Here is a 139,749-nt window from a genome sequence, read left to right as displayed (position 1 = left end):
AGGATGGCAACGCTCATTGCTTCTAAATGCTATGTAGATAGCCAATGGAGCTAGGTAGAAGACTGTGAAGTGTTAGCCAAAATATATTAAAATATACGGCGTGAAAAGCACGGGAATCTGTACGGTCAACTTATATCTACTTCCGCAATGTACTCTCTAGGCACATTTCGCTCCGTATAGCAAACATGTTGTATAATGATTTTTTGCTAAGACTTTTCATAGCAATTGTTTTTGTCGGAAGGGTAGTGATAAGCCAGGGCCGAAGGCTCCAACCAGATTTCCTCTGGCTGAAATCTCACTAAAAAAAACACAGTTCTCACCACTGAGCCAGCGAGGTCTGCCAATTCATTTGCTTAAATGAGACAATAATGATTTTTTTTCAAGGTTTTCTACCTTGAGTACTTAGGTAGTGAGGTAAACTCGAAATTCGAACCTAAGTTGGCCAAGAAGGGAAACAGGTATGACAGTTTATTAAACAAACACCCAGACTTCGAGTCACCGAACTACTCCGCTTACTCCGTTTCGGAGTGTTGCGTAGCTTTTCCAATCAGGTCAACATTATATTAGCTTGAATGGAACCGAGACGGATTACTACCGGACTCCGGGTATTCCATATTAGTGCCGGCGCCGGCGTTAATAAAGAAAGCCGGTTAAATGCAACGGGACGCAGTGTTCTCTCTTTGGTGATAAATATTGGTGAATTTATTTATTCATTTTTATTTATACTCTTTATTTGCACACAAATAAAAATAACACAGACGGAAGCAGTATACAAAAGGCGGCCTTATCGCTACGTAGCAATCTCTTCCAGGCAACCTTAGGATAAGGAAAACAAAAGGATAACATACTGTAGGTTGTGCTTATTAAAAAAAATACATACTAATAACTACATACTATTACTTGAACTAGATTACACAAATAAAATAATGCATAATATAATAAATATTAAAAAATAATAATAATAATAAACTAATATATACTTTAACATATCATAAATACATTAATAACAGTAAATACTAGTACAAGTCGTCTTTAATGTAAACTATAGTGGTTTTTGACAGCTTTCTTAAATATATAAAGTGACTTAGACTGCCTAATGTCGATTGGGAGCGCATTCCACAGCTCAACGGCTTGCACCGTAAACGAGTGCTCATAGAACTTAGTTCTATGAAAAGGCATGCGCAGAGTCAGCACGCGACACGATTTTAAATCGGATTGCGCTGCCAGAAAAGTGAACTTCTCCTTAAGATAAGGAGTTTTTAAATGAAATAATTTACAGTACAGAAGCGAAAGTACATGCAAATCCCGGCGACGAATCGGCGAATAGTTTGAGTTGAGTTTGAGTGAACCACTTGAGTTTTTGTCGAAATTCGGAAACGTGGTCATAATTGCGTAGGCCAAATATGAACCGAATAGCAAAATTTTGGAGACAAGTTTGTTAATTTGGTCTTCAGTCAAATTAACAAAGCTTGCATCCGCATAATCGAAAAAAAAAAGAGAAGGAGAGAATGGGCTATTATAACTTTGGTTGGGATTGGCAGAACAGATCGTAGGCGTCACAATGAATGGTTGATATGGTTTATGTATGCCTAGAAATCTCTAAAGAGATTAGGCGTTACTGATTAAGGCATTGCCTAGTTTGTCGTTAGTAAAAACGGCCATCTATCTATCTATATATATAAAAGAGAAAGTGTGTGGGTATGTTCCGTATAGGCTCCGAAGCGGCTGGACCGATTTCAATGAAACTTTCAGGAAATCTCCGGAATGACCTGGCGAGAATCCTAGTTTGGTAACGATCGGAGCACTTCAATTTTTGAACTGTCAAATACAGCTTTTATTTACTATGATGATATTCTATTGTTAGGTGTACATGAGTGTAGATAATGATCTTCACCCGCTCGAGAAGAGAATAGAAGAGAATGAATACGGAAAGAAATAAATGATTTAATATATTATGAGACTTAAATTAAAAATTTAATGATGTAAGTTTATTGTTTAAATAAAATCTAGCCCGGCGAAGCGGGCTGGGTACGCTATATATAATATAAGTATGATATATCCTACCGAAATATCTATAGGTTGATCATATTTATGCCAAGGTAACCCCGCGCCGTCAAACATAAGGCAAGACCGACTTGGCGCAGCGGCGAGCGCTGTGGTTTAAGCCGGAGGTTCCGGGTTCGATTCCCGCGGGGGCAATTTAGGAATAAATATTTTCTGAATTTTCTGTCTGGTCTGGTGGGATGCTTCAGCCGTAAGTTACCACCCTGAGGACAAAGACGTGCCGCTTAGCGATTTTGCGTTACGGTAAGGTAATATAACTGGTATACTGCCTAACAAGTTAGCCCGCTACCCTCTTAGACTGCATCATCACTTACTATCAGTTTAGATTGCAGACAAGGGCTAGCTTGTAGTGGAATAAAGAAAAAAGGCCTAACAGCGGAGATCGACGTTCTTAGCGACGTTCTTATTTGCGTCAGCGTATGACCAGTGTTGTATTTGGTCGCCGAACGGCGCGTTTTTGGATTGGTCGCACGCACGATATCCTTTGCGGCATTCAAGCGTGCGTCCAGCAGTCGCAATATGCTTACCCAAACGAGCTCGTTTGTAAATGGTCGCAGTTCGCACGCAGGCAAACTACTTACCTAATACTAACCATATTCATCCGTCCATCACATACACAAACCCTTTCTGTAGCACGTAGGTAGGATGCTAAATACGAAATAAGTATTGACAAAGATTCACTTGTTTACAGTCCTTGTAGCGTGAGTAGGCTAGGTGTTAAAAGTAGGTATCTACTGATGTTGCACAATGCAACAATACACTATAATTTGTGTTACTCACCTTTATCGTATGGATTAGATTAATGACATCCTTATATTATTTTAATCATTATAGTAATAGATGATAGACCCTTAATTTGATTTTTATGATTTTTCTTAATTACTTGAGATAAGAGTGAATTGAGGTACCAATATTTGATGATGTTAAATGAATAAATTAATCAAAATTTCAACCAACGAACGAACGAATGCACGGTTTTGTACCGCTTTAGTGCTTAAACAAATAAATATGATAACTTAATAAGTTTTTAAGAAATCAAATAAGCATTCCAATCGATGGCGATTGTACCATTATTATAATATTTTATCCACCATTATGTAACTCAATCTGCAAATAAAGAAATCCAAATTTTTTTTTTTTTTTTAATTAAATAATTAAAAAAAAAGCCCTTAGAGCCCTTTTCAAAGAATTATCGAAAAGGGTTATCGAGTCTACCGGTGATCCTAGAGCGGGCAGTTACCTTGGCCAACGAATTAGTTTGGCCATCCAGAGGGGAAATGCTGCCAGCATCTTAGGAACTGTGCCTCGCTGCGGTGGTTTCGAGGACGTTTTAGATTTTATTTAGTTTTTAAATAGTTTATTTTAGGTTATAGTTATGTATTAATAAAAATTATATTTTAATAATTAAATAAATAAATAAATAATAAATAAGTATACTACGACAATACACACATCGCTATCTAGCCCCAAATCAAGCGTAGCTTGTGTTATGGGTACTAAGATAGCTGATGAACATTTTTTTATGAATATAATACACATAAATACTTACAATATTGAGATAAACACCCAGACACTGAAAAACACTCATGCTCATCACACAAACATTTTCCAGTTGTGGGAATCGAACCCACGACCTTGGACTCAGAAAGCAGGGTCGCTGCCAACTGCGCCACTCGGCCGTCCAATTGGCGCAATTGGAAATAATTCGGCAACAAAAACACTTTGTAATATCTTAATCTTTACTTTACTTTGATATCTTCAATGTAGCCAATGACATTAGATGTTCTTAGCTAACTTTACAACGCACATGTTATTTTTACAGTAGGTACCTAGGATAAATTGAAATTGAAATTAATTCGGCAACAGAAACACTCCGTAATATCCTAATCTTTACTTTACTTTGATTACGTTCTTAGCTAACTTTACAACACCCACGTTATTTTTACAGTACCTACCTAGGTAACTATGACATTTGCATAAACGAGGTCACCTGCATAGTGATATTTTTAGGGTTACTTATTAATCCAAGACTATTATATTCCGATTACCTCAATAATCAGGCTACACTGAATTATCTGATTACGTTTGTTAGGTTAGGTGAGGTTTGGTTTCAGAGAAATACAATTTAAATTTAGTATCTTAAAGTATCATCTATACGGGATTTTATAAAAAAAAATATAATCCTACTTCGCTTAGTTCAAAATAGAGAAAAATGTCTATTTCCACTAAATAACCAAATACAGTTTTTTAATACTTAAAACCAGTACAAGGTAATTTAAACTTTGGACCCTTCAGTATACTTATTTTATAAATCAGAGTTTGTCTTTCTGTTCGTTTATTTGTTACCTGTTTTCGCCGCAAGCGAACTGTTTGTGTAAACAATATACATATATACCATGTACAGTAATAAACTTTTACAATATTCTACACATTCACTTATATGTACATCGATATGTTAACTCGCAAAAATAATCATAAAGACGGGAAGGAATAGGTGTTGTGTACGTAATATCTAACGTTACTTAATAACTTATTAAACCATTGGTGGTCTCGAAGACATTTTTATTTCAATTATTGTTTAATACAAGACCAAACACCTAATAAAAATTATAAAAAAAGCAATGTGGCATCTCTTGTTTCGACAGTGTCTCATTTTAATATGGACCTTTGAAAAAGTAGATAGAAAATGCAACGTTTCGTACTAGATGACGCTACAGTCGCTATAAAACTGATGTGAAAGGCATATAATATATTAATTTCGGCATCTACGGTAGGAGAGCCGTAGCTTAATTGGAGAAAGCGCTCAGGCCGCGATTGCCAGAGAGTCGCAGGTTCAAATTTTATATGCATTTTAAAATTGTAAAAATTTATAATTCCTCCAAGTTTAGGTAAAAACACTAATAAAAATAAAAAATAAATAAAAATATAAGACCACTTTTCAACATTCGGTATCCAATAAGGTCTAAACAATAGTTATTTCATTGCTATTGTCTTAGAAGATGCAGCTCAATTAGCCCAGACTACGTAAATAAATAAATAAATATACTACGACAATGCACACATCCCCATATAGCCCCAAAGTAAGCGTAGCTTGTGTTATGGGTACTAAGACGACTGATGAAAATTTTTTATGAATAATATACACAAATACATATAATATACATAATATGTTCATATATATAAATATATATAATATGTTCATCACACAAACATTTTCCAGTTGTGGGAATCGAACCCACGGCCTTGGACTCAGAAAGCGGCCGTCAAATGTGTGTTAGAGATAGCATGAGTCAATCAGGTCTTTTTGTTTTACTAAATTAGTAACTAAGTTCTGACAAAAAAAATTATAAAAATAATTGAAACGCAGAAAAAAAACATTGCTTGTTGCATAGATAGAGTCGTTTTGCAATTGTATCAAAAATCATGTTTTAATCTTACATAATACGGATCGGTTATTTTACAAACCCCGCTTTTAACTTGGCAACTCTGCATTTTGTGCCATTAATCTTAATCCATCAACTTTATAATTTGTGTACCTACCTACCTAACGAATAAAAGTGAATTACTGTTTTGTCAAACCATATTATATTTTGAAAATCACATACATATACATAATATGAAGAAAAATTGCCTCATTGAATATGGTTATCATGTTTTATTACGGATCGCGGGGTCCTAGGGTCGAGTTCAAAAATTAGTTTTCTAGAAATTATCAGTATCTACCTACAGTGGTGTGCATTTCGTATATTCACAAAAGCACTGCCTACCCTAAAATTGATATATAACTCGTATAGCAGGAGGATTTTTGTCATTTTTGGCAATCTCCCCGCTGTATCCCGTTGTATCCCCGCTGTATCCTGGTAAGAGGTCCAGTGCACACCACTGCCTACATATACCAGCCCGTCATATATATAAAATTGGTGTTGTCTATCCTATTGCATTTTTGTATATGTTAGGTACACAACATTTTAGGTATCTAAAGACTTCAATCTGATGATGTAAATCGTATCTATATCTAAGATTGTAGCGGGCGAGAACCTGTTCCTGTTGCAATAATATTAAACCTTTACCTCGAATCGGTTTTTACGCGACATCGTAGGCGCGAAGGTGAAATCGCGGCACCTCGTGGTTTATTGGGTAGTATTTATGGTAACTAGCCATTTCCGAAGCCTCCCAGCAGAAAAAAAATAATTTATGTATGCGTAAAGCCCGCCAACTAGTATTGTAGCGGCGTTGTCACAATCATAAAGAAGATTTCTACTAATAGGGTCTCGCTTTTCAGCAAGAGAAAAGCGCTTCGAAGGTGAGGTCACCATTTTGAAATCTACTTAATCTTGAATAATCGTAAAAGTTTAGATGCATTCGAAATTCTACGGACGTCTAAAAACGTTCAAAACGTATCTACAATAAATCTTTTTGTCGTAATAAAAAGTGCTTTCAAACCTATCGCCTAAATCCATTTTATGGCATCTTATTTTAATGCTATGGAAGACTTAAAATAATAGCGCATTAAGGCTATGCCATATAAATGTATCATAATTCAAGTCTTCGTGACGTAATTCGGTCCAGTCAGCTTAGATCGAGCGTATTATATTTTACCAAGAAAGTTGTTTACACCGTCAAAAGCTATTTCACGTCGGTAAATTTTATACATGAATCTGAGCTATATTATCTTTAACAAACAATACTGTCCCAGATTTGTTCTTAGCAAGATAAGAAAAATTCATTAAAGTAAATTGCTCTGACGAAGTGGTTCAACTTATATCATGTCATCATCAATATTATTATATCAACCGATTGACGTCCACTACTGGACATGGGTGTTTTGTGGGGAGTTCCGAATACCACAGTCTTGTACTGCTTGGGTATAATGACGTCTTTCCACCTCGTCGCGGTCTACCAGCGCTCCGTTTACCGGTGCGAGGTCGCCATTCCAGTACAAGGGGCCCCAAAGTCCATCGGGTCTATCCACTATTTGCTGCGCCTATTGCCACTTCAGCTTCGCGACTCGTTGAGCTATGTTGAACTCTGGTTCTTCTACGGATCTCCTCATTCCTGATTCGATCACGTAGAGATCTAAGCATAGCTCTCTCCAACGCTCGCTGTGTGACTCTGAGCCTTATTTATTTATTTAATATTTATGTACCATAAATTGTGATTGTGAACATAAGATACTCTATAAGAGATCTCTTCCAGCTACCCCAGGATGTGAGTAAGATGATTTAATTGTGGTATAGGTCAAATAAAGGTACAATATACTTCATAATAACTACTAACGATATTCAATATGTCTTAATGATAACAAAATTCTAAATACTAATACAATAAATTTTGAATATACTATATATACAAAATACATAAAAATAAAATAACCTATCTTCCTTCTTATTACCGAAACGTAGTCAGCGACCATGTTTCGGAGCCACGAGTACCGGCAACGCTTACCATTCGAAGAATTTGGCCTTCCGTAACATGTGCAGCCTTTTAAACCCCAAGTCAAATGTTCGTCAGGGGGCTCACAACTTATGATGAAATAATACTTCATATGCAGTACTTACCATGATGCTCTAAAAATTAAATATTATAATTCAAAACAAGACGTCAGCAATATCAAATAATATTGCTTTAAGCTATCTTTTATCACTTATTTTTTGAAAGTAGCTACTTTAAATTAAATTTAAAAAATCTTTTTTTTGTTTAAGTCAAGCCTAATTTAAAAACATTTTTGAAACCTTAAGTCAGTCTGTTTGTAGTGACTATACCACCGGTCCAGAAGGCAGATTACACCGAGAAAAAGCCGTAAAGAAACTCAGTATATCGCTTTTTTCAGAAGAAAAGAACACCAATATAATAAATAAAAATTGAAAAATGATTTTTTTTCTATCTTGGTATGTTAAAGATGAAACCAGAACGGCCTGCTTCCAATCCAAGCAAATTCAAATTCAAAATTTCTTTTTTTATGTTGGCCTTATGAAGCGTTCATACATACATGTTTACATAATTGTAAGGAGATGGTGATAACTTCGTTCGCCAACTTAAATCTTAAGCTACGAGGGTTCCAAACGCGCCCTGGTCTAAGAAGAGCCCACAACACTTAGACGGGTAATTTTTTTTTTGTTATCACCATCTTACAGTAAATTTATTTAGCTATGAAGCTAGAGCAATTCACACCCAAGCTTTTTTATCGTTTAAGTAATCCATAATATTATAATAGGATTTTTCTGTAAGCTTACGTTTTACATAAACTTTGAACTTATTGAGAGACATCTCAAAGATTTCATTTGGTAATTTGTTATAAAATAATATACAATTTCCCTTGAATGAATTTGCAATTTTGTTTAGCCTAGTACCTTAACTGCACAACGAGTTTATTTTTTCTTCTAAGCAGCCTTGTAGTTACTAAAATTATCAATTGTATACACCATTTAGAAACGTTATACCGTTATAAGGCCTTAAAGCTAGACATCATCATAATATCAACCGATCACCGGCCCACTACAGGGCACGGGTATCACAATAAGAAGGGCTAGGACCCCCGACTAAAATCCTGCGATAATAGCTTTGGGGCCTCGTTGGTGCACGATCTGTGTGAGTGTGCCGTTTCGAACATTTGTTCGTAGTTTCCATACTGCATAATATATTTACTGTGGTTATGGCTAGGACCATTCTTTATTTTATTCTGCACCCAATATTAACGTTGCACTTCTTCTTCTTCTTGCGGTGCCTCTCCGACTAGCGAAGGTTGGCAGTCAGCTTCGTAAATTCTTGTCTATCTTTCGCGAGGCGAAATAATTCTGCTGCACTCGCGATTCCAGTCCACTCTCTGATGTTACGAAGCCAGGACTTTTTTTCCGCGACCAACGCCTCTTCTTCCTGCAATTTTCCCATCATAATAAGTTGAAGGAGCTCATATCTCTCCTGCCTTAGCACGTGCCCCAGACATGCAACTTTTCTGATCTTGATGGTGTGCAAAAGTTCACGCCGTTGGTTGACGCGTCGCAGAACTTCCTCATTGGATACTTTGAGAGTCCAACTAATGGCTAACATACGACGTTGCACACTTACTAGTAATTCTGTCGCGGTCACTACGGAATTGCTTTATTGCGGAAGCAGCGGCGTGCACTTCATACATGCACAAAAGCAGTGCCTACCCTACAATTTTTGTATAACTCATAAAGGGGAATGATTTTATGCCATCTTCCCTCTTTATGCATAACCTGGACAAAAACCTTGTGCACGCCACTATGCGGAAGTAATGTTACCGATGCTAGATAGCGACAAGGGTCGAAATTATACGACCAGCAAGCAACAACACCGCTTCCGCACTTTTTTTTCGGGGTTTTATTGCGATTGTATCGCTACTGAACCATAAAATGTCATCGTGGGGGAATTCTCCATATTAAATACTTTTATTCTTAGTGTATTGTGGAGTTAACCAAAACAGTGTGATAGGTAAACTACACTGTAAAATTACAAATGCGAAATGACACAGTTTGTGTTGGCGCAGCTTTTAATGGCTTGGCTGTGAACCTTAAACACAATTCATTTCTCTGCCCTACATCGCAACAAAGCAGGCGCTATTTGAACTTTATTGCATACGCTGCAAATTCATACATAGCTATAAAATCAATATATGAAACCTCTATTGACCACATTTATTTACCTAAAACAAAACAAAAAATAACAGAAAGGGTCAAAAATAATATCTACAAAAAAAACTTAACTTAGAGATGAAGAAACTTAATTAAGAGACAAAATCTACGAAGCTAAAAATTGCAATTTGATAACGACGTGCCACCAAGCGAGGTAGCGTGAGCGTTCCGGTACGACATCGCGTAAAGAAGCCATTTAGGGGTATAGAGGTAAGCCCGCTAGCATCTTAGACTGCATCATCACTTAAGCCACTAAATAAAATGCCGCGTAAAACCGATTAGTAGTACATAACTGCCATGCTTCTAATCTCCAGATGGGATTGTTATTTTAATAGAATATTGTAGTAGAATAAGGAAAAACATTACCTACTTTGGATAAAAGCAGGCGTTACTTTGCGGAAATCCATGATATATTGTGAAAATCAAGCTTAACTTGCTAAACTCCGCGAAAAGCAGGAGAATCGCGATATGAATAATTATTCATTGTAAAGTCAACATCTCCCGAGGATACTCCGGTATCGGAGCGAAACGTGCGTAGAGTGTACATTGTATAAGGATTGAAGAAAATATAAATTACACCATACAGATGCTCCTGCTTTTCGCGAGTATAGCAAATTAAACTTAATTTTCATAATTACCTACTTTATCATTAGCGCACAAAATGATAAAAACAAACCTTTACCGAGCAACGATGTCTTGAAAACTTTTATTTTCATTGAAAAAGCGGCAAAAATGGAGACGCATAAATTACAAAGTGGGCTTTCTAGGTCAAGCGGAATATCAATTAATGAAGGAACTTCATTTGCTCATTCTAAAATAGGCATACATTAATATTTTTTCACCGTGGAAAATATCAGAAAATCTTTGGACTTGCCAGACAGGCTTTTGAAAAACTGCAGGGTGTGGTTTAACGTTGAACTGTCCGAGTCAGAATAGACGGAGGGCCGAACTAAGTAGGAGTTAGGACGTGTTTCATGCAACATGCATGCCTTCAAAGTGTTGCTATGTTTATAGGCAACAGTTTCCATAGCAATCAAAGTCAAAGACAAAGTCAAAAAAATCTTTATTCGAGTAGGCCCGCAGGTGGCACTTTTGATGCGTACATGAGAATTACACGTTAATGAGATGATGGCGGTAAACATATTCGTAAATTTAAAACTAAAGCTACGAGGGTTCCAAAGGCGTTTTGATCTAAGAAGAAGCCCTCAACCAACTTAGCTGGGTTTTTTATTTTGTTATCACCATCTCACATTGTCATTTAATATTATAAGAGGAGCAACCTGGTTAGAGCAATAATAACACGCAAGCTGTTTATCGATTACGTAGTCCTTTATATATAGGACTCGGACTGGTACTATAATAGGATTTTTCTATAAGCTTACAAACTGTGAACTTTTTAAGAGACATCTCTATGATGTCAATGAGTAGTTTATTGTAGAATCGAATCAGTAGGGCCATCTGATTGGTCCGTCAAATATAACTATAAACCTGTCATAAAGTACCTCATTAATTTACTTACTGCCACTCTTTTTTTAATAAATGCAAATTCCTATTTAAACTTCTTTCTAAAATATTTTCAACTTAAGTATTGTGTATCGGAAACTTTCTTTGTCGATTCGATTAGGTTGTGCTGCCAAAAGCAATAAAGAAACCGCGTTCTTAGTTCACGGAAATAAATTTACTTTTAGATATGATGTCTAGGCGATGTAGAAAATTGAAGTTCACTTTTAAGGTGAAATGCCAAGAAGAAACCAAATGGTCGGCGTTAAATCAACTTGTTGACTCTATGCTGATTCTATGTGTTGTTTGAGGATTTTTATCATATTATTTTATTTAGTTTTATTGTAATATTTAAGTAAAAACATAGAAAGAATAGCAGGTGATTTTGATATTAAAGTAGCTGGTACATTGCTTAAACAATTCTCGTAAGCTAGGCTCATCTCTATCGGCCCTTTAAATTTCCATAGCTGGTCACAAGCTTTCTCTCTCATACGAGGAAGGGGTTAAGAACATAGACTACTGCGTATAGGGCTTCCATTGCTGCAGTGCAGGTAGATGGGCTATAACATTTATAGTGTTAAGATAAGTTAGGTTTTCACTCAAATATTTAGCTCTATATTACGGTGCATACCAAGTCGCGTGTGTTAATTCACTAAAGACATATTACGTTGGGGAATAAGTTTCTTCGTTTTTTTTAAGAAAATTCAAAACGTTTTTTAATATAGTTTATTTACATTTAACTAGAGTATGTAGGTACCATTTTGTTCGATAACTTTTTGCCATCTTGTAGGTAGGGACACAATCCCATTGCTTTAGAAATTTTGGGGCTTCTGATCAAAAAACCGCGACAAGTAGTTTTGGCAGTTCTATCGTGATGTTAACCTGACACTGCCTAAAGAATTCGGAAGAGACCGAAACAGATGGAAATCTGAAGGTGCAAGGTCAGGACTATACGGCAGATGCATTAACACCTCCCAGCCAAACTATTGCTGAGTGGCTAAAGATGTGTGAGGTCTAGCGTTATCGTGATGAAAAACCACACCCCTTCTGTTGATTAATTCCGGCCGCTTTCTCTCAACTTCTGCCTTTAATCTCATCAGTTGTTCGCAGTAGAGTTCAGAATCGATGGTCGTGCCTGGTGATCACAGCTCATAATGAATAATGCCCTTCTAATCCCACCACACACACAGCATAACCCTGTTGCGAGATAACCCGGGTTTCGCCACAGTCTGTGAAAATTTTAAAATATATCGAATTTCTTCATTAGATTCACTCATCTTAATATTAAGAAAAACAAATAAAAATCACACATCTTCCTAAATTGAATTTGGATTATCTTCCTAAAATTTAAACTTTTAATGATACCAAAACCAGCCAGACACAAAGAGATTTTATTACAAGTTCATACATACTATAATGCGAAAAGACTTTTTCCTCAACCTATTACTTTTGTACAGCAGTGTATGCTCATCGGTTCAGATATGATGATGATTTTAAGGTTTACTTTGAAAGGATAACAGAATACTAGTGGTCGCCCAGTGGTCAAAATTTTACCATAATTAATATAATAAGTTTAACATCTATTGTCAAAGACTGTACTTGTATTCACACAGATTTTTCCAAGGTACTGACACTGACAGTTTTCATTTTTTTCAAACAAATTGTTGTAATAAAAAAATATTAAAAAGAGTATATATTATGCGTGCATGGGTCAAATACGCAATGTATTTTGTATTGACTTAATGTATTATTTATGCATATTTTAAGTAAACTATTAGTATTCTGCAACTCCTTCTTTATATAAAGCATACAGTGGGAAATTTCATTCCTCCCTCCGTGCAGTTTTCGTAAAATGGGTTACTAAGTTTTTGCTTTACGTATTGATATATAGATATCTGACATGTAATATATATATATTCTTTCTCATTCTTTCTTTCTTGTTTTATATTTTCTTGTTAGTACACCAGGTTTCCCCATACAAGTAATTGGTAATCAACTTATTGCCGACACACTAATGGGCATTGGTCTCCTCTCTTAATGAGAAGGATTTTGGCTTTAAACAACACCGAGTGCGGATTTGTAAACTTCACGCGCCGGAGAAAACATAATAGAGAATTTTCAGGCACGCATATTGCCTCACTATGCTTTCCTTATCCTTTAAGCAGATTACATTTAAGTTCATTAATTTAAAACGCACATTACTCTGATTAGTTCGTCTACAACGTCCTTTTACACTATTTCTGTTTAATCGATCTAACAACGGGAAATAAACATTCCGTTCTTCTAGTTTACCTTGGAGGTGCGTGCCGATGATCGAACTCGATCCCCCCAAAACCGAGGGCGAAGCTCTAACCACTAAGCTATCAACGATTAATATTACACTATGAAATTGTTCGGGCAAGTAGCCATTCACTCTTCATTGTTTTAAACTACTTCACTCAATATGATGTAACTAGATCTATCAAGCGAAGAAGATAGGAGCACATATTTTGGTTCTCGTGCCAAAAGTTGTATTTAACATTTTAAAAAGATGTTACTGTTAGTCCAACGCAATCCTACTAATATAATAAATGTGAAAGTGTGGATGTTTGTGACTCAATCACGCAAAAACGGCTGAACGGATTTGGATGAAATTTTGCATGCATGTAGCCTTTGACATGGAAAAGAACATAGGCCACCTACTTAAGAAATAGGGATAAAGCCCGATTCCTTAAGTAGTTCCCGAGGGAAAATGAAAATTGTTTACGAGCTAAGGCGCGGGCAGACAGCTTTGAAATTTGGTACGCATGTCACCTATGCTATGGAAAAGGACATGTACTCTCTATACCGATCTCTCAAATAGTTCCCGTGGTAAGATTGAAAAATGTTAACGAGCGAAGCTTTAGACCCAATTCTGTAATCCAGGTAGACGAAGTCGCGGGCAGAAGCTAGTAGATTTATAAAAGAAAGATTCTATGAAGTTTACTTGTTTGCAATGGGAAAGTCAATTATGTCTACTTGTAGTATCTCGAATTCTAGGTTCAAAAAGAAGAGTCTACGGAGATGAAACTGGTAAGAAACGCAGCTGTAATTGCTCTTGTACGACATCATTCGTTATTGTAACAGTTCCTGCACATTATTCTACGGGCCTCTAACTCTTATTATCTGTACGGCTGAGCAATATAAACCTGCTTATTATTTTTCACATCAAACAGAAAGGTGATGCCAAAGTAATAGGTATACGTGCTCAAAATACCGAATCACTGATTCAGCAATAGTACCTACTTCGTGAATAATGATTACCCTCCGACGTGTTCGACCATATAATATTTCAAGGCATAGACTTCCCGCTACCCTGTTTTGTACTTCTACGTGTGATTAATAAATTATAACTTACATCCACTTTATGACTTATCGATGATGCATCATAATTGCATATTGCGTTACATGTGACAATTTTAAAAATTTAGCTAATTTACACATGATTTAGATTATGTGATAGGTACCTACTAACGTTCTCCGCGATCTCGTCCGCGTAGCACTTCTGATAAGTAAATTTCATATAAACTTCCTTCCTCTATGAGAGGTGGCCCTTTGGGGATAGAATTCTTAATTTGTCAATCGAAAACCAACAACAATTTCCATCCATGGTTAACCATCAAGAATTAAAGACTTTCATACAAATTTTATTCGCTATTTGACACCTTTGGTGGAAGAATTTCCAGGAATAATTTCTTAATGGCTGCTTACGTCATAACACAAATCTAATGTCAACATTTTAAGGTTTCAACTCTAGTGGCCTAACTAAGCTGTGCTTTGATAAATCATTTCAAGTCATATTTTTATATTATGTTGAGATTACATTGTACTCGTAATGTTAAATACATAATTTGTAGCAGATTTGTAAATCAAGGCTTATAATTTCTTGGTCTCGTCTAGTTGTAATCATATTCAACTATATACCTGGTCTTGGGCTCATATCCCGGGTCATCCCAAATTGTACAACTACTTCTTTTTCTTGCAGTGCTGACTCCTATCGGAGGTTGGCAACCATTAAGGCTATTTTCACTTTGGACGGAGCAGCACGGAACAACGATCGGAAACTTTTCTCTTAAAATTAATTCAGGCCCGGAGTAGTGTCTACTCCCGTACCCCGTACAGCGCGTTCAGCCGTTGGCTCTGGTATCATCACTAACATGGGAAAATTATCGTTGAAGTCCGCTTACCCGTATCATTGGATCAGCGTACACTAAAACTTTATCCATCTTAATATGCATAACTTTATACATCATAATAATGATGATAACTTATTAATTACGTTTCGTGTCGTAAACCACTCGCTTGTGCAGTAAGTACAGTTATCTGTTTTTGGGTATAAAGCATCGATATCATCATCATATCAACCCATTACCGGCTTTTTTCAGGGCCCGTGTCTCCTCGCACATAGAGAAGGGGTTGAGGCTTTAGTCCACCACACTAGCCCACTGCGGATTGGTGGACTCCACACACCTTTGAAAACGGCAGAACTCTCAGGCATGCAGGTTAACTCGCGATGTTTTCCTTCACCGTTGAAGCAAGTGATATTTTGATTGCTTAAATTATACCTATATATCTCAAGCAATCGCTCTACAAATTGTAGCTGTTAATCGACTTTCATAAGACATGGTTTTATTTATAGCAATAATAGAAGGACAAAGCCGATGGCCCACTTTAATGTTAGGTAGGACACCGTCGCCTGTAAAGAGAGCAGCACTTCGCAGGGCATTTTTGTTATTTTTATTAGTGTTTTTAGCTACACTTGGAGGAATTATCAATTTTATAAATCTAAAATGTATATAAGAATTTTCGGAACCCACATTTTAAATTTATAAAATTCGCAGGGCATGCTACTTCCCTGGTCGAGCTCTGCCACAAAAAGCTAGTACTAAAATCTTTACAGGACATTTAATATTTTCTGTCTACTTACATATTACTTTTTAAATTAACTTATTAGTTACCTTATATCCATCCTTAGACAGTTTTTGAGAAAGAAAAAAATAAGAGAAACGACACACTACAAACTATACGATAGTTCAGGAGAACGTAAATTAATTTTAAATTAATCAACGAATCTTGTTTTGAGGTAAATAAAATGTATTGTTAAATGGAATTCCCGTACAGGATACAAAATTCAAAATTCATTTATTTCAAGTAGGCCTAATATAAGCACTTTTGAAACGTCAAGTCTGTCTGTGTGTAGTGACTCTACCACCGGTTCGGAAGGCAGATTCTACCGAGAAGAAGCCGGCAAGAAACTCAGCAGTTGCTCTTTTCGAACATTAACAATTTACATTTTACATTTTAAAATTCATTTTTCTATCTTGTAAGAGATGAAAGCGGAGCCGGATGCTTCCAAGCAACCTTGTCATTAAGAAATTCATCAATTGTATAATAACCTCGCTGTAATAAATGTGTTTTAACACATTCTTTAAACTTATGCATTGGTAGGTCCATATACAATACTAGTATGTCGGTAAATTCATAGGATCTATTATGAAAATAGTAATGATATCATTTTCCATATCTCTGCCAGATTTCAGGAAGCATAGATTGCTTGAGGTAAATATAATGCAATACCTACAAAGTAATTGATAAATAACACTTACGTCTGGACATATAAATCTTCTATATAAATCTATCTATTTATATTTCTATATCAATAAAAATTAATCTTAGATATATATGTACGCGCATAACTCCAGAGCGAAATTGTATAGTTCTTTTTTTTTTTGAGTCCATAATTGTAAGGACAAGGTTTGTATAAAGAAAATCTTAAAACGACTATAGTCAAAAAATAAAATGTATATAGCTAACTTCAGGGTGTCGGTTTTTTGTGACGGTGTGCGCGTGTTAGGAAATAGGGAATTACAGCACTTTATCTATGATAAAACCGATGATTATATTAAATATATCAACAAAAGATAGTAGGCTTACTCATTGATAGTGTTTTAAAAATAGAATAATATCCTTTAGTAGACGGTCAAAGAAAAGTTAATATTCTTAATATTCTTTCACTTATTTTATTAATACTAATTGATGAAAACTGAGGAAAGTCAAACATTGAACAATGTAGTTAATGATAGTATACTTACTTACGAAGGTATTTTTCGAGGGACTAAAGAGCATGCAATATAATTTTATTAGCTAAACGTGAATGGTAAATTGTAATTACTTTAAGTAGCAGCTACAAATTATTGTAGTTAAACCAAACGGTATATATGTTAAAATTTACGGTTTATATGATTTTCATTGGCGTTGCCAGACACAGACTATATTAAACTAGTGGAAAGCCGAGCCAAGTTAAGATTGGAATACGAATTGACCTTGAGTATAATGAACTATTCTATATTTTTTCTACTCTAATATGTGTTAGACATATAAGAATTCGGTGATAGTCCCTTTCAGGGGGACCGACTTCGACCCCTGGCACGCACCTCTTACTTTTCACAGTTATATGCGTTATTAATTTATCTACATAAATAAAACATTTTTATGACACTTGTAACTTGACACCTTTAGAACGACAAAATGAAGGTTTATAGGAAAATTCAGCTTATTATCTTTTATTCCGGGGTCGACCGCTAATTTCACTGCACTAGAAAGATGCTAAGACGATGCTAAGACCGGAAATAATGTTTACGATTCTACGAAACAGCGAACACGAATACAAGCTACGGAATGCGAATATATTCACTGAAGTTTGAAAAAACAAAGCAGAAGTATAAACAATTAAACCGCAGTTTTAAAACTTTTATAAAGTTCACCCACACATGACGTTACTTTATCTGTTTTAACCTACATTTTAAACAAATAAATGTCTTTTTGTCTGTAGGTATATACCTAATCTTTAGGTTTCAAACTTGGATTAATAATGTACTAGATAGTAGATATTCAGTCCGATACCATTTCTAACATCTAAAAATTGACTTGAAAAATAAAAGTAATACGAGTTAGCAAAATCAAACAAATAAATATTTTAGCTTACTTTTATTGCTTCATAAGTAACTAACCGAAAAGCGGATTATACAAAGTAGAATATCATCGTCATCATCAAACTATAACTGACCCACTACAGGGAACGAGTCTCCTCCCACAGTGAGAAGGGGTTAAGGCGGTCGTCCACCACGCTGGCCCAGTGCGGTTTGGTGGACTCCACACAACTTTGAGAACATTACAGAGAACTCTCAGTCTCAGATGTTATCATTTACCGTTGAAGCGTGTTTAACCAATTAAGGTTAAAACGCATATAATAACTTAGAAAAATTAGAAGTGCGTGGATTCAAACTCGAAAATTAAGTCGAAGTCCTACCCACTGGGGTAACACAGCTTCTCAGTAAAATCATTCAGTTAGTCATTTCAAGTAGAATATAGTAGTAGAATCATAATATGTATAGTAGGTGTATATTTATTTTTTCTTTTCAGTTACTTGTACCAACTTCATTTATTTACGAAGTTGGTTCTTGGTCTTTTCTTTTTTTTTATGGGTTGCTTTTTAATTTATTTCATTTACAATAAACTTATCTAAACTGCCCATAATATTTTTATAAGGCTTGTTAGTTTCTGTTTAATATCATCAGCTACACGTAACCATAATGCATTGTGACGATCGGACTCTTTATAACAACATCCCATCTAGTATATTATTGATCGTAGGTTCTACTTATACATTTTTTTTTTCATTATTTAAAAGACCTGTGCGTGAGCTCTCGATTAGGCTCAGTTGCCAGTTGGCACGAAAGGGAATTTCAATACCGTGAATAAAATCACCATAACCAATGTGAACGGTTAAATTTATCACCCTTTTAGATACCACCCTTTTGATTGCCACCAAAATAGCGTTGTTAGTCTAACGATGTTTTTAAGAATTCAGATAAGTAAGAGTTAGAAAAATATTGAACTTCGATGACAGGGTCTGCGTACAGTCTGGTCCGTATACAGAAATATGTTAATGATACATATTCTTTGGTATATTTGGCAAAAGAAAATTTTTAAAAAGCGGTTATATAGCCTTTTTCATACGGCTTCGGCTTCATGTTCCGTGGGGCGGAGTTGCAGCTCCGGCACGCCCCTCTATATTTTCAGAGTTATGCAGTGCATTTATATATTAAATATTTTGTCTAAATAGACTTACTTTAAAATTTAACCATGAATGGCTAGTTTTAGCGAACTAGGGGTAATACAAGGGGTAAGGGGGCTAAATGTGTTATACTTATCTGATTCGTCAAACTTCATACCCTTATTACTAATCGCTAGGCGAAAAAACCGTGACTTTTTCGGAATCTGGGCTTTATGAATTACTATTATCACAGAGTTTATTAGTGTAAACATAAAATATAGGCTACGGTTAGCTAGAATAGGTCACAAGAAGCCATTGTGTTACAAAAGTGGCGCAGCACTCATAAATATCATAAATATAAAAACACTATTCACGGGAAAGCGAAAAATAAGTTATTTTTGTCGCTAAGCTCCTACTCCGGTCATTGGAAGGTCATGGAAAAGCAGAACAGCCAAATATCTACATCTCCTTAATTTATGAGTTACTGGAACGAATTTATAGCTTTTGTTTGACCTTCGCTCAAGGATTACCGTCCCTAAGAGGATTTATGAACTTAAGCGATTATTTTTCTATATTATGCGGAAAAGGCGATAATGCTAGAAATAGACTTGTCCGTAAAATACCTATAGGGAAAATCAGCGGTACTGTTATATCAAACACTTAACGTTTGTCCTTGTTTTAAAGCATCCCGTAGGAACAGTTTATTTGATTCAATTAAGGTAGCCCTACATATATTTTTAACTTCTTATTTAATATCGGGTGTTCCTTAAAATAACTTGAAGTGTATCTGTAACTGTATTTATTGTTTAGGTGCAGTTATTTTTTTAAAATTGCGATAACTTCTAATGTATACGTCCAATTCGAATGAATAAAAAAGTATTTTACTGCTTCATAAATACCGTTGATGATAATAATGTAACCCACTTTCGTTTCCACCAGCGTTTTAAACAAATTTTAGAACACAAAAGCTGTTACCGTGACTTAATTATAATATAGTGGACCCCCGGTAGTCCGACAAACATTTTGCAGGGCAGTGTCGAACTATCGAATTCGTCGGATTATAGAGTACTGCCTAAGACCCCCTATAGTCCGGATTTTTTTACAAAAGAGTACCTTGTAATCCGACCACAATAGTGATGGTGCGTACAAGTTGTAACTTGTTCAATCATACTAAGCGAATACGTATTCAATAATAAATAATAGACCATGTCGGATTACAGGGGGCGCCAGATTAGACAGGGGCCGGACTACCGCGGGTCCACTGTAGTTAGTTATAGAGATCTTTGACTTTTTTTATAGGTAATAATGAATATGAGTATAATTTCAACATTAAATAATGAATAATAATAATAATGGTAATAATGAGTACTTTAATCATGTAGTACATATCTACTTTTTTGTATCATTAATAGTTTTCCCCGCGTCATTGTTTTGGTTATCGGGAATTATGCAAGGTTTTAGTCTACGAATAGTATTTTGTAAGTACTTATATACAAAATACAGTGAAAAAATGTATTGGCAAAATAAAACGGGATTTACAATTTTAGTGTGAACTTTGAACTCTTAGTAAAGTCCGTCGATACGTCATGGTAATGAAAGTCCGGCGCCAGTATTCCTATCGAAGTGGGTCGATGGTGCTTATAAAAACTTGTTATGTAGAAGTCGGATCCCTTAATCAGAGTTCTGTATCCTCTTTTATATCTATTGGATATAGATGTAAAAACCGATGTAGTGGTTTAGGTATCTATTTAACGACGCTTAAATTGAGAAATCACTTAAATAAAATTATTTGACCGCATTATCATCATTACAAATTAAATATAATGCTATTTTAAAGCTTACAACATGTGAAGTTATTTCACCAAAATTTACAGTACCTATTTAAAAATATACATTATACAACTTTTAACCGAATTACGAAATAATGTCGAAGGATGCGTAAGTATATTTCATAAGGAATCACCCTGTAAAAATATGAAATCAATAGAAGCATATTTATTTTTCCACACAAACGAATTCAAACCAAAAAACGAATAAAAAGTCTCGAAAATGGTCCGTCTGGTGGCTTTCGTTTTAAGGGTTTAATTAGTTAAGAAACAATCGTTTAATATTATTAATTTTTGAAAATATGAGGCATGGTCTAAAAAGCACTTTAAAGCACTTGTGACTAAACAAGCAGATGAACAGAGATTCAACCAATCAATGGTTTTTGTGATCGCTTGAACTTGGCTCGGACAATTACTTATATTAATACAATTTTTTCTATTCTAAATCATAAAAATTTATAGGAAAATTGTACTTTATTTTCTAGCTTTTTCCAATTAAATAATAGTAACAAAAATTAACACACATCAAGGAATCCCACATCTCAAGGATTGAGGGGTCGATTGAACGATCGGTGCTTCAAGAACAGGTTGGAAAAAAGCAAGAGGGCGGTCACCTACTCGTTGGACAGATACGATGAAATCGTTGACCCAGACAACTGTGGTGGAATGCTTCCGACATTGTACCAACCGCCAAAAGTGGAGAAGACTCGCGCGGGAAGCCGTGCGATCCAATGATGCCTAACGCAATGGAACTCATCTCAGCAGCCACGAACACTCTGCCAATAGTGCACGACTAAGAAGAAGAAGAACAAAAATTAAACCAGCACATTTGTGACATTTATTGCAGGTGCAGTCAAGTACACTTTTTAAAATCTACGATATAAGTTAATTATAACAAAACGAATCATATGGGAAAGTCATATCAACGAATCATATCTTAGTACAAAACTAACTCGATTTGGCGCAGCAATAGAAGCATAGAAGAAAAGATCAAAAGCGAAAGGAAATACGCTTTTATATTTATATGTATCTAGTAGGTACCTACATACATACTTATGTATATATTTTAATTCATACTTAAACGAAATAGGCTTCATTACTATCGTGCCTGGTTCGTGAAAATGCGTGTTTTGTTTCTTTCACAATATCAAATAAAGTACTTCCTACATTGGAAACTTAGAATAAAACAAAAGACTCACTTTATTACGATAAAAGGAAAATGCCCGCAAGTTCTGTTCGCAAAATATTTCATAAATCTATTTTCAGCTACCTTAAACAATAAATTTTCGTTGTTTACCCATTCTCTCTATAACATTATATTGATTTATTCTCCAATGGATTTTCGAGAAAAATAACTTACCCACTTACTTATGCCTAAGAACGACGGAATCAAAGTTTTATTTGTTTTGACCAAGACTCGGTCCCTAACGATCCGATAATATCGAAAACTAATGTTACAAACAGTAGTTTTATGAAATCTGTAAATAATTAAACTTTTGATAGCTATAACTTGATACGTGCCAGATATTAGCATTGACATAGCATTTTAACAAATGTGCTGATAATTCTTATTTTATTTAATAAATAGTTTTAAAAAAATAATTAAAATTATATTTTATTCGTATTTATTTTGTTGTAATTACGAGTGCATTTTGGATATACTTCACTACATGACAAGTTTATGCGCATAGCCCGTGGGCAACCCGTGGTTCATGCACAATGAAGACCACACCAAAGAAACGATTTAGATACATTGATTTAATATATTCTACTAACTCTTAAAGCAGTGTTAATTAATGAAATATCTGTTGTGCCTACCTTGACGTCGCTAAAATATGGATAGGTTACCTAGCTATCAACCTAGCCTTTACAGAAAGACAGCGCTTTAGCTCGCTATTAGCGAGAGGCAACGAAATCCCTATCGTCTTAAGGCTCCTGGGTCCTGCTGATATTCTGTACGATGTAATATTTAGCACCACTGTCGAATGTAAAACAATAAACAATTTACAAATTGAAAGATACCACATTAAAAGTTAAGGTGGTACCGCCATCTATGTTCATTACGCTAAAACTCATAAACAATCATATCTTGTCAAAGCCAACGCGTTAAGAATAGTGTAGTCGTACAAAAATGACTCGTTAGATGGCGCTGATACGAACTAGACACTAAAAAAAAGCCAATAGACCGGGCAACAATTTAGAGTGCAGTTTTCGAACCAAACTAAATGGCGTCCTTTAACAATTCAAACAATTGTTAAATATATGGAAACCAAATAGTGTTTCTTTTGTTGTACCTATTGGTAGGAAAATTTTAAAAAATATCGCCTCCATTTGAACTAGAGTCATCATTATTGCTCAAATGCGCAAGCATGCTCTCGCAGTTCCTGGTTGGTTCACTGTTGGGTAAAACAAGGCCAAGTGGTAAGTTTGTTTTACGCAACAGCGTTGAGAGGAAATGCGCAGGCGTCGAGGCCGCCTTTGATCGATAAGTTTTGCCTCTTCCTGTCCGCTTGAGAATTGACCATAAAGACGAAAGTTCTAATTACATTTTGATAAAAAAATGTGTAGGACTTTATATATTGTATTGAAAAATAAAATACACATTGTTTGAAATTAAATTTCTTTATATCTTTTATGGGTACTCGTTTTCCACAAACGTGGACCGTGGTCTATTTGAAGTGTCTAGTAGGTATATACAGTGAAGCTCTGTTTTTCCAAATTTTTCTCATAATGCATATTGAAATAGTTTGTACCACTGAGTTTCTCCGTTGACATACATGACTTGTCGTCTTTTGTCATGTATGTAACGTGTGCGTGTGCGTGTGCCTGTGCGTGTGCGTGTGCGTCTGTCTGTGCGTCTGCCCCGTCCCGTCGGCCCGTCTGTCTGCCCCGTCTGTCTGCCCCGTCTTTCGATCCCGTCTGTCTGCCCCGTCTTTCGATCCCGTCTGTCTGCCCTGTCTGTCTGCCCCGTCTGTCTGCCCCGTCTGTCTGCCACGTCTTTCGATCCCGTCTGTCTGTCCCGTCTGTCTGCCCCGTCTGTCTGCCCCGTCTGTCTGCCCCGTCTGTCTGCCCCTTCTGTCTGCCCCGTATGTCTGCCCTGTATGTCCAGCAAAATAGTGTTTCTATTATTGTATGTGAGTGACCCTTTTATAAGTTTTGAACGGTTTGACCGATTGGAATAACTATTGGGGTTCCGGAGAGTTCTTCCAAACTTAGATTTCCTGAAAATTTGAAACAATTCGAACCTGTAGATTTGCATAAATCCAAAAATAAAAAAAATTAAAATCGGTTGATTTGGACTCACTTTCTAACGGCTTTATCGATCAGCTCCAAAAACTAATTAGCTCTTTTTCGGATTTACTTCGAAATTTCTAGTTCGATCAATTCAAACTTAATATTTTTGAGCTCTTCGTGTTCAAAAACTTTATAAGTGCAATTTCACGCGTATTTGCGTATGGAATTACTTATAGAATTAGCGGGAAGTTGCAAGGATGCCCTTTTGGTTCAACTGTTTTCTTCATTTTTTTATTACTCATAATTTCTATAAATCAATATATCTACTTATTTTCTGGAAAATAGATTTTTGGTATATGGTTACTAAATTATACTAAAATTTATGTAGACTGTTAATCTTACAAATAAACAGATAATTTTAACAATTTAAATACAGCCATTTCAATTCTGCTACACATCCACACTAAGTGTTGGGTAAGAGTGCAGAATTTTGTAGAGCTGATTAAAAGGCCAACTGAAATTCTACACGTTTATACAAGCAACCTTTTGTAGAACTTGTGCGTTTATAATTATTTACGTCAAGGTCAAAAGTCCAAGTCAAAAGTCGGGTACCGAGTGTCTGACGTGGATTGTCTTAGTAGGAAAAATTTAACATTTCACGTTTCTTTGACATCGAAAAAAAATTCAACGTAATAAGTTTCACTCAAAAAATTACGCTCAGGCAGCGATGAGTGGTATTAAATATACGTAATAATGGGATATGTTTAATAATGGGGCCGCCTTACGCGCTGGGCCCGTAGCACGTGGTTAATCCGGCACTGGAGAACGGGAAATACCGTCCTCACTCCTCTGTGCTACTACTGCTGTAATCATCAACCATCCCCTTGGGAGAGTACCACCTTTAGTCCAGCAGTGGACTGTTTGTTTTTGTTTGTTTTTAAAATATCTTTATTAATTAAATAATTGTATTACAGTTCATATCCTGGTGACTAGCCTAGGTTGAACAAATCAATAATATACTACTTACAGTTTAGCAGGTTACAACACCTTTGCAGTGAACTGACTCAGGCTTCTTATCTTCTCAACGTGGCGGTCTTCATAATACCAAAACTAGATGGCGCCACAAGAATCAACATCGCACTGTCGAAGTATTCGCACATGAGCGCAATAAAAATAACTTCCACAGATTATTATTCAATTCAAATTCAATTCAAATCGTTTATTTGCAGATTGGTTTTACATTGTTGGTAGGTACACAAAATATAGGGACAAACAATCCGCCTTAGATGGCATGCAAAAAATATATATGATCGTACACTAATTCCTACTTACTATAATATAGTGGACCCCCGGTAGTCCGACAAACATTTTGCAGGGCAGTGTCGAACTATCGAATTCGTCGGATTATAGAGTACTGCCTAAGACCCCCTATAGTCCGGATTTTTTTACAAAAGACTAAAGAGTACCTTGTAATCTGACCACAATAGTGATGGTGCGTACAAGTTGTAACTTGTTCAATCATGCTTAGCAAATACGTATTCAATAATAAATAATAGACCATGTCGGATTACAGGGGGCGCCGGATTAGACAGGGGCCGGACTACCGCGGGTCCACTGTAATACTATCCTAAGTCAAACCACATTATTAAAATAAGAATAAAATTTAAGACTGATATTGATACAAAATTACAAATATCTATTATTGTTTGGCCAAGTACACCACCAGCTCTGAAGACGTTCCTTTTTACGTTCGAGCGTATCTATCTATTCTTTGGTAGCATTTTCCGCGATGCTTTAGGTAGATACAAGTAGGCACCTTTGTACCTTACAAAGGTAAAACTCGTTCAAACTTCACAAAAATATGCAACAAAACAAATTTGTGATGTCGGAAAGAAATAACAATATAATATTTAATTGCCTTTCTAATTAATGCATACCGACAGTAATATCCCCTTGTAAAGCAATTTCGTACGGTTTGAGTAGCATTGCGCTCGAAAATGCTATAACTTATTTATAAAGTTTTATTCGCTATTTTACCCTCCTGATGGTTTTGAAATAAAATCATGTGTGAAATCGTTCATCATTGTATCTATCTCTTACGGCAGTGAGCTCTAAATCAGATATTTTTAAAGAAAAATGTTCATTACCTATTAGAGAGAAGTTAGGCACGTAGGTACTGGGCAAAGTTTGTTCTAATATTTAGACGCAGCGGATTGAAATGTACGTTGTCTACCAATAAGTTTTAGAGTTTTATACAACGTGTAACAAAATTTCGAAATAACATTGAGGGAGGCGTAAGTTAATTTCATAAGGAATCACCCTGTACAAATATTAAATCGAAAGAAGCAAAACATTCTAAGTGTTGTATGACAACCCTATATAAGACAAAAGAACAACACGCGCATCGTACCTACGCTACGCGACGCCGCGCGTACCTAATAAAGTGTCAGGAGTCAGATGATTTTAATTATGCCTGTGATGTTCGGGCTACCTCTGATTTCTTTCAGTAAAAACTATGACTGTGGTTAACTAAAAAACGAGGATTTTGATTTCAGATAAGTTTCAAAGATAGAATGTAATTTACCTCTAAAGCCTGTGAAGTATTATTTCGGTTTTCATTTACACGTTGTATAGTAGATTCTTAAACTGAATTAGACATAAACTCTGCCATACTCGTAACAATTTTAAACTCATTATAATTAATAGATAAAGTTGAAATAATTAATAATACGTTTTTTTATAGTAGTAGTTTATACACTACGATAAATAAATAATAAATAAATAAATATACTACGACAATACGCCATCTAATCCCAAAGTAAGCGTAGCTTGTGTTATGGGTACTAAGATAACTGATGAATAATTTTTATGAATAATATACATAAATACTTATAATATATAGATAAACACCCAGACACTAAAAACATTCATGTTCATCACACAAATATTGTCCAGTTGTGGCCACGGCCTTGGACTCAGAAAGCAGGGTAGCTGCCCACTGCGCCAATCGGCCATCAAATTGTTAAGTATTGATTAATTATAGAATTAATCACAATGTTACAATAAGTTGTATGCGCGTATGTTAGTCTGAATGTGTGATTGTTTATAAAACATTCTAATATCTTTTATTTATTTATTTTATTTTTTAATTTCGTACTTCTGGGCTGGTTCATAAAGGCTTTTGAGACCTACCTATAGCTGTAAAACATATCTAAATAGGTTTTAAAGCAATCCAATTATGTTTTCAATTATACTCCTATGCTAAAAAGTTCAAGAGAATAGGTCTTGACTTTAAAGCTGCAGAAGTCATTTGTGGGATTAAGTATATGCTTTTATAATATGACTCCCAACTGCAGTGGCGTGCATAGAGGGTATGCACAGAATATGCAGATGATATAAAATGAAGAAAATCTCCAGTACGACTTATAAATACTTAAGGGTAGGCTTTTTATAACTCTCACAATGACTATCCTTAAGTTTTTTAAAACTCGTACTGGAGATTTTCTTCATTTTATATCATCTGCATACCGTGTGCATACCCTCTATGCACGCCACAGCTCCCAAGGTAATTACGGACCTGCCAATGCAGAAGTTTAAACAATGTGTTAAAACACATTTAATAAATCGTAGTTACTAAACGATTTATGAATTTCCTTACGACAAGGCTGCTTGGAAGCAGGCTCCGCGCTCATCTCTCACAAGATAGAAAATTTAAAAGATTGTAAAATTCTGTAAAATGATTTTTAAAAAGAGCAATCTGCTGAGTTTCTTGCCTTCCTTGCCTTCTGATCTTCTCGGTGGAATCTGCCTTCCGAACCGGTGGTAGAATCACTACAAACAGACTGACTTGACGTTTCACAAGTAAACTGGGCCTACTTGAAATAAATGAATTTTGAATTTTGAAAATAGATGAATTCAATGCACCTTTTGTCGGTATAACCTAACCGATATGGTGGCAAGCACTTTGACTTGTCTACCTATTTTAAAAATGTCTTTTATATAAGGAGGGTTTGCAGATAATGAGCAAGCTAGGTAGACGGATTGGTGATCGCAGTAGCTGATGATAGTAGTAGCAAAAAGAACACTGCTGCCCATTCTACGTTTAATCCTTTAGTCTAGTCGCCTCGTTAAAACACCCAGGGAGAGAGGAGAAGTGTGCGAAGTTAAGTGTATTCTAATATGCCATCGTCACACGGCACCTACCTATAGTAGATAGATATCTTCTTATGTAACATTCGATTATTCGACTTGAATCATATTCGAATTACTTTATTCAAGAAGCTATTTTCGATAGCACTGTACCTGGATGTTAATTTTTTAGCACATAACAAATAACAAACATGTCGATTCGCAGACACTTGTCACACACAGTTCCTTAAACTAAATATAACATTGTCGAAAATAATCTAATAATAATACCTACCTACTAGCACGGAAATTTAGCGGTATAATGCACATAATTCAAAGGTCATAAGATCAAGTATTGCGCGCACAGTTTTTTGTTAAACCATTTAGTGTGTAAAATATGTGGTCTGTATCCGATAAATTATCTCGCTACAATAACAGTCAAGGAATTGTTATGACTCGAAATCGCAATAATTTGATCTTAATCCAATCTTAATCGTATAATAAGGTTTGTGCATTTAAATTACTTCCTAGGATTATTAAAATGTGTTTTTTGATAAAATATATAAAATTAAAATTCCCCCCGGTAGATACTTGCGGTAAGTGTTTGTCGAACCACATCGTTAAAGTATCTACATATATAATAACAACTAGTTATTTCAATGGTAGAAGCGGCGATAGCCTTAGTGGTTAGGACTTCACTTCGGGTTTTTTTTAAGTTTTCTAAGTTATGGCGCTTTAAGCAATTAAAATATCACTCGCTTTAACAGTGAAAACACCGTAAGCAAACCTCTATGCCTGAGAGTTGCATGCATGCCTCAAACGCCTGTGGAGTCCACCAATCCGCTCTGGGTCAGCGTTATAGACTACGGCCTAAACCCTTCTCATTGTGGGAGACCGATGGCCTGTAGTGGCCCGTTAATGGGTTAATATGATGATTATTTTAATAGTTAATAAAAGTTCACCAGTTGGCTATAGAAAGGATAATTTATTGTTCAAAAGTCATTGCTTCATTCGTGAAGTGGTTCACACGATTCATAAGGCCTTCGGTTCGAAACCCGAGACACACCAATAATATTTTTCGGAATTCAGTGTAAAATAAATAAATAAATAAATAAATATATATTATTATATAGTTCAGTAAATAAATAAATATACTACGACAATACATTTTATGGGTACTAAGAAAACCAATGAATAATATACATAAATACTTATAATATACAACATTCATGTTCATCAAACAAATATTTTCCAGTCGTGGGAATCGAACACACAGCCTTGGACTCAGAAATGAGGTTCGCTGCCCATTGCGCCAATCGCCCGTAAAAACCCGGAGTAAGAATATTTTAGGCGCCCGTGACTTGCAAAGCAAGTTAAGTCGCCTTCGTAGTTACTTGATCTATAACATGATAATCTAACCTGCATTGGAGCAGCATGGTCAATGCTCTAATTCCCTCTCTCCTATGACATAGAGGGACTGTGTCCAGCAGTGGGACAGTTAAGGCAAATGCCATCTATTTCATAAAATTACAATGACATTGGAGCAGCAAAGTGGCTCAATATCCGAATTCCCTCTCTCGTATGACAGAGAGGGAGAAAGATTTTACTTTCCGGGGAATGGTCAACATTTTATCTTCCCCCACAGTGTTAAGAAAACGCTCGGAGCATTGGCGCACAAGAGGAAATAATATACTTGTAATAATAAACTTCTTCTTTTGCCTGTTGCCATGCTTTGATAAGTGGACACTTACATTTTATCCCTTGTCAGGGGACAAAGTCGGGGGATATAATTTTTATCTCCTGCCAATACAGCGGTGCAGCAGGTACATTCATAGACTAAGAATAGCGAGGATCAAGATATAAATATGACATATGACAGGTATATACCTTAAGGTTTAATAAACCCATAAAAACAGCTGACAAGTGTAAAGTTCACGGTTGCCGACAGAAAGTCTCGAGCGCAGTTATAACTCGAGTGGCATTAAATTGACCTTTCAAAACATCGAGACATCGATTGCGAAATTGCGTCCAAGCGACTTCGTTGAATTCATGCGTCTACACTAACAAAATATCCAGACGTAACTGTTCTACCCTTATTAATAAACGTGATGTAACGTCGGAACAGATACGCAGTGTTTTGTCACCTTTCATACTACACCACGTTTATGATTCAAGGGGACTCAAGTTGTATGATGTAAGAACTTTATTGACCTTTGGGCTTCCCATCTCCGATACACGCTTCTAACTTTTGGAGTTATGTGCATTTTAAGCAATTAAATATCACTTGCTTGGAACTGTGAAGGAAAACATCGTGAAAACCCCTGTATGCCTGTTCTCAATAATGATTTCAAAGGCGCGTTTATCTAGCCATGAGGTGAGCCATCTGGTGCGTCAATTATAAAAACGTATATATAACCCCAAGAATAATGAAGATATAACCACTCTATTCACATAGGAGCATATTGTCTGTTTTGTTTTCTTGCCATTGGTTGCCTGGAAGAGATCGCTACGAAGCGTTAAGCCCGCCAAATCGCCCGCCGAGTTCAAATAGTGTTTTCGGAAACAAACTAAGTAGATATACCCACTTACTTTTCTGAGTTCGACTTCTCTGTATATGTCCTATTTATTTGAGCTTTTTGGTCAAGTTTTTATGTGAAAAGAGTGGTTTTAGATCAGTTATCAAATGATAAATTTGAGAAAAGGAACTAGATAATCATGAAATATAAATTCCCAAATAGCTCGTTCAATTATTAAATATATAATATCTTTGGCGTATGGCGTACACAACAACTTCTTAAGAATCATTAGAACAATATTAAAATACCCTTGGTTATAGAAATGTACTATATTAATTTAATTCTATTTAGGTTTGAAATGATCACAGCTACGGTGCTAGAGGAAGAGATTTTTAAACCTTGTTCATCTGACAAGAATTGAAAAAAAAGTCGTTGAGCCCTGGGGCTCTTCTCATGGCGAGCTTTTGCGCTCGCCCATATCTGTTGAACCCTTTAGGATGTAATCAGCTACTATCTTTCCGAAAATTGAACAGTAATGAGAAAGAAGATGTGTGAAGATTTATTAGTTTCTCCAAAAATAGTCCCAATCTGCATTATATTATAATTATATTTATAATGATTGACTAATATTTGTATTCGTATTTAGCATGTGAATAAAGAGTCAAATGGTTTAACTTCTGGCCAGCTGCAGTAGAAGGTAAACAAATTAACATAAAAAGTTAATTAACATAATTCTGAAAATATTCGTAACTAAATAAACGTCACCAGCGTTCCTCAATGGTCAAATTCAATAATGATTTAGATACCCATCTGTCTCACAAGTGAAATCATAAACAATAATCGCCACTCGCTTCCTGCCTATTTCTTTAAATAGAGCGTCATAACGAACTAGTGGATAGTAAATAAGGTGAGAGCTAGTGGAAAATCTGTTATGTAAGTTTCAACATAAATATAATAGGTTTTTGTTTTAAAATATTGAAATGATTCACACAATCTTGCCAATTAGAAGGCAATTGGTCCTGTCCTGTAAATGTCTACTGCACCGTTTTCCATTCAATTATTTTCCATTATTTGCATCTACGGTAATATTTTAATTTCTGTAAAAACTAGGTCTGTTGGGGCAACCTCTGGAGAGTATATAATGGATGAGGAAAATTCTCCCATTTCTCTATAGTATTATAATAGTCCTCTAGTCCTCTCAAAATGAGATTGAGAAGGATTTAGGCTGTAGTCCACCATGCTTGCCAAATGCGTATTACTTGGCTTCGCACTTGAGCGAAAAGTTAAAGGTGCGTCGCGGGGTTCGAACTCGGTCCGCCCGAAAAGATGGATGAAGTTTTACCTATTAAGCTGTCACAGTTTTAAAAGATTAACTTAAGATAATACGCACAGCCCAAAAAATAGCCACCATATACCAGTAGTTCCAGAGTATTGTTTTGATCTACAGCCTACCTCCTCAGCCTCAAACATACGAATACGCACTTACATTTCATCAACTAGCCTTTAACATACGCCTTTGCAAAATCTCCTACAAGCTCCCGGCACATGATCTGTAACCTTGGACGTTTTCAATTAGTATCGGTGTTAGTACCTTGGTGCAGTTCCCAGAATTAGTTTTGTGTCGTGTAATGTCGTGGAGTGAAAGGATTCAGGGCGGTAAGGTTTGCTGGGAATGTCGGCATAGTCGAATGCCGCTCAACATATAAGGAAAATGAGGAAATTTATATAAAATATGTTTTGTTATTGTAACTACGTTAATCGTTTTACTGTGATTATTATACTATCCGTACTTTGAATATTAATTAAGTGTGTCTGTCTGTTTCTTTTTTGCCTATGCCTATCGCCGCAATCATAGCGTACGATCTTGATAAAATTTTGTGCAGAGAAAGCTTAAATTGGAAATACATAGGATAATTTTATACCGGAAAAAAAAAATTAAAATTAACAAAGTCAAACTCAAATTCAATGATTCATGTAGGCCTATCACAAGCACTTTTGAAGCGTTCTTACATATAATTATGGTTTAAATAATAATTGTGAGGTGATGGTGATAACTGCGTTCGCCAACTTAAACCTTTTTCATGTCATGGTAATAACAAAGAAACTAACCGGCTAAATTAATTATTATAAAGCTTTGAAGTTAGAATTCATACCCTAGCTTTTTTATTGGTTAAGTAATCTTTAATTTTGGTAAACATGAACATTGGACTTATTCAGAGACATCTCAAAGATTTTATTAATCAAAAATAATATAAAATTACCCTTGAATGAATTATGTAGCCTAGTAAACTGTACAACAATACTATTCGATACTATTCATATTGTTGCAGTACATTTTCTTCTGAATTTTTTTTATATGTTTATGGACGTACCGTCATTATTTTAACTTCTTTAACTAACGGATAACGTCCCCGGGGAATATAAAAAGTCGGTTTCGTATGCACAGCTTCACAGAAAACCGGTCGTTACGAAATTTTAGAACACAGATAGCTTGTTTCTGGGAGACGGACACAGTATAATTTTTATCAAAACGTTGTTATATTTAATCCATAGCCTTCTAATCGGTTTTTTGTCACATCATCTCGCGACACGTCTTTTTCGGTAGGGCGGTAAATAGCCACGGCCGTAGTCTACCATCAGACATACCTGAGAATTTCCGGTACCGCGGATTGAACCCAGGATTTCCTACTATAAAGATTAGATCACATCACTCAACACTGCACCGGGGAGTGGTCAAGTTTGAAATTACACTGTATGCCGACGTTAGCCACATTTATTTGAAAGACCCTTAAATTTTAATCATTTTGATAAAAGCAATTTACCTATTCGCATGCACATTCTTAGCTTATGATAAGATTACTTTAAAGCCCTTCAGTTTGTATATTGTATACACATTGTAGATGAGGAAGAAATCGTGACTGCGACATAAACCAGGGCACGCTCCATTATTTAGTGGTTATATTAAAGCAGTGAATGGCTTTAACTACTACCTATATTTTGTCCACTTTGTACTGTACTCATACCTAATTCCTACAAAATAAGAGGTTTATGACAAAATAGGCAGGCGACGGAGAGAGCTATGTTGGGAGTAAATGAGGAGATCCGTAGAAGAACTAGAGTTACCGACAATGCTCAGCGAGTCGCGAAGCTGAAGTGGCAATGGGTGGTGCAAATACCTCGGAGAACCGATGGACGTTGGGGTCCTAAGTTGCTGGAATGGCACCGGTAAACGAGTTCGTGGATGGCAATTATACCCGTCTTGTGGCGTAGACCCAGTAGGTCTATCGGGTCCGCTAGTTTTTAATATAATTCATATAAAGAAATATGATGAAATTGAAGCGGTAATAACCTTGTATTTAGGGCTTCGACTCCCTTTTTAGGAGCATGGCGAGACGCGTTGGGATCTCTTTCTTTTCGATCTTACCAGCAGGTTATTACCAGGCTAGCCCAGTGCGGATTGGTAGACTCCACACGCCTTTTAGAACATTATGCAGAACTTTCAGGCATGCAGTTTTCCTCACGATGTTTTTCTTCACACAGTTGTAACGAGTGATATATTAATTGCTTAAAACGTACATAACTTAAAGAAGTTAGAGGTGTGTGCTGGGATTCGAACCCCTCGAAAGTAAAACCGAAGTCCTTACACCGCTAGCTTTTAACCACTTTCTTTTATATCCATAGTAATATTTTTTTGTTTGTTTGTCCTTCCTTAGCGCTCTTTCTAAGAAACTAATCGATTTAATTTATAGTTAGTTGGAAGGATGCAGAGTGACTAAACACAGACTGATAAAACATCACATTTCTAAGGGTGGTTTACAGGAGCATTCGGATTTTTAAACCAAATATCATGTCTTTATGAAGAATTTTACCTTTACTCGTTTTAAAATCTACTGATGTGAGTGAGCTATGTTTTATGAAAATCGGTCCTAAATGAGTGCCGCCACAACACATTAGAGATATTTCTAACTAATAGGTACCACCAAATTGCATCGTACTGGAATGTTGGAATGTTCAATTCATATAATTGATTGAATTGTCTGTGTCGGTAAAGCCAACTAGAGGGATAAGCCGTGGTGGTTTTTTAGTTCAGGTATACTTGTCCCAACTAACCCCGGTCCTACCCAAAAGGACAGAGGCGAAACTAAAGCTCTTCCACAATACAAAAAAAAAGGTGAGGTACATGGGTAACAAACCACGGGCGGAGCCTCCCACCAGACAGCTTCTATTTCTGATATAAATAAGTAACTTTGTAATTTATTTGGCTTGCATAACATTCGCTTTAAATATCACACTATATCGAACAATACTCTGAATTCGATTAGCGTAAATCACACCGTTTCGTAAGTTCGGTGCAGTCATTATTTTAATCTCTTGATAGAATGAGGTCGTTGCGAATTTTGCCTAAAAGTAGAATATCAGTCAGAGCCAAGGTTCCCGATTCAGTTTAGTGATAAAATAAAAGAAACAGAAGTATAAAATTTTTCATTAATAGATGATTTTTTTTTTACTTTGGTAAATAATAATAAAACTTGCAGTTTAATACTTGAGAACTGAACTGTGGGTTATAATGCGTTGCTCAAAGCGCTCTTGGACGGCTAAAATGGCAGGAGATATTTTGTACCTTCTTCCACAGCTTTATCAACTCTCACATTGGCGCATGCGTGGAAATAATATCCAAATAATAATATAATAAACGGGGGTAAACTTCTCTCATCCCCTGTTTATCTCGATTCAGGAGATATTATATCCCGAGAATATATTTATGCTGCTATTAGGGCTTTTTGTAACAGAGCTCGTCCGGGGAAATTTTAACACCAATGTTTATTTTCGCCGCTAATTACCATTGTTGAACATGGTGCCGATGTAAGTACAGACACATGAGACTCAATGTCTACACCTCAGGTTGATGAACACAGGGCGTACGTGTTCTTTGCATGCCCTACGAAGTATTCCACTTACCCACCTGCTTTGTCCATGAATAAAAATAATAAAAAAAAATTAAACAATAACTAGATATTATACAGGCTTTTACCAATTCTACTTAGTACGCGAAGGTTTTGAAATAAGCTCATAATTGGACTTCATCTTATCATTTATTTAAGCATGCATTGGTTTCAATGCTTTTTATTTTAACGTTATCTATATATATTAAAATGTTATGTTGGATTGCGTACGCTTCAAAAACTCAGAAAGTTCTACACCGATCGAGCTAAAATTTTAGCATGATATACAATCCGCATCAAGGATTGTTTTTATCTATTTTTTGCATGTCACATATCCGCGAGCGCGAAACTACAGTTATTTTAACGATCGATATACCAGTGACCGCGCCATCTGCCGAAAGCGAGAAAAACACTCGCTGACATATGTTATTCTTTGTTTTGTTTCTCATTTCTCAACCATTCCGTAAAAATGTGCAACAGCGAAGCGTGACAGGGTACAACTAGTTATTAATATAATTAAATAAAGCATGTACCTATTCTACGTTTGCGTTTTAGGAACGAGGAAGCAAAACGCTTTGTACGAGTCCAACGGATATCAACTACGTAACGGGGCAGATCCTTACGATGACCCGGCTTAGTTTGTTGTGGGCTTCTTCTTAGACCAGGACGCGTGTTGAACCCTCGTAGCTTTAGTTTTAAGTTTACGAATGTGGTTATCGCTATCATCTCACTACTGTGTAATTCTTATGTACGCATCAAAAGTGCCACCTATAGGCCTACTTGAATAAAGATATTTTTGACTTTGACTTTCACTTTGATGCCTTGCAGTTCGATGGTAGGAAGATGAAGAAGGAAAGAAATAAAAGGTTAGCTGAGCTATGAACATTTAGCTATCCCATTGGTAACTTTTCAACATCAACGCATCAACTTATAGTTATTGGATGGCAATTAAGGATATGCAATTAGTTTTACGATTACAATAATTTCAGGAAACAATAATCATTTCGTAAAGAGTCTTAAAGAGCTTATAGTCATAAAACCAATACGCAAAGGTTTTGAAATAAGTTCACAATTGCAATCAAGTAACCATTTATTTAAGTATGCTTAAGTAAATTTTTTAAGTCATGTTACCACGCAAAACACGAATAATGCTTGAAGCATCAAAACCACTCCACTTTAGTAGTGTTTCTCAAAGAGGTGGTTAGTCACTTTATTCCATTTAGAAGTTGACAGTAATTATTTTACCTCTAATGTTTCAGAACGCTTGCGATAAAATGAGGAAAATGTAAAAAGTTTGTGAGCTAGCAACTTTCTGCGGGCGTGAACTTGTGAAGTGAGATGTACGCGGGGCGTTTTTACTGTTTTTGGACACAATGCACTGCTTTCTAAAATGGCTGCATGAGGAAACCGTATGTTCTTAAAATGTTAAGGAATTTGTTGCCCAAAGCTGCCTCGTTGGTCTAGTGGTTAAGATATTTACCTACGGATCACGAGGTTCTAGTAGTAAGTATAACCGTATCTTCCCGCATTTTTCCGGGTCATGACACTCCGGCCGATAAACTATCTCTATGCAAAAATTGACATCAATCTGTTACTCTGTTGCTGCCCTATTGGTGGACACTTTCGCATTTATAATTATATTTATGGATAGTATGCGTGAAGTATACTTTTCATGGTTTATTTATTTATTTATTCAATTACAAGTCCATTACAATGTCATATAGATTACATCATTGTTATATTTTTCAAATGTTTACATTTGAAATGGAACCCTGTGAGCCCGCTGTAACCAGATTGAGAGGTTTATTGAATTCACAAAAATATTCCACAAGACAGCGATCATATCCCTGCAAGAGTTTAACTTGCGTTAAATTAAATATTTACTTACCGAAGTTCCAGTACTTTTACTTCATTACTGCAATTATTTAAAAAAGAGATATTTTAAGATAATTTAAAGAGCAACGTACTTACTTGACCGTTGACACTGGTTGATATCGAAAGTGGATAATTTATTTTTTCGGTTTTATTTTGGAAGTACAACTACGAGTTTTAACGCGTGAAAACGTGTACAACTTTATGAGTTTTAAACACTTAACTTGAAATCAATTTGAATTATTGCCTTATTCGTTGTATTACCCCACGACCTATACTTTTTTTTTTTTTTATTTTATATATATTCATTGTATTTCAAACTAATATTATACAGAATAAATATATATATATTGTGGATAATGTAAATTACTTACTTTGACTTTGGTACAATAATAATAAAGTGTCCTGGTCTAAAAAGAAACCCACATAAAACTTATCCGGGTGTTGCTTTTGTTATTACCATCTTACGCTGCCATTTGAAACAATTTAAACAGCAACCTTCGTAGAACAATAATTCATAAAGAAGCTTTTACATACTAAATAGTACTTACTTCCTTCTACTATAAAAGGATTTTTCTTTACGCTGTAGTTTTCTGTAAGTTGGAATTAAAGACAAACAAGGAATATATTGTAAAATTGTATATAATTTCGTTTAAACGAATTACTCATTTTAATAGTGGAGTATACGGCACTGCAAGTTTATTTTGTAGCCTTTTTGTGTGTTTAACGCCTTTGGTGCCTGGAAGAGATAGCTATGTAGCGATTAGGCTGTCAAATTGTACCTTCTACCTTATCGCTCTATTTTATCTTCTTTTTTCTAAAATTGTCTTTGTGGCGTGCATAGAGGGTATGCACAGGCTATGCAGATGATATAAAGTGAAGAAAATCTCCAGTACGAGTTATGCAACCTAAAGGGTAGGCTTTTTTTAAACTCTAACAATACCTATCCGCAAATTTGTATAACTCTTACTAGAGATTTTTTTCATTTTATATCATCTGCATACCCTCTATGCACGCCACTGGCTGTGTATAATAAAAGTGTATTTATTAATTAATTCGTACTTTTTTTGAATTAATAATACATCACATTTCCAAATATAGATTAGTATCTATGATATCTTTAAATTTATTTCCCGAAAACTCTGGGTCTATTTTTAAATAGTATACTTTGACATTTAATTGCCTCGTTGGTTACCTATTAGCAGTGGCGTGCATGGTGTCAAAATAGAAATATTCCCCTTCAATATAAGCCTGCCTGTTAGTCGAATATAAGATTGTGTGGACTCCTTGGTTAACTAAGGATCATTAAGCCAGGTTTGTCCTTGTCAGTTGAAGAAAGTGTAGCTTTTAATCAGGTACATTATCAACCTTTTTATATGTAGGTAGACCTCGGAGCGTTTAATTGTTGTTAAACAGCTACCGGATCGCAATACATTCGTGTCGGTATTTGTATCTGATTATATCTACATTGTTTTATATGTACCTATGAAAAAAAAATCGCTATCATGATGTTTGTTATGTATTTTTTTTTTGTAATGAGGACTGATAAGTCGATATTTAAAAATAGATTGGAGTCCATAATAATATGTAGAGATAATAAAAAGCAGACCTTACTAAATAGATCCGTATTATGATCCTTTTCCAATTTCCGTATTCCTTTTTTTATTTAGTTAGCGAGTGCTCAATCCAAACCCGGGCTATCAAGGAGAATAATCTTGCGTAAAAAAAAGCGATTACATAGAATAACAAATTACAAAGTTGGATTTAATTTCCCGAGCACTAGTTACATCTTAGCTCATATTTTTTTTATTAATTTAATTTAATTTACTGTACCTGGGCGACTATAGGAAAAGGTATGCTCTTTTACGAGGTACATTTGTTTAAATAAAAAGAAAAACATCACTTAGTTCATCATTTTAATTTAAGCAATCGGATTTAATTTTCTTTTTATAAAATAAATTGAATGAAACTAATGAAAGAAGAAAAAGGGAGTGTTGCAGGCCCTTTGGATTCATCTGGAGGGAAGAGTATTCGGGGCAGTGCGCCCTGTCAACATCACTTAACAATTTCTCTTGTGGAACAATGCTAGTCGATGGCCACCTAATGAGGTGAGACATTCCGCGCGTCTTTCAATCTACTTTACTTTCTTTTTTTTTTTACTACCTTCTCATAATAAGAGGGAAACCGTATAGTAAGTCGGTAATGATGAATAAACATATTTAAAAAAACTTTTGAATATATTTGTTTGTTTTGGATTTATTACTATTCATAAGAGGTGGAATACCTGTGCGCATAATATCCATTGTTAAACTAGATGTTTATTGTTATCTTTAATCACAGTTCAGTTATGTATTATTAATACGTACTATAGAGGCCTATAATATTTTTTATACTTTTTATTAATGTATTTACATTTATTTAAAGTCTTAAAAATTCAAAATTCATTTATTGCAAGTAGGCCTAATAAAAGCACTTTTGAAACGTCAAGGCCGTCTGTGTGTAGTGACTCTACCAACGGTTCGGAAGGCAGATTCTACTGAGAAGAAGCCGGCAGGAAATTCAGCAGTTGCTCTTTTCCAATATCAACAATTTACATTTTACATTTTAAAATTAATTTTTCTATCTTGTAAGAGATGAAAGCGGAGCCGGATGCTTCCAAGCAACCTTGTCATTAAGAAATTCATTAATTGTATAATAACCTCGCTGAAATAAATGTGTTTTAACACATTCTTTAAACTTATGCATTGGTAGATCCAAAATTACCTTAGGAATCATATTATAAAAGCGTATACTCAATACTTTTCGCAGACGATATGCAGATGTCACACTGTCTGCCAATTAACACTGGCGTGGTGGACTACGGCCTTACCTTCCCCCTGAGAGAAGACCTGTGCAATGTAGTGAAGGGCTGTCAATGGGTTGTTCAATGATGAAAGTATTATTTTTATTTCTAGCCTAGTGGGTATGGCTTCGGTTTTCCTTGTGACAGACCTAGCTGGATCGAAATTACGTGCGTTTTTAATTTAAGAAATTCAATATGACACGCTTTAACGATGAAGTAAAAAATCGCGAGGAAACCTCCATGCCTGAGAGTTCTCCATTATCTTCTCAAAGGCGTGTGAGGTCTACAAATCCGCACTGGGCAACCGTGTTGGACTAAAAACTGTAGTGGGCCGATAATGGGCCATAAATGTTAATCATCTTTAATGATGATAATGATATTATTATTCAGTAACCAATTTCAGGGTCATTAAAATCTCTTTAACGGTGTATGTAAATAATAACTAAATTGGTTACCGGAGCTTCACCACAAATTCAGCCCCTGGAGCTCGGGCACATAGCTTGGGGAACTAATTGACGTTGGGGTCCCAAGGTGCTAGAATGGAAGCCCCGCACTGGTAAGGGCAGCTTTGCTGACACCTGGCGACCTGGCCTGATCTGGTCACCTGACGACATCTAGCGCGTCGCACGGAGCCGCTGGACGCTGGACACACAAAACCGTGGAATCTGGAACTCCCTACAAAATAAAATAAAATAATAAATCTATACGACTCTCCAATTTACAAGTTGTATATTAAACTCCACGTAGGGCTGCCTGGACGCAGAAATTTTAATTTGTAACTTATTTTTTATATTGCATATTAATATTTAATGCAAGTTTTTTTGATTTAGTTTAGTTGTTAATTATTCTATTTATGTTATCACTATAACATACAAAATAAAATTAAATAATAAATCTATACGACTCTCCAATTTACCAGTTGTATATTAAACTCCACGTCGGGCTGCCTGGACGCAGAAATTTTAATTTGTAACTTATTTTTTATATTGCCTATTAATATTTAATGTAAGTTTTTTTTGATTTAGTTTAGTTATTAATTATTCTATTTATGTTATAGTGTAGTGTGTAGTGATGGGTGATAGATGCCAAATAAATAAATAAAAATACCTATGTCCAGCAGTCGGTTGATATGATGACGTGGGCAAAAGCGAGTTGATAGACACAAGCTTCACAAGATCGTGGAGTGTGGAAATCCGTTAAAGACCAATGTCCAGTAGTATACATCCATCAATGAAAAGGACCAAACCGATCAATCATAAAAATATCGTGAAGTGTATCCGCCCATATTTTAACAGCCAATTATATAACAAGCAAAAACTTTATCGTTCTTATTATAATCCGACGATTATGTCGACCTCCCTGGCGCAGCGGTTTGAAGTTGGAGGTACGGGTTCGATTTCTGGAAGTGGCATATTTGGTAATTTATATTTTCTGGCTTCGGCTGTGGCTAGTTACCATTCTACCGACAAAGTCGTGCCGCTAAAGGATTAAGCGTTCCGGTACGGTGTCACGTAGAAACCGATTAGGGGTATGGATTTAATATAACTATACTCCCTAACAGGTGAGATTGCAGTAAAAGGCTAACTTGTAGTGGAATAAAAAAAAATCCGTATTGTTATGACCACGTGAGTCAATTGTTTAAAATGCAAATACCTATCCGTCGTGGTTTTACCATTCGTGCGGGGCCTGTCCGACTCGTTTTCAGTTCCTCGAAGCTATTTCCTTGCTTCAGGAACTGGTATTAATTGCTCTACTTTATCATCACGCAATTAGAACACATTATACGTACCTAACTAAAGAAATTATCGGCTTAAGACTGATTAATTAAAAGGGTAGAGACGTTCAAATACTCCAATGGATTTATTTTTATTTTTATTTATGTACACCAATTATAACCAATTGGTACCAATCCAAACTACTTTACTTAAATTAAATATGAATGGTATATATACATTTATATTTTTTTTACATTATTGTTGTTAATTGTTATTAACTAATAAAGGTAAAGACTAATTTTGGCAAGCCCAAAAATCCCTAGGTATATTTTTAATTCCACTACAAGCTAGCCAGCCACTACTAGCTATATCCCCAGGTGACTAAACTGTCAACAGGATCTACAACTTATACTCCATCTTATCAAATGCCTACGATTGCTTAAAGCTCCAAAATATGGTACAAACTAAGCAAGTCTCTGAGTGCCTCGACTCAGATGGAGAAAGGTATGCTCTGAGTATCTTTACCTAATCAAATCAGAAATGCGGAGTACGGGAACGATTGTTACCGCCTTAGCTCAACGAGGCACGAAACTAAAGTCGTAATGGGCGAGGCACATAGCTCGGAGAACCGGCCGACGCTGAAGGTGCCGGAATAGAGACCCGGCACCGGAAAACATAAATTTAATTCCTAACAATTTATGGCCTGACCTAGGAATCGAACCCAGCACCTCGCGATCTATAGTTGAACATATACACTACTTACTAGACTATCTACGAGGCATTGCAATGGCATTACGATTTAAGATTTTTATATAACGGAATTAGCTTCCAACTTACTTTATCTATCTATATATATAAAAGAGAAAGTGTGTGGATATGTTCTGTATAGGTTCTGAAACGGCTGGACCGATTTCAATGAAACTTTCAGGGAATCTCCGGATTAACCTGGCGAGTAATCCTGTAAAGTTTGGTGATGATCGGAGCACTGTAATTTTTGAACTTTCAAACTGTCAAATACATCTTTTATTTACTATGATGATATTCTATTGTTGGGTGTACATGGGTGTAGATAATGATCTTCACCCGCTCGAGAAGAGAATAGACGAGAATGAACTCGGAGAGAAATAAATGATTTAATATATTATGAGACTTAAATTAAAAATTTAATGATGTAAGTTTATTGTTTAAATAAAATAGAGCAAAATCTAGTCCAGCGAAGTGGGTTGGGTACGCTAGTTCTAAATAAAATATAACATACATATGTTTTATCACGATTATTACGATAAAGTAATCATAACAAGATAAGGTGTTAAAATTAAACATTTTAATGTGTACTTCATATAGGCGGTTTCCAATAGATTGATCAATATTAAAATAACTTTAAACTAACTAAATTAATTATGTCCAATAATTTCCGTAAACATAATATTACTATTTTGATTGACATTTACAATACATTTAAATTGAATACTTTAGATATTATTTTTAATTACCTACACAATTAATTCATTTACGTCAATCATTTATGTAATTCTGTGAAACTACGAATATACTTCTTTCTGCTTAGATAGCTTGTGTTTAACGTCCAATCCGACAAAAAAAAACTGAGAAAATACGCTCAGAAATAGACACAATAACTTTGTATGAGTAATTTCTTACAACCGAATACCATTTTCCCGAAGTGCGAACCTTTAATTTCTGAGCGTTACACAAATTCACCAGGTCGTAATGAAAGAGGCTAACAACGGTTTCGGCTCGAATATAGATGTAACTTTCTAAACACATGTTGATTCCCGTGAAGTTGAATGTAGAAGCAGATCTATTATGATGTTTATCGAGATCCTCCCAGGAATGTGCCCCCGAACTTATCAAAGTTTCACTCTTTATATATTGATAGCTTTTCTGTTTCGTTTTGATTTGATTACGTATCTGCAGCCCTATTGAGTTAAGTGTTAGAGAAATAACTATCAGTACCTATTTATTCTATATAAAAAGATTTTTTCTTTGTTTCGGCATATGTTAAGACTATTGATACCTTAATTATTTGCTTTGCGATAAATATAATTACTCCACTTTTTTTTAAAGTAGTAGAAGTTTTTGTGAGAGAGCTCGTCCCAGAAAGTACTAACGCCATGCTTATGTGCAGCGACCCTGCTTTCTAAGTCGAAGGTTGTGGGTTCGATTCCCACAACTGGAAAATGTTTGTGTGATGAACATGAATGTTTTTCAGTGTCTGGGTGTTTATCTGTATATTATAAGTGTATTTTATTCTTTAAAAAAATATTCATCATCTATCTTAGTACCCATAACACAAGCTACGCTTACTTTGGGGCTATATGGCGATATGTGTATTGTCGTAGTAAATTTATTAAAAAAAAAAAAATACTACAAACAGACAGACTTGACGTTTCAAAAGTGCTTATTGCACCTGCCCTACTTGAAATAAATGAATTTTGAGTTTTGAATTTTTGAATTTTGAATTCCGAAAGTGGTAGTGACTCTACCAATAATGGAATATGGAAATATAAAAAGCGAAGCGGCGATAGCCTTGTGGTTATTTAAGGCTTTGGCTTTCCTTTCGTGAATACCAAGTTGGAGCCCCGGCACGCCCACTGACTTTACTCGCCATTTTAAGCAAGTGAAAACTCACTTGCTTAAAATGGCGAAGGAAAACATCGTGAGGAAACCTGCATGCTCGAGAGTCCTCCATAATGTTTTCAAGGGCGTGTGTAGTCTACCCGTTCGCACTTGGCCAGCGTGGTAGACCTGAACCCTTTTCATTCTGAGAGGAAACCCGTGCCCTGTAGCGGGACGGTAATGAATTGATGATGATGAAAAAAGAAAACCTAATGTCGAATATAACTTCGATTTGTATATTCATATATTCATGCGAAAAACTAATTATTGGATAAACTGGTACATATGACTCATAAGACATAAAATATAATGTCAATTTAATGAAATACCAGGCTTGTGGAGCAAGAATGTCCCGCCCCGCCCTAGTAACAGCTACTGAACTGCCGCCGTGCTTAAGGCTCTGTTCTGTTAACATAGTTTATTAAAATGCCTATTAAAACACGGTTTCTAACACAATTTAAAAACCCTAGCCTCAGGCGAGGTTCCGTCCTGCCCAAGGGTCGGGATAGCAATAATGACAAGGTCGCATGGAAGCATCCGGCACCGCTTTCATCTCTCACCAGATAGAAAAATGAGGGTTAAAATGTAAATTCTTGATGTTGGAAAAGAGCAACTGCTGAGTTTCTTGCCGGCATCTTCTCGGTATAATCTGCCTTCCGAACCGGTGGTAGAGTCACTACAAACAGACAGACTTGACGTTTCAAGTCTTATATCAGGCCTACTTGAAATAAATGAATTCTGCATTTCGAATTTTTTTGAATTTTTGAAAAAGGCTTTTCCACTACGCCAAAAAAAAGGGTTAAAGTAGTATATGCACAGTTTTTTTAAAACATATACAAACAAAAACAGTGTGGGCAGTTACAAGATGCGAATGACGAGAATACTAAATAAATTACAATTTTTTTTTTTACTTGATATGTGTTTTTAAAACCTTTTCACATTTCGCAAGATTTTTGTGATTTTGCTGCTAAACGATAAATAATCATGCTTTCCGAGCATATTATTGTCTGTCACTTTGCCATTATAATCGTTAATAATGAATGATTTAATTAAGTTATAACGTCAAAATTAATTAATCTAGATTTCTTTTACAATAAGATTATTTTCTCGTTTAGGTTCTAGTCTTTTTAAGTCTAACAGACCGCTTAAAAACGAAAACCTAAACAGCATTTATCCTGAAAAGCACTTGTAAACAATTGCTGTGCAGCAACACCGTGCGTTATTGCTAAGCGGTAATCCTATAATCTCGAAAGATTTATAACAAACAAGAATCTCCAACATATTTCGTGATGTGTGAAGTCTATCAATACACACTTGGCCAGCGTGGTGGACTACGGCCTTAATCCGCATAATACAAATGACTTCAAAGCTAGATTAGTGATAGGCAAGTGTGCTCCACACAAGAACAAAGTCAAAGTCAAAGTTAAAGTCAGATATTTCTTTATTCAAATAGGCACATAGATGGCACTTTTGATGTGTACATTACATGTAAAATATTACAGAAGTGAGATGATGGCGATAACTAAATTCGGCAACTTAAAACTAAAGCACACACACATACAAACAACACACAGAAACACGCATACTTATTTTGTATATAATAGGTTGTAATTTTTATTACCATCTAAATTTATTTATAACATGTCTATCCTTTTGTATATCATTGTATCTCTTGGTTTGTTTGTTTACCTACCTTCATTTTAATGTATTTTGTTAAGTTTATTTTAATTGTAATGGAAGAGCGGAGTCTTCTGATACAGGGGTCGTAATACTACTCTTAAAAGAAGGCTTCAGCGATTTATTGATACCACTTTGTTTCTTACCGAAATAAACTTTTTTTTAATTATAAGAATTGGAAAATTAACTTGGCCTTAATTGTTTGTCAGAGCTGTTATGCGACAGGCGTGATCCGTCGACCACGAGTTGATTATATAACAAAATAACAATTCAACAATTATCTCGTACATATTAGGTATGCAGGTAGTGCAAATAGCCGGAAATCGAGGGACAGGGACAAAATGACATTGTAGGAGCAAAAAACTGAATACTAATAAATATACTACGACAATACACACATCGCCACCTAGCCCCAAAGTAAGCTTGTGTTATTGGTACTAAGATGACTGATGAATATTTTTTTGAATAATTTACATAAATACTTATAATATTCAGATAAACACCCAGACACTGAAAAACATTCATGTTCATCACACAAACATTTTTCAGTTGTGGGAATCGAACCCACGGCCTTGGACTTGGAGAGCAGGATCACTGCCCACTGCTCCAATCGTCCGTCAAACTGTACTGATATTTTTAGTTACTACCTATACCATTTTTTTAACGACCAAGTTTAAGTTTTTGCCCTTAATCTAACTATTACCACCCAAGCTGGGCAAAGACCTCCTCTCATAGGAGTTAGAGCTTTAGAGCATAGATTCACCACGCTGTTCCAATGCGGGTTGGCGGATTTTAACAATTATTATCACATTCAGTGGTCACATACAAAAACCAAAGTTGCTGTAGTGTGTCCCAATATATCAGGGAGAATGTCTATGGGGATTTAAAAAAATGCCTTTGTTATTTACTATGCACTTCTTTACACCAAAACCGAGCTTGTCGAATTTTTTTATATAGATAGCAAATATCGAGATACACCGACATAGGCATTTGTTCAACCAAAAGAAGACTAACGCAATAGCAGTTCTATACAACTAGTAGTACATAATTCATAGAAATGGGTTTTTTTTTTTTTTTTTTCTTAAAGCCTTGCTATGGGAGACTTCGTAGTATTTGTTTTACATTGAATATTGATTTGGTATATTCTATGAGATCAAGTCAGACATACATCGTTAACCGAAACCAATGAGCAGATATTTACGTTTGAGGTAAGTTTATTTTCTTAACTCAAACGTAACGCATCGTAGTTTATTTAGTTTGGCGACTGTGCAAACGTCAGTGACCTTACCAATAAATACCACTCGACCATTCTGTGTTAGTTTAAGTTAGCATTTCAATATATCAGAGTTGTGAATAAGCTTTTTTTATATTTTATTTTAACTGTACAAAGTAACATCTTTCCTCAAAAAAAAATTTTTAGTCGGTTCTGCCGTAGTATGCCGCGACCCACTACTGGAAAATGTGTGATAAATATGAATGTTTTTCAGTTTCTGGTTATTATGAGTATTTATGTATAGTATTATTCATAAAAAAAATCATCAGTCTTACTTACTTACAACTTAGTACCCCTAACACAAGCTGCGTTTTCTCTAGGGCGAGATTGTCGTAGTATATTTATTTATTTATTTAATTAGAACATTATTTGCGGAGCCGTTACAAGCGGTGGGCGCTATGGTTTTAAGTTGGAGGTACCAGGTTCGGTTCCCGGCATTATAAATTCCCGAATTGCCCCAATTCGGGAATTTGTAATTTCTGGTTTTTTTCTGTCTGGTGGGAGGATTCGCCCGTAGCTAGTTACCACCCTACCGACAAAGCGATTTACAATTCCGGTACGATGTCGCGCAGAAATACGATTAGGGGTTTAACCGATTAACCGATTAACCCGCTACTTTCTTAGACTGCATCATCACTTACCAGGTGAGATTGCAGTCAAGGGTTAACTAGTAGCGGGATAAGAAAAACGATAGCGAAAGCACAATTTGTACCATACAAAAGAAAAAGAGCTCGTTACGAAAAAAAAAAAAAAAAGTAAAATAGGCAGCCTTATTACTTAAAAGTGACATTTTTCAATCAACCTACAAGACGACAATATGTTAAAAAGTAAAGTTAAGAAGTACGTAAAACAATTAAATTATAAAAAAAAGTAGAAAAAACACTAACTAAGTTATATACTTATACTTATAGATAAGATAAAATCAATTCAATTATTTCAGACATAAATAGTAATACCAGTTAAACACTTCTGTAATTAAAGTTTAAAACAATTATAATCTAGACAATGATAATATTATAATACCTACTCCGCAAAAAATACATACTTATCCGACTTAATTAAAAACGGAACGCGGTACAAAAACCGTAGCAACAAGAAAACCCGCTCACTGGCGGAAATGCGGAAATCCCCAGCAATCAATTAATGTCATTCTGATACGACACAGTGTAAAAATTTCGTATGCAAAAGAGTTAACTTACTGCTAAAGAAACATCTCACCAGTACTGAATATGAGTTGCATATAGTTAGTTATTGTCGGTTCTAGTACCTACCTACTAAGTTTTTATAGTTCAGTTCTATTGTATGTATTTCAAATGACTACTAATGACTTGACAAAGACGTGATGTATGTCGCAGAATAATTGGGCAAATCGAGACTTTGCGAAAAACCTAGAAAGATTGCAAAAGAGCGGACTATTGAATTGTAAGAGACATTTCACATCTTTATGAAGTTTTCGTTGTAAAGCTTTGTGTCAGTGGTCATCCGTTGAAATAATACAAAAAAGGTGCAATAAATTCGTTCATGGGAAAGCGCTGATGACTATAATACGAGTATATATATAGACTAGGCGTCATTGCTCAAATCTACTATAAATGTAATTTTTATGAATTTTTTTTTTTTTTTTTATAGTTCACCATGCTGACCCAGTGGATTGGTAGACTTTAGAAAACATTAGATTTGAGATAGGTTATCTCACGGTGTTTTCCTTCAGCGTTAAAACAAATGACATTGAATTGCCTAAAACGCGCATTATTCCAAAAATTTAGAGACGATCGAACTCAGCACCACTAAAAAAAGGCTGAGGTGATAATCTAATGAGGTCATAATCATTAGAATATCAACGCTCTTCTTTTATTTTGGGCGATAGTGTCCAATTATCCGCTCCTTTACAATGACCTAGGTTTTTCGCAAATATTCGATGTTCTCATATTATCCTGCTACATAATATACACGGATTATAGCGCTTTGATAACATTCTTATCAGTTAGCATCTCGTTTTATTTATACCTTGGTAGGGTTCCTGTACCAAAATGGTAAGAACTAACTCTCATGATGCTACATTGTTCAACTTTTACAACCTCTAATACAGTATCCACTAATGTTTTCATATAATAAATGCAGAAGTGTTTTTGTTTGCCCTTCTGCTTATCTTAGCAATCAATCGACTTGATTTTTAGCATAGAGTTAGTTTAAAGAACGGATAACATAGGCCACTTTTGATCCTGGAAAAAAAAATTGGTTGTCTGTAAAGTAGGCTTACTGACGATAGTTGAACGTGACAACGTCGTAAGAAAATACTGATGGAATGGTTGCATTTTTCAAAAGACAATTTTAATTTTATTAGTTCGGTAGATATATCGTTTCTATTAATAATTGACACCACATTCACTTTTCACTGCACTTCATCCTTGCCGAAAACATGTAAATGTATTATTGTATAGAAGCTGTCCACGCGGACGTATCGCTCACTCAAGTAGGAGAGAGGCAGATGTCGAACGCGGAGGCCGACTGTGACTCTTTGTCGCTCGTTCCGCGCTCTCGCTTGCACTTCAAGCCTTGAATGGAACGCCTCAGAGCGAGGTAACGCCATGTTTTTTCGTGCGTGCAGCCGGCTCTATCGAATTATAAGACGTTGTCACGTCAAAAACAAATTCCCAATTTTGGTTTACGTATTTTTACATTAAATATCGTCTTTCCTTCACATCCTAACAAAGCAACCAAACGATATAATAACCGAGGGTAAAACCGCGGGCCGCAGCTAGTTTTGAATAATTATTTTAATTGCTCGTTTATCTCTATCGGTTAAACGCTCGTTTAAATTATTGTAATAAACAAATATTTATATTTTTGTAATAGCAAATAGGACACAAAAGGAGAACGTCGACATTATAAATTAATTTTAATTTAGCATTATTTTATATAGACCATATACTACTACTATACTATTCCTTAGTACTTTTAATAATAATAATATTTGGCTTAAAAATGTTTTTGTACAAGAAAAATAAAAATAAAATAAATATTGGATGATATATTATTATTATGAAAATTAGCAAATTAAGCTTAATTTACAAAAATAAAACAGGTTATTATTTATTTTTAAGTTTTTATGAGATTGCTTGCAGCAATAAGGCCGCCTTTGCATGTCTACATTGTGTACTGTATACTCCTTACTGTTTCTTTTCCTGTATGTTAGACGTACAATAAAGTTTTTCTTCTTCTTCTTAAGTCATACATAGTCACTAACCCATTGGAGGTGCGTCGTTCTGAAAGCCTCTCTCTCATTAGAGAGGAGGCCCGTGCTCAGCAGAGGGGCTTCAAAGGGCTGTTTACGTTTTTTTTTTTTAATTGAGTTAAACACTTCAATGTTACCAATGGATTACATTATTCCAACCCTATAACTTTTGCAAAGACTGTAATATCCGGGACACCTAGAAGCGGCAGTGGAAATCCCCAAACTAAACATAAAATATTTTGCATTACAAAGTATATCCTGATTATTATTAATAATAATCTTAAAACATTTTTATTGCCGCACGAACCCGTTCCCTATAACAACTACATTCGCCAAAGGTTGTCTGGGAGAGATCGCTTTAGCGATAAGACCGCCTTTGCACACCTAAACTTTTTAATTTTTATCTATTGTGTTTCTCTTTGTATTTTGTTTTTGTGTGTGCAATAAAGAATTTAATAACAATAATCTTAATTTACAGACATAACTTACATTTATGAGAAATTAAATAAAATTAAAATAAGTAATAATTGCATTCGTTAAAAAATACCTAATCTATGTCAGTCTGTTATTTAACGTTTTCCATTTAAAGAGCACTGAGAAAACACATGCCTGCCCACCCAGTGCTGCAGAAATGGATTTTCTTGTTTTTCTGATAGCTTATTCTGAATACCGTTCTAGCTTCCGTGTATTCTGCTCATCACTGATGCTGCTTTATATATTGATGTATATCAGGTTATGTAAAACAAGAGGTGAGGTGCATTTTGTGGAAGAGCTAAAAAAAGATGCAGAGAGAGAGAAATCCATAGAGGCGCAATTTTGCAAAGTAAATCTCCCGTTAGCACTTTACTGCAATCTTTCCTGGTTGTGTTATGATGTGGTATTATTTCTATTACTCTTTTTCTTGGGGGCACGTATTTGTCGTTAGGGTGGTAACTAAGCAACAGTCGAAGCCTCCCATCAGATCAGACTAGAAAAACATTCCTGCAGACTGGCACGTATAAAACCAAACCCTCAACACTGCGACCCATAGGTCGAGGGAGGGAAATAAGATCGAAATATTGTATTTCGGAGAATCAAGAAGTACGTAAATAAAATTATTTCGCAGTTTTGTCTGCTTGTGCGGATTATATCATATTGAACCTTCAAATGAGTCTGACTGACTCTTGAGTCAGCGGGTCTATACGGGTTATATACTTCTATATAAAGCAAAAAGTATGTAAAAACACATCGTAAGTTTGTATTTATTGAACTTTTCATCAAAAGTTACGCCTATTTAACCGGGGATACGTCTTTCCCCCATTGTCAATGTCTCCTGCCCATCGAATGACGTATCCCCAATGTTACAAAGTACTTATTCTAATCAGTGCTCATGGTTTTGGCAAATACATTTTTCGATTCCTGTTTTGTTTTAGTTGTCTAAGTTTTTTTATGGTTTGTTTTATCTATAAATGTCGGCGGCTGTTTGTTTGTATTATTTATTCTAGATTTGTAAAAGTGTAATAAAGCGTACCTATTTCGTGAAAATAAAAAAGAGTGCAAAAAAGTAATTTTTCTATGATAAAATGTTTCAAAAAGTGACTACCTATTGATTTGGAAGCGTAATGTTTTACAGTGAAAGTAAACATAGTCGATAATCACCAGTAAACATAGTCCAATCTTCTTGTTTACATATCAAATTATTGATCTCGTACTATTTTATTCAGATCAAGAAATAATAAGATACAATGGGAAATGTTTGTCGATTTCATGTCATCCCATTGTCTTGACCTGTCCTCCGCTGACAACTACTGTCCGCTAATAGCCTTAAAGATGTGAGAACCTAGACAAAAAGAGATTAGCCATGCTTTTTTTAAACCTACGTTCATAAATAGATGATGTCTTTGCACAAGGTGATTTTAGGTACTTAATAGCAAGTTGCTTTTATGTGCACTTTTAGTTCAACGACAGCATAAATTGGTTTAAGTGCACACAATTTTTTCCCATCCGAAACAAGTGTTGAAACTTGGCATCGGTAAATTCGAAAGGATTACTGGCGTCACGTATAGATCGCATAATCACATGTAATTTTCGTTCAGATCTTCCATTTCAGCTGAATAAAAAGAGCTCCAGAAAGCACGAGACATGTTTTTTTTCGACTTTTATTAATTGATAGAATTCCTCTAAAGACACCTCTAAAGACTGGGATCAAATTGTCTCTTTAAAATGTCAAAAAAGATAGTTTTTCCCCTTTAATTTCTCCTCATGCTTTGGCCGGGGGAAATATGTCCACGAGTAATGTCAAACGAGGATAAACTTCTCCTATCCCCTGTTGCCGTGCTTTGGCAGGTGGAAACGTTAATTTTATCCCCTGTAAAGGGATATAAAAAACGTGTCCACCTGCTCAAGCACGGGAATATGGAGAAATGTTCACCTGTTTATCAATAAAGCTGTGGGAGAAGATATATTTTTATCCTTTCCCCGAGGAGATAATTGTCCTCTGCCCATGCTAGCCATGCTGGTCTAAGAGGAGTCCACAAACTTAGCCAAGGCTATGCGTATGTTATATATTATATATGTATATTAAGCGGTGATAGCGCGTTAAAAATATCACTTGTTTCAACGGTGAAGGAAAATATCGTGAGGAAACCTGCATGCCTGAGAGTGTTAAATAATGTTGTCTAAGATGTCTGGAGCCCACCAATCCACTCTGGGCCAGCGTGGTGGACTACGGCACTAACCCCTTCTCACTGTAAGGGGGGAGACCCGTGCTCTGTAGCGGGCCGGTAATGGGTTAATGTGAATGAATGAATGAAATGTGTTATATTATAAGTATAATATGTATCTGTAAAAGAGAATAATGATGGTGATAATGTTATCATATCAAGGTTATGTGAGATCGCATTCGAAGTGATCTTTCTCAATGAGCTTCGATATCGAGCTGGCATTATTTAGAATAGCCTTGTTGGTCCGAAATGAGGCGGTGGAATACAAATTCGGCATCGTGTGAATGGTGAGTCGCATGAATACATTTTTTCCCGACCGTCAGGGTAAAGTCGGGGAAGCATAAACCAATCTTTTTTTTTAATGCTGTAAATGTCGGTTATGCCTAAGACGCCAAAGATTTTTTAAACTAGTTTAAATTTATAAGGTCATATAAACCTAAGCTACTTTTGACAAGTTTAGTATCAAAATTACATATAGGTAATATAATTTCAATTAATTCAAAATGCTTATATAACTTGTTTCTTTATTCTATAGCATTTAAATTCTCTAAATAATATTATGTAGACATAATGGCATGTAATTTAATGTGATCTATATACATAAATGAATCAATCGGTTTTAAATACTAACCGCATTATTGATTGAGTGACTAATTATTTTTTAGGGTTGTCACTTTTTTTTATTACATGGAACGAGATTTTATTATTGATGAGCTCGCAACTAGGATTTGGGAAAACCACTAATTTTGGGTAGAATGTATCAATATAATTAAAGAAATTTTAGTAATAATAATATATAAATTTAAATTTTATGAACCTATGACTTTTAACATAGTGTTACGTAATTTTACTGGCCAATTTTTTTTATTTCATACCCATATTGAGGGCGTTGTGAATAAAATATATAATTCCCCAAGCAGAGGTGGCGGCCATCTTGCATTTCAAATTTGCAATTTGTAATAGTATTTTACTAGTTAAGCCGTTTCATTTGATACATATATTGAGAGAGTTGTGAAATCATTAAACACTCACGACTAATTAATTTTTCAAAGAAAAAACTTAATCAAAATCGGTTCATCCGTTTGGGTAAAACGATGCTACAAACGGACACGTCAGACATTTGACCAAAAACAACCAAAGCCCATACATGTCACTTCATCCCATAAAGTGACATTTACGTACCTGTATAATGTTTAACTATTCTGTTCACTAACTGACCTGTACCACAAATATCACGGTATATTTACAATTATTCTTTATACAAATGTCACAAAACAAATATAGCAGCCATGTTCAGGTGGTAGTAGGTACTTTCTCGGACGAGCTCTGTCACAACAAGCTCTCCTATATAACTACATACATAAAAAGCTCTATTATTATTTGAATTTTACTACTACTTCATTTAAATTACTCAATAAGGAAAGTATTTCGATACGAGGTAATTAGTGATGCCTGATTAATACGGGAAACGGTAACCCCATAAAAATAACCGTAATTCCCTACCACGAAATTGCTAGCAGAGAAATTCGATCCGCTACAGTTTCCGCATGTCATTGTACACAGATCATAAATACTAGCCGGAACACATACATCATCGGAAGTTTTAAGGCACTATTCTATAACTCGTACATATCTGCTAGTGACAATAAAACTCTCGGAGTAAAAGGTACGCGTCATTCTAGTGATCCTAGTGTACGCGCGACTGCCTGACAGCACGCACGCGTTTACCCAACGTGTAACGTGTAAAATAATAAAAAAAGCCCGCCAATTTTTTAACGTGAACTTTACGAATTCGAGTTTTAAAATTTCGTCACCCAAACAGTTGCGTTCAGTATTTTGTTATCTGTGGACATTTAAACTTCGGAGGGGAAAAAAAGTTTTTTTCAAGATTACGTGAAGGCGTAAACGAGGACAATAAAGGTAAAATATTATGAAAGTATCATAACTTATACCTAACAGAACAATAATTTATTTAATGCACGTGCGATCAACACTGCTGTTCTTTCGGATATTTCTTCACCCAAGGCATTCCATTCTTTGCTTTAAGGTTTAAATTACAGTGTACCTAACACTGTAATTTTGTATATGCTAATAAATGTGCAAAGGTTATAACATCATTGTAAAAGCATAAAACTACATCCCGTTAAACCATTTTTGGTTTAACCATTAACCATACGATACCGATGGTAATATTAAATTTACCTTTACCTAAAATTGATTATTGTATTGAAACATATTTACTTAATCGTGGTTGCACAATTGATGAATTTCTTAACAATAAGGCTGCTTGGAGGCAAGCCACTCCGCTTTTATACTCCGCCATAAGGCAAAAAAAATATTGTTAAACTAAAAAATGATGCTGGAAAAGAGCTATCTCTTCTTCTCGGTAGAATCTGCCTTCCGAACAGGTGGTAGAATCACTACAAACAGACTGACTTGAAGTTTCAAAAGTGTTTATAAATAAGGCCTACTTGAAATAAATGAATTTTAAATTTTGATTTTTTTAAAGGGCAATCACAGCCTGAAATCTGTGAGTGACAGATATTTTTCTTAAGCAAAACCAACTCTACTCTATGTTTAATTTCCGATAGTTTCCTTGTGCAATATGAAGCAAAATTATTTGCAATTTAATACTTTCGCAAGCTTTGGTCAACGAAATCGCCTGCATGGTACCTAGCGCGTTCTAAAAATTCCGCAAGAGAGTATTTCATACCGGAAATACGGTCGATGGTGATGATGGGACCACAGCTTCCTCTCAGCAGAATCAGCCTTCTTAATCGGTGGTAGAGACAGACAGACTTGTAGTTTCAAAAGTGCTTACATTATGCCTACTTGCAATAAATGAATTTTGAATTTTATTTCATTCAAATAATCTCATGAAGTGGTTATTCTGTAATCGAAGACCGACTATTTTCTGTTTATTCATATTATTATCTGTGTATTCGTATTTTAAGCCAAGTTTAATGATTAAACAAACAAGCGCATGAATGCCCACTAAGTTATGTCATGGGCAAAATTTGATTGGAACCATGTGTGGTTTGCGTAAATACGTGTGTCGCCAAGGCTGTTCTAATTTGACTGCTCATACCGTTGATGCTGGAAACATACCTGTAACACGCAACCTAACAACTAATTTCTGTTATCGCTTATCACATAGGTATCAGTGACCATATAAGCTTTGTCATGCATTTAGAAATCAAAGATTCTTTGTTAGAAATATTATTATCTACTGAACACCTAAAGCGAATTGAGTATTGTCGAGTGATAGGTTTTTAGTGTGACGTTCCTAAACTTTGAAATTTAAACGAACTACTTTTGAGAATGGCGCCTGGACGCAGCGTTCGGTTTAGAATAAATGTGGTGTTTTTTCTTATCTAAGTGTATATTTTTAAGTAAACGTGTCTCATCGACGCGTGACGTCAGTGGCTAACCAAGCTTGATACACTGCGTTAAATTGTATTGAAACGCTCAGTGGCCTGTCTATGTCAGAAGGCAAAGCCAAAACAAGAGTAGATAAAATTATAAATTTATTCAATGGCAGGAGACAATTATAAACCCGGGGAAAGGATATAAATTTATCTTCTCCCACAGCTTTATCAACTGTCAGAGCACTGGCGGATAAGTGGAAATAATATCCAAATAATAAATGTGTATTAATAAACGGGGTTAAACTTCTCCTATTCCTTGTTCCAGTGATTGAGCAGGTGGGCACGTTAATTATATCCCTTGTCAGGGGATATAATCGGGAAACACAATTTTTATCTACCGCCCGTACAAGCCCTGCAGAGGTAGAAAAGGGTGGATCTATGCTCAGAATGTCTCTGCGTGATCAAATTTAGAGTAACCTACCATCGACGTAGCTCGAAGACAAACCCAAATTCATCCCGTTAGGAGTAGAATCTTGGAATAAATATCAAAATCAATTCATACTAAATTTTATTAAACTAAATATTATTTTTTTTCGTAATTTGGTTATGCTATTTTTCAAATAGCCATTTGAGAGTTGTGACTAGTAAGGGCAGTTTTCTTAAGAACAGAAATACACTTCAATTTTATTTACTTTAATGATTATGTAGATGATTTCGAAAAGAGAGTTTTTCCTAGTTATAAGAACTTAAACTATTGTGACTACCACTTGACTTAGTAAGCTGGTCATTAATGTTAATAAGAGAACAGCGTAAATCATTTAAATATGTAAATATATAAAAAGACACTTAAAAGATTAAGTATTTATTTCGTTTACATAATAATTCGATAGCGGTGATAGTGTTTAGGGCTTCGGCTTCGCTTTGCAGGGGACAAAGTTGAATCGTCGGCACGCACCTCTAACTTTTCGCAGTAAAAAAGTAAACAATTTGAATTTGAATTTATCACTTGCTTTAACGGTGAAGTGACGCATAGTGTGGAAACCAGCATGCCTGAAACTGCTCTATAACCTTCAAAGGCGTGTGAAGTCAACCAATCCGTGCTTGGCCAGCATGGTGGATACCGCCCTAAACCCTTCTTATTCTGGAAGGAGACCAATGATGGGTTGATAATAATATTGATGATGATGAAATAATTGATAGCTACAAAATAATTGGCATTGAGGTATGTACAACGAACACTTGCAAAATGATTAAATTGTATTTTCAAACAAAATAAATAAATAAATATAAATATACTACGACAATACACACATCGCCACCTAGCCCTAAAGTAAGCGTAGCTTGTGTTATGGGTACTAAGATAGCATGAATATTTATATGAATATTTTTATTTTATTTTATATGAATATTTTTTATAAATATAATACACATAAATATTTATAATATACAGATAAACACCCAGACACTGAAAAACATTCATGTTCATCACACAAACATTTTCCAGTTGTGGGAATCGAACCCAGGCCTTGGCACCTCGGCACTCAGAAAGAAGGGTCGCTGCCCACTACGCCAATCGGCCGTCAAATAGTTCAGAGGTGGCAATTATTTCTATTTGAATGGCAAATACAAATGGTTCAAACTCCAAGCTAATCATAAAGGCTAAGGCATTATTTAATAACAGTTTTATAAAATCTTATTATTTTTCGGTTGGATTATACTTTCGGAATGTATATTATATCTATAACAAAACCTTTTTACGTTACACGTGAAGTAATATTTTCTTACACATTGTTTTTTTTTATATATTTTGGTATCAAAAAGACGGGACACGTGATTCTTTTATAACCTTTAAACCCAGTTTATTTAATTTAAACGAAATCGCAGGCAACAAATACAAATGTATGTATACATGTTAATTTTTTACTTACTAATAGGCACATCCGTGACATCTTTCGATTAAGAAAACAATTATTCGTAGTCGGTGTATGGTAAACGTTACTTAAGTTAACTTTCACTGCAATTACAAGTAATGCCCATTGAGATTTGTTTTGAAATCCTTTATATGTTGTTTGCACCTACGCGAAAATTTAAAGATCTACTTGATCTGACACTAGTTAACGATAAACTAAATGCATTTTAATAAACAACTTAAAACCCTTTCGCAACGTTTTAACTTTTTAGTCGAAACTTAAATAAATCTTAAAGTTTACAAATACCTTTTTCTATAAAACTTGTTTTTTTTGGACGAACAATTAAGTCTGAAGAAATAAGAAGTGTCAACAGCAAACTTTGAAAATGCATGGTTAATGAAAAGAAGCAAGCATTACTTTTCAAAAGTCATTAATACTATATCTATATAAGTTTAATCGGCAATAATTTTGATATATTGTCGTGGATGACAGCTAGCTTAGCATATTGTCCGTTGTTTAAAATGACAGGATTTTACTTACGTTAATTAAATACCACGAAAGTTGCAGGTCATAATGTGTCACCGCATACTTGCCTTAAGTCAGGTTTACACGACTTTTTAGTTGATGTAATCGGCAATAACCTCGTTTACTAATAAACTTATAATAAACCAAGCTTATTCCTGTAGATCACTGTTTTTAAGACTGCGCTTTCCGATAGTTTCTCCTTGCAAAGTTAATCGGATAAGTGCTCTAATATTTCTTATCGAAGAAATCTCATACTCATAGTAATCTGAGCGAAAATTGTCCTAATTTATCTTTATTAAAGCTTAAAACGGCGATAGCGCATTGGATAGGAGTTCGACTTCACTTTCGGGTGGCCGAGTTCGACTCCCAGCACGCACCTCTTACTTTTGGAAGTTACATAAATAATTAAAAAACATTTTCTTCAACGGTAAAGGAAAACATCGTGAGGAAACCTGCATGCCTGAGAGTTCTACATAATGTTCTCAAAGTTGTGTGGAGTCCACCGATCGGCACTGGGCCAGCGTGGTGGACTACGACCTTAACACCTTCTAATTGTGGTAGGAGACCCGTGCTCTGAAGAGTGCCGGTAATGTCTTAGTGTTCAGGCAGATGATGTCCTAGTGACTAAGACATTGGCCTTCATGATCATAGTGAAGATGATGACGATAATATTGTACTAATATAGTTCACTGTTGGCATATTTAAGAGTGTTTTTTTTTTTTTTAAAGTGGGTATTTACCTACCTAACGAATAATGTCATAATAATATGATTAAACTGTCTAGACAAATTAATAAATTATGCACATTTTATAAGCCTCTTAATTTCAAAATAATTTCTTAATCACCAAGTCATTAATTTTTGGTATAAATGATTAACGTTTCTTAGTGAAAGTATACATTAGGTAAAACGCGAAGCACGGTAGTGCGACAGGCCAAGTTCCGGCCTACCATCCGCAGTGTGCTATTGACACCGTATACTAAGATTTTTGCGCCCCATTCTAAATTTTAAGTATGAGTAAGGTAAAATCGAACAAACATATTTTTATTAAGACTGAATAGATATTATAATATCATGAGGTAAATATTATAAGTTTAATAAACAGTTTTTAAGACACACTTGCAGTTTAGGAAAAACAGAGGTTTCTACAAAATATTAAACTTTATTTATAATCCTATATTCATGTAATTTTAGCTAAATTAATAGGTACTGGTAATGAATTTACCTTTGAACTTTGTAAAAATGAAATATGATATTCTTATTATTTTGGTATAAATTGAATAAATAATATATCTCCCTAAGAACTTGGTTATAATTTTGACTTGATTTCTTAAGGTGAACGAACCTTTTTTAAATGGCAAAAGATGGTGAAATATCTTGATTTTTACATGAATTATGGTTTTTATTGGGTTCACGAAACATTCATCGTTCGGTACGATATTTATTGTACAAAAAGATATGATAGTGTCTCAATGAAAAAGATCTCTACTAAAATAATAGTTGATTTGCGTTGTTGCTTATCATCAGGTCAAAAATCTTCAAACCCCCAATTTTTTACAGATCCATCAAATACTAAGCTTGGTATCTGTGTCAAAGTTAATAAACCTCATTAAAATCCATCCATTAAAATACCACATGATGATATAAAACCAGTTACAATTTTCCATAAACAAAAAATCAATCGCAGTCATCAAATGTTGCGTTGCCAGTTTGACATAATGAGGTCGAGGCATGAGAATTTAGTCTGAGCTGCATTAAAATGCCTTATATAAAACTCATTATATCATCTTATGAGTCTCATTCCGGAATTGTTGTTTGTATTGCGGCTTTTCGACTTGTTGACAATCCTAAATTGACTTGTAGCTTGTAGTCCCTAGGGCATCGGAGAGATGAATGAATGAATGAATATTGTACACCACATAAACATAACAAATTATAAGTAAAAAATTTAACAAAAAGTATACAATTTGGCGGCCTTATCGCTACATAGCGATCTCTACCAGGCAACCAAAGGCGTTAGAAACAGCTCAAGAAGAGAGGTAGGTGGTGCATTTAAATAAACATGCATAAACCTATATATACATATATAATATATACATATAACCAACTTACAATAAAATATATAGATAGTGATAATAATTAATATATACCTATATAATTAATATCAATAATAAATAAATATATACAATATTGTCAAACCACAAATAAAACAGAAGGGAATAGGCATGTTAAAGATCCGCAGATTCAGACAAAAAAATGATCATTGACAAGTTTTTGAGAGATGTTAGCTCCCTTCGTGTTTTTTATCGACTTTATAATGGAGAGTGTTCTAAAGAGGTGTTTGCATTAATACCTCCTTTCCTGTTCTCTGACCGCACCTTACGAAGTAGAAACAATTTCCACCCTTACCATCTGGATGCCAGGTACCTTTTTTGTATTATTTGCAATACCAGATCGTTTTTACAACGCACTTGCGAATTATGGAACAATCTCCCTTCTGAAGTGTTTCTTTAAAACTACAATGTAGCGTTTGTGGCTCCTCTGATGCTACAGATTTTCATGGGTGGCGGTGATCACTCACTCGTTTTCCTGCTATTTATGTTTAAAAAAAAGTAACCTATAGTGAACTCACTTGTGCAATATTTCACTTACTCTCTTCCACCTTCATTTTATTAAGTTTGGGTTATGATTTACGATTTACTGCACTAGGCTGCCCCACTGACCTTTTTTGTATTCCACTACAAGCTAGCCCTTATTTTCATTCTGACCTGGTGATAAGGGATGACACAGTCTAATTAATTTAAGTAATTTGTACTGAATGTTGCAACTAATATAATTTTTGAAGTTCTACTTCTTTTGGCGCGTTAGGAAAAATGATGAGAATAAATTTTTACGATGCGCACAACGTCACGAAAAACGACACCCTCAAGGTAGCTACAGTCAACATGTAGTTTTAAAAAAAAAGATTTGACAGCATACAATTTCAATTTCTTTTTATTAAAGGGGGAAATCATAACCAGTAGCCTACTTATTTTATAGGTTATAAATTATGACAACATGAAGAAACCTTAGAAATGAGACAAATCTAGTGCAACTATTCTGTATCAATACACTTGCTTATTCCAGTAAACAATTCAGGCCAGGTACGTCCCATAATTATAACTTCAGGTCAGAACTTGAATAAATTTACTGGATTTGTTGATTGGATTATCGTGAACTGGGCATAAAAACAAAATATGTGATTATAGAAGCGGTATGCTACTGCCCGTACCAAGGTTTACTTTGTAAATGTAACATAATTAATTTGTTTGCAATAAATCATCAGGTATTACTTATTTTAACGGCTAGTTGATGATTAATAATAAAATTGATGACGGCACATCATTGCAGTATAATTACGATTTCAAGTTATAGATTGATAGTATTGCTAGAGTTTTAGGAAACCAATTTAACATAGATTAGTAAATTGACATGTTTTAAATTCAATTAGTATAACAATAACTATGCAACATTTTTAAGTGTAAAAAAATTTAATATTTAGTTAAATAAATACTTTAATTAACCTCAAGTAACATTTCACGGACAAAAGAAATCAAAGGCTATGATAGTTTTCCCTGAAACATCATCATCATCATCATTAACTTACAAGCCTACTACACGGCCCGGGCCTCCGCCCACAATGAGAAGGGTATTGGCCGTATTCCACCACGCTTGTCCAGTGCGGATTGGTGGACTCCACACGCCTTTGAGAACATTATAGGGAACTCTCAGGCATGCAGATGTTTTCCTTCATTGTAGTAGCAAGTAATATTTTCATTGCTTTATACGCACATAACTTAGAAAAGTTAGCTAGGATTCGAACTCGGCCACCCGAAAGTGAAGCTATAGTCGTAACCACTGAACTATCTCCTGAATGGTATGGGCTAACGACAAGGCTGCTTGGAATCAGGCCACTCCGCTCTCGTCTCTCACGAAACAGAAAAATTCTTAAGATTGTTAAATATACAATGATGTTGGAAAGGAGCAATCTGCTGAGTTTCTTGCCGGCTCTTCTCGATGGAATCTGCCGAATCGGTGGTAACTAAAAACAGACTGAGTTGACGTTCCAAAAGTGCCTATAAACAAGACCTACTTAAAATAAATGAATTTTGAATTTGAATTTGGAATCTGCCTTCCGAATCGGTGGTAGAGTCACTTAAAACTAATTCAATTCTTGTTTATGGCTTTTGTCTGTGCCAACTGGGCACAAGGTACTTTGCCAATATCTTGTAGATGAAGAAGGCACGAAGGAGATTGATAGGTGAAGAATCGGAAGAAGATCGGTACCAAGAAATAGTTGTGATTAGCTAATTAGTTCTTTAACCTAAGGCAGAACAGACAACACATGCATATATATCTACTTATAAACTAAGCCTACTTAAAATCAATGAATTTTGAATATGGAATCTGCCTTCCAAACCGGTGGTAGAGTCACTACAAACAGACTGACTTAAAAAATTGCATCTTTAAAATTGCCTCTCAAACAATTCAAAGATTAGTTTCAATAGGCAGTACGATTTGCCCAATAAAAATAAAGCTTTTTTTATAGTTTTTATTGCATGTTTTTATGACATGATTATCCTGATGCTAACTGGAAAACCATCGATTAAATACAGAGCACTACTTCGCAGGGTATGCCATGAGCACGTTATGAACTTACTTCGGTTGATACTCAGCAGAGTTTTATGTAAGTTTCTGCTCTATACGGCATCCTGGTTACTTTTAAGTTGACCAATGGAATTGTCATAATCATCTCACAACAATGTAAAGTATTTAAAAACGATTTAGAAGGAAGTTATGTAACTAACAATTTGCCAAAGAATAATGTAACAATGAGCTTAAAAAGATATTTATTTTATATTTTTACTTAGTTAATAAAAATGAAATATCGGACCGATTAAATAACAACTTTATAAGTGCTTAAAGATATTAAAATTCCGGAGAACATGCGTGGGAGAAAACTCACCGGTTTCCAAGCGCTCCGCAGTAAAAATATTTGTAATATTATCTTATACTTTACTTACTACCATGGGAGATACAAATCTTAAATTCGTTCGTTCATTCTCGTGTTTGAACTTATGTGTACGTGTGGTGTGTGTATGGTGTATGTGTGAGTGTGTGCGGTGTGTGTGTGAGTGGGTGTAGGTGTGTACACGTAACTGAATAAATAAATAAAATATAAATATCCTACGACAATACACATAACGCCATCTTGCCCCAAAGTAAGCGTAGCTTGTGTTATAGGTACTAAGATAGCTGTTGAATATTTTTATGAATATTATACACATAAATACTTATAATAAACAGATAAACACCCAGACACTGAAAAACAATCATGTTTATCACACAAATATTTTACAGTTGTGGGAATCGAACCCACGGCCTAGGACTCAGAAAGCAGGGTCGCTGCCCACTGCGCCAGTCGGCTGTCATGACGTACCTTGACGTCGTAAAAATAAGGATTATAATTTCAAAACAAAACGTCTACAATATTTAAAAAATAGTAAAATAATACTGGTTTAAGTGATGGTAGTCCAACATTTACTGTCGTAAAAATATCGCTATATGACACTGCGTTTTTTTATGATTGCAATAAAAAATCGAGGCATACGCATTCACGGTCATTGTAACATTCCAATCAATTAAGTACCGAGTACAAGTTACTGCTGCTCTAGAGTTGAGATACGGCGACAAGGTCGTCGATCATGCCAAACACTTGCTACCTCTTTGGTTACTATTAAAACATCGTATAGAAATATTTTTTGCCCGCAAAATCACCTTTCAAAGGTATTAACTATTAATTGCTTATGATTTTTTTTTTTTTTAATAAAATGAATTAACCACTTCTATAGAAGTGGTGATAGCCCAGTGGGTAGAACTTTGACTTCACTTTAGGGGGGCGAGTTGGAATCCCAGCACGTACTCCACCCTGTTAAAAAGCAAAGCAAACGACCAACAGCTAGTCTGTTATATTACAAGTAGGTTCTTATGTGCTTGATTAACAATCTAAGTAAATACTAAGTACATAAACTTGACATTAAGCGATTGCTATTGTATCTGGTATTTAATTTGGTCGTTGACCGCTTCAATTAAGTCCAGTGGCTTTTTGCTTTGATCAGGAACAAACAATAATAATTATTACCGGACAAAAAAAACAATATAATAGTCTTCAAGTATTTTATTAACATATTAACAGAGTTGCTTTCTTGCCGCTTCTTTTGGCTAAATACGTCATCATCATCACTTCAGCCAATTAATGTTTACTGCAAGAGTCACTACAAACAAACTAACTTGACGTTTCAAAAGTGCTTATAAATAAAGGCCTACTTGAAACAAATGAATTTTGAATTTTTCTGGACATTTCCTCGGGGCGGTCTTTTGGAGGGAGTTCCAAAATCAACTGTCTTGGGCTGCTTATTTCTAGCTGTTCCCAGCGACTCGTTTGTTGGCGTCTGCCCATCTCGCTTGGGGCCGACCAATGCTGCGTTTTCAGGTGCGAGGTCGCAATTCTAACCCCAATGTCTATCGGTCCTCCGAGCTTTGCGTCCGTCAGCTTCGTGACTCGTTGAGCTATGCCTGTAACTCTAGTTCTTCTACGAAAATTCCTATTTCTGATTTGATCACGTAGAGAAAATCCTAACATAGCTCTCTCCATCGCCCACTGAATTACTCTGATGATGCGGCGTGAATGATCTGGCTTCTAATGAGACCCATAGTAAGCAACCACGTACCAAATCTGTGTATCATCATTGGTAGCACGGACTTTTCAAAGACTTTGGACTTCTTTCGCCAAATACAGATTTAGCTAATTGCAGGAAGGCAATGATGACGATTACGTTAAATGTAATATAATGGCAGAAAAATATAAAAAAAATATCAGCGGGGTGATTGTGACCTTTGATATATATAATCTGAGTATTTTTTTTGTCAAACATCTAATTGGAATAGTTTTTGAAGATATACACGTAGCCAGCACCACGGAATATACCGCAATTTAACAATAGCATGCAAAAAGTTTATGTTTCAAGTATATAATAATCTATGTGAATTTAATGGCATATCAATATATTAAGATATAGTGATGAGACAAATGCTCTCTATCATCTAGCCTTGTATTGTAGCGTAGAAATAAAAAATATTAATTTATTCGTCGGATAAACTGGTACCTATTTCTTAAAACATTGTTTAAAGGATATGAGGTACTAACGCTACTGTATTAAAAACATAATTGAGGTACTACTTAAACACTTCTCACATACATTAATATTAATGAAGTAAATTATAAACACGCAGATACCTAGTTCGGGAAAATACGTGCAAAGCGTGTAATAAAAGTTTTTTCAAATAGACGTGAGTACATCTTAAATTATTTAAGCCAGTTTGGTTGGTATTTTTCTTGCGTTATCACTATAAGTTAATTTTAATTAGCATTTTCCTTCAATAACGGCAGCTGTGCCGCGAATAGTTAAATTGATAATTTATTAAATACGATTTTGAACTCCAAAATAAATTATTTGCGACACGGAAATCGGTAATTACTGTTCTGTAATTGAATTTCATGTCAATGCTGTATTTTAACAATTTATTTAAACTGAAATTTCAATATAAACTTTTGATTTATATTTGGGAAATAAATAAAATATAATAAATAATTTGGGAAATAAATGGCTTTTATATTTTTTTATTTTTATAATTGAAGGTCAATGTTAAAATATTTTCGGGTGTGTGTAAATGTATTTTCACCACACTTGCTCGTAACGAGAACCTTATCACATCGACGTAAGGCTCAGAATTCAAGATATTAGAAACGCGTGTTTTAATTAAAAACACAAATAAAGCCGAATACAATAGGTATTGTGCTTTATTTATGACCCGATTAAGTTTAGTTTGTACCACACAGCAAGTTATATGTACGAAGATGGACCACTTTTAATTTAGCCAAGTAATACAGATTACTTTTTTAACCCACACAGAGATTTTATACGGTTAAAAAATAGTAGGCATTTCCTTTAAGAAGCAATTATTTTTACCTTCTCAATTATGCTAAATAAACGTTTAGTTATATTTTAAACATGTTTAAAAAAATTAAAATATTCCCTTTATTATTCTTTTTAATACAGGCTGTATGCGGCGAACGATGCTGGCTGTATAACGGTTTACCTTGGCGCGCGGAAAAAAAAAACATGTTAAACTTAGAGCATCCCTTTGTTTTTGCGTCGGGCGTTAAAAATACCAATTTTCGAGGATATTTGAAACGACAACTTGGCCTTAAATTAGATATATTGTGTAAGTAATGCGTCACATCAAACTATCATATTGTGCTAACATAGGTCCTATATTTGCGGCAGCTTTATTTCCAATCAAAAAGAAAACTAAAACGAATAACCTGGTCTAGTAGTTAACGGCCAACTATGAATCTACGTCTGCGAGAACCCGAGATATACGAGACCCTGTATTAACCGAAAAATTGTGCACCCAATAGGGTTTTTGTGTTCGGCAGGGTGATTACGTATCTCGCGACAGCAATGCGACAGGCGTAACTCTTGCAATCACTGCTGTCAAACGTCACTTTTCCATACAATAAATAAACAAAAGTGACGTTTGACAGCAGTAATTGCAAGATTTACGTCTGTCGCATTACGTGTGCGATGTCGCGTAGAAACCGATTACGGGTACGACTACCATAATCCCTAACAAGTTAGCCCGCTACCAAATTAGACCGTATCATCGCTTACCACCAGATGAGATTGCAGTCGAGGGCTAACATGTAGTGGAATAAAATAAAATGAGGAGGGGTATGCTCAGTGGTGGGTAATATGCCCTGATGATTCTGTGTGACGATTACTCCGTGATAAATTTGATTTATTGCCAAGTTCTTAGCTCATAGTGGGCAAAAATTCGTATTTTCAACACTCAGTTAAATCTTAGCAGAAAGTAAATACAATTACATCAGCTGACAGCCTTCGGATTGATCTCAGCAATGTGGAAGTGCGTAGTAATATAGTAACTCGCAGACAAACGTGCCTTGACGTTTTATTTAAACACATACATAAATATTTATTTAATGACCGTAATACAATACACAAGACATGTTATCACTAGAATAGAGTCTAGAGCTATTTGGACTTAAAAAAACAATTATTTTTTGATGTTGTAGAATTTCTTTACGGCTTCTTCTCTGTAGAATCTGCCATCTGATCCGGTGGTAGAGTCACTACATAAGTACTCATAAAGTAGGCCTACTTGAAGTAAATCAATTTTAAATTTCAATTTAGACTTCTACCCTATCCATTTAAAATTAATGTGATTTTTTTTTTTATATTTATTATATGTTAGATGCATTTGTGTATTTTAGTTTACGTATTTGTATTTAGTTATTAGGATGTTATGTTTTTTTGCATTCCTTACCACCGGCACCTTTTTTTTCTTTTTCGTAATTCTAAGGTTGCTTGGCAGAGATCGCTACTAAACGAAACGACCACCTTTTGTATTCTGCTTAAATTTTTGTGTTTTTGTTTTCTTATATAATCCTTTCACTTCATGTGGTGTACAAATAAAAAGTAATAATAGTAATAAAATTAAAAGTTCCGGTCCCTGAATCGAACCTAGGTTCTCCCACTTCTCAACTTCAGCAATGCCGCTGTGGCAAATAGATCGTCATAATTCTAATCGCCCGTCTATGGTAGCAATATAACAGTATAAAAAGCAATGTAGGTAAGTATTCAGAGCACTCCTTTTAAAGTGTGACTTACCACAGATAATTACTAAACGCCATTGTTCTCTACATCGTGTAAGTCTCTATATACACTTACATACAATTTTTCTTTTGTGTAGTACCCTATATACTAAGATGTGGATATTGATTAATAGTTATAAATAATTTAGATCCATAATAAGATAATCTTTACTGAAACATATTCAATACATTCTGATCAAACTCAAATAATTTAAAAAAAAAGTAACGCAATCTGCGTGAAAAGATTTGGACAGCGAAACACTTATCTCTATAACACTTATCTCTACCAGTGACCCTAAGAGTACCGGAGTAGGATAGTTTAAGAGGAAACTAGAACACTAATCCTTCCGGCCAATATAAGACCTCTCTCATAGTAAACCATAGACCAACCACGCTGCTCCAATGTGGGTTGGTGGGCTTTAGCGATAATTTTTACATGTAAGACAAAATAACCGGGACAGACGGCTCGGCGTGCTCTCTGAGGCACGATTTCCTGACTCCAGTGCGGTACTCAGAATTTCAAACAGAAAAAATAAAACACCTTACAAATCCGACCCGGGAATCAAATCTATAACCTCGTGTTTCGTAAATGAACATACTAACCACTAGTCTTACTTAGAGAATACTTAATAAGCTTTATACAAATACTATTTACCTACTAGGTAGAGGCCTACAGTTATTCTATATTTATTTTAACTCAATATCTATTTGATCATTAGTAGGTACCCAAATCTCAAAGACATCTACCTGTTCGCGTGCCTGTGTTATAAAAATTGCGTTCCAAGACATTATCATAATATCTAAAGCTTTGCTCATATTGTTAAAATTACAAGAACTCTTTGTCTTAGCATAAATATTATCCGACAAACTGAGTAGGTAGATACTTTGTACCTACGTATGCTTTGACATGCACATCGTGAGTTTGATGCTCTTCGGTGATAGCTGCAGACGTGCAAGGACGACACGAATCTCGCCTAAAATACACGTAACTATTCCACCAAGCCAAAAAGGGTGTTTATGTGTTTATGTGGGTGTGCAAATATTCTTCTATTTACCATATTTTGTTGTTAGCTTCTAAAGGAACAATAGATTTGTATTTATTAACCTATTTTTTTTATATACTTCTACCTCGTTTATTATTTCCTAGTTTCTAGGTCAACAAGATTCATGCGGCTACTTTTCTTTTATTTGGAAAGTAAAGCATAATGTAACTAAATAATTTATATGTAGGAATAAGGAGGGTAAATTTGCTTTTCTATTGGGACAGGATTAAGAATACGAAATAAACAGAGCCGGCTTCGTAGAAATTAAGTATAACTCATAGAAATAAAAAATGTAGCATCCATTATTTGCACAAGGATACAGGCGGATTGTATGTCGTCGGAAGATCGGTTTTTCCTAATTTGGTACCAAAAGCATCTGCAATCGACGTTCTCCGATCACGACTTGTGCCTTTAAATATGAATGCCATTTGTTAAAGCATGTGGCAAGGATATCACGAAACTAGGGAAATCCAGCCATAAACCTTAGTAAGCGGGCTTACAAATTAGTTCACAAAGCTTCGCAGAAACATAATCTATATCCATATATCAATCTCATCTATATTATCTATCCAATAACTATTTATGGAAATAACAGTCTATGATTTAAAAATAACTGACTTTGATTTAAAATTAACTGTTAAGCCCTTATGACTATTTGAAAGCATATCCCAAACAGATATTATTATACTATTTTTTGCCTACTTATCGCTGAATAACTTCGGAACACCTAAATTGAACCTAATTTGACAGTTAAACAGAGTTCCTGCTGTATAACTGTCAAATTGGCGACCGAAGGTTTCGATGAAACTTTTCATTTTACGCAAGAAAAGTTAGGGTACAAACTTTATACAGCGAGGAACAGATAGAGTAGAAATAGAGTTCTCTTTCCCTTTTTTTTGTAGGTAGTGTTAATTACTTAGTTTATATACAAATGTATTTCTAGTGATAAAAAATATATTTGGGGTACATTGTGGTGATAAGTTACCAGTAAAACAAAATTATCTGAGGACCGGTCTCACTCCTATGGCGATTTAACTCACAGTATATGAAATATCTTTATGGTCTTGTCCCTGAATCTTTTTTAAACATTGCAGTGTTCTAACCATAGATTGTAAATCCTTCTTCAATTCCGTTAACTAGAAAGTTTCGTATATATGTATGTCTTAAGTAGTTAGTCAAAAAGATCGCTAAAGGCTGCTTGCAATCATGTAATTTTTTTTTAAAGATTAAACAAAAATATTCATGATAAATTATCTTGTTACAGGTAAACGTGGTGCTTGTGTCAGACAGGAAGCAGTGAAAAAAAGTGGCAGTGAAGTGTGCTCTCTATAACAAAAATGAGAAGACGCTCGCGAACCTGACTATCTTAAATTATGCAAGTGCTACAAATCTGCATCAAAATTTAAGTTGACATTTCAAGCATGTCTAGTAAACGTTGAAACTATGGCTTTGACAAACTACACGGTGGCAGGGGTAGGAGCTGCGACTCTCGCACTCACAGCAACTTCCCCTACACCACTACGTGTCCAACTAGATGATCTACTCTACTCCCCAGAAGAACACCAGGCCGAATACGCTCCAAATTATGCCGGCAACGAACCCTTCCTACCACCTCCTAATGTACAACAACCCAAAAAATCTAAAGTTCGAAAACGTGCTGGCACCGCGTACTTGCCTCCACCCCATCAGTTCACGCATTATCCACGCCAGGAAACCGTCCCACAAAATCCTTTCAATAGCCCTCTACATCCCCAAATTTATCAACAGCACACAAGGCTCGATTTACAAATAGAGAATCAGAGGGTTCAAGAAATTAATTCACAGTACGGTAATACGGGGCAGTACGTTCATGACCCAACTGGGGATTATGATTACGAACAGAGGAAGAATGATAAAAATAGGCCACCATACAACCCAGGATACGCGGATAACCCTTACGGTCCAGCGACAACGCAAAGTCCACTATCTAGTCGAAGGTTTGGTTCAGACCAAAACCATTTAAATCGTCCTACGACTTCGCCATTGCAAAGTGCGACGCGAAAGCAAAATGAGGCTGGAACTAAGACTAGTAGTAATAGTGGTAGTAGTACACTACCAGACCGTCCTCGAGGCTTTACCAAAGTTGAAACAGGAGGAACGGGCGGCAAGACGCAATTACACGCCGTTCTAGATTACGATGATGATTATTACGAAGATGTTCCTGGATCAGGTAATTATATTGTAAATTTTATACTTACATAATGACGATGATTATAACACAAATACTTACTCGTTGATAATAACACGTAGACAATCAGGTGTGCTTTTGTTTAATAAAATTGAATGTTAACAAATCAGCTATTTTTAACTATTATTGGGGTTCTTGAATGCTTTAGGGTTTGTGGCTAAAACGATGAGTAAAGATGACATATTCTTTAAACTATTAAAACAGTAATGCAAGTTAATTTTTAATGTGATTATTAAAGTTTTTACAAAAATTTAATAATCGTTGTGTAAAACACAATATGAAATCAGATATGTAAGAAGAAGAATCAGATATGTTTTTATGTGAAGAGTCATAACAAATTGACAATCCATGGATAACTTTACACAATCGCATTGATCTGCAATGCATTTCGCACCAATATTCAACACATCTTTGCTGTTCCTTAGTTATAAGTTGAATATTAAATAATATAGTCTATAAAATAGTTCAGGAACTGTGAACAATTAGATTGTTATCCGCTAAATAGTCTTAATACCAACCTACGAGACATTGAAAAGGCACGATCGGTCCAATTACTTCCACTATCAGTTGATAGCAGGCAGCCTTCAAGCTCGGCATAAGTTACGAAATGGGAGCGAACGACCGATTTTATTACTAGGTTACGACCAATAATAACATTAATTCTAGCTATATGCATTAATTAAGGCGCAATGATTGATCATTTTCTGTACCACGTAAAGTGTTAAATCGAGGGTCACAATACTTAAATTGATCGCTTACGCTTTTATCTTAACTCAAACACGAAGGCCTTCGATTGCTTTAGTAGCGACTGACCAATGCCAGCAAGACAATGGATAGTCTACCGTGGACGTTGATACATGAACATGAATGCCGACAATGTCCTAGAAAATGCAACTGCGGCTTGCTAATCATTCTATAACCATGTCTTTCATATCACCAATTAATCAATTTACCTTGTACAGAGAAAAATAAATTATAACTACTGCAAATTATTGCATGACTGCTAGTTTTTACTACTACTAAGTTTTATCTACCTGTTATGTAATCTACGTTGTACATATCTGAATCGTGATTTAAGGTGAAAAATAGATAGATAGATGAGCACTTTATTGCACACAAATTCATAGGAAAAACACAAATAAAATACAATAATAAATTTATGATTTATTTGTATGCAAAGGCGGCCTTTTTTCTAAAGCAATCTCTTCCAGACAACCCTTAAAGAAAGTAATCTATGATTATAAAGGTTGGCGGCGTAATTTAAAATACATAATATTACTTTGCATAATTTTTTAGTTATTTGTGCCCTTATACCACGCTCTATGAATTTAGCACAACATGTCTTCTTCTTTCACTCAAATCATCAGCCGTCTCATATTCTATCAATTTTTCACACATCCTTTTAAAAAAAAAACAATCCATGTCTTTCTTGGTCTGCCTTACTCCTTTTCTCTTCCACAACCATATTCACAATTCTTCTAACAACGTGATTGCCTTCTATCCGCATCACATCAAAATACCGCACAAGTATTTTGCTCCTCATCTTATTATCATTGGATATACTTTTAAACGGCTCCTTGTTTTAAATTTTTTTGACATCCATCTTAACATTTACATTTTTATCACATGTCCTCTTTTTCCATCCGTCCTCTTTACCGTCCAATGTTCTGATCATATAACACGAGGAATCTAAACTCTTTCTTTCGTGAAATTCGTGAATTAAGATAATCTTGTAAATTATTCAAGGATCCTCATTCATCCTAAATACCTCCTTGTTCTATTATATCATTAAAATCTATTCAAGTATTTTTGCGCGGAAATCGTAACTACTAAAAAAGTTGCTTGCAATTTTCGGGACAAAATGTCGCCAAATCATGAATGAACTACAAAATACAAAACTATTAAATAATGTCATCTTTCGCCAATAGAATAAAGGTATTTAATACATTGATAGTTTTATTATAACGCATTATCTAGTTTTCTTATTATCGGACCACCAAGTCTTACTTAACATTAAAATTCGAGATTTTTGTTCAGTTGAATCAATCAAGTCACCGGAATGAGCCCGCAGACTTTGACAATTGAAAGTGTACACTATCAAAGCTTTTTTTGAAAAACTCCAATGTTGACTATAGCTAACTTCATGGTGTCGGTTTTTAGTGACGGTGTGCGCGCGCTTCGTAAAAATTTACACATCATTTTTCCCTAATGCAACACTTCTTACGTGCTCATTGCTGCGTGAAAGAAGAGCAATCTAACCAATTAACAAACACACTTTCACATTTATAATATTTGGATGGTTTGGTATTATCTAGCTAATATTTTGCGCTATTTACAATGGGGCACACTTTCCGATCAGCCTAAGACACATATTTTTACTTAGATGTTACCTAACCAGAAGCCTGTTTTCATCAACAGCACAAACCGCTATTAACATACGTGTTTATGTGGAGGTATTGCGTGGCGTCTTCACTTTTAAGTCAACCGTACAAAAACACCAGTTTCGACCTTGGTTTCACTTTCGAACGGAGTGTTATCTTCATATTCTTTAAGATAGAACGGGTACTATTACGGTATTCAAACGAGTTTGTTATGTTATTTTTAGTTAAAATAAAACTCTAAACTCAAGTTCGATTTCAGCCTTTTTAGAATTGTATTGAAACGTTTATACATACTGTATATTTTTCTAAAAATATGTGTTGATGGTGATAATTACATTCGTAAACATTAAACCAAAGCCATCCAAACACATTCTGTCCTTCACACATCAACCTTAGTGGGGTATTGGACCCTTCCTCGTAGTTCCATGCACATGCTTGCAATTTTACAATTTCTTATGATTTATGAAGGCTTGTTCGTAAAAATAAGTGCTTTTATCAATGAGAAGTGACCTGAAGTGACTTATTTTTAAAAGTTCGACTTTGTATAATACATACAATAGTGTGTTTATCGGTGAAACGCCTTTTCTATGTGAATCTTAAGGTTATTATCTCTATTCAACTTGTCAGTTTTGTACTACAGCCTTATATCTTATATCACTTTTATGCAGCGGCTTTATTTAAATGTAATATATATTTTAAGCAAACTGTACTATGACGGAAAAAATAAAACAAAGGAATATAAAATAAAAAAACGAAAAAAAAAACAACCGAGTCTCAGCCTCAAACTAGTTAAAAAGAGAAAACACCGATTCTCATGGGATCTTCATATCAGAACCTAGCTTGAGGACAATGGGACTAACTTAATCTAAAGATATCAATGAACAATAATATACAAACAAAAACTTAAAAACCCCCGACTTTATTAAAGTGTACATTATTTTACTGATCTAGCCCTTTCGGGAAATACGACGCCACAGACAGACTCTTTTAACTTATAACACCTAAAAAAAAAACTATGTTTAAGCTCCTCTGCAAACTGGGCCTACGGTAAGTACTTATGTTATAACCTTCAATAAGTAATGTGCATGAAATAACGTTTTTGCGTAAAAAATCAAAGAAAAAAGTGCTCTTGACGTCTAATTAGTCACAGACGTTACAGCGACAAACCTTAATAAAAATGTCGCCGATTTGTGACTTCGACGGACGACATATTGATAATACAATAAGACAGGTTTATTGAGATACACAATATGAATGAGAAATTTATTGATATTACTTGTCAATGTTTAAATTATTCGTCACGTGTAGAATAGCAAAAGGTATTCTATGTATATTCTATAATGTAATACCATGAAAACAATGCCTGGGAACAAATTCTGTTCCTACTATTAAACTTTCTAAGAAATGGACATCAGCCAACGCATAACAATTTTAAAACCAAATAGATACCTTTGAAAACGTTTGCTTATGGATATTATGAATGACCTTCTTCTAGCTTTAAGAGAACGATCTTTCAAACATTTGAGAATTAAGTATAATATTATTAATGTGACAAATTAACTTATACCATCTATTATTGAGTAAGTTTAAAGTACATCGAAGTATATTTATTATTATTATAATATTCATCCGCAGCCTATTAACATCCCACGGCTGGGCACAGGCCTCGTTTCTAATAGACCCACCACGCTTCTCCAATTCGGGTTGGTGGGTTTTTATAACATTAGTAATGAGGAAAAGATTTCGGCTAGGTAACTTACAATATATTTTTATAAATTATACCCCATCTATTATTCCAATGTAAGCTATACTAGGTACTGTACAGTTTTATCGAAATCCATTCAGTGGGTTTTGCGTAAATATCGATTCATCCACAAACACTCAAGAAAGTTTGTGAGAACATTCATTCGCAGTATACTTACGTAATTTAAAACATTTACATTTGACCTTTTATAAACACCCTCTGTCTCGAAAAGTTTCAAAGCCAAATAACTCGAAACAATAAAGCCAAATGACCGAATAGAATAAATATCTTTTGCTACAGCCCTTTCAAATACCGACCTTAGTTTGGGTGACTATTGCTCTAGACCTGTTTCTTTGTGCACTGAATACCTAACTAGCTCAGTCAAAGTTAGCGTGAGTCAAATTGTTTTTAAATATTCTACTTGAACACCTTTAGTGCTACATATGGGTTACAGGTTTTTGTACTAACTTTAAATTATCCTTTTATAACAATGGTTTTGATATGTTGCTTTTGCCACATTTTAAAGTAAAAAAAATAATTAAAGTAAATAAATAAATAAATATACTACGACAATACACACATCGCCATCTCAAGATGACTGATGAATAGTTTTATGAATAATATACATAAATACTTATAAAATGAGATGAACACCCAGACACTATAAAACATTCATGTTCATCACAGAAACATTTTCCAGTAGTGGAAATCGAACCCACGGTCTTGGACTCAGAAAGCAGGGTCGCTGTACTCTGCGCCAATTGGCCGTCAATTATGAATTCTAGAGAACAAGTTTGATTTTACAGTTTACATAGGCAATACCTTTTATCATTAGATAGATGTCACCAAGGTATAATATATTGGTAGAACTTGATCAATAAAAACGAACTAATGAATCAGAAAATTACGTTTAACCTATATTCTTATCTTAAAGCTTAAGATGTATTATGTTAACATATTAAAATTTATCCCAATACCAAAGCTATAGATCACCTAACATCAGAGACGACCGAAGTTGTCTTTCAAATATAACCATTTCAATGGATTCTCTCGTACATGATTATGTAAATTAAGTGTTAATTAGTAATCATGTGGAAATCAGAAATGGCATTGACCAGTTAAGCGGAAGCTAGGTCGGGTAAAGTTTAACATTCGACTTTTAAAATTTTAGCACTAGAATCAGTCTTATCACAGGTTTCCAGATTTAGTCATAATATTTTTATTATACTAAGTGGCGCCTAGCTAGTCTTGAGAAATCTTAAAATGGTCATGTATTCTCAAGGATAATTATTTACACAAATACAGTGCGATTTTCTGTAATTTTCAATAAGTTAAGATTTCTTCTCAAGGCAATTGTTTTTGTTGTATACATTTTGTATTATAAGTTAAGTATAAATTGCATACTACTGTATACAGTATAATCAGGGACTTTAAGAACTTTCTAAAGGACCGAATATAGTCAAAACCATTAAGCTGTTAAGAATGCGATCCGTGAGACATAATCAACATATGGACGGTACGGAAGAAGTTGATGGACAGCAAATTGGAGGTGATGACATAGAACTGGTTGGAACTTGGTGGACTAATGGTGTAGAGCTGGAAATGAGGGATTTGGGAGTTTGGCGTTGGAAGGGAAATGCTTCTGACCAACTCCGATAGCGAAATTTGTTTGACAATTCTAAAACCCACCCAGGGCTTTAGAGTTTTGGTGGAGATGGCGATGATGATACATTGAAAACCATTCGAAACTTAAATATGACCAAGAACTATAATTAGGTAAGACGATACGAAAGCCACAAATCTTTGCGAATCTTTATGGTTATCTACAAGTCAAGTTCAATAAATTATGATTCTTTGGTTGTATACATAAATTTATAGAGATAATAGGTTTAATGTTTGTTTTTTGTAGAGGTGTAACATGATTCATCTTAATTTAAGTTCTAGAAGAAGTCCTAAGGTTTATTTAATTGGCAACACTCTAATTGTCTTATACTTTTTTATAACGGTTGGTTTTGTGTTTATAAAGCAATACTTAAAATTTACTTGATACAATTTACTGAATTCAGTTATTTCTTCAATATTTAAATCAAACTACCTGACTGACTGTTTTGATTAACACTCTTTTTCGAATAGTTAAAGGATTTTCATGAACTTACCAGGAATTTATTGCTAAGTACAAAGGATTTGAAATTTGAATTCCAATAACGTTATATTACAAGAAAGCCTATTTGGGTATTCGAATTTGATATTTGTGACTTTTATATTATAACATTTTGGTATCAGTAAGTACTTGAGCAACATTATTGTTATTATTAAAATTTTAATTTAATTTTGCATTTACTTTTCTGTTTTACCGAAACATTGTATTAAGGTACCTTTTTTCCTATATCGCACTTTCTGTTCTATAGTGCCGGAATTATAAGATGTTTATTTATTTACCTTTTGCCTACAATCTCAGCTGGTCTTAAGTACAGTCGTGAATGCGTACGGGGTAACGGGGTGTCGCAGTTTAGAAGTTATTATAAACTTATACTTCTGATGGATTTCCACGCGAAATCGTACCGGAACACTTAATCCTTCGCGGCACGTCTCTAGCACCGAAGTTGTTTACTAGATTATAGCTAGTAGAAGTTTAGATAGAGAATAGTAGAGTCCTACTTGCGTGCTTTTCATACAAATAGAAAACATTTTAAATAATTATTACTAAGTATTTTGTCACGTACCATGTTCCAATCTAGTGCTCGCTCCCGCGACAGGCGCTTTAGGATACCTACTAAGCAAGACGAGTTAGTTGTAAGACGACTGGGGGTGAGGCGCGCCCAAACCCCTCAAATTTGAGGAATGACAGAGCCCTAAGCTACAAATGGTTAACGATAAAAAAAATTGGCGGAGGACCCACCAAACTACACATTACTTTACTAAATATTACAACACTATGAGATTTCATACCAAATGAATAGGGGTGGAAGTATAGAATATGCTATTTTGAGTGAATAATAAATAGATATCCTAAACAAGATCTGAGCTGTTTCGTAACCTGTGACCCGAATTCGGCGCACCCAAATGACGAAATGTCTTAAACGAACGTCTGTGAGGTGTCGCATCATTTAGAAACACCTATTACTTATACGCTAGATTTCTATGATCTAATTATGATGCCTAGATTTAAGATTTCTAGCACTTACTACACATTTCATAACATATATACTCGTACTATTGTAACTGCCTTCTATGTCGAGTGGTAAGGATGTTCACATACGGACCACGAGTTCCTGGGTCTGAATACAGGTTCGGGACAAAAATTGTTAGGATTTTTCATTAGTCACTTTATTACAACCAAACAAAACGGTTTAAAAAGGCGGACTTAACGGTAAAACATGTTCCAAACATTTGAGAAAGTAAAAAAAATGCTTTTTTCTTATGAACTTGCGCTTTTTCTTTTAAAATATTTTCAGTAGATACCAGTTAGGAAATTGGTGATGTCAATCCCGTGCCTCAGCGAGCGCGTGAAACCGTCGGACCCGTTTATTATTACTAACCTGGGATAAAAATCATTAAAACCCACCCACCCGCATTGGAGCAGCATGGTGGCTTTTCTTCTACTCTCTAACTCTCTCCTATGAGAGACAATACCTGTGCCTGTGGGACATTGATGACTGTATTTTAATTCTTACTATCAGTGCTTATTATAGTGTTTATGGACATTACTGGAGGAAATACATTTGTGTTGTAATTTTCATTAGATTAATACTTTGCTGGAGGAAAATAAAGTACTAAAAGTAAACTGCAATTTTCAAGATGTCTCTGAAATATTATTTATTTAATTTAATTGCACTCTCCATGTTGTAGATGAAGATGAACGCACTGGATTTATTAATAATAGCTAGCTTTTCCTCGCGTTCTTCGATCGCGTTTATTACAGTAGCAAATCCCGCGAACCGTTTACTTTCCAGCACGGCTAACATGGGCAGGAGACAATCATATCCCCAGGAAAACGATAAAAATCTATCTTATCCCACAACTTTATCAAATCTCAGAGCACTGGTGCTATTCCATGTTGCCGTGCTTTAAGGACACGTTAATTATATCCCTTGTCAGGGGACAAAATATAGGATATTTTTGTCTCCCGCCTGTGCTAGCCCTGCTGGGATAAAAAGTAACCTATGTTACTCTCCGACCTTTCATCTAGCTCTTTGCCAAAAATCAAGTAGATCGTTTGCTTCGTTAAGGCGCAAAGGTATGGATAAAAGTTTCTTTGTTAAATAAATTAACAAAGAAATGATTTTTTTTTTTTATGTTCTAGATTCTGGTCAGCCTGCAGTGACACCTCTACAGGGTCCCATTTTACTACGCAATGGTAGTGTGCCCGTTGTGCCCCTTACGTCCTACCCTACAGTCAACAATGGAACTTTTTACCAAATACCGGTAAGCATATTATATATTATGTTTTTCTATTTTATAGTGGCGTTCTCTAGATATTTGATAGAAGCAGGCGTTACTTTGCGGAAATCCATGATATATTATGAAAATTAAGCGTAATTTGCTATAGGTACTCCGCGAAAAGCGGGAGAATCTGTATGGTGTTATTTATAATTTCTTCAATCCTTATACTCCACATCAAACAGATCTTCGGCTATGTACCATCTACGCACGTTTCGCTCCGAAACCGGAGCATCCTCGGGAGATTTTGACTTTACACCACAAGTTTTTTTTAGGGGAGTAGGGTATAAAATGCGACACATTTGGCTATTTTTTAACTTAACAATTATTCATTGTAAAGTCAACATCTCCTGAGGATGCTCCTGTGTATGTTTGAAGAGCACTCCACTCATATCACTGACCCACTTATTCCCATTTTCACTAAAGACGAACAAGTTAATGCCTAATTAACGCCTAATCAAAGAAGATTCCTAGGCATACACACTCTTCACCAATCAATTTTCACTAGGCAACTCATCCTAGAATCATCATTGACCCTTGTCTATGATTTAAAAAAAGCATTTATATTTTTTTATCTGTCATGTGTCGGTGGGCCTAATCGTCACTAAGGTGTCGTAACTAAATTACCACCGAAAAGTTAGCGCCTAACGTCGTTAGTCAAGAGTTGGTGACACGTTTATTTTCTCTACGCATCACCTAAATGATTAGGCATCCGATTTGAACGTTTCCTAGGTTTAGTGAAAGCGGACATTAGATATACATTTTGTTTACAATATTGTCTTACGTGATCAAATCAGAAATGAGGAGATCCGTAGAAGAACTAAATTTAGCGACATAGCTCAACGAGTCGCAAAGCTGAAGTGGCAATGGGTAGAGCACAAAGCTCGGAGAACCGTTGGCGTTGGGGTTCCAAGGTGTTGGAGTGGCAACCCCGCACCGGTAAACGCAGCGTAGGTCGACCCCCAACCAGGTGGACAGACGACCTCAAGCAAGTCGCGGGGAGCCGCTGCGGCCTAGAATCGTGGAGTTTGGAACGCCCTACAAAATACCTATGTCCAGCAGTGGGTGTCAATCGGTTGATTTGATGATGATGATGATGATTATGTCTTACAACATATACATATATAAGGCATATATAGTTAGAAGAAGATACTATGAGAACTGAGAAGTGAAGGTCTCCATAAATAAACGCGTGTGAAGCCTACCAATCCAAACTTGGTCAGCGTCGTAGCTTACAGCCTAAACCCTTCCCATTCTGGAAGGAAACCTGTATCCTGTAGTGGGCCGATAATGGGTTGATAGTGAAGGTTTTTGTACAGTAATAATAGACTGGCCAAGCAAATGACCTCCCTGATGGTAGTTGGAAAACCATCGCTTATAAACAGAGATACTAACCGCCTGTTCTAGAAATACTAAAGTGGAGTGGTTTTTGACGCTTCTATATTAGTCGTGCACACGGTTTCTGAATATTCTTAATTCTTTGTGGATAGTACTTGGACGAGCTCTGCCAGATAAAGTTCTACTAATACTAGTCGATTTTTATTAACGAAGAAATATCATATAGAGTGTATTTCCTTGTCTACATTATTGTTTAGTTAATTCATAATTAATGGCTCGCTGGACACTAGTGACAAAATAATGATACTGTATACTATCTGATTTTTGCTTGTGTGATACTAATATCGTTATATTATCAGTTGAATGCATACTTCCTGATACTAATCAACCACTGTTTTCCATAACTTCTTGTCAATGTGTCGACTTTATGCTTATCAGCGCAAGTTTATTATCACGGCAGCGTTGAAATTAAATGTATGAAAATCATAATCGGCGTCATATTATGTATAGGTACAAGCTGTACGGGGCACTTTTTTTCATAGTTAAAACTGACGGACAGTGGCGTGCACAGGGTTTTTGACCAGGGTATGCATGAAGAAGGAAAATGGCATAAAATGGAAAAAAAACCTTGCCTTTATGAGTTATACAAATATTTTAGGGTAGGCAGTGCTTTTGTACATCTATGAAGTGCACGCCACTGCTGACGGACCAAGTAAATGCCCCATCTGATGGTAAATGTTAAACCATCGCCGTTAAAGAAAGCCCATAATTTTGAGGCGAAGGTGTTAAGCCTCATTATTATTACTAGCTGACCCGTTTATCTTCGTCTCCACCAAATCGGTTATTAACGGAAAACATGAATAAAATGACATTTTCTAAAAATGAATCCTAGCTAGATCGATTTATAGCCCCCGAAACCCCCTGTATACTAAATTTCATGAAAATCGTTGAAGCCGATTCCGAGATTCCAATAACATATATATAAGATTTGCTCGTTTAAAGATATAAGATTAAAACCTTTATTGCAAACACAAAAACAAAATACAAAGAGAATAACAATAGATTAAAAAAAACTAGTAGCCAAAGCGATAAGACCGCCCACCCCATGGGCCATTTGCCTGTCATTACGGCTACCACACCCTTTAGACCGGAGCATTGCAACAATACTGCTTTGCGGCAGAAATAAGCATGGCGTTAGTACTATGTTTATCTATGTAATTGAGTAGTATGTAAGTTTATAATAGCATAAATATATATCACATATATCTATCATAGTATATATAAATTTATGTTGGTATTTGTGTAGTTAATATGTAAATGTAGTATGTATGTTCATGTAAGTTTATATTACATTTCTTTATTTTTTGTTTTTTTTTTTGTAACTTTATGCACCATCTATTTTCCACTCTTTTATCGGCTTCGTACGCTCAGGTTGCCTTTAAAAGATCACTTTTAGTGATAAGGCCGCCTTTGCACCCTAGCACTAAGTCCTATTACTGTTTTCCTTGTATTTTCCTTTTTTTTTGTTGTGTTGCAATAAAGTTTTTCTATTCTATTCTATTCTATTCTATGTTTCAATACTTTGGTAGACCCACACCTAAATTCCGCTAAACTTTAAAGAGCGATTCACCTTTCTTGGTAGCAATGTTCAATTAAATCTGAGAGCAAGTAATGACAACAAGTTACAGATTCCTGTTGGTCATTCATTGGCGTATGGCAATGCTTTTAGGGTTAAGGTGGTTAACCTTTGGAATGAGCTACCGAGGGAAATCAGACAGTCTAAACATAAACATCTTTAAATCACGCGTAAGAAAAAAAAATCCTATCTAATATGTAAAGCTTTATCCCTATATATATTATATATATATAAATATATATATATGTATATATTTCTTGTGTGCGTGTATATGTCACTGAACTCCTCCTACACAGCTGGACCGATTTGAATGACAGATAGCGCTGTTCCGCTTGTATGTATATATATATATATATATATACTCTTATTTATGATTTGATTATATTTATATTATGTAGTATTGGTATGTAAAGTACATGTAGTGAATATAAATCATTTATTTTTAAATTGATGTTTGCACTATCCGATATTCCGTACCAAACATAAACAAAAGATTGTCTGGAGAAGATCGCTTCAAGCGATAAGGCCGCCTTTGCGCTTATATATTTATTTACCTATTGTTTTGTAAATTTACGTTCTTTTTTTCTGTATGTGCAATAAAGACTTTCTATATATATATCTATCTATATTCATAAACGTTACTATGTCACGATTTCTATAAGTTGAGAAAATTAATTATAAATTATGGTATGGATATAGTATATTAGTAACAGAACGTTTTCTCTGTATCTAACGTCGGTAAATTGGCATCCGAAAGAGCAGGACAAAACAATGTTTAACTATGCAACCGCTTTGCAATATTTATTAGTATGGGATTATGAGTTATGTCTATAATTAATATATACTTAGGTTTGAATCTATATGAACACGGAAATATTTTAATTACTTTATTTGATAATACGTTACTATAATCATACTTCTAAGTAAAGTAAGAATTAGTTTTCATAGATGGTGCCCTATTTTATCCCTTTTTTAACTTCTTCTTTTTGTCTGGTGGAGGCTTTGGCCGTGGCTAGTTACCACCCTTCCGAAAAAGACGAGCCGCTAAGCGATTTAGTGTTCCAGTGCGATGTGGCGTAGAAACCAATAAGGGGTATTTCTACCATACTTTCTAACAGGTTAGCCCGCTACCATGTAATATCAAGGGCTAACTTGTAGTGGAATAAAAAAAATCATACAAACTTTTTATATATAAATATATAAGGTTTCGTCCTGCCTGACTGATACAGCCCAAACGGCTGATCGAATATTTATCTCTACGTCATAATAAATTCTACCTAGATGTAATTATGAGCTTGTTACATACATATATTAATATGTCAAATTCAAATTCCAAATTCAAAACTGTTTTATTCATGTAGACATTATCACTGACCCATATGAAGCGTTCATACAACATGATAACACTAATGTTAGGTGATGGTGATACCTGCATTTGTTAACTTAAAACTAAAGCTAGGAGGGTTCCAAACGCGCCCTGGTCTAAGAACAGCATCCACAACAAACTTAGCCAGGTTTTTTTTTTTGTTATCACCATCTCACAGTCGAGTGTCTCACAGAGTCTCACTATCAATAAAATAATTGACAATTCATAAAATTTATAAACATTTATATAATGACCAACCTCGGATATTTTTAATATTACTCATAAAAGTTGCACTGGCGTGAAACTGAAGGCCGAAGGTTTATGTCGGGCAGTAACAACGAGAGAGCAATTCGCATAATCATTAGTGCAAATAAATTAGCTCAAGCCGGGTCAAAAAGCTCGAACTATAACATTCGTGTGTTTGTGTTGTAACTAAAACAGATTAAAAGTTAATAGGATATCAACGAATTTTAAGGCAAGATAATAATTAAAGCGGTTGCACCTACGTACTTTACATAGGGATTTCATCAATAGGAGATTTTCTTCTCTTTTATATCATCTGCCCGCTTAGAGCATACACGCACGCCTATGCACGCCATTTCATGGACATGGATTTGTGGCGGATTCCGAAATGCACACAGTCCACATGTGCGGCTACATGCCGAGCCACAGGCAGTCCCTCGCGGTTTCTAGCGTGGCAGAAAGAGCAGTAACAAAAGTGCAACGCTACGATAGAAAACATCGTGAGAAAACCTGCATGCCTGAGAGTTCTCTATAATGTTCTTAAAGGTGTGTGGAGTCCACCGATACGCCAGCTCGGTGGACTACGGCCTTAACCCTTTCTCATTGGTGGGATACACCATATGCGTTTTGCGCTTGCGATTGTTACGAAATCTGAAATTAACTTGAAGTGTTCATGCTGTGCCCTGATTTTATACAACTTGTCACTTTAGCGTCATTATGAATTCCTATGTATGAATGTAGAACAGAAATGCGTGTCATTTTAAATGTTACAGCTGTCACAAGGTTGACACCCGAGGTTGATACTTTGACGTGACTACCGGCATTATAGTTTAAGAGTCAATGAATTGTCCCGCACATATTTTGAATACGCTAGATATTTTTGCAACTTAATTAGTTTGTCATATTCTTCTCTGCTCTGCCGAAAGCGTGCCCAGTTGAATTATACGAAACTAAGTAATTTATAGTTGTCCAGCTGATTCTGAGGCTTAATAGTAGGAAGTTACGATTTCGGATTTATTTGATTACAAATAAATGTAGATGCCTACTAATTACAAGGACTAATGGGAACTTCGATAAGGTTCTTCTTCTCCTCTCTTCAACAAGCCTCACTTACGTAAGTAAAAATAAGAAACAACCCTATATATTATTTTTCATTTTCATTATTCATTGTAGTTTTTTTAATTTCGTCTTTTTAATTTTTTTTTTAATTTTATATTTATGACATGCCATATTAATCAATTTATGCTGCAGTTTTAATTGTGTGGGCAGCGACCCTGCTTTCTGAGTCCAAGGCCGTGAGTTCGATTCCCACTATTGGAAAATGTTTGTGTGTTGAGCATGAATGTTCTTCAGTGTCTGGGTGTTTATATGTAAAAAATATAAAAATATTCATCAGTCATCTAAGTACCCATAACACAAGCTACGCTTACTTTGGGGCTAGATGACGATGGATGATGATCTTCCTCTGAGCGGATGATCGTGCTCGGAGTCCGAGCCTGAACATTCATTACCGAGGTAATGTATATATAGGCATTTTCGTGAACACTTCGCTAGCGCGATGCAGGATTTTTGTGGCGCCATCTAGTTCTGTAATGTGGAGACCGCTACAAATATTATTCCAATTGACGGAGCAAGCCGATGCCCCACCTGATGATCTGTGGAAAACCATCGCCTATATATATGTCTATTAACCTAAAGCGTAGGTGTTAAGCCTCGTGTTCGTGTAATTACACCGGCAACCCTTCAGGGCGGAACACAGCATTACAACATTGCTGCTTGGCGGCAGAAACAAGCATGTAGTAGTAAATGTCGGCTCTTCAAAGCATATTAGTCTTGTCAACAAGTTGTAAATGGTACAAAATAGAGATACTTATAAGCTCTTAAAGTTATAAGCAGATCCGGAATGGCGCCTAGAAAATTGTACCAAAAGCGTGTAGCACATAAAAAATTGCAAAAGTTATAAACAATACCGCGCACACACACGCATACAAACACGCGACACCCACTAACAAATCAAATGTACCTAACTAAGCACCCGCCTCAAAAATTTATATAATTCTCTTTTTTTTTCATTTATTTAATTCTTTATATAATTTTCGCTGTAAAATTGTTAAACGTTTATTAATAAGACCATAGATATAGGAAAGACACTGTCTACCGCAGGAGACAGGGCTTCACACTCATGAAATGTATACGTTTATTTTGATAAAAAAAAGATATTATTATTATTATTAATTAAAGATAAAAAAAATGGCAATTCGTTTTTAGCCAATATTTCATTAGACGCCCTGCAGTGGGCCGCTAATGGCTATTGATGATTGAAAGGGTGAATCGTGATTCCCGCAGGAGGCCAAAGTGTTTATAAAAACCTAGTTCAATTAACATTTCTAAAATACAGAACTTATAATCTACTATCCATTGATCATTTTTCAACGCACACCTATCGGGCGGACGGACTGTCAGACCGCTTTGGCTTAATAATGGGATCTCCTAGGTACTCTTCAGGGACGGAACCATAAAAATTATTGCGCGATGCAGTGTAGCGTTGCTTGTCTCTTATTGCATTATGATTTCACTTCACACGCTTAAGTGTAATTTATTAACTCTAAAGGCTTGAGGAAAACCGCGCTGGTAAGATTCGTATAAACAGAGGGGCAGGTCAGTATGTACAAAGTAACATTATCTGTAATTCACACTATACTTACGAGTACCTATCTACATTGTTAAATAGCTCTTACCCTCTTAATTATACATTAATTGTTTAATAATAACATAGCATAGAATAATTGTTTGGATAGGTACCTAGACTTTTTTCCTTTTTTTCTACTGCCAGTTTATATATATTTAGTATATATATATTTAATATATATTATACATAATATGTATAATATGTGTGCAGTTTTAGAATTTATGAGTAAGTAGTTTATTATAATTATTTTTTATATATATACATATACAGTGGCGTGCATTGAGGGTATGCACAGGATATGCAGGTGATATAAAATTAAGAAAACCTCCAGTACGGGTTATAAAAAACTTATGCATATGCATTGTAAGAGTTATAAAAAGCCTACCCTTACGTATTTATAGCTCGTACTGGAGATTTTCTTAATTTTATATCACCTGCATACCCTATGCATACCCTCTATGCACGCCACTGTACATATATATATGTATATTAAACTTAAATTGCTGCCAACACGTTCCTTCGTAATTCCTAACGTTCCTAAGGTCGTCTGGAAGAGATCGCTTTATTGATAAGGCCGCCTTTGCACGCTCTATTTTATATTCTAAATTCCTTCTTATATGTGTATATATAGACGGCGGAAACACACTAAGCTAATCTTGTGCTGCATAGTGCAACCTACTGCACAAAATGCAACGCTCAGTCGTGAAACTGACTGTTAGCCCGTTACCATCATGACTTAACATCAGGTGGGGTTGCAGTGAAGGGCTAACGTGTAGAGGAAAAAATGTAAGAGGTTACCAATTCGCTTGTATGTTTTTTTAATGTTTCTTACTTAAAAACTGTGCAATTTATTAAACATTTAGAAAATTCTTCATTTATTTGTAACGGTATACTTTCCGGCCCTTTTTCATTATGTCAAGATATAGTGGAGGTAACCGGAAGAAATTGGCCTATAATAACCTATTGCTTTTCAGCTTTTAAAAAACATGTTATTTAGTGCCCAAAGGGTAAAACTATCACTAAGACTCCGCTGTCGGCCGGTCTCTGTCTACCCGTCTGTCACCAGGCTGTATCTCATGAACCGTGATAATTAGACAATTAAAACTATATAATATCTTTTGTCGCTATAACAACAAATACTAAAAAACAGAATAAAATTAATATATAAGGGGGCTCCCATACAATAGACATGATTTTTTTGCCGTTTTTATAGATAATCGTGCGGGGCTCTTCGTGCCGAATCTCAGATGACCGATTTTTTCTGCCAATTATATTTTTAGATTCTCGGATTTATTAAATTCATTAAGTGGGAGATTAGTTTCAAAATACGGTGCATCGTACTCGCGCGCATGATACACCGAACGACCCAACCTTAGAGACCTTGGAAGTATCATAAAAGGAGTGGGAGTAGGGGAGACAAAAGCTAAACAAGAGCAGAATGTAATTCATACCGGTCCGCCAAACTATTAGTATTGCGCCGGCGTAGGATCGACAGGAAACGTCCGCTCGACCGACGACCACGCGTTTCGCAGCTTCCATTTATATAGCACGACACGATTTTCAATCGACTTCCATGTAAGGCTTTAAAATAAGGCTTGCGGTGTGCCATACGCCTTATTTTAAAGCAACGTAACTATTGATTTCTTTTTTCCTTTATTGATCTAAATAAGTTTAACACGTAACCAAATACAATGCGCCATCCTTAGAAACGAAACAGTTTATGTAAGGATAATGATGCGGGGATAGCCTAGTTTTTTTTTTTTTATATACATATATTTATTTCAGTAATAATTGACCGGTTGGAATGGATGGTTAGTAGAAACCCACCTACCACAACCTTTAATTAGAGCAAAACTTCGCAGGACTTCTCCTGCAACGTACCGACCTGTATCTATCAACCTGAGGCGAATTAAGTTTCATGTGCCTGTAATTACATCGGCAACCACGCCCTTTAGACCGCAACACAGCATTGCAACAATACTGTTTATAGCAGCAGAAACAAGAACGGTGGTAATTCCGACCACCTTGTTTATTTCTGCCCGGGACGTAGGGCGTATTTAGGGCTTCAGCTTTCCTCTCGCAGGGACTTATAAATAAATTACACTTATCTCTCTTCTATCTATATATATAAAAGAGAAAGTGTATGGGTATGTTCCGTATAGGCTCCGGACCGATTTCAGTGAAACTTTCAGGGAATCTCCGGATTGACCTGGCGAGTAATCATGTAAAGTTTGGTGACGATCGGAGCACTCCAATTTTTGAACTGTCAAACTGTCAAATACAGCTTTTATTTACTACGATGATATTCTATTGTTGGGTGTACATGGGTGTAGATAATGATCTTCCCTCACTAGAGAAGAGAATGAATACGGAAATAAATAAATGATTTAATATATTATGAGTCTTAAATTAAAAATTTAATAAAAATGCGAGAAGGAGAGAAAAAAGACAAAAAAAAACAACTGCACTGCACTTATAATAAGTAGTATGTAGTCCAAAAGATTTAGAATAAACAGGTAGAGGAGAAAAAATGCCAACAATAGTACCGACTTAAAACAGTCTCCGATCACCATGTCGGAGGAAAAAAGGAAAAAACACAAAAAAAGGAATATATTTCGGAGTTAAATCACTTACTTTAACGATGAAGGAAAACATCGTGAGAAAACCTGCATACCTAAAACTCTCCTAATATTTTCAAAGGCATGTGAAGTCTACCAATCCGCACTTGCCATTGTGGTGGGCCTGAACCCTTCACATTCAGAGCCCAGTAGTGGGCCAAGAATGGGTGGTTAATAATGGCATTTGATTAAATTGAGAGTTCCTTAAAATTACCTATCTCATTATAATGAGTCATTGATGATATGCATTGCAGGTGGACTATATAGTGCTAAGTACCTATCACTCGGGAGAAAGTTGATTTAAAACTTGTATTTGAATAAACCCTTGGCTTCACCCAGACCACTACTACACCATCGTTAATAATCGGTGACTATCTTTATTGAACAATATACTTTTTATTTGGAAAATCGTTACAGTCACGTTGTAAATGATCTAGCTTCTAGCCGTCCATAGTAGCGCATTAGTCACAAGCGTGGGCTAAAGATAAATATTACAAAACGATTTATGAGTCTATTAATCTACTTATCCTTATTCAAATAGTATTTTTTATGAACCATGCGATTTTTATCTTCTTTGCCTGCATTTGTGTATACGCGGGGGCGATCTTTGCGGGAATTAATACATGATACTACATCAACTCATGATATCCTATTACCATCAAACATGCCTTCTCTGAGGGGATACCTTTAATATCCTCATTGAATTCCAGCAATTTCCTAATCCATTGGCCACGCTTGGACTCGGTTAGCCAACAACAGAACTAAATGGCAAAGAATGGAGGAGACCTATGCTCGCGAAAGGGTGTCCCAACCAACCGGAAGAACTATTGACTAATTTGAAATGAAGTGTTTTTAATTAAAACTATTTAAATAACTTATAGAATTAATCTTAAAATTTACTACAATTACATGTAAATGCAGATGTTTTTCGGGAAATAAAAGGCTTATTTATTTATTAATGTCGAGTGGGACGACCTCTTCTTTGTTCAATCCTAGGCCAATACGAGTACAGCCATTTCTTTTGACTTAATTCATTTATTTCTAGTCGTATGGCAATTTATAAAAATGTCAATATTGAACTTGTCTACAAATTAATAAGTTACAAGTCAAAGTCCAGATTCTTCAACCATACGTCAGTCTGAGCACGGAGATCAAAAAGATCGTTGGGCAAACCCTGGTACGAATAGATGGGCCACATGTAGCGGATGGGATTTGACTTAACATGCGACGCGTTGCGTGGTAGAGTTTGGAGAATAGGTACATTTCCGGGCAAAGATAATGACGTGAGCGATCTATAACATCATAAGGCTTGTTGCAGATCAGTGAGTATTAACTGCGGTTACTATTCGATCTATGTTCCAGAAAAGGGCATGCGTGGCGTTAGAAAATGGTTTTATAGTATCTTGTTTGCTTCTATGAAAGCATCATACCCGAATTCCTGTAGCTTATCCATCGTTTACCTTTTAGAATACAACACATTACCCTTGAACTAATTCGATACACTGCTCAACTCGGCTCGCTTTGGCCCTGACATGAAAATAAATTAATACATGAAGTTAAAAACCGTAGCTGATCAGAATACAGTAAAAACTGAAGGAATATAAAGGAGAAATCCCTTCGTCGCTAATCGTCCTTGTCGGTAGAGCGGTAACTAGCGATGACTGAAGCGTCCCACTAGGCCAGAGAAAATTTTAAAATTATAACTTTTAAAATTTCCCCTGGCAGGAGTCGAACCCGGGATCTCCGCAGTTCTCACCACTACACCGAGAAGGTCAACCCTATCATATGCCAAGAGGAAGTCTGGACCCTAAACATTCAGAAGGTCAATGAACATTCCGTGCGGAGAAATACACAGTTATGCAACCAGCCTAGTATATAGCGGTGATATAACGTGCCCATAATCCACCGCCATATCATAACAGACCGTTCACCTTTTTCCTCGGAACTAAGGCACTAACCTTTAAGAGTTAGTATCAAGATCAGTTCGCGAAGCACGACTTTTTTCGCAAAACCTTGAACTATATATGCTGAGATAAATCGAAATCCTTATTTGGTTTAGCTAAGTAGAAAACTTGCCATTTTTGGAAGGCTCTAAAAATCCTATTTTTTGCTTATGATCTTAAAGTTTAACCGACTTGAGAAACAGGATGTGATTCTAAATACTTCTAGGTATGACCAGCTTTACTGTATAAGAAATTAGACTGTTTACGTGTGGTTTACGAATAACGTCAATAGTCAACGTCGTGCGCGATCTGAGGTAGTTTGCGCCCTCTTGTCGAATGGGGTGATACGTCTGAAATGAGAGCTTGACGTATAAAAAGATACACATAATTACTTAACCTATCTAGGTATTATATCATAGAGTTCTATATGAGTGACATTAAATAAAAGCTAATTTGCTTAACCACAGGTCTTGTCTATGTTAAAGAGAGACTTTCGCACGCCAAACGCTCGTCTAGTTGTGTGTGTTTGTGTGTGTGTCTATACGTACGATATATAAACAAAAGATTTGTCAAGAGTGTCCACTCTTTTGTTAATATGGCACACGTCTCAGTACACAGTGTTTTAATACTTCCCTTACAAAGTTACCTCACTGAAAACTTTTTTCAAAATCGATTCAGTCTTCCGTGCCTAAAACGAAGCCTAAATCACCTTTTAAATAGTCAAATAGTCCTAAATGTGATTGTCACATTATCAGAACAAGCATACTTTATTAATTGAAGGAGAACGTTGTGAAGTAATGAAGACATTAAAATATCATGAACAAATAAGGAAGTCAGCCAATTAAAATGCCTAACACTCATCAGTAGATCTAACTAACATGTAACGGTCTTACTCGTATTTACATACCCACGCGTCTTAATAAAATCCTTCGCATATTAAGTGCTGTACGCTTTCACTAGCATTGAATACCTCATTGATCTATTAGTATTTTTGACTGTGGATCACAAGGTCCTTGGTTCGAATTCGGCCCATTTTTTTGTAAGTCATGATTGTACTGATAGTAAGTGGATAATCATCGCCTTTTTTTATCAAAGAAATTTTTTTCTTTTTTCAAATAGGCACACGTTTTGATGCGTTCATTACATACTAAATTTATCGCCGGGAAATGCTTTTACGCATCCAGTTCGGAGGCTGAGCAGACGAACTGTTCCAGGTGAGTATATGGAACTCCCCCTGAGCCAGAATAAGCCACTTAAACCCAGCGGTACTACCTGCGACAGAGATGGAACTCCAAGCTCTTTTTCGGCGGAGTAGGTGAGCATCAGCCGCCTGCTCTCTCTTCCTCTCAGAGGCCTCCTTGAAGCCTTCAAGAGGAATTTTACGGGTAAACATAGCCTTTTGCAACATGCAAGCAACAAAAAGTATCGCCCTGTGTCCATAAATCTAAAGCGTACGTGGTAAGCCTCATAGCCATTCTCTGCAGTATCAATAGCGTCCGTTATAAACAATCGTTTTTAAGCGCTAACCCGCGTGGAGTTAGGTAAAGGTTTTCAGCTCTAATTGCCCTCTTTCCAGTAGAAAATCGGTTTTCGCGGCAGTACGACATAAATAGGCTTAACTTAAAACGATGGTTCTATACGCACCCTGGTCTAAGAAGAAGGCCACAACAAATAAATAAATAAATATACTACGACAATACACACATCCCCAACTAGTACCAAAGTAAGCGTAGCTTGTGTTATGAGTACTAAGAGAACTGATGAATAATATACATAAATACTCATAATATATAGATAAACACCCAGACACTGAAAAACATTCATGTTCATCACACAAATATTGTCCAGTTGTGGGAACCGAACCCACGGCCTTGGACTCAGAAAGCAGGGTCGCTGCCCACTGCGCCGTCAAATGAAATGTACAGAGTTAAATGAAATGTAAACGAACCCATTTCAAACATGAATCATTGGATTACCAGTTACCACGTCTTTAGAAGCACCTGCTCGTATCGTACGTGGTTTGAATTGAGGTATTACGCACAAAGTATTGCAAATAACTTCATACAAAAATAAAGGTTTTATAAAAAAAAAATTATCATACACTTCATTTGCACATGACTACAAATAGGCACAAGGGAAATAAAAGAATAGATGCAGAGACAGAAGCTGAATACAAAAGTCGGCCTTATCGCTTAGTAGCATAATCAAATTCTTACATACGTATGGGATTTACTATTAATACATTCTCAGTACCTACCAGAGTATAAGGTGGCCGATGGCTCATGCCGAATGACGGGCGTCGGCTACTTCTAAGCCTCAACGTGGTGTACTGTGTACACGCGTCCTCAGTGAATACTGGTGCATAACAATTCACCGGATTCAGACGACTTAGTATTATTGTTTTCTGTTGTTTCATTAATGTGAACCATTAAAATGTAATTTAAAAATTAAACATGACTTGGTTGAACGGTGAAGGAGAACTGCATAACTTATAAACTTGCAAAGTGGAGACTATAGACTAAAAGTAGAGACCATAGTCTCTACTTTTAGTCTCTAAAGTCCATAGGCCATAGCCTAAACCCTTCTTATTCTGAGAGGCGACCCGGACCCTGTAGTAAGCCGGTAATATGGTGATGATGGTGATGATGACCGTTGGAATACGTAAACTACTTCTTCAGCGTACCTTTAGTTTACTCAAAGTAGCTCCGAAGATATCGGTAGAGCTTTTTGTGACAGAGCTCGTCCAGCGAATACTACCGCCATACTTATTTCTGCCGCATAGTAGCAGTGTAGCGATGCTTTATTCAGGTCTAACTGCCAGTGTAATACAGGCCCATTAGCCTTAACACCTACGCCTTAGGTTAATGGGTCCATTTGCAAGACGTGTTCCTGGAATGCCCAGCGAAATGTTGCTCTGTTTAAACGCCTTGGCTATCCAGCTACCATCATTCATCATCATAATCATCTTTGACAGCTGGTTGGCGCAGTGGGCAGTGACCCTACTTTCTGAGTCCAAGGCTGTGGGTTCGATTCCGACAACTGGAAAATGTTTGTGTGACGAACATGAATGTTTTTCAGTGTCTGGGTGTTTATCTATATATTATAAGTATTTATGTGTATAATATTCATAAAAATATTCATGAGCTATCTTCGTATCAATATCACAAGCTTCGCTTACTTTGGGGCTTGATGGCGATTTGTGTATTGTCGTAGTTTATTTATTTATTTGTCAGGTGGATCATCCGCTCTGTACAGCAATTAATACTATATTTTTTTATATATTACCAACATGGTATATATTCGTAGGCACACGTTTTGTTTTAATACTACTCGTACGCAGATTTCAATAACGCGGTCTGCATTTAAAATAACTAAATTATTGTAATTACATAGTTATAAGCCAGAGTGTACATGCACAAAATAAATAATAATAATTTATTTATTTCATATATAAAATGTACTTACATGTAAAATGTTATAAGTACATGTAAGTAAGTACATGTATTGAGATTCAGAAAAATAAATACTTAGTGACACTTGATTTTTTACGCACTTTTTGTGATCGTTTAGCGATTCCGTAAGTACTTCATAACGGAGAAAGTGAATAGTGAATAGTATAATTTTACTGTCTGTCTGTCCGCCCGTTCATCAGGATCTTTTTTCTTAGGAGCGGCTTGAGTTTTATACTGAATACTAAGGTCTATGGCATCTTGTTTTTGAAAATTATAATTAATCAAAATAAATACATGTTTTCAATACGTGGATATTATTCTAAGATTAAAAGTCATACAGAATGATAATCAAAACCTATACGGTGCTTTCCGGTGACCTACAAAATTAAATTCCTAAATTTAGCGCAAAGTTTGGTCAGGGAAAAAACAATGTTTAATTTAAAAACATTGGCGAAATAGAATTTGCGATACTATAAGTGTAAGATTACGTCGCCAAAAAGTGAAACATCTGTAAATACATAAATATGGAGTTTTAAACATGTTACCCTTCAGGTTAAAAAAACAGAAAAATAATTTAATTTATTTTATTTTGTACACTAAGCTTAAGCTTGTGAAAAAAAACGCTGTATTTAAATAATTTAATTAATTAAATATTCTATATTTATCCTATCCTAATTTTGTGGATTCAATTAATGACCTCAAGAAAACGTTTTTTCATGTATGTAGAAATAGATGGCATGCCATTAAAATATTGATAAACCCCAACATAGTTTTGTGCAGACTTTTATATAAGATACATCTTCTTTCCCGATTAGTTAAACATTGTTTCCCCTTAGCCATACTTGTACAGTTCAACACGAAGTAATACGATGGTAAGGTTTGTTTGACTGAGGGTTTATATAATGGTGGCAATTTGTTTGTTCGTCAATCTGTAACGTAAATTATTTATTTATTTTGTCTATAATGTTCAAAATAAAGCTTAAAAATTTCGAAGCGATATTGATGGAGCTAATACTTTTTTTCATAATAATTTCATAATAAAAGGTTGATAATTTTACCTGCGCGGTATTGTTAGCTAAGCCGCGATATCAACAACTATAATTTGCACGAAACTGTAGGGAAGAAAAGCACTATTTAAGCTACTATCTGTTTCTTTAGTGCAGTAAAGATTTACAATCAACTAAGTTAGCACTAGACATTATGTAATAACGTCTACATTAGTATCACGTAGGTATCTAGATGAGTCGTCTAACATCTAAGCCGAGGCGTTATGCCCACAAATATAATATGTAAATATATTAAAGCATACAAGGTTATTGACACACTTGCGTCCAATATACAGAGAATTCGTTTTAAATTACTAAATAACGAACGCTTGCTAAATTAATGACTCGATCCAGTTTTCGATTTTATTTCTAAGTTGCGTAATGGAATGCATCGTAAATCATTATAATAGAGATATTTAAAAGTAAATTACAATTTACAATTTAATTTATTGATCGATCGAAATAGGTTTTGTATATTTTTTTTATAAAGATTATAGAAAGAGTATCTAAATACGAAAATAAGAATAGCTTAAGCTTATTTTAGATGTTTTTATGTAATTTCAAATTAGAATATAAATTAGGTTTTAATTTTTTTACATAAGTAATATGAATTTCTAATCTATTAATAGACTGTGGATAATTAGAATTGGATTCGTCCGTATTTAAATGGGCAAGCTTTTGAATGCCGTTTTATTCATTCATATAAATAAATACTTAGTACATAAATAACTGTAAAGTGATCACGATTTAAGTAGTAGAATTCTATTTGGCGAAATAAAAACTAATATGACTGCAACAGTCACAAACGTACTTGGCTTGTAACTTTTATTTTTTTGCCAGATTACCGTACCGTACGTCTCTGTACCAAACACATGATTTTGATATTGCAGTGCTAAATGTATGGTGGAAGGCTAGAAGACAATTGTCGATAAGTTACGAAATACAGTGGACTGTTTTAGAAAAACCCTCAACAAACTAAGCTAGGTTTCCCTATATAATATCTGTCTTACAATTATTATTATTTAATTTTTATTTGTTCACCATATCAAGTGAAGCAATTAGGAAAAAAAGAGAAGAACGGACTCCAGGTGATATAAAATTTTTAAAATACATACATGGACATACGAATAGCAACATACAAAATGATACAAATTCATACATGTAAATAATATATATAAAAAATAAACTAATAAAATCAATATACTTTTACACAATGACACATGATTTAAATTTTATATTTGTGGTAATATAACTTTATCTTGGCATGCAAAGGCGTTTCTATCCAGATAAAATAATGAAGGTACGAGTATAAAATCGTATTCGTATTCGTAGAATGTTTCGAGTTCTTTGGCATTATAATTCTCAACACTAACGTTTCCTTCACATTGTCAGATTTGCCGTGTGATAAGATCGCAAGACTGTGTATGAATGCATGAATTTATATCATGCATTATGTACTTATAGGTATTATGGTGAATGATAGAATTATAGAGTCCAAATTCGTGGCTTTTTTTCTCGTACACACTACTATTCACGCTCCTGCTTCTCTTTCAATGGGCCAACCAAGCGTGATTTCGTTTCCTTGTAGATTCTACTACTATTCAAAATTCAAAAAAAATCTTAATTGAAAATTCATTTATTCAAGTAGGCATATTCATGCCCCTGCTTCCCTTTTAATGGGCCCACCAAACTATGCTCCGTTACCTTATATATACTACTACGATTGTCGTACGTGCTTCCCTTTTCATAGGCCCACCAATCCAGGCTCCGTTTCCCCGTAGATACTACTATTATTCAGTCCCTGCTTCCCTTTGGACTGGCCCACCTATGGAAGCTCCGTTTCCACATAGATACTACTACTATTGACGTACTTGCTTCTCTTAGAATAGGCACACCAAACGATTCTTCGTTTCCTCATAGATAAAACTACTATTGAAGTACCTGCTTCCCTTCGAATGGGCACACCAAACGAGGCTTCGTTTAATCGTAGGTACTAATCACGTCACGTCTAATGGGCCTACCAAGTGACAACAAGAACAGCTTGATGTGATCTTCAAAGCGTGGGGCATTCCGAAGTACAAAAGCCTTTCCTAAATCCAGGCTGGTATTTGGAATTTCTTAAAAGTACACAAAAGATAAACTGAAACCTTATGCGTAAATCTAAAAATCGAATCCCGAACCTCGTGATCCGTATTCACTTCACACACTAGACAAACAAGGCAACAACTTCACGGTGCTAATATCACCGGATGTATCTTAGGATCTCAAGTCACTACACACTGTATATTACAATGGCGGTCCGCGAATAGCGTCTTTTTTCGCAAGCCGCTTACCGCGTAGTTATAAAATTCGTTTATGTATTTAGCACACTCTAAGAAGTGGGACGTGTTAATAATTATAAAATTGAATCCGGTAGCGATATGGATATAATTTATTATAACAATGTGAGTTAATTTATTTTTTGTATACACATTTATCTATGTTTACTGATGTGTGTGGTTTTTTTCTAGTCGTTTATGTTTTGCTAGCTTGCTATATTATTTTTAATTCGCCAAGTAAAATTATGTTTGCTCCGAAATAGACTGTAATTTTAAGTGTATTTTTTTTCCTATTAGATGGCTCTTAGATGTTCTATGATGAGATATAGTCTGCCAAGAGGATCTGCATGCAATTTGTTTATGTCACGGGCTTACATATCATAAATTTTATTTTATTCGTGTATTCTTATTATGAGAATCGAAATATTTAATACGCATCTACCTGTATGTTAGAACAAAGAAGTAAAAGAAGATCCAAAAAGTGAGATTGTGTGAAATTTGATATGACCTAGGTACTTGTAAAAGTAGTGATATATAATGTATATATAAGTGAGTGTAAGAGGTAAACGTGCCGACTTCATAGAAGAAGAATACATCTTTATCTATTTTTTTATCTATAATGATGACATGTTTTCAATTTCTGAAAGAGGTTCATGTTAGTAACTAAAATAGTTCTACCATTACATATCGTGTTGCCTACTGCTACATTACTTTATATACTGATACTTAATATGACATATGTATATACTGATCGCAAGTCATATAGTGGTTTTGCATGCACACTAAGGGCAAAACCAGACCACGGCGTCCAGCTGCGTCCAGGACGTAAACGTGCACCGTGGTTGATACCTTTAATGGAATGGTCTCGTTTGAATTGATTGCATGCAGGACGCAAATGTAAACTCCAGATCCTTCTTTAGGTACTATAGAGACGAAGCTTGTGCTCAACCGATGGTGTGGAACATGATGATGATTATATATGGCAATAGGTTACAAGTCATTGATGTATAGGAACGAGATAGGAGTTAACTGGTATAAAACGTCACGTAAGGAGAAGTCGTTATGCTTTCTCCATATAAGTCGCTCGACAAATTAGTTCGGTATTATCGTCAATACTTCTCTCATTCTTTTTTGTTAGCATAAATAGCCTGTAAAGTCCAATACTGGACTAAAGGTCACTCCCAATGGGATCATTATACACATAATCACCACGCTGGTGATCGCAGTATATGTCAGTACTAGCACGGGGGATGCTTCGCGCCTAAGCCGTTTTATTCCCTTAGTCGCCTCGTACGAAACCCACGGGAGAAGGTGTGGTGACAATAATGGTATTCTGATCTACCGTCATCATACGGCAGTTGATTACCTCATAACTCGGAATAGAGTAGGCATCATTTCTACTGGGGGTTCCGCTTTTTCTAACAGCAGAATGGACGCATTGCTTGCCTTAATGAATGCGTCAAAAATTACGATTTTTTAACGAGCAGATTTTCACGATATTAAGTTTTAAAGAAAATATATTTGTTGCATTTCAGTAATAACGTTTTAGAGATTAATGTATTACCCGTCTTCTTTGGTCTCTAATCTTATTACACCATCAGTAGGAAACAATATAACAGTTAATGCTGGTTGCTAAATTAAACAATGACACGTTACTCACACGGATTTTCCAATGTTATGAGAGGATTTGAAAGATACTTATCTTAAAGTTAATGGTGCGTTCATAACAGGCACGAGAACGCCAAAAAGTTCTAGCGGTTGCTATGCGTAAAATAAATTGTATTAAAAACGTGACAGGCGGCTCTCTCCAAAAAATGGTTCAAAAAAGTGCGTAACTAACGGAAAAAACTTTTTGCGAGTACAAATCAATTACTTGACGAGAATGTCATTATAAATAGAAGTGAAATGAGGTGTGGTTTAGTTTTTCTAAATCTTTGTAATAATATGTAGTTTAGACGGCCGATTGGCGCAGTGGGCATCGACCCTGCTTTCTAAGCCAAGGCCGTGGGTTCGATTCCCACAACTGGACAATGTTTGTGTGATGAACATAAATGTTTTTCAGTGTCTGGGTGTTCTATCTATATATTATAAGTATTTACGTATATTATTCATATAATTATTCATCAGTTATCTTAGTACCGATAACACAAGCTATGCTTACTTTGGGGCTAGATGGCGATGTGTGTATTGTCGTAGTATATTTATTTATATATTTATTAAATGGTACAAAACACATAAAATCACCTCTAAGGTTTTTAGTTCACACACGATTATTTACTGTGATTTTGAATGGAGACGTTTGGTAGCTACGCTATATGAGAGAACCTATAGTTTATCATTAAAAAAAATGTATTTACTTTAAAGTTAATTTAATAATACAATTAATTCGGATTTTGTGAGCTCAACTACAAGTGCGAAACAAATAAAATAAGATAATGGCGATTTTCATCACCTTTGTCATCGGTAATATAAATCTTTTTTTTGTTCATAATTGTTCACACATAATATATAAAATAAAAATTTAAGAAGCCCTCATTTTCAATGTAGTGTCAGTATCTTCCACTGATTTTCTTCAAGTATAGGTAAAAACACTCTTGACTAATTCACCTTTCAAACAAAATAAACAAAATGAAAATCGGGTCACCAGTTGGGGAAATACGCACGCACGCACGCACACACCTAGATACAGACACGTTAAACTTATAACACACCGTCGTTTTTACTTCGGAGTTAAAATAGTTTATAACAGAAACCGAAGTAATACTATATAGGTAGGTACGTTTTAATTATAATAAAGTTATTAAAAGTATTTTCCTAGAGTGCTTAAATAATAATAAGAAGGTAATTAAAACTTTAAATAAGATGTTTACCGCGGGTTTGTAGCTTCAGTATTTCTTACTTCCCTCATAAATACTCATAATGTCAAAACAATATTTTCGTTTCATTTTAGTAAACTATATGTGTAATAGGTACCTATGTTATAATAATACCTAATACAGGCAAATTCTATTAATTTTATTTCTTTTAATTCGAATGTAATATAATAATTTTTAGGCAAATTAATAAAAAGGCTATGGAGAGATTTGATGACTCATCAATACGTACTAAATTAATGAGACCATCCTCGGCACGTCTGCTGTAAGACTGAAAGCTAAGTCTAGCTAGTCCACAAACGGCTCAACAATAATTCATTAAATAAGTACATCTAATCAAAAACTACCATAGTTAAAGAACAATAAAACCGTATACAAATCTGTCCTTTCCGTTTCGGTCAGCCTTTATCACGACAAGATGGATGCTAAAAAATATGGGCATATAGAATCTTATTCATGCAATAGCTTCAGTTATTTACTCAATATAAATGTTAAAAACATCTTGACAAGGACAAAATGCTTCAAAATCGGCAGCACGCGTCTGACAAAAACTGCCCACCTCTAAGAATATAATAATTACGCCCACAAACATCACTCACTTTTCCTTGACTCAACTCAATGTCTTCATCACACGTAATTAAATCGTGCATATGTTTCAGTAGCCATCCTATACCTAAATATTTGAAATCTTTAGGTAGTTAAGTAATTTAAGCAATTTCAAGATGTATACAATATATGCATAGTAAAAAAACTTATAATAACGTGAATAAAATAAAAAAAATAGATATGCATTATGTATAATTTATTATATTCATGGACAGAAGATAATAACATTATTTTTGTAATTGTTTTTTTTATTCAAGAAGTACAGTTCAGTCGCCCTGGTCATTTAACGTTTTATTTTTCACTACAAGCCAGACCTATCCTGCAACCTCACGTCGTTAGAGTGGCAATGCACTCTAATATAGTAGCGGGCTAACCTGTTAAAGTAATGCCATTTATGTTAAAGCAATAAGCTTTAACGGTTTCTTCGCGGTATCGTACCGGAACGCTAAATCGCGTGACGAGGGTTGTAACTACCAACGACCACAGCCTCTCACCAGACGAGAGATAATTTAGTAAATATGAATTTCCTTATTGCCTCTGCGCCAGAATGATCGGCATAAATTACCATAAAAAAACAACGTAAAACTATGCATATACTCTATACAATGATCAATTATAGAGTACCTAAGTACTAACTTTTGTACGGTTGCACAGTGGAAATCGCAATACATTTTTGCATTACACTGGAAAATTAAGCTCTTTTCTTCTCTAAATATTTGCAAGAAGAAATTTGGTCTTATATTTTTTACCTCAAAAAACGGGAATGGGCTACAGTAAATCCGCGGACAATCGCGGGCAACTACTATTTTATAACATAATTATTGTAGGATAGTAATATAATTTTAAGACTTTTTTATCAACTGCAATGCAAATAAAATTGTCCTGTCTCATATTATTGTATCCGTATTTAATTGTTATACACATATTGATAAAATCATGTCCTGTTAAACATTAGAACGTAAGTACTCCATTATATAACGTGTCGTTCTCTTATTTTTTTAGATCTTGTGGACCGCCCTGTCTCTGGCCTTGGGATACGAGCTCCAAGGTCAAATAATCAGAGGAGTGCCTTGCGTCAAGCGTAACTTTCAACTCTATTGTCCGACCGCCGGCAATACTTATCCTTTGTAAGTGTTCATTGTTTCGTATCAAATTTGCATCCGTGGGCTCATTGCTTGTCTATCTTTCTCTTCCTATTGTAATAGATAATGTTTACACATGGATATTTGTCGAAATCAAATTACATTAGTTACCGTTCCATAGCTTACCTACTTACCTTTACCTCACTGCATGTGAGGTAAAGGTAAGTAGGTAACACTGGGTAGAGTTGCACTGCGTAGAGTTTTTGAACTGACTGGGATAGGGCAGAAAACGTTAAATGGAAAAGCCAGTTTTGGAACAACTGTCAATACATTATGGTTTCGTATGAAAAGCGGGGACGTATCTCCACGCCTAAAGAGTTATAAGTTTCATTAAGTCACGTGTATACAATTTAATATGGTTTGTTGTTTTGTAAAATGTTTGTTTTAAAGTGGATTTTATGAACGTATAATTTATCCCTAAGCTTTTAAAATGGAATGTGTGGCCTGACCCATTGTTGTACCTATATGCATTGTGTATTAACCACTTTCAAAAATCTTTTCACAACCTTTTATTGCGCTTAACTAGAAACTCGATGTCTTAACAGCAACAGTATTTAGCTTTAGTATATAAAATTAAAGTAGGTTTCGTGAGGCACCTTCTTATTCATTTCATTCCAACTATATTCTCTTGTATTTCGGTAGTCCCATCTTTTCTCATCAGCTCGATTGCGGAATGCTACGTGAAACAAAGTAACAGTAGTCGGGCATCTCGTTTTGAAGGCCTTATTTACTATTGCTGGGGACATTTACCTTCTCCACCAATGTAGTGAAACTTTCCCAACGATGTCGCAAAACCTTCTGAACGATGTCACGAAATCTTCCGAACTATGTCACGAAACCTTCCGAATGATTTCGCGAAACTTTTTGAACGATGTCTCGAAATCTTCCAAACTAAGTATATTATTACCAAACCTTCTGAATTAGGTCGCGGAACTTTCTGAATGAGGATGCGTAACCTTCTGAACGATCCCACGCAATCTTCCGAACTATGTCACGAAACCTTCCGAATGATGTAGTGAAACCTTCTGCAGGAAGTCGGTAAATTTTACAAACTATATCTCGTAACGTTTTGAATGAAGTCGCGAAACCTTACGAACGATGTCCCGAAATCTTCCGAACTATTTCATAAAACCTTCCAAATTATGTTGCGAAGCCTTTTGACCGATGTCTTGAAATCTTTGAAATATGTCGCGCCATGTGAATCGGCTTTATACGGCATACACCATACGATAAATTTTAGAAGATGCTACAACAAACACGAGCATTATTTTAACATTATATATCTTACATTTCAGAGACAAGATCGAGACGTTTATAGATGAGAACAAAGCGCTTATAAAACGCATGTATGGCTCATTTACGATACCAGGTGGAAACAGGGTACGGAGAGCGCCTGGAGTGCCTGACATGCATTCCGGAGATTCGTACTTTCGTCACGTGAGGCAGGCGGCGAAACCGCCTCTGCCTGATACGCAATCTATTAATAGCACCGGACGGTACGTATCTTATGGCTTAAAATTAGGTAAATATAATAGGAGTAAATAATAAATTTCATGTCAATACCGGATGGTAAAAGAGTAGAACTAAGACCTGACATGGGTCCGAATGTGCCTGTGTGTACTCTAAAGTTTCGTACTTTCTTCGCGTAAGAAAACGGCGAAACTGTCCCTGCATCAGTCCGCCGTGGCCTGAAAGTTTATTATAAAAAAAAATTAGGAGTACAGTGGGACGTTGGTCCTTGGGAGAATTCGATTCTGACCCTTTTTGTAAGTTTTACGACGTAACTACTGCGTGAGTACCTACGCCATACAACTTACACTCATATTTTAACGTCCCTTATTATACCTATTGTAAAAAATATAAAAACCACTAAGTACATTACCAGAGAGTTCGGCAGTCATCAATTCCAATTAGCTACAGAGGCTCTACCTTGACATCAAATTGTGACTGTTCCAGGATAGACGCGTGCGAAAGTAAAACGGAAATTATGACACCCTACTGGGCGCTAAACTCTGCAAGGAAACTGCGAGCTATAGTCAACACTATGCACTTCGAGCAGGCTATACACCAAGAAGTTTGCAGGTAAGCAGGTTTTACTATGAATACTTCTATATATAAATGACTAAAAAGTGTTGATTCTCAATATTCACGTAAGTATATTAGGATTTATGACAATAAAATCTCCGTAGACACATGCGTGAGTTAGGAAATTGGCCGAGTCGATCCTCATACATTGGAGGAGTTCTTATCGTTTTGCATTTTTGGTGTGAGAGCGTGTTAAGCTATATCATTGCAAAAAATCCCGTCTACCGTGGTTCTATCATATCCATAAAACTCTATTAATTTATCGCAAAGTTTTGTTCGGAAATTCTTTGAATAATCTTAATGACTGTTATAACCTATAGTCTCAATGGAAGGCCAATCTATCTGCACCAAATAAGGCAAAGATGTGCTGGCTTTTTATACCGGTATTTATTTTAGAAACTAAAATTATATTTCACTTTATCGTGGTGTTATATTACTAGGTATAAAATTTTTGCCAATAATAATACTTACCATACCATTTTATTTATTTTCAGCAAACAATCTACATCAAGATGCTCCGGAGACTGTGGCTGTGAACAGAAATATAAATGGCATAGATTACTGGCCTATGACCCTAGCGACGATTGTGCGGGAATTTTTATGGACTGGTTTTTGTTCCCATCTTGTTGCGTTTGTCGATGTAAACCATAGACTATGATAAAATTATCACATTAGAATATTATTTTTTGTGTCGTATTACCTAATTAACGGGTTAAATCATCGATCTACGTAATACTAGATACAACATCACTTACAAATTCTCTGAAATGTGTCCATGCACGAGTTTAGTTATACGAAAACCAACTATATTGCACAGCTAATAGGAATTAATTTACAGCGTCCGTTGTCAGTGCTTTGTGGCTACTGAAAATATAGGACTCACGTAATGTAAAACGCCACGATTTTCTCTTCCCGTGCTTGACGCGCCGTAGCTAGGTAGTTCAATAGATTAAAGGTATTTTAGTCACATTTACATTCCCGAACATAAAATCGAAAATGAAACTAAAATTTTGAAATAGAATTCAATAATAAACAAAATAATTATTATGACAATTTAGTTTAATCAATGAGATATAAAAATAAATGAGATCCAGATTTTATTTTCAGAAACATTTTAGTGAAGTTAAAGTTATGAGAGCTATTAAAATTAGATATTTAATAATAGAGTAGATATACTTAGTTGCCTTTAATATAAATGCAGCTTTCGAAGTTTTCTTTATTACAATGATAAGGTCTTCTTACATTTTAATCATTTCTATATATCATTTAAAGGACTACGCTTGCCTACATACCTAGACCTACTATGTAAAAGATCAAAGCATTTAAATCATTTTATATCAATATATGTATACCTATCATAAGATAATAATTGTATAAAGATAAATGAAGGTAATTATATAGGTACTACACTGCCATCATGTCTATGTTTGTGATTTTTTTTTAATACTTCTGTACATATGTGCCTAACCTACTATACCTATGCATAGCTCGTGTTCACTTTATTTTTTATTGACAGAATTCTATTAAAAAGGACCACAACTATAAATTATTTTCGTAACTATAATGTACAGTAATGATAACCTTATTATGTCCTTAATAAATAGTTTAGTAAATAAGTTTATTTGGTCTTTAAATCTAGGTATTATACAAGATTTGTTGGAAATGGGGTGCAATGCTGATGAACGGCGCGGCCCGCGGCTAGCGTAGGCATTAGACAGATTCTCCACGGGAAAAGGACAATGTTTAACTTCTCCCACGTGTTTTATTAAATGGGTGTAAACTTCTCGTCCGGGGAAGTACTACCACCATGCGTATTTCCGTCTGTTCCACTTGCCCCTTCCAAGATATTGCCCCTCTGCCGCCAAGAAAAAATTCTATGTTCCGGTCTGAACGGAGTGATTGCCGCCTGCCGGTGTTATTAAAACTCAACACCTCTATATGTCTAAGGGTGCATCCAGGAGGGAGGGCAGGCAGGGTGAGGAGGGCAGCTGCCCTCCTCACCCTTGGAAATCTTGCAGAAAATGGATGGCCAAGATAAAGACAGACATAATCGAAAAAAAATAATTTTGCCTCCAGTCCTAATGGGTCCTAATGGGTACTATCTTTCCAAAGGACCTTGTACACTAAAATAATATTATAAATACTTGTAGATAAGAATACTTTGCACTTCTTTTGCTAAGGAGGTATGCCTACCTATACTTAAGTATTATAGTATTTTTATTTTAGTGCCTAGATATAACATATTTTATACTTTCCTGTAATCTCTTTTATAATAATTATAGACATGAAATATAAAAACAATTGCCATTTTAATTTTAAAACATCAGTTCCTAATTATCATAATATTCTAACCAAAAGCGTGCGACACGTTCAAGTACCCTACTAAACCTAAAAAGCTTTTTGAAGTGAAACTTCTTTATCGGGGTTGGAAAAAAATTTAGTGTAACATTTTTTCGTTACCTACGCGTGACATTTTTCCGTTACGCGCCATCTTTTTTGTAAACAAAATTCAAGACTCCTCAAAGAGTTCCTACAAAATACCTTGACAGTTGACTGAAACAAATTCTATGAATATATAAAAATATAAAAATAAAAATGTAATGTAAGGCAACCCATTTGTATCAATCAAGGACATTTTATGTAGTTTTTGGTGCACAAGTCTCTTGATCCTTGGTAGTTCATCCACTATAAACATCATTAGCAGTTGAAATTATTTTTTCTGAATAAGAGTTTAATATTCGATTATTATACTCAGTGACTGCGTAATTTGTATTAAATAATCGAATACCTTGAGGACACTTAGTTGCAGCTTCTTCTACGGAATAAAAACGAGATTCAATGATAGATATTTCACTTTCATTAAGACGTTCACCGTTCCCGATTTTTGTAAGTATTGACGAGAACTGTTGATTTGCTTGACGCATAACTTGGTCTAGTTCATAAAATTTCAGATTTCGCCATAATATTGGTCCAACAATAGTCTGCTTAGGTTGCTTGTAGATAGGAGTAGCGCGAACAGGAGGTAATTGACGTAAGTCTCCGATGAAAATAATATCTAATCCACCAAAGTTCGATTGAAAGTTATAGAAAAAAAAAATAATAATAAAAAATTTAATAATTTTATTAAAATGTAATAATTCTATTACAATTAATGAAATTCAATAATAATCTTTGTAGTAATAAGCTAAAATGAAATTATTGTACAATTTGTATTTACGTCTATGATAATAAAAGCCTTTTATTAAACTTTATCTAATTTAACTTTATTTAACTAATTTCTGTAAAGTTGCATATAGTAAATTATTTTTTGAAAAATAACGTCATAAAGAAGTTTCACTTCTTACGAGTGTACGCTAGTATACGCACACATTTTTTAATAATAAGTAAGTAGTAAGTAAGACGAAGCGATGATAAGAATGCCTAGTGGGTAAGCCTTTTGGGGGTTCCGTTTCGATCTCCTGCACCTCCCAACATTTCGGGGCTATTTGCGTTTATTTCAATTCAAGCAATTAAAAACGCTTGTTTATCATTCAAATTTTCGCATTTATATAATATTACAATTGGTTAAATCTTCATGCACTAAAACAAACCAAAACAAAACGCAAAAAAATGCCCGCTATTTCTTTAATAATACTCCAATTTCAGAAAAAAAAATTCAGAAAAAAATCAAGTTTAATCATGGAGAAGTATAAATAACATTACAAAACTGAATAAAAAATACACACACAGTAAAATTGAAAAATACACACAGTAAAATTGACGTTTTTTGTAAAATAAGATTATATAATAGTATATTGTGCAACTAGTGCGACAAGTTGTCGATTGCCCACGAAATAATGTCGATAAAGCGAAGTTGAACGCACGAGAGAAGCGAGTGCGGTCACTCGCTTGAGTGGGTAATCGATGTCGCACTTGTTGCACATACTATTTTGTATTACTCAAGCGGGGAAAGTAGTATCTTGACGCTTGTTGTTGCGGTTGAAAAAGAATCGTTTGCCTATTTTAAAATTTGAGTGCGACAAGAATAACTCAAATTTTAAAATGGGCAAACGGTTCTTTTTCAACCGCAACAGCGAGCGTCAATATACTACTTTCCCCGCATGAGTGATACAAAACAACTTGTATAGTTGTTTTATATAATCTTATTTTACAAAAAACAAATAAATTACTAACAAGTTTCCCAGATTAATGGTCATTCGTCTGTGATTGACATTTGACATTGACAATGTCAAACTAGACGACAAAATATGAAACTTTTTCTAACCAAAACAAATCGAAACGCAAAAGTAATAAATTTAATAAAATACAAATCAAAAATGCTACGGAATTCTTTCCGGGTGATAAAGAACGGTAGGCAATGTAAACTTCTTTCTGCCGCTGTGTGTAGGTGCGTTTAGAGTTTTCTACGTTTGGTTTGAAATACCTAACCCTATTTTATATTATATTTCTTACCTTTATTTTTTAGGTATAATGGGATGAAATGCTTCAGCATGTGGTCTCCACGGTCTTTTGAGTGTTCAAAGTCGCTTAAAATCAAACCTATGTTGAATAATTGCTGTCGTACCATGTTCATCCAAACGCAAGAAACACCTAATCCAAACAGCTTGAAATTCTTACCGGGAACTCAAGTCTTAGAGCCTGGCCAGACTATGGATTTTCCAAATATTGGCGCAGCGCATTGCAGCCCCTTAGGTAAATCTTTTTCAATTTGACCTATTACAGGCTCATGTGAAGCCTTCATTCATTATTGTTTACATTATTCTGAGGTGCTGTTGATGGTCACATTCGTTAATTATAAAAAATAACTACAAGATTTTGTAACCAACCACTTAAAGCTCGTGGCTAAATTACCATTTTGTTCTCACCTCAGTCTAAAAAGTAGTATGAACAATTTTACTTTGCCAACGTGAAGTTGACTTTCTAAGACATTTTTTTAACCTGCAAATTCAAGATGTCTTTTTATTTTAATGAAAGTGAAAGTTTGGGACTTTGTAATTCAGCAACTCCAGAATATAATTCATTCACCACTCCACTCTAATGATTATCATTAACCAAAATGAAATGAAATGAGAAGCAAAATTAAAACATAATTTTATTTCAGTTTTTTCATTTTAATAATGCCAAAACAAATTTTCAGCTAAAATGCTTTTCCGCATAGAAGGTGTCAAAGGAGTGTTCTTTGGCTCAGATTTTGTCACGGTCACCAAGCAGGATGATGATGTTGAATGGAAGTTATTAAAGCCCGACATCTTTGCTACAATAATGGACTTCTTTGCCAGTGGGCTGCCAGTTGTAACTGATGCTAAACCTTCTGGAGACACTCGTAAGCTGTGGTCTCTTACATTATGTATGTGTAATGTTGTGAGAGGGATGATAGAGTAGTAGTTAACACTCAGGCTTCCCGTTTGGGAATGGGAAGCCTAAGTTTGAATCCCAGTGCAAAAGTCTACCTGTCCAGACTAGGGCAGTGTGGTAGACTACAGCCTAAACCCTTCTAATTCTTAGAGGGGCCTTGTGCCCTGCAGTGGGATAGTAATGAGCTAATAATGATGATGATAATGAATGTTGTAAAAAAAGGAAGAAAGATTAAATTTCGCAAAACTCTGAATTACACCAATAAAACAAAACATTTAATCCTTGAGTTAAATGTGTAACCAAAAGCTTAATAAAATAGCATGTTTTCTGTAATTGTCTTGTCATTGATTACATACGCATCAAAAGTGCCACCTATGGGGCCTACTTGAATAAAGATATTTGTGACTTTGAACTCACTTAACTTAATTATTCTAGGGTCTTTGTGACCATTTTCTTTAAATTCTGGTAAGCCCTTAGATGTTTGATGGAGTAAAAAACATCAACACATGCAAATTTCTCCGCTCACATTTTCACATTTCCAGAAATAAATGAAGATGACGATGAAATTGTGCAAATGATAAAAGAGCTGTTGGATACACGCATTAGGCCAACTGTTCAAGAAGATGGTGGGGATGTTTTGTTTGTTGATTTCAAAGAAGGTGTACTGAGGCTCAAAATGCAAGGATCCTGCTCATCATGCCCCAGTTCTATTGTAACATTGAAGAATGGAGTAAGTTAACAATAAGAAATGGAGGATTTATAAATAACATGCAAATTCTCTAAGCAGCTACAGAGAATCAATTAGTTTTTAGTATTTTCAAATTAAGTATTGAGTATTTCAATATGAATTTTAATATTTTATTGATATCTGTAATCCAAATCTGTAGTCCAGTTGGGCACAGGCAGAAGAAGCCAATATTCAATAATAATACTTTATAGGGTAACTCACCAAACTCTGGAAAAATGTTATGTCTTACTGTCATTAAATTTGTGGTCATAGTAAAATTGTGTACATTACCTACTTTTTTTTTGATATATTATTGTTACCAGGTCCAAAACATGATGCAGTTTTACATCCCTGAAGTCTTAGCAGTCGAGCAAATTGATGATGAAGGAGACAAATTGAGCGATAAAGTCTTCAAAGAATTTGAACAACTTAAAAATAAAGAGAAAAAGGAATAATTTTTATTATGTACCTTTTACTTTCATACAATTGTAAAATTTCATGTAAGAAATTAAAGATATTAGTCATTAATTGTTAATAGTGTATATTATAATAAACATGTATTTTTATAGCCTTTTATTTTTCCTTTCTATGGTCTTGCACAAATGTCAAAACGGGTATATTACTTTTTACGACTATAGTAATCTTTGGGGGCTCTCTAAATTAAAAACAAATTATTTAACACCAATAATGAAGCTAAAAAGGGTATGTTTTTAAAAGCGCTAATATCTGGAACTACCAATAGGATTCGCAAAATTAAGGAGTCCCACAAACAAAATAATAGCGTGGGCAGCTATGCGTCGCGGTGGGTTGGGGTAAATCGAGTAGCTAATCAACACGATTTGTAAGTTTTTACGGGAAAAAATTTCCACTTATTAATGACCACAAGACATTTGCACCATGGTTCGACCAGCAGTCTGTCGACGTAAACAAATGGGAAAATATCCCGTGGTCAGCATTCCGAAATAGCTAAGATCGACTCGAAATCGAGAAATCGTTTTCGCATATTAAACCCTATACCGTCAAAGTGAAATGTACCTACCTTATTTAACTCTTAAGAGGCGTAAATCCCGTACTTCTAGTTTTTATTTTACAAATGTTCTGCCAAATGCCCTAGCAGAAAAATTTTAGGCAAATAAAGATAAGACCCATTTTACTCTGATGTTCAAGTATTTATATTTCTAACTTAACCAAGATAAGCTAGGCGATCAACCTATGATCATCAAGATCGGTTTACCGGTCGAGGTGAAGAGGTAATAAACAGACATATGTATTTTGCATTTATATTAATAATATACTAATATAGTACTCGTTTATTACTCGGAATACTCGGTACTCTGCATACTTCTCAGTTATACTATGAAAATTAAGCTTAATTTAGCAAAATTAAACCATTTTTTTAAATTTCAGGTTTGTAAACCTAATAATAATAATTAAGCAAAAACTTTAACCCCCTGGTTTATTACCCGGGGTTATGGGTTTCTCTTTTATACATTTAGATATATCGATACATCGATAATTTTTCTGTAAGCTGTCGTTGTAGGTCTGTGGTCTAAATAAAAAAAAAAAAAGGTATTATTATTTGTTTAGCGGGGAAAGTTTGTATTTTATAAAAATAACTAATATTCTGAACTTTGGTATATTATTGGTAAGTGAAAGTCCTAACTAATAATCAGCTAAATCAATTACGGTCCATGTTCTTTAACAAAAATCCACGCTATAGAAATCTATAACTTGAAAAAGCATGGTCAACTAATTTTGTTTGCAAAGTTAGAAGGTAGGTTCTACCGTCGAATCAATTAGTATAATTTTTTCGTACCTATATTTTTGTCTGCTGCTGCAACCAAGTTATTTTAATTAAACTTTGTTTTTTTAAACTTTTATCTCGATTTTAGATCGTTTCGTATTTCCAAGCAGCAATGGCAGACCCAGGAAAAGGTCGAGGCCGAGGCCTGGCATTGCTCCAGACCCTAAAATCTCAAATGTTGGAATCACCACCATCATCTCAAGAGGCTACTCCACAACCTACTCCAAGTCCAAGTGTTGCATCTAGTACTGTAAGTATTTGAAACAAAGTTTTAATTTGTTTAGAGACTGAAATGAGAGCTTTGAAATGTCAGCTTTCCGCAAATAAATTATTGTGGTTTACTGTATTACTTTCCTGTTAAATTGAATCAAAACTATCTTCATAAAAATAGGCCTACAGAAGCAAATGCTAGTTCAACGCTCACATTGAAGCTACAGTGCAAATAAACAAAATATTTAATAACTGCATTAGTTGACTTAAAAACTAAAGCTATTATATACATAATGCAGGAGAACATTTTTCCTTTATCATATCCACGAAGGACAGAATGTACTCGTCCCCCTGCCAAAACATGGCAATAGGGGAAAGGAGAAGTAAACATTACCATTTAACATAATTCATGCACTCATGTTCAAAGAGTGGATAATATGTGGGAAGGTATGTATACTTGGTCCTTACACTTTGGAGAAGATGTCTCTTGCCCATGCTAGCCTTGGTGGTCTCAGAAGAAACCAGCGAGAGGCTTATCTAGTTATTCTTTGTTGTTATAACCATCTTACATTGTTAATTAAACTATTTAAGAGCAATTGTTTACACCCACACTTGTTTATTGCTAAAGTTATGTTATGACACTTCAATAAGCTTAAATCTAATATTACATGTATATGTATAACTCATCTGTATGTGTGTTTGTCATTTAGCTTTCATTCAATTTGATTTGGATAAAATTTTGTATCTATAATGTATACTTCAATGGGTTCCAAGATGGTTTGAAAATATACTTGGATCCGGTAGGTAGCTCTTCTTTACGAGACAGGAGGATGGCTGACTGGTCTGCTAGTTTAATATAAATTTTGATATTATCATGTCACTTTCCCAATAATTATAAAAAATTTTGGACTAACAGGATATTTTTTGTCCCGTGTTTTAATTATGTTTCTTAAAAAAGTAAACTGTCAAAATTGTTTTTTTTGACAGGTTGGTTCAACAAGCACAATGGGTGGGAGAGGCAGGGTGGCAGCCATGCTTCTATCAAAAATTCAGAAACCTGGTGGTATGTATGTCTTATAAAATTGACAGAAGGTTAATATTAGCTTTAGTTAATATTGCACATAATACATTTTTTGGTGTAAAGTTTAATGCAGTTAAATCAGTATATTTTAACTGCATTAAGTGCTGGATCAAAACTGTTACTTTGCAGAAGTTTGTGATATGCAAAGCTCACAGTCTGCCATTTTTTAAACAGTGGCCATAAATGAAATCTGTATATGCAATAGCTTAATATAAATTATTAGTTATTTATTATGATATCAAACACTCTTAACAACAGAGTAAAATGGAACATACTGAGTATGTGTTAATGTTCAAATTTGCTCACACTTCTTTAGGCAGTTCTGTAATGGTGATTAGTAGATTACCAATTTAAAATGTGTAATTTGAGGTTCTCTTTACTGGGACATGGTAGTATTTTGATAGTTAAAAACAAATTCATGCATGTGCATATTCTAATCTTATGCTAAAGGTACTGGAATATGAGACAGACAGGAACACTTGACAATTAGAAATATGTGGTATTTCTAATGTGTTAAAATTTTAACTCAATTTGAAGTCAAGGAGTCAAGTTTTGTGAATACTAGTATAATTATATATAAATATTCTTTTACAGAACCAGAATTCATGCCGGCTTCAGATGTCAGCCCTAACCCCAGCATGGTTTCATTTGGAAGAGGTAGAGGACTAAAGTACATGGAAAGTTTGTAAGTAATCCTCTTGTATGAATAGATTGGCACTTAAATATCAATATCCATGAATGCACTCTTAAGGTTGCTTAATAGCATTCAACGTCGACAAGTGTATATCTATACCTATATCTGCCACAGAGCAAGTTAGCTCTAACTAAAGAAGTTATGTGTTAAAACATTGAACTGATATGTTCAGTATCAACATTACCAGTAGTAGCATTAGTTTGAAATAATAATTCAGTAACTATGAATGAAATGAATATGAATGAAACTATGTGGATCTTCTATTTATTAGGCAATACTACCAAAATAGCCTAGAAACTCTCAATAAATGCTAAATTATTCCTGAAGTGATGTGTGTTCCAGTGATTTCCACATACACTTTCAAATTCAATACCTTGTTCCTTATCGCCATTATATTTCTGTTATATAACTAAAAGAATATGTACTGTGTGGTACAGAACTTTTTTTTTGTAACTATTTGCATAATTTTCAGAAAAGCTGCTTCACAGGCTACACAATCCACAGAGACTCGTGCTGGCGAGGGTGTTGAAAATTTGACTCAGAAAATGGCCGAAAGTACTGTGTCTACGGTTCAGACATCAACAACAACAGCCGTTGGGAAGAATAAATATTTTGTAAATACATTTTTCTACTGACACTATTAATTATAATGATTACTAGCTGCTAACAATGTGTGTGTGTGTGTGTGTGTGTGTGTGTGTGTGTGTGTGTGTGTGTGTGTGTGTACGTGCGATGAAATTATCTATGGGTTTCTATCAGATGTTGTTGAAAAAGTAGCTTGGCTCCGCAAGTCTTGTCTAATAGTAATTATGATCTGGAACATTATAAACTATGATCACGTCCTAACAACAAAGATGCTTGTAAGCAACATGTAAATCTCTTGATTGAGTAATGCTATGACGACTGATTGGCGCAATGGGCAGCGACCCTGCTTTCTGAATGGCAAAGGTTCGATTCCCACAACTGGAAAATAATAATAAAAATCATTTATTCACACGATTATTAAATAGTGACAGAAATCATAGCTTAGTACTATGTTTGGTTGAATCACTGATACCTTAAATTACTAAAAACTCGTACTATAGATATCACTGCTAAATGTGATAGGAACATGCATGTTTTTCAGTGTCTATTTTTGGTGTCTATATTTATATTATAAGTATTTATGTACATTATTCAAAAAAATGTTCATCAGTCATTTTAGTTGTGGACAACACTACTTACTTTGGGGCTACTTTGCAATGTGTGTATTGTCGTAGTATTATTAAATAAAAATATTTATTATTTCACTGTTGGGCACACGCCTCATCTCATAGCCTAGTTTGAACCCAAAGCACCTCTTGTGTCTCGTTTAACCACAAACTCGGTTTCCCGATTGATTCCCGGTTCCTAGGTCAAATTATATATTGGTCAAAAATATAGTTCAGCATGATATCAACAATAATATTTTAACAATATCCCAGAGTTAAAAAAGTAGGGTGTCTAGCATGGTGGTGTGCCAGAGAAAATGTTAACTCCTTGGTCCCGTTTATGACTTTCTTGCTGTATTTTTCTCGATAGAGTCGGCATTTCGACTGGTAAAGTTGCTACAGACAGTCCAATTGACAGACATTGCATAATTGCAAATATGCCAAAAATAAAAGAAATTTTGTTCAATTCAGTCCTTTGCTTGGACATCTCAAAGGTTTCTATGAATTTATATATTATAATAATGAACATATAGCTCCTCCACGTTTCTATGAATTTATATATTATCTTATCTTAATATATATAAATCTCCTGTCACGATGTTTGTCCGCGATGGACTCCTAAACTACTTAACCGATTTTAAATTAAATTGGCACACCGTGAGCAGTCTGGTCCAACTTAAGAGATAGGATAGCTTAGATATTTCATTATAGTCGCAATTTTATTTTATGGCAAATTATTTGTCTATAATTAATTGACAGTCACATGTACTCATTTAAGGCTTAGCGATACTGAATACTTTAAAAACAAAATCAAACGCAGACGAAGTCGCGGGCAACAGCTAGTATATTATAATACCAAACAAATAGCTTCATGACATTGCTCATCCTTTGCTTCCTTTATTTCCAATCATCATGATCAAACTAAATACTCCCGAAAAGCAAGACGACCACCCAAAACGCTATTACCGCTTTTCTTATACAAGCATAAAACTGCACACACATTATTATTTCACACGATTATATATATATCGAAGTTAGTAAGCCTAGGTGTGTGAGCTTAACATAAAAGATATTTATTTTGTTATACAGAGAGAGATAAAGGAAACACCACCTGTTGTCAAAAAAGGTGAAACCGGCACACTAGTACCAGTTACAGCCAACTTTATTTATTTGAAAGCTGAAGAAAACAATGTGTTCGAGTACGATGTTGCGTATGAACCCGATCAAGATTACAGAAACTTGCGCTTCAAGCTTTTGAACGGTAAGAATTCACGGCCGGGAACATATTTGCATTACGTTTGGAAGTTAATGCACTTTTACAGGTTTTTGTCGTCATATCGACCCATTACTGGCTCACTACAGGGCACGGGTCTCATTCCGCAATGAGAAGGGGTTAAGGCCGTAGTCCACCACGCTGGCCCAGTGCGGATTGGTGGAATCCACATATCTTGGAGAACATTATGTAGAACTCTCAGGCATGCAGGTCTCCTCACGATGTTCTCCTTCACCGTCGAAGCAAGTGATATTTTTAATTACTTAAAACTACTGTTAAAAAAGTTAGATGAGTAGCGTGTATTAAAGAGTTTTCCGCGTAATCAACTCCAGATGAATTTATTTTACAAAAATATTTATTGTATGTAGAAATATATCTAGTTTTCTAAGACTAATAAATTGGTCGCATGTAATAACAAATTTTATCGTTAACGTTAGCTACCACATGTACATTAACAACAAACTTTACAACATATCACTAATCAAATTTGTACTTTCAGAACATAAACACTTCTTCAAGGAGAAAACATTCGATGGCACAACACTGTACGTGCCACATTTATTGCCTGACGAAGCACTCAACCTTGTGTCAACAAATCCATTCGACGAGAGTAAAGTGAACTTGAAAGTGAGCATTATTTTTAATCAATATATTTGCGGGCTAAAGATGATAACAGGTTGCACGCTCCTGACAGCCGTTCAGTGGCGTATGATTTACGGTAAAAGTTATTAATCTGTGGAATGAATTGCCGAGAGATATGCCGGCAGACAGTCGCAGACAGTTAAAATTTCTAAAAATCGCTAAAGTGAATTTTATATATTATGTAGTGTATGTACAATGTATGTTAGACATATTAAATGTCAGAGAGAAGTAAAGAATATCACAGAGAAATAGAATTTGCACCTTTACTGACCACAAAAGATTCAAATTCTACAGTACTGTGGAGGGAGATCATAAAAACAATATCTTCCAAAATACACAATGTTTGGCTCCTCAGTTGTAATATAGGCAGCTAAACAAAAATAGGCTATGGATCTACGTGACCATTTTCAATAAAGCTTAATGGTATAACATATGTGTGTCTGTGTGCTTAGCTAACATCCTTAGTGCCATTTCTCTTTACAAAAACAACTTGAACCCTTTCCACCTATACTTAGCAAAGTATAGCTATGAAAATGCAAGGTGTTTATTGTTAAGCTATATAAAATACCTATCTATAATATATTTATACTAGCTGTTGCCCGCGACTGCGTCTGCGTTTGTTTTTGTTTCTCGAAACAAATGTGGCATTATATTTAGTTGTAATTCAACTAAAATTTTAAGTTCTGAATTCTCATATAAAAAATCTTATATAAAAGTAAGTAATTATTTAAATCGGTTATCATTTGACGGCGTTGTGGTGTAAAATCGTTAAACACTTTCGTCCCCTCTCCCAAAAGAGCTGAGCTTAATTTCGGGTTAAAAGCATCCTATATTACTTCTAGTACCTTCAGGAATATGTGTACAAAGTTTAATGATGATCGGTTTAGTAGTTTTTGCGTGAAAGCGTACCGAACAAACTTACATTCACATTTATAGTATTAGTTGGGATATATATATAAACATATACATAAATCATAACATATTTTAGTACAAGATAGATACAAAATGGTCTTTTAATAGAATAAGATGTTCAGAGATTTAGACTGTCTTATTTCTCTCGGTAGCTCATTCCAAAGGTTACCTTTACCCTAAAAGAATAGAACATAGTATATACCCATAACAAAAATAAGAATGAAGTGAATTAAACATTATGATATTGTTGGAGTTTTATCATATAATCATCTTTATCTTTGCAATGTCAGAGTATGTGAAATAAACTATCATTTGGCAGTAAGTTAACCCCCAGATCCCTATGGTTGTTGCTGATTACAGCAAATCAGGCCAAGCTTCTATCCAATGTACATAATTTTCTTCTCGTAGATAACATTCCGTCGCACCCGCCGTCTTAGCGAGATGGTTCATATATACAACACTCTGTTCAAGCACATAATGAAGGATCTTGAGCTAGTACGCTTTGGCCGACAGCACTTTAACGAGAAATCAGCTGTTCAGATACCGCAATACAAGCTGGAAGTATGGCCCGGGTAATGAATTAACTAATATAACTAAATTTTTCCAAGGTTTAACTGCAAACACTAGATTTTTTACTTAATACAGCGAGTACCTACATCTATTTAACAACTTTTCAATCTAAGGAATTATTTAGGGTTTGTAATTATTTATTATGGATTTTAATTTTAATAAATCCTGAAACATATTTAGCATGTTTGTTGCCAATTAATGCCAGTTTCATAGTAAACTTTAAAAAGTAATAAAGTATAGCCCAAAAATGGCCTATCAATTAACTGTAAAAAATAATTCACATACAGCATGGTAGAGACACCGAAAACTGACAGACTGTTTTGAAAGTGTGTACTCGAAATAATTGTTTTTTTTGGAATACATTTAATAATTGACCTCCTGTATTTTAGCTATGTGACAGCAGTGGATGAATATGAAGGTGGTCTCATGTTGACATTGGATTCTACACATAGAGTGCTGCGAACACAGTGCGTACTGTCTCTTATTAGAGAGACTATACAGGCGGATGGGGCGAATTGGAAGAATTCTATATCAGACAAATTAGTTGGTTTCTCAGTTATGACCAAATACAATAAGAAACTGTTTCGGTGAGTATTTGACTATTTAAAATGGTAGAGGAAGACTGTTCGAAAACAGAAGGAAAATAACTATCCAAACCAAATCAATCCATTAAAATTTTGTATGAATTGTATTAGATGGTCAGGAAATAAAGAGAATAAAGACGCTCACAATAGACGTTTATTTCACTTCACAATTCAAAACTCAATATAATCCCCTCACATTCGAGCTCCGCCTTTTTATATAGTTGAATGAGTAAGATTATTGACAACTGTCAATAATCTTACTCACTGGCGCAGTGGGCGGCGACCCTGCTTTTTGAGTCCAAGGCCGTGGGTTCGATTCCCACAACGAAAATGTTTGATGTTTGTTAATTATGAACATAAGTGTTTTTCAGTGTCTGGGTGTTTCTCTGTATATTATAAGTATTTATGTATATTATTTATAAAAATATTCATCAGTCATCTTAGTACCCAGTCATTCTAGTAGTTGCGATGTGTGGATTTTCGCAGTATATTTGTTTTATTTATTTATGTTGTCATAGTTCTTATGCTCTAGACTTAACTCTAATTTTCTAGTAACTACTTTTTATGGCATATCTCCTGTTCACTTTTTCAGTGTAGACAGCATAGATGACACAATGAACCCACAGTCAACATTTGAGAAAAATGAAAAGGGAGAATTGATAAAAATAAGCTATTTTGACTATTATAAGAAGAGCTATGGCATTGAAATTAAAGACCTCACACAACCAATGCTGATCTCGAGGTTTGTTTATCAATTATAATTAACCAACTAAATTCATTCTCTTTTTTACTCCCAACTTAACTATCTCTATCTTCTTTTGATGCTGCCATCATCAAAGGACGTAAAGCACTCTCTAAGTTGGGGTCGGCTCAACATATCTTCATGAGACATGAAGACAGATGTCAATCGTCCTTGAGAATGCTTTTTTGGGTAGATTAACCGCAAACTCTTAGTTAGAAGGTGTAAAGTTATATGATATAAGTCGATCAGTATCTCTGAGCAACTACATCATATTTTTATTTATAATAAACTAGCTGTTGCCCGCGACTCCGTCCGTGTTTGTTTTTTTTTGAGAGTCACATGGCTCTCAATGCAGTTGTAGGTCATAGTGAAATAGAAATTTTCCAATTAAATTAATAAAAAGGATAAAATATTTAAAAAGATCGGTTTTATGTAGTATTATTAACATTTTTTAAACTCGCGATAACGTCTAAATTATAAGTCCGATTGGAATGAATTAAAAAGTATTTTATTGCTATATAAATACCTTTGACGATAAAATCATTTATTTTAATAAGAAATAAACTGCGATACTAAGGTAACCAACTACCGGCGTTCTAAGTAATAAGTAAATTAAAATTTTAGCACACAAAAGCTGCCAATCCGACTTAACCATGATAGTTTAGTATTTCCTTGGGGACTTTTGTCTAGATAAATGAAGAATGATTACTTTAATCATGGAATTAATTAATGTTTATGTAATAAACTTCAAAATTTTGCTTACATTTCGGATAACATTATTGCAATTTTCTTAAAAATCTTAATTTTTTTTGAAAATATATTATAGCCTCTGTGACATAGTGATAGTTTAGCATTCTTTTGGCGAAGAAATGGCTAAAATTGGTCCAGTTCTTTCGGAGCATATTTGGTTCAAACAAACAGAAAAATCTTTCATTTTTATAATATTACTATAGATAATATACACAATGTACATGCTATATTTGATATGTTGATATGTTAATTTAGAGATTCAAAGAGAATGCCAGGGACCGAACAGAAAACTGACTTCATGATATGCTTGGTACCAGAACTGTGTCAGCTTACCGGACTCTCGGACTCGCAAAAACAAAACTTCCGATTGATGAAAGATGTCGCCACATACACACGGATAACGCCCAATCAACGACACTCTGCATTCAAAAAGGTATTTTTACGTATACAGTACTCTAATGCTCTAGTGTCGTGTTCTAATGCCCTTTTTCACCAATGACGAACAAGGTAATACCTAAAAAGGTAACGCCTAAGCTAAGGAGATTCCTAGTCATAAATGAACAGTTCACCAATAGTTTTCACCTAAGAGTTTGTGAAACATCATATATATATAGGTTTAGTGAACGGCCATTAGAGTATTTATTTTTTGAAAATTCTCTTTAGAAAGTTAACCTAAAATAAAAATTGAATCCATCACGTCACAGTTTGAACATCAAAGTATAAGTCAAAATCTAATTAGTCAAGTAAATAAATAGGCTTGACCGTAAATAGGCAATAATATATATTTTTTTGGAAAAAAAGTTGCAACTACAAAATTTTTGGTTTCGTTTCTATTAAATTAAAATCATTATCATAATAATATTTATAAAGTTACATTTATAAAGTTTTCAATATGTGTACAACTGGCGCTACGTTATATATGTTTCGTGTTTGTTATGAAAAACATACATTTAAGCGTTGCTAAGTACGATTTTTAAAGTGTTTATAACCAAATGAATGTAACGAAAATTTTTACTTACCAAAAAATTATATTGTGTTGTCTATTAGCTAGCTGGGTCATCCAGTATATGATCTGAGTTTTTGATAAACTCAGATTTCATTAATTTTTACAAAATTCTTTTTTTTATTAGTTCATCAAAAACGTTATGGATAACGAAACCGCAAAGAACCGACTCAAAGGCTGGGGACTAAGTATAGATGCGGAAACGGTTAACTTGACAGCAAGGACTTTGCCACCGGAGCCTTTGTACTTTGGCAACTCTGTCAAAGTGCCCGGGAAACCCAATGCTGACTGGAATGGTGATATCTGTAGGAATGCTGTCATGCAAGCTGTCGATATAACAAGATGGGTGGTCTTGTATACGGCTCGAGATAAAAATGTGACTAATGTAAGTATTTAGTATATATACAAAAAAATTGTTACAAGGTAATATGACTAGGCCACCAAGAATAAAAAGTATCACTTGTTTATATTCAGACAATTTATTATAATTTCAAGTAAAGTGTATTTCAATTTTTATATAAAAGTAACAAAAAAAAGAAAAGTTTATCAACTATAACTAATATAATGACTTAACATACAATATAACACCTGTACATATGTGCATGTCATTGTTTGAGTTACTGCTTTAATATTATCTGGGATGTACGAGATAGATCTGTGTCTCTTTGTTGCCTAAATCGGAGGGGAATTCTTCTAAATAGATAAGAGAGAAAGAGATCGGTATATCTGAGATCAGGAGATCTCTACCCACTAAAATTCTATTCGTAGCACCCCCAAGAAATATAAGCTCCATGATCTCCTAGGCAACCCAGTTCCACCTTGCACAACCGTTGCTCAGCTTCTCCTAGGAGAAAATACTGAACAAAAAATTGCGTGACATTTGCCTTCTCTCCAACGTAAGATTAGATGAGATTTGAATCGACCCCCTACCCCTCTAAAACATCTCACGTATTTTATGAACGCTCCCTTAGTCGCCGGATCATAATCCGTGATCCATTTGAACACAGAAACACAGTCAGCTGAAATAGATGATATATGTATAGATGTAATATATACAAATAAATTATTGGTACGTCAACAAATGGATTTACATGTATCGTTGTCGGCCTACCCTCATTCTAAATGGTAATAGGTAATGATTTTGTAGCATAAAGCTGAATGTTATACTTATCTACTAGATTAACCAAGCAAAAATTTGTCAACGGCGGGGTGTACGGAAATATTCTTTCGAGTTTATGCTTACACCTTTAAATTAAGACCTGTGATATATATTATAATGACTTAATAAATAAGTTATAATAATGTGCGTAATTATTCATAAAAATAGGGATTTTTTTTAAAAATAGTATAAAAATAGTAATATAGGAAAATCGTCTTTTTTTTTTATTCCACTACAAGTCAGCCCTTGACTGCAATCTCACCTGGTGGTAAGTGATGATGCAGTCTAAGATGGTTGCGGGGTCGCTTAGCGGCACGTCTTTGTCAGTAGGGTGGTAACTAGCCACGGCCAAAGCCTCCCACCAGACCAGACCAGAGAAAATTCAGAAAATATATATTCCTAAATTGCCCCCTGGGAATCGAACCCGGCACCTCCTACTTAAATTCACAGCGCTCACCGTTGCGACAGGTTCAAATGATAATTTCCAACTTGCTTTAATGTCATATGACTTTGTTTCAGGATTTCGTAGAAACGTTAATGCGGTGTTCTGGACCTATGGGCATAGTTGTATACAAACCGGACCTCGTCCTTTTGCCGAACGACCGTGTGGACACCTACGTAATGGCACTTAAGAAATGTATTACATCTCAACTGCAACTTGTTGTTGCGATATCACCTTCTATGAGGGACGATCGATATTCTGCTATCAAGAGAATATGCTGTTCCGAAAAACCTATACCATCTCAGGTAGTTATATTCTTTAATTTGTGTAATGTTGACTGTTAAGCTAACGGTTATCGGCAAAGATACGGTCAAAGTCAAAGTCAAAAATATCTTTATTCAAGTAGGCCCACAGGTGGCACTTTTGATGCGGACATAAGAACCACACGGTAGTGAGATGATGGCGATAACCACATTCGTAAACTTAAAACTAAAGCTACGAGGGTTCCAAACGCGTCCTGGTCTAAGAAGAAGCCCACAACAAACTTAGCCGGGTGTTTTTTTTTTTGTTATCACCATCTCACAATATCATTTTAAATTATTAGAAGAGCAACCTGGTTAGAGTAGTCTCAGTATCGTTTACGTAGTCCTTTATACTATAGTAGGACTTTTCTATAAGCTTACGTTTAATACAAACTTTGAACTTTTTAAGAGACATCTCGGTTATACTGACAACTCATTATCTTATCTTATAACTCGATCTGATGAAAATTTACTCATTTGTTATACTGTGTAGGAAAAGATCGTGAGGAAAAATGCATGCCAGAGAGTTCTCTATAACAAGAGATTTTAAACTAAGATTTTCGTGATTAATTAACATTTCTTAAATAGAGATCTACGGTTACATACCACGATAATATTTTTTGGTTATTCGATATTTTGACCCAGTTGCATGGATCGTGGTCACGACGGTACTGCGTTGATACAAGATGTCAAGTTGGATGTCACGGGCAGAATCTGACTACCCGCTTTCGTGTTCTCTTTGTCGGTATTTCGCGAACTGTTTGAGTGTAGTATGACACTGATAACGTCACGTTTAAATTGAGAAGCTGCTTTCTTGGTTTGCATAATTCTACGACTGGATTCCACACACTTGCTAATTTAAAACCGTCCTCACGATTTAAGTTATTTTGCTTCCGAATTTCAATCGCTTAAGGAATTGGAATATAGTGACGGTCGATGGAGAGAACTTTAGGGTCATGTAGCTCTATCCTGCTAGTGGTTCTGCATAATATTCTAAAAGGCGAAGTCTGACTTGAGCCAGTGTGGTAAACCCTTCTTATTCTTAGAAGATACCTGTACCAGAAAGTATAATAAAGATAGTATTTAGTAAACGAAATAAAATAGACCAGCCCAAAAGTAGTGTTGTATATTACGCAATGTTTGTTGTGGAAAAAGGCAGTACTCTTTTTTAAGAAATGCCAATTTAGTTTTGTTTATTGATTTATGTAAAAAGGGAAATTCTCAAGCAGTATAGAGAGTCTGATTATTATATATTCAACTGGACAGGACGGATAAATTAGAAAAACTTTTTCGCACCTGAGTTTCGTTAGTTAAATGACACAAATGTCAAATGCTGTGTCATTTAACTCACGGAATGTAGGCCTAAATTTCTGTTTCAGATAATCACTAAAGTTTGTTTTATTTAATTTCGGACGGCCAATGGGCGCAGTGGGCAGCGACCCTGCTTTCTGAGTCCAAGGCCGGTTCGATTCCCACAACTGGACAATGTTTGTGTGATGAACATGAATATTTTTCAGTGTCTGGGTGTTTATTAATATATATATTATTTATGTATATTATTCATACAAAAATATTCATCAGTTATCTTAGTACCCATAACAAAAGCTACGCTTACTTTGAGACTAGATGGCGATGTGTGTATTGTCGTAGTATATTTATTTATTTAATTAGTTAATAGTAGTGCTCCAGTAGTGATTAAATTCTGTCCACGTAATGTTGGAAGTCAATAAACTTATAAATATAATTCAATACATTTAGGTAATCAACGCTCGCACGTTATCTAATAGCCAGAAGATCCGTTCGATCACTCAAAAGATACTTCTCCAAATTAACTGCAAGCTCGGCGGCACACTTTGGAATATAAGCATTCCCTTCAAATTCACAATGGTCATCGGCATCGATTCATACCACGAAGCGAATCTGAAGAAACAAAGTGTTTTCGGTGAGTACTCATAGTGATTGAATGACGTCATTTGTATACTTCGAACTTCGTGGGGCTTCTTCTTCACGGTTCTGTAAGCTTTTCGCTTGGTGTCGAACTCGCTACTTGAGCCGCCTAGGTCGCTGAGGAGAATTAATAAGGAGCTCCTAAAAACATACAATAAAGACTCTAAAACTCTCTCTCTAGGCCGGTTCTCAGAAGTGGGATTTCAAAAGGCTGAAGAAAAACCGTAGTTTCAATATATATTTTTTTGTTTTGCTAGTGGTAAATATTTCTCGAAACCACCAGCATTAAACTTAGTAGCAACTTCAGCAATCATGATGCAGTAGTAAACTTGTTTAAAGAAAATCCGATCACCTTAGATGTGGAGCTTTACGCTTTTGACTGACTGACTTATTATGATGTTTCAACCGACTTATATTTTTAAACCAATTTTCATGATAATTTTTTTGTTTGATATGTCATACCACTAAGGATTGCCCCCATTGGGGAAGGAAATTTCCAGTAAAATAGTCCCGTCTCTATTGTATACAATTTTTATTCAACGCCAAAATAGGTCTCCGCGCGGCCATTACGGTATGAGTGCAACGCCGCCCCGCATGAAACAGAATATAACACTAGTAAGTATTAAAGGAGAATGCCGGATGTAGTATGGGATTTGGTTTCACATAGTACTTCTAAGGTGCCTTCATGGAATTTATCTCATTTTGAAGGGTTTAATAATTACAATAGATACATTACCAAAAACATTAAAACTCTAGTTCGCCGGATTTCAGAGTTACAAGCAAATGAAGTTCGTAAATTAAGGTTATTTTTGACACATGCGTTTATTGTATCTACCTTTTGATGGTACTGTTCATGATATGTATTTTTCGTTTTTTACGTACACAAGTGACGTACCTCTTTTGATTTTTGTGAGTAGGTTTAAACAAGATGACGCAAATAATAGAACCACTAATTTATTTCATTAAATTTTTTAACTGTCGAAGTTATGGCTTGGAATTTTAGAGTTTTTCTAAAAAAAAGAACAACTTAATTTTACCAATTTGAATTAGGCACTAAACGAAACCGTGTTCCGGCATTCTCCTTTTAACTTTTGAAATAAATATAGTGTCGTCAGTACACTTAAAACAATAAAGCCCCGTGGTAATGAATATGATTATGATGTAATGAAGATGATGATGAATAACAAGTTTTTATTATTCCTTATTTCTGTCACTAGCATTTGTCGCGTCCTACAACCAGGCACTGACGACCTGGTTCTCGAAGGCGGTGTTCCAGGAGCGGGGGCAAGAGATAGGCGATTGCTGCAAGTTTTGCGTTGTGGATGCCCTACAACATTATCTGCGAGTCAATGGCCGATTGCCCGATAGGATCATTATCTACAGGTACAATGTTTCTTCGAAACAATTGTTCTCTAGGAGATGAGCATATTTTAATCTATACTAGAGACGTCTTTTTAACTTTTTTTTTTCTAATAGACGATTAAAAATAAAATAAAAAGGGACGATCGTTTTTGTATGGGGAAGAGGACCACCAAAAATTTTGATTTATAAGTTATGGATCGCCTGTTGATTTTTTCCTTATAATCTCTATATAACAATGGTATTATTAACTTTACCTCGTCTAACCGGAGTACAGAGAAATCGACACTTCAAATGTGAATCTATTAATGATTACTAAGGATTTTCTCGTAAGTAGGTCCCATAGTACATTAATATAGTGCACTGTTTACGGCTTTGTATTACACTTGAACAATTATATTTATCATTTTCATAAGATGTTGAAACATCTTATGAAAATGATAAATTAACTAAATTTAATTAATTAAATTAAATTAACCTTTAACCCAGTTAACATATTGAGCACGGTCCCGGGCTCGCCTATATTTGCGTACAAATCACGCGCGCAGGCGCGAGCTCGGAACCGTGCCGGCCGGTCCACACGATTATAAACTGGATTTTCTTTGTGATAGAGTTTACTTTTGTTTAAACAACTTATGACCATAGAGAAATATAATAACTATTCCATTCGGCGTGTGGAGTGCCAGAGAGAAAAACAAAAATTATAACAGATTCACTGTTGAATTTTTGTATCCTACTTCTTAAGTTTCTTGTTGTGTCCATTGTTTTTTCTTTATTTGCGGTGTACAAATAAAGTGTATAAATAAATTTGCATCACAACCAGTTACTGCGATTACGATGTTTACGATGTCTTTTATTCAATTCTATCACGTTTTATTCAGAGTTTTGTGTAACTTACTAGGTAAATATATGTTGATTCTGAAATCAATGCGTTGAAATTTATTCAGGGACGGAGTCGGCGATGGTCAGCTCAAACTAATTCAAGACTACGAGATACCGCAAATGCAAATAAGTATTTCGTGCTTTGATGACAACTATAAGCCTTCAATCACCTACATCGTGGTGCAAAAGAGAATCAACACTAGGATATTCCTGAAACAGGGCAAAGAATTCGCGAACCCTGATCCGGGAACAGTCGTCGATAACTTGATTACGAGACGCGATTGGTGAGAGTTTGCTTTACTTTTACTCGAATTAATTTATGAAGGGGAAGGAATTCATAATTTATAATCCATACTTATTATGAAAATTTAGCTTAATTTGCTATCCTCCAAGAACAGCAGGAGAATCTGTATGGTGTAATTTATAATATCTTCAATCCTTACACTCCACACCAAACAGATCACAAACAGAGTGTGTTGAGGGTACATTGCAAATTAAGCTTAATTTTCATAATATATTATGGATTTCCGCAAAGTAACGTCTGCTTCTATCCAAATCTATGCTTACTAAAAGCGGTGAAAGCTTGGCCGAAGAAGTTAGGCTTCCTTTCGCTCCGCCGCACGGAACTTCACTTTTCGGAGTTATCTGCGTTTTAAATTTAAATTTGCGTTTTTAATAGAAATTATAACATGCTAGCTTTAACGATGAAGGTAAACTTTGTGTGGAAATCTGCATGCTTAAGAGTTCTCCATAACGTTCTCAAAGGCGTGTGAAGTCTATAAAACCACCCGTTGTGGACCACGGCTTAAACTTTCTCAATCCGTGTTCTGTAGCGAGCCGCTAATGAGCCGATAATCATATTGAGTAATGTCACCGTGTGGAGTATTTTTAAAACCGTTTCTCTTTGACAGGTACGACTTCTTGATAGTATCACAGAAAGTGAACCAAGGCACTGTCACTCCGACCCACTACGTGGTGATCCATGACGACAGTGGTATGACGCCGGACCAATGCCAGCGGCTGACGTACAAGATGTGCCATTTGTACTACAACTGGCCCGGTACGGTACGCGTACCAGCCCCTTGCCAGTACGCACATAAATTGGCGTACCTTGTTGGACAGAGCATGCACGTAGTGCCGTCTGCGTCGTTGTCGGATAAGTTGTTCTTCTTGTAAATCGTGATATGTTTAGATATAAAATTAGGCTCAAAAACTAAAAAATAGACAATGAAAATAGATGGTTAATGTAAACCAGCTTAGATTCTATTTGCATTAGAGAAAAAGGACAGTATCATAGATACAGAAGGGTATTTTTTTAAGTGTTTATTTATGAAAAACAATGGCTGAAAACTATTTTTGAATGTTCTACAAGGCCGGAAGGCTATAAGTTGTCACGCGCGATTATGTTCCTTCAGTATCAAATAATAAAGTTCCTTCTAACAATAGCAATACCACATTGTTTACAGTCTCGTGACGTCACAAGACAGTAAACAGAGCCAACCAAAAATAGTGTTTGTGATCACGTTGGTGGGAAAAAAATCTTGATTTATAGAAAATTGCTTTATTATCTAGTAATGTGAAGTAAAATTATATTGAAAAACAATAATCTTTAAGAATTACACCAGCAAAGGTGATACAGTCAAATTCTCTTTGCGATAGTGGTCGATCAATGCCAAAAAGTACAAATTAAATACTAATTAAGTTGAAAAACGTATTTGACTTTAAGAGACGATTGAAATGGTTTACTGTTCTCTCGCATTAAACTAACGTCAATCTTTGTTTAAATTAATTATTTCTTAGATATCAGGCATTAGGTAGAAGCGGGCGTTACGTTGTGGAGTTCCATGATATGCAGTGAACATTACGCTTAATTTGTGATAATCCACGATAAGTAGAAGTTATTTATAATTTCTTCAATCTCTCTACGCACGTTTCGCTCCGTCACTGGAGCATGCTCAGGAGATTTTGACTTTGCAATGAAAATTTGCTATGAACTTCACAGGAGATGGAGATATTGACTGCTTTTCGTGTATTATAGCTAATCAAGCTTATGTTCGTTTTCACTAAATCTAGGCATCGCCTAAATATAATGCCTAATGATTTCGGTGATGACTAGTGAACAGTTGATGTATGCCTAGGAATCTCCTGAAATTAGGCGGTACTTATTTAGGCATTGCCTTGTTCTTTGTTAGTGAAAATGAGCATTAATGTTCGCTGTGGATGTCAGGTATTCAAGAAGAGTTAAGAGAGACAGAGTTGGAGTTCTAAAACGGATGGCATGGTCGCATAGAACAGCTTAGGATAAGCTTATGCTCTATTTTTATAAAATTTAAAATTATATTATAAGGGGTTTGAATACTTTCGAATAGAGTCTAGCTTGCCCACTGTATGCATTTTTTTAATAGCGGCCACGTAAAATCTTTTAAGGCGACACTTGTCCTAGATAGAAGCTATCAAAGTTTAACTGAGTGGTCTTCAGTGAACGAATTCAAAAACAAAATTAAACATGTGAAATATTGTGGCTGTGAAATATTGTTTTATAGGATCTAAAGTCTTAAATCATCATATTATTTATTTTATTTATTTATAATCTTTACTTGTACACCACTCAGAAAAACGAGAAAAAAAAAGAACAAACTCTTGCCCTGTAATGGTAAACATATTAAACGATTAACGGCCCAGTACAGGGCACGAGTATACTTACAAAATGAGAAGGGGTAACCCCTGGCCGTAGTCAACCACTCTTTCCCTGTGACAACAGCATGGACAACTCTCAGGCATGCAGGTTTCTTCACGATGTTTTCCTTCACCTTTGAAGCGAGTGATATTTAAATTTCTTAAAACGCACGAAGTTGGAGGTGTGTGCTGAGATTCGAATTCGGCTCCCGAAAGTGAAGTCGAATTCGAAGTCCTACCATCTAAGCTATAACTATAACCGCTTTTAGTTGTAACCTGTTAAGGGTTTAGGTTTCATGGCTTATATTTTGCGGGCCTGTTATATTAAAAAAAAAAAATGATTTTATACCAAAATATTCAACGCCCTTTTGCCTATATTTAGAGCTTTTACATAATTGGTTGTTCGTGCGCGTATTATAAAGGTATGAACTAAAACAAGAATTCGCAAGCTTCTTTCCTTCGTATATCGCGTTTTTAATTACCACATATAGAGGTGACATTCGATCAATCTACTGACTTCGCTTTGACTGATTATTTTCTGGTCTGGTCTGGTCTGGTCTGGTGGTTGGCTTAGGCCGTGGATAGTTAAAACCCTACCGACAAAGACGAGTACCGCTAAGCGACTTAGCGTTCTTGTATGATGTCGGTATGTGGGTATGACTGCTATAACCCGCTGCACCGTTTAGCCCGCTACCAGCAGGGTTTTAAGCAGGTGAGATTGCAACTGTAGAGTAAACTGTAGAGGAATAAAAAAAAACTGTCAATTAGCTCCGCCTTGAAGGCCCCAAATGTTTCTTGCATACGAGCTGTCAATCTCCTTACAATTGTAATTTTATTTATTTGTTTCGCGTAATAACACAGTAGATCGTTATGTAGATCACAACAATGCATGTTTGTTGACCGTATGAAAACCGTGGTATTTAGAATACCCTATAAAAGACCAATGTCCAATGATGATAAGTCCTACATTCTGGTTGCCCCTAAACCGCTCTGAACACTGAGGCACCCTTAAATCTTTCGTCACGCTTGCCCGTGACGTTTAATATTGCGTTGCCCATGGTGTCCCAACTTCCGCTTTACACTCATTGATAGCCGTTACTTTTCAACAATAATAGATGTTCTTACATTATGTTATAGTAAAAAACCTTCATTCCAATTCCACTGCTGGACTAAGGCCTTTCCCTATGGGAGGTTTTGCCCATAAACATCACGCTAGGCAACGCAGGAGATAGTACTAGTAGCATAGAGGACGGGATGAGAAGGGGTGGTGACATCTATATTCTGATCTGCCATCACCACACAGCACTGTAATAATAAATAAATCCACTATTGATTCATAGATTATGAACTGCGTAACAGTAGGTAACCCTCATTCGGAAAGTAGCTTACGAAACCGTGTATTTATTTCATAACTATCAATTATTGTACTATTTTTCTGTGAAAAATAAGGTACTTGTCTTGAAATTATTGTGTATGTTATTTGATTAAGAAATCTTTTAATGAAGCAATAAAATCGATTTGTTTTTATGGATAAAATGTAACAAAATAGTTACTTATAGTTGATAAAGACTTATAAAAATAAGTGTTATAAGATGAAGACTTATTTTACATAAAAACGTTAGAAAGCGTTCGAATGACGCTTAGAATAGTGGTATTCTGATATCGAACTCTATTTTTATGATATCGTAATTTTTTTTTCTTATTAAGTTTTTTTATTGTCACTAGCATAATTTTTTATATAGAATGAGTATTATGTGTTACGGTTAAGACAAGACTACATTTCAAGTAAAAATCCTTGTTTCCTACTCAGGGATCTATAATTATAGAAAAAATAACCTAAATCTAAAAAAATTATTATGTGTATTACAGACATTCTCAACGAAAGCGTAATTTTTTTTTTGTAAACCTAGAAATGGGGAAATCTGTTACAGTTGCTGTTCTTGTCAACTTCTCTAATCGCCTTTATTATTTATGGTAATTTATAAAGACAGAGTAATCAACTTCTTTAGCATTACAATAAAGAATATTTTGATATTGAGTACTCTGAAAATTCTCATTAAAGTCAATTAAGAACGCGTGCGAAATACCACCATTTTTAACTCATTAATATCACGAATTTTTGCACAATTATTTATGACGTTCTTCAACAATCTTGTGCGATTACCTAATTCCATACGAAAATAACCTTTATACATAAAAAAATGTAAGTACCTTTTTTTAGGGCATGCTCAAAAAAATATTTATTTTTTTGTAATGTAAAATGTTGTATGGGAACTTGCCACTGCTTTAGTAGTGTCGACCTTTTCTCACTCTTCATTGTCGATGAGGATGGCTCTAATTAACTTTATTGTTGGATTTTTGGACCTCAAACTGATTTTATCAAAGAATTATTGTTCTTAGGATTTTGTTGACTTCAGGCATTAGTCAAGGTCACAAACTTTAAATGACGCAATTTCGGATCCTTACCGCGAAGTAACCTAAAAATTGATACTATCATATTCTAGAAGATGCAGAGTGAAAGACATAGCTACCAAAGCTACTGTGACCTTTTTGAAACACGTAAGTTTGGTGTACAACTAGGCGTACAACGCGGTTAGGTTACCCGCGAAGTAACTTTTCCATCTTGCCTAACATAAGGATTTCTACCGTAGTAGTATCGTAAGTATACTTTTTTTTATTAAATCTATATTCATCTCATAAAAAGAAGCACTTACCATTAAGCAATAAGAGAAAGTGAGCGTTGTAAACCAAACTTACACGTGTTTCAAAAAGTTTTCAAGGTGACAGTGGCTTTGGTAGCTATGTCTTTCACTCTGCATCCTCTAGAAAAGTAAAGTATTAGATTTTTAGACATGTCGATTAGAGAATTATGAACAACAAAATTGGCAGCAATAACTACTGGATGATTGAGAGATTGGATTGAGAGTTCAAATCATTGAATTTTTTGTAGCGAGGGGTTGAAGCGCTCAGGAAGTAGACAGTATTACCTCAACCTGTGATAAAAAGGTTCTGTTTTCCTGTATTCGGTATACTAATAAAGTTCATATTTAGCCTGACTTAACTCTGACATTACAATATAATAAAAAATATCTGAGATATGATTTTCGATATTTTCTATGAATATAAATTGTATAAATATAAATAAAATCAAACAGAACTTTAATAAATAACTAAAGAGGCGAAATCGTATTGGCGATCGGTTTAATTACAAACTAGATTATATCAATGATAGGTTCTTAGGATGTAGTGTGCAAAAATATTGGTAATCCGAATCTCCTTTATTTTTTTACATAAAAAATATTCTTTAAGTACAATTTAAGGTCTAATTGCTGTGATTAAAAGTTTAGATAAATATACGAAAATCCCTCGCCTAAAAGGTACAAATTTTTTTTTTCACTTGAATTTGACTAACTTGTAAATAGGGCTTTCACCGACCGCTAGGGTTTTTTTTTAAATTATAGAATAGATACTCCTTTTATTTCTAGTACCGAAATAGTCCTTGCCGAGTGCCTAACATTATTTCACAATAATCTGGATATTGTCAATAATTCTGCCTGTGTGCGAGGATGTATTGCAGACTCGAAGTATTGTTGAAAAAATATTTTCAAATAATATCGTGTGCCTTAGTATTATTATAATTTTGTCGCTCGATAAACTTCGAGTAGTGACCCTCATAGCTTTAGTTTTAAGTTAACGAATATAGTCGTAAAAAAGTAATAGGCCCGTTTTGACATTTGTCATTGCGACGTAACTAGTTATGGAACCATAAGACTCTGTACTCGATACTCACGATAAATCAATTCAAGTTTGTATCAGTACTTGATTGATATGATTATGTATTGTAAAGTGTTCGTTCGTTCAAAGTATTCCTTTAACTTCACAACCAATTCGCGTGACTGGCTGTTGATTATACGTCCACTTTTCAACATGTTGAAACAGAGTTCGTACTATATAACAACAAACACAAAAATCGAGTCAAATCACTATGTTTAAATCAATATCCAAAGTAGAAGAGCAAAAGTTAATGTAATAGTAAACAGTATATATCAAACTTAAACGAGCGCACAGTTAACTTTACAAGATGGGGAACGAAAAACTGCGCAGTGCGCGCGGGGACGCTTCAGTCATGTGCCGCTTGGTCAGATACATCAACTCAGACTCATTATTTAGAACACAGTGTCGTCAATTCAAAATTTTATTTGCGGCTTTGAGAACCAAGCGCGGCGGCTTTCGATATACAGTAAAAAAATGGTTACAACTCTAGAATAAAAAAAAAAAAAAAGGCTGAGAACGTAACTGTTTTCGAAACGTTTCGCAACAATTAAAAATTGCATGCTACTATAAAGTAAGCGCAAAAAGAATACTCGCGATATATTCTTTCATATTATTTAACGTCCCAAAAAAATTTACGTATTTTTTAAAACACTATGTAATTGATTTTTATTTTATTGTTTCTTTCAGTTTTGTTCCAAGTTACATTCTATGGTCTTGCACAAATGTCAAAACGGGCCTATTACATTTTTACGACTATAGTATGGTTATCAACATAGCCTTAGAACAATGAAACAACTATGTAGTTTTATTCCTTGTATTGAAATGTTTATAAAATAACAATGTTATGTTCTTTAAATATTTTTTACTTAATTTTATGCTTTATTTAGCATGTTGATTGACATAAAAAGTGTCTTTAATCGCTACCTCATTAAAGATTTTCATTAATGGGTTCGTTTTATTTTATTGTGTAATTAAACTTATTTTCTTTATTTCTCACAGCATACTCGTACCTACAGGGGCTTATCCCCTGCTGATACAAAGCTCCCTCAGAGACATTTCAGTGTCCCAATTCGTCTTGCCACGCATTAATTACATAAAAAATAGACGAATAACTTTTTTCTACCATTATTTATATCGTCTCATACTCCTTTGCGGGTTTATAGAGAACAAGGCCCCTTTTGATAAAAGAAATTCTTGATACTACATTGAACGAATTGTTACAGCTGTTGCAGTTACCCACGACTATTTAATGAGCTGCTTCAAATAACGAAGCAAAGATGTGAGGTTGTAGGGTTAAGAACTCAAAAATTACATACCTAAATGACAATGAAAAAAATATTGGCTAGTAAAGTTTTGTATCAGTACTATTTTGTAGTTTTTCTAGGTTTATTTGAGCATAGAATAAACATTGTATACCTAATTAAAATTATGAAAATGGTTGTTTTATTAAGACAACTATTTTATCATTTAGAATTTGCCCCAAAAGTGGAACAACTCGCCCCAAAGTGGCGCTAAATGTTCCGCTCCGGAATTTGACAAAAATGGCTTCTGTGTTAAAAACCACTGAGATATGAATATAAATTACTGTAGTTTTAAAAAAAGGGAAACATGCGTTCAATATTTGCACAAGTTGAAAATGAAACACTTCATTTATAGTAAAACTTACTTGAAAAGCGGAACTTCCAGCCCCGCTCTCCCCTACTAGCGCCCGTCTATCGTTTGCCCAAATTGAATGTCCTTACCTGGTATAACCGCACCTATCTGAAAATAAATTTATTTACGAATAACTTGAGGAGGCCATTTGAAAATCTATTAAATATAAAATTTTTCGGATTGGCGACACCAATTAATTGCGACCATTCTAAAAAACAAATTCGATGAAAGTTGTTGTATCCCGTACTTGCTTGTATTAGCTCAATGCTTTCTGATGTCACATAAATAACAGTACAGAAAATTTCTAATCAATCTGTCCTATAAAAGTAAGACTCATATTTCACACCAGAACCAGAGTTACCGATTGACGAATAAGCTACTTGAACTAGTTGCTGAGCAGTGAGGCATTAAGCGGGGTAGGTTATTAGCACGCAGGACTGAAGAACGTTGAGGTATCAATGTGCTGGAATCGCCCAGCACTGGAGAGCGTATACCCCGCACAGCGCACTAGATGGACAGACCACAGCAAGCGACTCGCCGGAAGGTGCTGGACACATGCCCGTGAAGTTTAGAAAACCATGCAAAAGACCTCTGTTACCCAATTGAGGGCATGGGTCTTTTTTGTTTCTCTTATAAGTAGTATTAACACTTCGTAGGGCATGTAAGGAACACGTTCTGCGACGTGCTGGCCTGTGTCCATAAACCTGAGATACGTAGGTGTTAAGCCCCAGGTTCTTGTACCTACCTACCTAATTACACCGGCAGCCACGCCCTTCAGACTGGAACACAGCATTTCATATCATTGAATTGCGCAATGCTGTGTGGCTGCAGAAAATGGCATTGTGTTAGTACTTCCCAGGAAGGGCTACTAGGTACTAACGATAAAGGTGAGAAAAAAGGTACCTATAGAAATATATCAGGTATACTTAGTACATAGGTACGCTAGCCGCCAGTTCAGGGCAATGGATGTAGGTATGATAGCGTGTTTTTTTAAAGTAAATTAAAGTCAATCATAGGCGTGGAATCTCATCACCAATTATGTAAATGCGAAAATGAGATTTCGCAATCTGATCAATTTTAACATTCCCAACAAAAAGGCCGATGTCTGACGCAAAAATAACTGCAATTACACTGAAGGTTATTTCTCTAATCGCCCGCGCGAATTTCCGAATTATTCGCCCTAATTGGGTGCAATAGAGAATCGGCCCGCGGCGTAACTTGACAGAAGACAAGACATGGCACGAACTTTGTAGGTAGGTACAGAAATTGCCAACCCTAATCTCCAACGGTCAAATTTCAAATATTAGAACTAAACAAAACCTACTTTAACATATTTTCAGTGATTTGGTAGGTACGAGTGAT

The 139,749-nt window shown here is 35.1% G+C and overlaps 3 protein-coding genes across 4 annotated transcripts; all 3 read left to right on the top strand.

The window, feature by feature from the left end:
- The first annotated feature begins 55,555 nt into the window (after nucleotides 1-55,555).
- On the top strand, nucleotides 55,556-107,708 carry LOC120631149 (protein spaetzle 3). Its single transcript, XM_039900597.1, has 7 exons — nucleotides 55,556-55,810; nucleotides 71,774-72,718; nucleotides 81,165-81,286; nucleotides 104,432-104,556; nucleotides 105,867-106,067; nucleotides 106,528-106,653; nucleotides 107,151-107,708. The coding sequence occupies exons 2-7, from the start codon at nucleotides 71,953-71,955 to the stop codon at nucleotides 107,305-107,307; spliced, it is 1,497 nt and encodes a 498-aa protein (XP_039756531.1). The 5' UTR covers nucleotides 55,556-55,810; nucleotides 71,774-71,952; the 3' UTR covers nucleotides 107,308-107,708.
- Nucleotides 107,709-110,900: 3,192 nt separating this feature from the next.
- Nucleotides 110,901-113,309, top strand: LOC120631288 (NFU1 iron-sulfur cluster scaffold homolog, mitochondrial-like). Of its 2 annotated transcripts, none has more exons than XM_039900772.1 (5): nucleotides 110,901-111,006; nucleotides 111,122-111,348; nucleotides 111,794-111,979; nucleotides 112,554-112,741; nucleotides 113,062-113,309. In XM_039900772.1, exons 2-5 carry the CDS (start codon nucleotides 111,132-111,134, stop codon nucleotides 113,191-113,193), a joined length of 723 nt encoding a protein of 240 aa, XP_039756706.1. In that variant the 5' UTR covers nucleotides 110,901-111,006; nucleotides 111,122-111,131; the 3' UTR covers nucleotides 113,194-113,309. The 2 variants fall into 2 exon arrangements, with proteins under 2 accessions (XP_039756706.1, XP_039756705.1); XM_039900771.1 differs by having other exon boundaries at nucleotides 110,901-111,043.
- Nucleotides 113,310-114,633: 1,324 nt separating this feature from the next.
- On the top strand, nucleotides 114,634-136,641 carry LOC120630875 (piwi-like protein Ago3). Its single transcript, XM_039900193.1, has 16 exons — nucleotides 114,634-114,792; nucleotides 115,740-115,815; nucleotides 116,428-116,518; nucleotides 117,000-117,141; nucleotides 118,807-118,978; nucleotides 119,490-119,617; nucleotides 120,953-121,116; nucleotides 121,504-121,701; nucleotides 122,291-122,440; nucleotides 123,446-123,623; nucleotides 124,321-124,578; nucleotides 125,872-126,099; nucleotides 127,855-128,038; nucleotides 129,261-129,426; nucleotides 130,350-130,568; nucleotides 131,196-136,641. The coding sequence occupies exons 1-16, from the start codon at nucleotides 114,655-114,657 to the stop codon at nucleotides 131,458-131,460; spliced, it is 2,757 nt and encodes a 918-aa protein (XP_039756127.1). The 5' UTR covers nucleotides 114,634-114,654; the 3' UTR covers nucleotides 131,461-136,641.
- Nucleotides 136,642-139,749: the final 3,108 nt, after the last annotated feature.

This window comes from Pararge aegeria, chromosome 17, assembly GCF_905163445.1.
Source record: "Pararge aegeria chromosome 17, ilParAegt1.1, whole genome shotgun sequence".
Classification (NCBI taxonomy): Eukaryota; Metazoa; Arthropoda; class Insecta; order Lepidoptera; family Nymphalidae; genus Pararge; species Pararge aegeria.
This window is presented reverse-complemented; position numbering and strand designations above follow the sequence as displayed.

Excerpts from the sequence above, each read along its gene's own strand:
- LOC120631149 (XM_039900597.1), top strand. The coding sequence starts at position 71,953 with ATGGCTTTGACAAACTACACGGTGGCAGGGGTAGGAGCTGCGACTCTC. Across the intron at positions 81,287-104,431 it reads GAACTTTTTACCAAATACCG|ATCTTGTGGACCGCCCTGTC; the intron begins GTAAGCATATTA and ends TTATTTTTTTAG. Across the intron at positions 106,654-107,150 it reads ATACACCAAGAAGTTTGCAG|CAAACAATCTACATCAAGAT; the intron begins GTAAGCAGGTTT and ends ATTTATTTTCAG.
- LOC120631288 (XM_039900771.1), top strand. The coding sequence starts at position 110,904 with ATGAAACTTTTTCTAACCAAAACAAATCGAAACGCAAAAGTAATAAAT. Across the intron at positions 111,349-111,793 it reads AGCGCATTGCAGCCCCTTAG|CTAAAATGCTTTTCCGCATA; the intron begins GTAAATCTTTTT and ends ACAAATTTTCAG. Across the intron at positions 111,980-112,553 it reads TAAACCTTCTGGAGACACTC|AAATAAATGAAGATGACGAT; the intron begins GTAAGCTGTGGT and ends TCACATTTCCAG.
- LOC120630875 (XM_039900193.1), top strand. The coding sequence starts at position 114,655 with ATGGCAGACCCAGGAAAAGGTCGAGGCCGAGGCCTGGCATTGCTCCAG. Across the intron at positions 123,624-124,320 it reads GACACTCTGCATTCAAAAAG|TTCATCAAAAACGTTATGGA; the intron begins GTATTTTTACGT and ends TTTTTTTATTAG. Across the intron at positions 129,427-130,349 it reads GATAGGATCATTATCTACAG|GGACGGAGTCGGCGATGGTC; the intron begins GTACAATGTTTC and ends AAATTTATTCAG.